The 144179-nt window shown below is 40.2% G+C and overlaps 1 protein-coding gene across 1 annotated transcript; it reads left to right on the top strand.

Annotated features, from left to right (window-relative positions):
- Nucleotides 1-88136: 88136 nt before the first annotated feature.
- UBL3 (ubiquitin like 3) lies at nucleotides 88137-125887 on the top strand. The gene is made up of 5 exons (XM_081951436.1): nucleotides 88137-89372; nucleotides 114650-114758; nucleotides 120346-120432; nucleotides 123202-123279; nucleotides 124203-125887. The coding sequence occupies exons 1-5, from the start codon at nucleotides 89346-89348 to the stop codon at nucleotides 124253-124255; spliced, it is 354 nt and encodes a 117-aa protein (XP_081807562.1). The 5' UTR covers nucleotides 88137-89345; the 3' UTR covers nucleotides 124256-125887.
- Nucleotides 125888-144179: the final 18292 nt, after the last annotated feature.

The raw sequence follows: 144179 nt of genomic DNA, 5'->3' as shown, positions 1-144179 counted from the left end.
ACACTATTAACTAGCATTATTTTAAGCAATACTTAACAATAAACATTTGGGCCTGTCTGCCCAGAGGTGGTATTCCATCAGTTCTCTCCGGTTTGGGATGAGCCGGTAGCAATGGCTCCAGAAGGCTCCATCCACCCACCCCGACATAATGCGCGAGCACTGCACATGTGCAGAAGGCAGTGAGCATGCGCAGACAAGGCACATGCACTCACATTTGCAAACTGGTAGGGAAGATAAGTGAATCCCATCTCTGCATCTGCCTCTCGTACAGTCTTACACTGTATCAATGTACCTTTTTTTCTTTCATATATTTTTTTGTCCACTAACATCAATGACTCCACTTAAAGACTTTTAGAGAGTAAATATTGAAATAATGACATTGCAATTGATGTGTCTGAATGCCTTGAATAAATTAAAAGTATTGATCCACCTATGCATTTCACATATTGATCCATAAGGTTATGGGGGTTTTCTTCCTGTGTGAAGACAGCTATTGCAAAAGTTTAGGTTAAAAAGAAAGCCGAAACGAGAATTTAAAAAATGTATTAAAAAGACAAATATGGGAGAAGTGTTAACAGCTGGGGAAGAACAACATTTAAAACGCCCACATAAAATATATTAGTGTGGGATCTCAGGCAAAAGCATTGCAAGGACAATTTCCGTTACAGATGAAGCTTGCTCTGTGTCATTGCCATAGGGTAATCAACAAGCAGTTGTGTAAACATTTAACAGAGAAACAGAATAACAAGAGTTGGAAGAGACCTTGGAAGTCTTCTAATCCAATCCCCTGCTCAAGCAGGAGACCCTATACCATTTCAGCCAAAGATTGTCCAATCTCTTCTTAAAATCTTCCAATGTCGGGACATTCATAACTTCTGGATGCAATTTGTTACACTGATTAATTCCATTGATTAATTGTTCTAACTGTCAGGAGATTTCTCTTTAGTTTTTCTCTCCTTGATTAGTTTCCATCCATTGCTTCTTGTCTTGTCTTCAGGTGCTTTGGAGAATAGCTTGACTTCCTCTTCTTTGTGGCAACCCCTGAGATATCAGAACACTGTTATCATGTCATCCCAGTCCTTCTTTTCATTAAACTAGGCATACCCAATTCCAGCAACCATTCTTCATATTTTAGCCTCCAGTCCCCTAATCATTTTTGTTACGCTTCTCTGCACTTTTTCTAGAGTCTCAACATTTTTGTTACATCATGGCAACCAAAACTGGATGCAGTATTCAAAGTGTGGCCTTACCAAGGCATTATAAAGTGGTATTAACACTTCACGTGATCTTGATTCTATCCCTCTGTTAATGCAGCCTAGGACTGTGTTGGCTTTTCTGGCAGCTGCAGCACATTGCTGGCTTATATTTAAGTGATTACCGATTAGGACTCCATTTCTCCACTAGAACTCCATTTTTCTAAAAAAAAATGTGGTCTTCTTTTGAAGTGTCTTCATTTTCTCGAAGTCCTCCTTTCTCATCAATGATCCTCTGAAAGGTGAAAGCAATTCCGTCTATACTATGTGGGGAGTTTTTTTTTTAACCAAGCTTAGATTTGTCATCCCCTCTTAACAAAGGGCGCTTATATTTAACATATTTATAAGCCACCTAGCTCATCATGAATCTAGATGGCATAAAAATTAATATCTGTAATGGGCTGTGAGAATCACTTTGAGAAACACCCAGAAATGTTGCAACTAAGGCAACGGTCAGAGAATAGAACACTGAGTCCAAAGCAGGAATGTAATAAGAGAAAGCACCTCAGACTTAACTTTCCCTAGTTGTCTTGAATGTAAAGGCAGGGACGGAAGAAGTGCCTTCAGATTTGCAGGATTGTGTTACTCTGATCTTATAATGAAAGTAGCATTAGCATTCATAACTTAGAGCTGATGTAGGAAGTCAGCATCCACCCCTCTCCTAGAAGAATGAGATATGTTAAGAAATATTAAAAGGGCAGAATATTTCCCCTAAAGGGGAGGCAGAAACTCAGCCCCACCACCTTTTGTCAATGGGCCATTAAGGCCTGAGTCAGTCTATTCGACAAAACAAAGATCTACCTCCTTCAGGCAGAGCTATAATAGGAATCCCACAGCCCTTTCATTACGTCATCACCCAGCAACAGCTCAACCAAGCTCGGGACTCAAAAGACAACCTATAGAGTTGTCCCTGCATGGCCCCATGGGAGTCTGACAACAATCAGAATACAAGCTCAAACCTGAACCCAGAGGGACATTTCTTCCAACACTGCCTTGCACCTGTTCCAAGAATTTTAGCCTGATCCTAAAGACAACTGTTCCCCAAAAGACAATTTTGTAAAGAAAAACCTTAATGATCCCAGAATATCTTACTGTGGAAGTGCATAGCAATATGACTGGTATCCTGTATGGTGGTAAGAGAATGCTCAGGTCTTTTTTGAGGTATTGTTTTTAGGAGCAGAACTGAAGAGATTACTTACTCCTGGAGCACTGTGCAGATTTCCTTGCTAGACCTTCTGCAATTCTGCTTGCTAGGACACCCATTATTTGGCCCATTATTTCATAAGTAGGCCATTCCTTCTAGTGGGTTGACAGCTTACTGTAGGTGACGCTTTAATTGGCCCTTCAGAGGATAAAAATGTGAGGGAAGTTGCTTTAAGGAGACAGAGCGAGAACAAGAGAGCTTCTGAAGCCCTTCTTTGCCCTCATCCCCCACACTCTCCATTTTTTTCCTCTCTAGAGATTTTATTTAGTTCCAATTACAGGCACAGCCGATAAGTATGTTCTGTCACTCCCTGAAGGACTGGTACAGAGAGCAGCTTTTTCAGAAACTTTATCCCACGTTAGAGTCCTCTCTGCTCTCAGAAGCAATATTCATTTCCCCATTCTCAAGCTAACCCTGATCACGTTGGAGCAGGGCTTCCACAACAGTGTGAAAACTATTTGGGGAAATCAAGTTCATAGCCAAATGGATGAAGACCAGTGGTGGAATTCAGCCAGTTCACACCTATTCGGGAGAACCGGTTGTTAACTTTCTAAACAGTTCTGAGAACCGGCTGTTGGAAGAAATCTCATTTTGTTTTCCCCCCCACTTTACAGGGCTAATCCTGTAAGGAATGGAGGAAGGAAACATTCTGGTGTTGCTTCTAGCCTAACCTTTATTGCCCTGTTTACAGAAACTGCCTCTCCTGTTAACCCTTATTACAATGTAACACTAAGGCGAAGTGCCCATCGACGTGAGTGACGTTGAGTTGGCCATGCCCACCCAGTCACATGACCATCAAGCCCCTCCTACCCAGCTGGTCATTAGGGCAGAGAACCGGTTGTTAAATTATTTGAATCCCACCATTGAGGAAGACTGAAATGCAGATGGGTCGTAGAGAGTGAGCAGCTTCATACACTGCAGTAAGCTATAATTTGCTGAGTTGGCACAGTTTTGTAAAACCGGATTGGAATTTAGCTTTGCCTTCACCAGGTCCAAACTGCAGCACTAACTAAAATACTATTTCACCTCCTCAAAAACCAATATGTACTTTTTAAAGCATCAGTTTATGTAGTGTTTGGTTGCAGACCTGTCTATTATGCAGCTTTGCAAAAAAGCAGCAGCAGGCATTTTTTCCTCAAGAAGAGAACTATAACAATAATAAATTAAAGAGGAATCTGCTGATCTTTCACAACACCACAATAATTGCCTGATGCAGCCATTTCCCTTCACCTAAAGATAAGAGCATGCTGAGGACTGCCCACAAGCATTATTATTGTATTGCAAAAATAAGAAATAAAAAACATAGAGTATATTATGATTTATATCTTTTACTGACAGCACATCTCATCTTTTCCTTTGATAGTTTAACATTGCATCTATGGGAGTGTATCGTATCCTAATACGTTTCCTATAACATTGTTGTGATTATCGTATATCAGGGGTGTCAAACTAGCGGTCTGCGGGACGCATGCATCATGCGTAGGCCACGCCTACCCCAGCTCCACAAAGGGAAAAAACATCGCGAAACATCATACGATGGTAACATGATGCCATGAGTTTGACACCTTTGTCGTATATCCCCCAGAGTCACTTTTTGTGAGGTAGGTGGCCATATGAATTTGATTAATAAATGAATAAACAATCCTGTGAGGCAGGTTGGGTTAAGAATGAGAGTGAGAGTGACTAGCTATAAATGACCCACTGTGGTCCAGGGTGAAGGAAGACCACAGATCTGCCTCTTCTTCATCTAAATCTGGCACTTTAGCTACTTTTACCTTACCCTGGACCTTGTTCTATATTTCTGCCTTATTTAGTGGGCACTGCGGTCATATTCAGGAGAGAACAATACTGGTCTTACTGTTATTTTTTGTTTTTAAAAAATCGTGTTTTTTTCAATGTGCGGGGGAATCCTATGAAAGCGTGGAGCCCATTAAATAGCTGATAAAAGTTTGATTGCATTCTTCCTTGTTTTGTTATTAGACTTTTTAAATTAGTTTAGCTGTTTAATGGATAGATTATATTGATTGTTTAGGTTTTTTTTATTGTGTACACCACCCAGAGTCACTGGAAAGTGTGATGGGTGGGTGGCTATATAAATTCAGTCAATGTCAGTCAGTCAGTCAGCCAGCCAGCCAGCCAGCCTGCCTGCCTGCCTGCCTGCCTGCCTACCTACCTACATACCTGCCCGCCTGCCCACCCATCCATCCATCCATCCATCCATCCATCCATCCATCCATCCATCCATCCATCCATCCATCCATCCATCTATCTATCTATCTATCTATCTATCTATCTATCTACCTACCTACAGCCCATCGTTCCTCCTGACTTGTAAGTAGAAACAGTTAGTGATGGAAAAGATTTTCTGTCTGCATCTTCCCTCTTAAATAAGGAAATGTATTAGAAATATCAAACAAATCTAGAGCTCTGAACTAGGTTTTCTTTTCTATGGTGTACTTTGAAATCTAATAAATTTGCCAGAACTCACACAAAGCAAGTGCTGCTATTTATGTATCGGAGAATACATCACATCCTTCAGAGCAAGGAGAACCAGATAACATGATGAACTGAAGCAAAACTGATATGATGTAACAGCAGCCAAGACAATAGTGACTCAGATTGTGTTCTCTCTCTTCGTGGCTTGAAAGAAGACAGAATGGTTTATCGTGATCTTTCCCCCATAATTCATGCCTTAATTTAAAAAAAAAATGTCTATACAGTTCCTTTCCAGTCATTAAATCTCTGGTCCATTGTGATTTTGTTTTTCAAATAAAGATGGTGATGACTGCATCACGCTATATATCAGATAGGATCATGTTGATGGCAAGTAAAGCATTCAAGCCACGGAAATAAGAAGGCAGCGTCTCTTTAAATGTATGTACTCAGGCAGTATAATTACGTTGGTAATGTTATAAGCATAGCAGGGTGATTTGTTAGCCTGTGGTTTGAACTAAGCAAATAAAAAAACTATTTTATGGGAATTGGGTACTTCTGGGCTCCTTCCTTGGTTTCATTTTTAAAGCCTTCCTGGGTATTCATTATAATAATGAGCCACTGAAGCACTGCTGCTAATCGGCAGGTAGCTCTCAGTTCAGGAACTTGTTATACCTGTCATAATAAACTTCCTGAATTGATCCTTGAGCAATAACAAGCAAGTCAACAGGAAGCAGAGAAGTTGATTAAAAAATTATGATTCCAGACTCAGGAGGATGTGAAACAACAGCTCAAGAATGAAAGACAGATTATCATATGGATATTGGGCCCCCTTAAAGGGTTTATTTGCCCATCATTGCTGAATCATAAAAAGATGATTAATTTTCAGGGAAGCTTTTGAAAGCATTGGGTTTTAGATTGTTGAACAAGAAGAACCTTTAGTGGCATTTATTCAATGGATTGGAAAATTGACCTTGGCTTTTATCTCTTTCTCTGTAATGCAGTAGGGAGCACTTGAAGTATAAGGCAGCTAAAGATTTTCATATAGTCTGCTTATTTGCAAGTCCTATTCATTTATTCAGTGAAGCTTTCCATATGCTATATCTACTAAGCGCTTTTTAGGTCTTAAGATGATCTCAAATACAACATTATAATAAACAGAAGAACACATGACTTTAGTTACTGTTCCCATGGCTATGAACTCAAGATTCCTAATGTCTAAATGTTAATATTTAACTGGTCGAAGTGTATTAAAACTGCACAAATGCAAAAGCATGTACACAGTTCAAAGGGTTTAAATATCTAATTAATTATATTTAGTTTAGGTTCTCAAAGTTGGAAAAAGCCATTTAGCTCACTGTGCTGTATATAGGTATGTATGTCTCCTCAAAGGGCAAGCTCATGGTTTCCACTGCTGAACTGCTTTTATTCTAATTCTTTTTTCCCTACCACTGAATCATAATCTACCTTTTTGTAATTTTCATGTCCATATTTTAGTAAACAAAATAGAGCCTCGGTGGCACAGTGGTTAGAGTGCAGTACTGCAGGTTACTTCTGCTGACTACCGGCTGCCTGCAATTTGGCAGTTCAAATCTCACCAGGCTCAAGGTTGACTCAGCCTTCCATCCTTCTGAGGTGAACCCAGATTGTCGGGGGCCATAAGATGACTCTGTAAAATCACTTAGAGAGGGCTGTAAAGCGGTATATAAGCCTAAGTGCTATTGCTAAACAAATTAAAATGACAGGAAACCAGAAGTGGTATTACAATACAACACAATAGCAGAGTCGGAAGGGACCTTGGAGGTCTTCTAGTCCAACCCCCTGCCTAGGCAGGAAACCCTATACCGTTCCAGACAAATGGCTATCCAACATCTTCTTAAAGACTTCCAGTGTTGGGGCATTCACAACTTCTGGAGGCAAGTTGTTCCGCTGATTAATTGTTCTAACTGTCAGGAAATTTCTCTTCAGTTCTAAGTTGCTTCTTTCCTTGATTAGTTTCCACCCATTGCTTCTTGTTCTACCCTCAGGTGCCTTTGGAGAATAGTTTGACTCCCTCTTCTTTGTGGCAACCCCTGAGATATTGGAACACTGTTCTTCATCTGCTTTAGCCTCCAGTCCCCTAATCATCTTTGTTGCTCTTCTCTGTACTCTTTCTAGAGTATCCACATCTTTTCTACATCGTGGTGACCAAAACTGAATGGCGTATTCCAAGTGTGGCCTTACCAAGGCATTATAAAGTGGTATTAACACTTCATGTGATCTTGATTCTATCCCTCTATTTATGTAGCCTAGAACTGTGCTGGCTTTTTTGGCAGCTGCTGCACACTGCTGGCTCATATTTAAATGGTTGTCCACTAGGACGCCAAGATCCCTCTCACAGTTACTACTATTGAGCAAGGTACCACTTAAACTGTACCTGTGCATTCCGTTTTTCTTGCCTAAATGTAGAACCTTACTCTTTTCACCATTGAATTTCATTTTATTAGATAGTGCCCAATGTTCAAGTTTGTCGAGATTCTTCTGTATCTTAAGCCTGTCTTCTGGAGAGTTGGCTATTCCTGCCAGCTTGGTGTCATCTGCAAATTTGATGAGTTCCCCATTTATTCCCTCATCCAAATCATTGATGAAGATGTTGAAGAGTACTGGGCCTAAAACAGAGCCTTGGGGTACTCCACTGCATACTTCCCTCCATGTAGATGCAGTTCCATTGAGGACTACACGTTGAGTGCAGTTGGTCAGCCAGTTATGAATCCATCTGGTGGTGATGCTGTCTAACCCACATTCTTCTATTTTATCTAGTAGTAGGTTATGGTCTACCTTATCAAACGCCTTACTGAAGTCCAAGTAAACTATATCGATGGCATTCCTCTGGTCCACTAAAGAATTTTGTCAAAGAACGCAATAAGATTAGTAAATCTAATGCCGAACTAGTATTCAGCTAGTTCTGACAGGTTCTGGAAAACCAGTAGCAGAAATTTTGAGTAGTGTGGAGAACCGGCAAATAGGCTGGCCCCACCCCGATGCCTCCCAGCTGATCTTATTTTGTTGCCCTGAACAGAGCTGGAACGGAGCGGAGCTGGAAAACAGGTTAGTGGGGTGGGGAGGGAATGGGGATTTTGCAGTAACCTTCCCCTGCCATGCCCACAAAGCCATGCCCACAAAGCCACACCACGCCCACAAAGCCATGCCCACAGAACAGGTAGTAAAAATGTTTGAATCACTGCAGGAAACATAACTATATCCACAATGCTATGCCGTGTGTTCATATTTGTGGGTATGCAAAACATACTTATATTACAGCTAAAAATCCCCCCGGTATTCAGATAGCGTCTTTACAGCCCCAAGAAATCACCTCAAATACTCCTCCAAATGTTCATGTGTTATTATTTGCTAACTCTGGTATTCCTTGCATTAATCTTTAATCCTTCTTCTTTTGTTTCATCAGGGAGTTCCACTTCCGTTGGCTAAAACCTTCTGGCTCTGTGTGTGGTCCACTCAACTCTGATCCAGCCAAATCTGGCTAGGGTTTCCCTATATAAGAATTGAGAATCATATCTGGAAAACTATTCACACACACCACCTCAAATCTAAACATGAATCAATTAACATGTGTACTTAGATATGTGGGAAGCGCAGCACCCAGCCTGTGCTTCCTCCCCTCTCTTCCCAATTCTTTTCCTTTAACTTATATTTTTGTTGCCCCATCTCTACAGTCCTCCACTGCTATAGCTCCTGACATAGGTAGAATAACAGCCAGGGATTCTCTCTCAGGAAAGGATCCTGGGGATGCTGCTCTGGTCGTAAGTGTGAAAAATGGTCATGTCACTTATTTCTGTGTAGCTATAGCTCCGAGTGTCACTAAATGAACTGTTGTAAGTCAAGGAACTACCTGCACTAGCTTTCAGCTAGGTGAAAGAAGAGCAATCAAGATGATTAGAGGACTGGAGGCTAAACCATATGAAGAACGGTTGCAGGAATTGAGTAGGTATGTCTAGTGAAGAGAAGGATCAGGGGAGACAAGATAGCAGTGTTCTAATATTTGAGGGACTGCCACAGAGAGGAAGTACCCGAAGGCCAGACAAGGAATAATGGATGGAAACTGATTAAGGAGCGATTCAACCTGGAATAAGGAGAAATTTCCTGACAGTCAGAACAATCAATCAATGGAACAAAAATTGCCTTCAGAAGTTACGTGAGCTTCATCGCTGGAAGCTTTCAAGAAGAGATTGGACTGCCATTTGTCAGAAATGGTGTAGGGTCTCCTGCTTGGGTAGGGAGTTGGATTAGATGACCGACAAGATCTCTCCCAACTCTGTTAATCTGTTAAAAAAATTCTTCATCTCCCAGACATGGTGCAGTGAGAGCACAACTACTGGATCCAAAATGGAATTTCCCCACTAAGTTAAGGCTGCACTTTTAAAACAACGGTGCATTTAAAAAAAAAGCATCAGGGGTTGCATTTTGCAATGACCCTTAAATTTGGCTTCTGTAGAATCAGAAGTAATTTGGGACCACCCTGCTTGCTGTATATCTCTACCCCCAACATCCTCTCCACTTTCCTAGACCCTCATTCATGGGTGCTCTGTTTGCTTCCTTTCCTTTTGCTTATTTCTTTTTGACTCTCCCGGCGCTTTCATCTTTTTGTGTGTCATCATTTCTCTTTTCCTCTTGCTGCTCCCTTTTTCCTCTGAGCTCCTGAAAACTGTACCCATTGTTGTCCCTGTCTAAGGCAGTTTCCCAGGCATATTTGGTTTAAAGGTTTTCCCCCTGTCCAGATGTGACTTACTCAAGGGATGCTCAACTCTGATTCTCAGCTGAGGGAGCCTGCGTGGTCTGAGAGACTTTTCTGTCATCGTGTGACCAGCATGAAAATATGGAATGTACTAACCTTCCCACCAAAGTGGTACCTGTTTATCTACTTGCAATTGTGTGCTTTCAAACTGCCAGGTTGGCAGGAGCTGTGGCAAGTAATGGGAGCTCACCTTGTTGTGTGACACTCTGGTCTTGAACTCAGGTTGTCAGTTTTCCAGCTGACAAACTCAATGTCTTAACTGCTGAGCCATTGCCCTGCATATTTAATATTTTTGTCAAATCTGGAGCTTGGAAGTGCCTTCAGCCAATCACAGTTGTTGAGTGCAGAGAACACCAGTCCAATCTTCATGATTATTTATTTCGTGATTGCCATCTAATAGACATCCAAACTTTTCCAATCTGATGTGGCATCGCTGGAGCCATATCAGATTGGAATATATATATATTCGCATTTTAAGCCAAAGACAGCAGCCTGAAGATGGCGAGTGAGATCTCGCTTAAACGTTGCCAAGACAATCTCAATCTTACATGGGAAAAGACCCTAATACAACAAAACCAGCATGTATGTATGTATGTATGTATGTATGTATGTATGTATGTATGTATATATTTGAGTTACAACCCCTGGTATGCCCAGCCCTGGTTCAAATCCCAGTAAGGGTATGGCTAGCTGATGAGAGCTAAATAGTTTGAAATAGATCTATACTAGTCTCCCTTTATTTATTTATCAGCACAAATTCAACACACACACACACACACACACACACATATGGCTCTGTGTGTGTGTGTGTGTGTGTGTATGTTCCAGAATAACTCTGGAATGCCTCGAGTAATTTCAACTCTCTGGAAACAAATACTGTGATGGCAAGGCACCCCTAACACCCCTCGGGATGTGTGTTCTGTTAAGATATAGCCTGTTGTGCCTTAAAATGGCTTCTACTGTACAGCGGGATGGAGTTGCCATGGTGATGGATTCACAGTACTCCACAAGGGGGCTCCGTCTAGTAAGGGGAGAAATTCCAACATTAGAAATTGCAGCAACATTCATGGAAGGAGGGTTGGGTTAAATAAATACCTGCGCAGTGCCGGGTTATCAGCTAGTATATTTATAAAAAGCAAAAAGAGAAGCAAAAGATTTTAGAGGTAAAAAGATTTCAAGCATCCCTCCCCGCTCCATAATTCATGCACTTGTATCCCTGTATTTGTTGCATTTCTTGTGGGTTTGCAAAGCATAGGGAGAAACTGTTGACACAGTATCTGGAAAGATACTGCGGTGGACTGTTTGGAGATTTATAAGGAATACTAAAAAACCAAACATAATTTCCTTGCTTCATGAAAGTCAATCTGTTTGCTTAGTGACGTATTATGCATTTTGTGAATATTGGATGGTTGCTAGCACAGCTTTGTTCAACAATTTACATTCAAGCTTGATTGGGAAAAGCTTAAACTGGGAGGGCAGAAGAAAAGCCATGAAGAGCAGCCTGTCCAATTAGGGAAAAAATGCTAAGGACCCTGGAAGAACATGTTTATCTATTACAGAAATGAAGAGATAAAACTTCAAATTTTAAAGGGTGTCAAAATATAGTATTTGTGATTAAAATTTCATGGTACAATGCAGAACATTATGGTTCTGTTCTGCAACCAGAGTGATGAGATCAAAGGCAGGGAGCCAAGCTACAGAAGGTTGTAAGTATAGTAAGCTATAAGAATTCATTAATGCTGACGCAATACTGTATTGCACATCTTGCAGAACAAGTTTGCAAAACCTCCATATGTTATAGAATTTTACTGATGTAGACACCATTGGAATACTCTGTCCTTAGGTGTTTCTTAATTAAGATAAAATTAGAAGAACCTATCCAAGAATCAATCAACCACACCTTTACTCAATATCTGCATGGGACATATTAATCTGAAAGGAGTCATATCACGCCTACTGGGACAAGTGGTGAATTAAGGTCAAGCATCCACCCATTGTCTTCCCAATTTGAAATACCTTGCAACCCTACCAACTGCAATAGAGTAGTCTTCCCCAATCTGGACACCCTCCAAATGTATGAACTTTTAGTCCCTAGTATCCCACAGATCAGTGGTGAAATTCAATTTTTTTACTACCAGTTCTGTGGGCGTGGTTTGGGGGGCATGGCAGGCGAAGGATTCTGCAAAATCCCTATTCCCACCGCACTCCAAGGGAAGGATACTGCAAAATCCCCATTCCCTCCCCACTCCAAGGGAAGGATATTGTAAAATCCCCATTCCCACCCGACTCCAGGGGAAGGATACTGCAAAATCCCCATTCCCACCCGACTCCAGGGGAAGGATACTGCAAAATCCCCATTCCCTCCCCACTCCAAGGGAAGGATACTGCAAAATCCCCATTCCCACCCGATTCCAGGGGAAGGATACTGCAAAATCCCCATTCCCTCCCCACTCCAAGGGAAGGATACTGCAAAATCCCCATTCCCACCCGACTCCAGGGGAAGGATACTGCAAAATCCCCATTCCCACCCGACTCCAGGGGAAGGATACTGCAAAATCCCCATTCCCACCCGACTCCAGGGGAAAGATACTGCAAAATCCCCATTCCCTCCCCACTCCAAGGGAAGGATACTGCAAAATCCCCATTCCCACCCGACTCCAGGGGAAGGATACTACAAATTCCCATTCCCACCTGACTCCAGGGGAAGGATACTGCAAAATCCCCATTCCTTCCCCACTCCAAGGGATAGATACTGCAAAATCCCCATTCCCACCTGACTCCAGGGGAAGGATACTGCAAAATCGCCATTCCCTCCCCACTCCAAGGGAAGGATACTGCAAAATCCCCATTCCACCCCACTCTGGGGCCAGCGAGAGCTGGTATTTGCCGATTCTCCGAACTACTCAAAATGTCCGCTACCAGTTCTCCAGAACCTGTCAGAACCTGCTGAATTTCACCCCTGCCGCAGATCTGCCTAGTAGGGACATAGTTATGCATTGTGAGATGACTATCATCAAAGGCCGATCCCCATCCTAACTCATGTCACAGGTTCCTTCTTCTTCCTCAAGTGGCTGGATCGCTTGACCTGCTGTAGAGTCACTGGTCACACTCCTCCCTCATTGCCTGAAGCTTCTCACATTACGTGGCTACTACAGGAAGTAGCTGGGGCAGAGTGACTCCTATAATAGCTGGCATGTGCAGCCTTAGTACTGATATTAGGCATTAGTATCAGCTCTGGGTTGAATTCCTGGCTCACTGTCAGAAGAAGCTGCGGAAGCCAATAATAGGGATCCTCGGGAGAGAAAGCATATGCTATTATAGAGATGCAACTGTCAGAATGCTATGAAGAGAGAAGAAAATAATTCCATTTCTTCTTAAGGGGCAGGGAGGACTGCATGGAGAATGACTTCTCTTTCTTTTGCCTTCAGGTTTCTTTACTTTTCATCCCAACTGTAAACTAGCAGCATTAAGGTCTTATTTCCATGGTGCTGTTTGCTAATCACCTTTGCATGCTTAATTAGGGTCTGTGTGACTCCGTGGACTCTGTGATTCACAATCGCAAAGCCTGTAGTAATAACACAATGCTACTGTGTATTTACAGTTTATCAACAGATAAGAAAAGAGGCAAATTATTCTTTGTGTTCCAGAATATGGATTTTTTTTGGTTTTTGTTTCCTGTGCAGAATAAGCTTGAAATATGAGAACCACCAGTATTGGTTAGCCTGCTGACAACAAGGCTTCAGGGAAGTGTCTTTGCAGATGTCCTTCTTTAACGATGTAGAGTTACCATGGAAATCTGTGACAGGCAAATCTGGTAGCTGTCAGTCTTTTAATGTACGCGTTAACGGGGAACCTTTGTGGCAAAGCCATTTCGTTTGCTCTGGAAGAAGATGAGCAAGACTTCTCATGTGTATTATTAGGAACCTACAATGACTTTCCATTTTATGAAAACAAGATAGATAAGGGAAAGCAAATAACCTATTCCGCTCTTTCCCTTCCCTTGGGTCAAGAACTGGGCATGGGTCATAAGTGACCCAGGAGTGGGCTGCTGGGGGTTCGGAGGGGTTCGGGACAACCTCTAGCTAAGATTCTGTGCAGTTCGGAGAACCCCCAAATCCCACGCATGGCTGTCCCGGCCCACCCCGGCCTGCCCCTCCCAGGAGTTCCCACGCAGCCTGTTTTGAATGCAGGTAAGTGCAGGGCACACAGGGAGGCTCAGGGAGGGCAAAAAAATGGGCCTATTGGAAGTTCAGGAAGATCGGAAACAGCCCTGCTTCTGGCCTCCAGAGGGCCTCCGGAGCCTGGGGTGGCCGTTTTTGCCCTTCTGGAGGATCAAGGAACCCCCCCCCCCTCATGCTGCAGGAGGCTGACTAGGCCACACCCACCATGGCCACGCCCACCAGGCAACCAGGCAGAGAACCTCTGGCTAAACTTTTTGAAGCCCATCCCTGGATGACGATTTTGAGACAGTGGAGGTTGTTGATTCTCAGGATATAAAACCACCAGTGCTTAAATATAAAACATAGAGTTGGTTAGTAAGTACTGAGATTTTACCTTAAAAGGACGTGTCAAGCAAAACAAAAGTTAGGATTTTTAAGAGCAAAAACCCAGTTTTCTAATTTTTCAGGAGCTTAAAGTACATATTTAAAAGAGATCGGCTACTCATTTAAAACTGAAAGTATGCACACAGAGGGAATGATATGTTCATTTAGATCTTACTTGCAATTATATATTTTTTTCCTCTCCTAAGAATGTAAAAAAAAGCCTGCCTGATATCACTTCTTCGTGGTTTTAGGTAAACGTTCAGCAATATTTTCTGGCTGCCAGAGAATAGCATGGAACCTAACACACTAATGTGGTTATTCTTTTCATCAAATTAGCTCAAACCATGACATTGTCACCAAAGCTCACAAAGATTTAATGATCTCTCAATCCGCTGCAAGACTTCCAGAACCTCGTGAGATCTTATAGAAGTTCAGTGTACATTTCCGGGTTCTTATATAAGATTTCTATAATCTTGACAAAGTTCATCTGATGACTATCATCATTAACTCCATTTTGAAACTCTACCTAATGTTCTACTACATTGGCATTCTTTGGCCTATGGACCTTTATATCTATTTCTGACACAACTTATTTTTAACTGTAGATTTTAAGACTTTTTCTACAGTTTCCCATAGGAAAAGTTGGGAGTAGAGTACCACCCAATGATTTCACCTGGGATTTGATACAAAAGAAAGTAGTTTTTTTTAGCAGGTAACTCAGCTAGTTCAAATGCTGTTTACATTAATTTTAGGCTCTTTTCTGATAAATATCCATGCCATAATACCTTTATCTACATTCTGTTGCTGCTTTCTATTGGAATGGAGGTTAGGAGATATAAGAAGACTATCAATATATCTATATGATATTTAGGTGGAAACTGGTAGAAGAGGCAGGGAAAGGAATAGATTGCATTGAAATCATTTTATACCATAACTTCCCTGAATTAAATTTATAAGGCTCAGAATAAGTGAACCTTGTCAGGTTTAAAAGAAGCCTCCACAATTTGTTTTTATAGAAGAGAAACAAATGTTCTGTTCAGCATAATCCATTTTGAACAGAACTAATTTATGTTCACAGCAGTGACATGCAAATGAGAATATAATGATCCATGAGTTCTTGTACATTCCTTAATTGTTTGGCATGGTTTTCTGTAAGAAGCCGAGTTATTCCTTCTATATCTATTTGGAAGCATAAGAATTACACAAAGTGCTTTTGGATTTTGGTTATAATTCAGAAGCTGTGATCCCTTCAACTGTAACTGAACAATTTCCAACCTGTGTAGACAATCATCAAAGATGCAGAGGTAGTCTAGTTCTTTAGACCAGTGTTTTTCAACCTTGGCAACTTGAAGATGTCCGGACTTCAACTCCCAGAATTCCCCAGCCAGCATTCGCTGGCTGGGGAATTCTGGGAGTTGAAGTCCGGACATCTTCAAGTTGCCAAGGTTGAAAAACACTGCTTTAGACTACCAGTCTTTATAACATGAAGGGCTTTATAGATGCCAACTAAGACCTTGAATTATATCCAGGAACTGACTGGTAATCAGCAGAGCTCATAGGGCACATGACACATTCTACTCAGCTGGTGCTTCCAAGTACTGGTAGTTTTCAAGGACAGGGCACTGCAATAGTCCAGGAAATCAGAGCATGAGTAAGCATCTGAGAGGACTTCCGGTCCAGTAAGGGCACAATTGTTGCTCAATATGACCTTCTTATCCACATGTCACTTGTTCCTCAAACCTTTATGCATGCATTTTTAAATACCAGACAGATTTTTTTTTGGGGGGGAGGGGAAGAAATCAATTTTTTCCTCATTTACAATGTCTTTTATACTTGATATCAGGGCAGCTGAATGCAGGCATTTTTCTGAATAATTTCCACTAATTTATGTACTCCCCCTCTTCATTTTTTAATCCTGCCGAGTGCAAAGTTGAACAGCTAAATGCACTCCAGTTCAGACTCAGGATTTGGTAAATGTGAATAAAGTGAGTATGAATCAGGTACACTTTTTCATCCACTCCTCTGCAGTTTAAATCAATCTGATTACATAAACTGACTGGATTTCATAGCTGAGCTTTCTATCCAAAACATTAATCTGCAAGACTGTTAAATCAGATCAGCTAAGGTTATATGTATTTCTGTCTCTCTCCCTCTCTCTCTCTCCCTCTCTCTCTCTCTCTCTCTCTCTCTCTCTCTCTCTCTCTCTCTCTCTCTCTCTCTCCCTCCCTCCCTCCCTCCCTCCCCCTCTCTCTGTGTATGATGTGTGTGTAAGCGTGGGAAGCTAGCCAGACCTGTTTTAGCCAGAATAAATGATTGCTACTTGCTGTGTATTTCCTATTCCACAATGAATGATCTCTTAATGAAAGAAGCATTTATGCCGCTTTCCAGCAATGATTTTTCCCATCTGCAGAGCTGTACCATATGCTCATCCAGCCTTTGAACTGCTCTCTCATGTGCTTTTACTAGATACAATTTCATTACAGAACATATAAACTTTGTTCACTTTCCAGATTCCAAACGGAGGAAGCACGGAGCTTCATTTACTGTCTGGTGTGATTAATAAAGCTAATTTTGCTAATTATGGCTGTTCTTGCCCTTCTCAGGTTCTTAAATACAACAACTCTATGTCAGGGTTCCAAATAGCATCCAAACGTAAATCAGAGTCCAAGGCAAAGGATTGCTCTAAGTTCCAATTTATTAAGACAGCCATGTTGGCACATCTGGGAAAACCCAAATCTGAAAGCTTCCTGGTTTTCCCCACCCAGCTGAAAGTTCAAGATCTTGTCCCACACCCACAAGCCCATCACATGGTCCAATCTTCCACTGCCATGCTGGCAGTTCCACCCATCCAGTTCTGGTCAGGTGCAGAGATGCAAAGACAAAGCATGGCCTTGGCTTTCAAGAAAGAATGTTGTTATGGCTACAAAGCATCTAACTCCATACAGTCCCCCCCTTCCATTTCCCCACAATAGAAAATGCATAGTAGAATAATAGAAAGTGTGGCAGGATCCAAAAGATCCAAAAGAAAATATGGCTGCAGGCCTGACACTCTACTTGGCAAATACCCTTCAACTGTCCACATTACAGGCAAGAAAGAATTATTGTCCAAATATATACAGAGCTATTGATAACCTACAAACTGATCCTGTCCCTATTTTATATTGCTGGAAGAGATGGGGTCATTCCTAATTTTAGGACATTCTACTTCCCAAGCTATAATGGCAATTGGGCACTACTTCTTCATTTTACCTATATTAAACGACTTATTCTGACCCACATACTTATCCTCCTCCATGCAGGAATCAGCACCCATTGCTTCTTTTCTAATTTTATTGAGTTTATATGTTAATAAAGAAAAATATCTTGCTCGCTGTTGGATACTATGTGTTGCTTCTCTCTTCTCAAATGATACACCGAAGAGCAAATAATCTAAAAAATAATTCTAGCTTCCTTGTATCTGGCAGTGAAGGAATTATGAACAGTCATGGGAGGATATATTTCATGAAAAGTTTTATTGTTTGACAGTTTTGCAAGGACAAAATTTTAAAACATGAGTGCCTTGTAGCCTTGAAAAATGTCATTTCTGGATTGATGTATTCTTTGGCATAGATAATTTTTTGCAGATTTAAGTTGCTTACACGGTTTGAAAAACTGAAATGTGTTAAAGCTTTAAAGCTGAATGCAATGAGACTGAGATACCTAAGTGTGTATCATAAAAGAAGAAGAGATAGGTTTATAATGAATGGGCGCTGAATGAATATGAGTGACTGAATGAGTGAACAGTACAATACTGAGTAGAAGAACCCTGTTAATTGCAAATATTTATTGGGTGCCTGCTTTACAAGAAAGACATACCATAAACAATGGGAAAGGAAAGATTTTATAGAAACTGAAGGCTACAAGATAAAAAGCCTAGATTGCCGAGCAGTTTCAGGAGGTAAGGCAGATTCTGGGTACCTGGGATTATTCTGTTAGGCAAAAAAGCCCTTCAGGAGGGCAGCAGAACTGGGGAAAGTCCTTTTTTTGATAGCTTGGGGGGGGGGGGAATTTGGACATGGGATTGAACTAAAGAAGTGGCAGAAATTGTGGTGTCAAAATTATAAAATGACAATGTCTACAGCATATAAAGAAAATTTGTATAAGATGTTTTACAGGTGGCATCTACCCCCGATAAGAATAGCAAGAATGTTCAAGAATAAATTGGAAAAGTGCTGGAAATGTCATCAGACACCGAGTTCATATTATCATATGTGGTGGACTTGCACAGAATCTAAAAGATATTGAACTAAAATCCACACATGGTTGGAGAAAATGTTACAAAAACACATAGACTTTAAGCCAGAGATTTTTTTAATTGGGAATTATACCAGAAATATACAACAGAGATCTGAAATACTTGATTGTAAATGTGTTAACGGCAGCTATAATTGTATTTGCGAAAAACTGGAAAAATGAGAAAACACCATCGCAGAAGGAAGTTATTCGAAAAATAATGGAATGTGCAGAAATGAGTAAATTGACATTTGAAATTAGAGAACAAGAAGATGAACAATTTTATAAGGTATGGGATTTATTCTATCAGTGGTTAGATTAAAAAATGAAATGGAAATGAAAAATGTTGGAGAATTTTTCATACTATAAGAATAATAGAAGATATAGGTGATATTATAAAGGTATATTACTATTAAATAGATTAAGAATGATGCAATGGAATGTTATTATATATATGAACCCAATACCTAAAATACTTTGTTCAAAATGAAGGAATAACAATTGCAGCTGAACAAATGTTGTACAATGATAATAATGTATTTATATATATATATTTGATGGATAATTTGTGATTTTATATACAACTGAAAATGACGACTATGGAAAGGATGCACTAAAGCCTGTAACCAAACAACACGCTATATATAATTGAAGAACATTTTATGTTTTATGTCTTGTTTGTTTTTGTTTGTCTAAAAATAAAAAAACTTTTACAAAAAAAAGAGGGAATGTTGAGGTGATCAGCTGATGGAGGAGGATGAAAGTTTGAAAGTTCTCTAGGCTGCAATTCCCCTGTAAGAGCTGCCCTTGTACTATTTACTGGGGAGGATTCTATAGTATTCTTTGCTTTAGGTACGATGGGAGAAGGCTTTGATTGGAGCAGGAAGGGGTCAGTTTGGATCTGGAGACCTTAGGCAAAGAGGTGAACTGGGCTTGACCCTGGTGATAGTCAAAGGACAGGGAGGAAAAAGGGTGAAATCTCCATTTTCTTTTTTTGATTTGCGTTCTCTGCTACGCTATCAAAGTTTCAAATTTAAAACTGTAATATGTAAAATGAGTACAATCTATCCAGAAGTGGTATTCAGCCGGTTCGGACTGGTTCAAGCGAATTGGTAGTGGCGACCTGTGGGTGGATCCATCCTTGTGGGAAGACCCGCCCATCCGCCCCGGCTTTATGCCGTCCTATTTAGCCACATTTTCGAAACTGCATGCATGCGTGCAAAGTGCATGCACAGAAGGTGTGTGCGCTCCCAAAGTGAGCCCGGGCGTGCGGGCGTGGTGAACCGGTGGTAAACTTTTGTGAAACCGACTTCTGAATCAATCTCTAAAAGCAGTATTAAAGGAAACCATTGGTCTTCAAGAAGGAAGTTGGGCTGGGACCAAAAGCTAAGAGGGAGATAGGGAGTACACGGAAGGGTTCTCCTGTCTGTTTTCAATCACTACATACTGTGACTAACAGATCTGGCCTACTGAAATCCAGATGGCCGCTAGTTGGTTGCAAGGAGACAGTTTCTCTATGTTGCTTTGCTTCCAAATTTGGGGTTTTGCAGCCCAGAGGGGATATATCTAATAACTACAAATGTGTGGGTGTCTCATTCAACAAAGAATTGACTAGATATGGGCAGATCTATCTCTATGCAGTCCATGTCAGTTTTCATAAGCTCAGTCAAGCATTTATATTGCATGCATTTTCCCTTAGACCTGCACTTTTGTATACATTTTCTTCCACTATTAAATTTTTATGTGCCTTTGCCCTTGAGACAAACATTTTTTATAGCTGACAGCAGCAGTGCAAAATTTTGGAAAAGTATGTATTCTGAAGGATGATTGTATCATATTCTGCACATTAGTTTGGGGTGTGAATGAAATCCACTTAGAAAATTATAACAATTTTCCTTATCCCTAGTATCTTAGGGGTGTCTGGAGACCCTTTATGGAAGACATTCTAAAAGATAACAGGGCAAATGACAATAATACTTTATTAGGTGGCAATAGTTGAGCCAGAAAGGAAAATTCTTGGTATTAATCATTTCAAGATATTGATGACACATTTTATTTGTGAATCTAAACCACATACGTGGATTATTTAGATCCTGACTCAATATTTATAAGACATTCTCAATCATATCAATCAAGATTTTGTTAATTATTTATTCATCAGATCAGACAAATTCTTAATTATTTCACTTGACTGTTAACCAAAAATCCACCATAAAAAATAGCATAATTACAAAATAGGCCAAATGTTATATTTGAGCCTTTAAAGCTCTCATAATTACATGGAATGTCTTTAATAATTCAGGCTATTAAAGTCTTAGCCAATAAAATCACTAGATAATTAAGAAGCTGGAAAGTAATTCAGAGCACTTTTGTTTGGAAGGATTTTCTGCTATGATTATTTCCTAATTTGCCGCAACCCTAACTAAGATTCTAGCAGGTTTGTTACACAATGAATGATTGTCCTGGTTTTGCAGCGTATTGTGATAGATGTTTTTCATACTTCTCTCGCCTAGCCCTTCAAGTTCCTTTGATGAAATTTAACCAATTCTATTTACATTTATACTTTCTCTTCTTGATTAAAACTCTGTGACTTTCGCATGACAGGCAATTCAAAGAACGATGATTTTCCCCCAAATATAGATATGTTGATGGGAATAGATGAACCTGCTTAGAAAAGAGGGCTTTAAAAATATAGCCCCATGATGGCGAATCTATGGCACGAATGCCACAGATAGCATGCGGAGCGATAACTGCCAGTATGCAAGCCGTCAGCTCCAGTGCGCATGCGCCAGTGGTGGGTTGCAGGCGGTATGCCCCGGTACAGGCATACCAGAGCCTGCCCGGAGCACCGGATACCGTTCTGGTATGGTGCTCCGGAGGGCCCACCTGCCCCCCGAGCTCCTTACCAGTCTTTTAAGTCTTCTGCGCTTCTGTGCATGTGCACAGTGCATACAGCAGCTGTGCGACGCTCCTCTGAGCAGCTGGAGCATCGCGGAGGCTCATGGAAGCGCTAAGAAGCATGCCCGTGCTGTACGTATGTGCACACGCATTGCGAGCGTCCATGTGGAACACCATTGAGTCCATTCCAACTGTACTGTGTACCGCGCGTGCCAGTCAGTTGATTTTCGGCTTTCCAGAGAACCGGGGAGGATGAAAAATAGGCCCAAAGGACCAACCAGAAGTTCAGAAATGATTTGTTTCTAGCTTATGGAGGGCTAGGGAAGACTGTTTTCGCCCTTCCCAGATTCCAGGAAAGCCTCCTGAGCCTGGGGAGGGTGAAAAATGAGCCCAATGGGTGAACCGGAGGCCCATTTCCCACTCTTTCCAGGCTCTGAAGGCTTTCCTGGAGCCTGGGGTGGGCGAAAACAGCCTCCCCCGGCCCCTGGAGGGAATACCAAGCTCAGCTTGGAGGCGAGCAGTGCGGCACGCTTGGGGGGGGGAGTGTGGGGGAGGTTGTTTGTGCATGTGCATGTGGGGTCGTGCTTTGCATTATAGGTGCCGGCACATGCACACACTATCATGCGTGTGCCCTCACATTTTTGGCACCCAACAACAAAAAGGTTCGCCATCACTGCTATAGTCCATGAACTAGATAACCTTCACAAAACTTTGAGTGTAGCCCATAAGTTTCCCCAAGGACTTTGCGCGGCCTTTGGTGGCATATCAGGTACAGTAGAACTTCTGGTCATGAACGCTTCTGACCATGACCAGATTGGGTTCTGGCCAAAAAATTCACATTTTTTTTTCATGGCCGATTTCCCCTTTCATGCCATTTTTTGTAAGCACCAAATTTCCAAAATTATGTTTTGGTCACAACCAAATTATTTGCGACCAAAGATATGGAATGAATGATGGTGGTGACAAGAGATTCCACTGTATCCCTTGTTTATTTATTAAATTTCTGTACCATGTATTTCAATTGCAGGGAGTGTATAAAAACTGCAATGCATGAGTTACAACATGCATAATACCTCAATACAAATTAAATCAGAATCAATTAAAGCATGGATCCCCAACTCCTGGGCCGCCGACCAGCACTGATCCATGGCCTGCTAGGAACCAAACCATGCATGCAAGTGAAGGCCCATGCATGGAATGCAGGAACCATGCAAAACCACACACCCCTGATCCATGGAAGAGCTGCCATATTTTTTCCAGCTTCTTCTTCCTTAATCCTTCACACTTTGCTCTCACCATCTCTACATCTTTCATATCTATTTCCACACCCACTAAAGTCTATGAACCACTGTATTGTGCTTACTTTCTTTTCACCCCCCCAAGATCTGCTGTCATTTAAAGACAAATACAAAAAAACTCTGGTTTTCATTTTTTGCTACTTCCTTACACTTGTCCACTCCATTCTTCTTCTTTCCTGGGTCCTTTTCCAGGCTATATGCATCTTTTTCCTACCTCCTCTTTCTTTCTGGATTGCCTCATGGTTGTTTGCACATCATTCCTATGCCCATCCTTCTGTTTTTCTTTCCTGCCTGTCAATAGTGCCTGCAGAGCCTGCCTGGGAGAGCAATTAAATGGAACAACTTGCCTCCTGGAGTTGTAGGTGCTCCATTGCTGGATGTTTTCTAGAAAAAAAATTGGACAACCATTTTTCTGGTGTGGAATAAGGACTCCTGTTTTGGGCAGTGGAGTAGAAGAACTCTAAGATCCCTTCCAGCCCTATGATACTAATCTCTGAAAACTTGATTTTACTTGGCCATTACTACATATCAGTGACGTGCGGTGAGGTTTATGGCTGGTGAGGCTGGTGATGTCATCAGGAAGGCCGGGAATGGGACCACGTGTGCTGGAGGCTGAGGCTGCCTCAGCCTCCAGCACACGTGATCCCATTCCCCGCCTTCCTGAGCGTGCTCCGCTGGCTCACGCTCCGCAGTCCTCAAAAGTGACTGGGGAACGACGAGAACCTTCCTGCCTCTGCTGGACTTTGCGCGCTCCTCATGACTGCCTATTGCAGTCGCGAGGAGCGCGCGAAATCCAGCAGAGGCAGGAAGGTTCTCGTCGTTCCCCAGTTGCTTTCGTGGCTTCGTCATCCGGGAGCGCCGACAACATTTCTGCCTCCGCAGCTCCTGGGTGCGGCCGGCCGGATGTATACAATATTATGATAGTATAGTATATAGTATAGTATATAGTATATAGTATATAATATTATATACTATTATTTCATGAAGAGAGGTGAGGCTCTGCCTCCCCTGCCTCCCCTGACCGCACGTCCCTGCTACATATACTGATTGTTTTATTCATTGTTGTGTCCTTGGCAGAATTGTCTTTCACTTTCTGATTCTAAATCTAAAGCATTTAGATTTTAGGGAAATTCACAGTTATCAAAATTGTAATAATACTTCCATGCAAAAGCTGGATGACAAATATTAGATTACTAGGAAGTGCATATTAGAAGTAATAGCCTAACTAGTCTAACTAGACTGTTGTTACCAAGTAACCCAGCAATTGCAATTCACTAGTATTGTACAGCTAGCTTTGGGAGGAGACCAGGAACTTTTGCAATAGAAGTATTTGCTTAGAATCATTCAAATATTGTAACACTGTACGTGACAATTTGCCAAGACCGTTCTGTTCCTTAAATCTAATCCTTGCTTTGACTACTTGGATGACTCAGTTTCTATAGATCTCTGAACTTGCTTTGCCTACAGCAGGGGTGTCCAAACTTTTTGCAAGGAGGGCCAGATTTGGTGATGTGAAAATGTGTGGGGCCGATCATTCAGCCTGACATTCTTTGAACCCTTAACATTAAATGCGAATTGACTACCGTATTTTTCAGAGTATAAGACGCACCAAGATTTTGAAGAGGCAAATTAAAAAAAAAGTTTTTGCACTCTCCCCAAAACGGCCCACTTTTCGTGAAAACGGGCCTTTTTTTTTAAAGGGCATGAATAGCCCTTAAAGAGGCTTCTAGAGTGCTCCTGGGGGCTGGGGGGGGGCAAAGTTGAGCAAAAAACGGGCCGTTTTTTGCTCATTTATGCCCTCCACAGCCCCCAGGAGCACTCTGAAAACCTCCTAAAGGCTATGCACAGCCATTTTGGTGAAGGGGGCAGAGTTTTGGTAGGCAAAAAATGCTGTATTCAGTGTATAAGGTGCACCCAGATTTTTAGCCTCTTTTTTGAGGGGGAAAAGATGCATCTTTATACTTCGAAAAATACGGTATTTTATGAAAGACTAAACAAATAACTCCAGTGGGGAGAAGAGGCTGCGGGCCTCTTGAAATTTGAAAAAGGGCCTCATTTGGCCCCCGGGCCGCACTTTGGACATGCCTGGCCTACAGGAAAACTTTTTCTTGAATCATGGACTGAATCTTGATCCCATCTCTGTCTACTCTGCTGCTTTTGATCTAGAGAAGTGTGACTATGACTCTTAGATCACAGCGTGAAACCTGGAAAAGGACAGTTACAGCCCATCTTTACTTTGTCTTTCCTCCTTTTGCTGCATGGTCAGTGCACACAACCCTCTTTTTCTTCCTCCTATCTTTGTCACTTTCCCTACCAATCTGTATGTACCTCACATAGCGTCTTCTCTAAATGGGCAGAATGGCAAAGAATCTGAATTTCTGAACTATGGGAGTATTTTCTATTGATTTGATTTGATTTGTCAATCATTTACAAGATAATAGGTATAAGAATAAACATGAGTATGAATGAAATGGGGACAAATAAATGGGGATAGTAGGACAGGGATGGTAGGCACGATGGTGCGCTTATGAGGGCCCCTTACAGACCTCTTAGGAATGGGGGTGAGGTCAATAGTAGACAGTTTACGGTTAAAGTTGTGGGGATTTGAAGATGTAACGACAGAGTCAGGTAGTGCATTCCAGGCCTTGACCACTCTGTTGCTGTATTTTCTGCAATCAAGTTTGGTTTACATTGAGTTTGTAATAGTATTTATAATTATAGAAGATATAAATAAAATATATGTATATTTATATAAAATATAAATATTTATAATTATCAAAAATAATAATAATTGAGTAGACATTTCACACATCTGGAAGGGTGGGGAAAGGCTGCAGTGGTTGGGTCTTTAGGTTACTCTAACTGTACTCTTCATATGACCCTTGTTCTAACTTACCCAAGATGTGTTCAGTAAAGGAAACTGCTAGCCTTTTGCTTAATCTAGGAACTCAGTCTTTTTGAGCCTCTTACATTACATCAGCAGTTAATACCACCCAGCTTTTTCACTCAAGAAAGTTGGACCATTTCCATTATTTTAGAATTCTTTTGGCTCTGCTTCTATACACAACAACAAAGAAAGATCAGGATAACCTTCAAAAATAGCTTCTTCTGAGGAAGTTGCTTTCAGATGGATGGAACTTAGCCAACTTATATGATGTATGCAACCCGGCAGGTGCTAAAGGAACAAAAACATGTGAGCCATCAGCCTAATCACACAGCCACTAGCTAATTACATTTCGGCAAACATCCTCTTTGGAAAACACTTGAACTACAATTAGGTGTCACAGGTTTATCTTGCTTACGCTGTTGGTATGCTCGAAGGAGGTGTGTCTTAACATGATACTCAAACCACCCAGGGCACGTGTCATTCCACACACTTGAGCATCCAAACTTGCATGTCTTAATCCACTGTGGTTAAGAATAGCATGATATTTGAACAGCAGTTTAGCCACACTCCTGACCAAATTAATCATACACACACACAAAATTCTTCCTTTCATGCTGGGGAAGGAAGTGTGTTGTGTTCATCCTTTTCTGCATTGTATTTATCCCTTTAGATCATGCTGATTTTCTTAATCTTTCTTAAGCAGGATTCCAGCCTAGATTTGGCACCGAATGACACTGTTTACCATGATGGATAAATTTAGGAAGAAGATAGGGTGGATAAAAACCTGATAATTCTTCTATATCTCTCAGCAGCTTCGGAGATTACAGAGTAGTGGCATCTGGCTAGACTGGCTATCTAAAAGCTAAACTCTAAGTCCTTGTGTCTCAAATTTGGCAGCTTTCAGATGAGTAGATTCCAACTTCCACAATTCCCCAGCCAGGCTCCTGGGGTTGTAATGTACATGCTCAGGTTGAGAAACACTGCTCTAGGTTAATGTTATTTGTGCATCTTGAAACAGAACATACAATGGCAATATTTTAAAAGCAAAAGCAGTTGTACAGATCTGGGACATGCTCTGAATTCAGGGCCAGTTCACGAATTGGTGAAAATGATTTCACTTGGTAGTTATTTATTCCTGCAAGTTGCAACACTGAGTACAGTGATCAAATGGCACAGCATCCTGATGCTACTGCTGTTCTGAATATTATCTGCATTTTTTGTTTCTTTCTCACTGATTTAACCTGATAAGGAAGGGTTTTTTCCCCCCACCCAAAGGAAGATTTAAATAATGTTCTGATAGGAAGGGTCTAGGTTAAGATTTCCATAGGCTGCACATATCATTCCCTATGCAAACATTTCTGCACTGCTCTGCAGTTTCTCTGATTTGTTATGATTGAGTTCTATCTGAGAGAGAAATTCTGTGTGGGAGCTCCATGGAGTCAGACTGGAAAGCAGGGGCAGCCTAGAAGCCGAAGAATGATGGAGATTATATTAATACACAATGTCACACTCTGTCAGCTTGCAACAATAAAGTAAGCTCAAAAACACAGTGAAATACATTCTAAGCATCCCAAAAAATTGAAATAGAACCCCAGTCTGGAGGAGACTCGGGGAAAACTGTAAGAGCACATTCCAGAACGCATCTAGCTATCTTTAAGAAAACTTTCCAAGATATGTCAATGTAGGTACCGTATTTTTCAGAGTATAAGACACACTTTTTCCCTCAAAAAAAGAGGTTGAAAATTTGAGTGCATCTTATATACTGAATACAGCATTTTTGCCTCCCCAAACCCCACCCCCTTCACCAAAATGGCTGTGCATTGCCTTTAGGAGGCTTCCAGAGTGCTCCTGGGGGCTGGGGAGGGCAGAAATGAATGAAAACGGGCCTTTTGTTTGCTCCCATGTGGTGCCCCCACCAGGAGAACTTTACAAGCCTCCTAAAAGCTATTTATGCCCTCTTTTTTTGAAAAAAAATGGGCCATTTTGGGGGGCTCTGCAGAGTGCAAAAACCTTTTTTTTTAATTTGCCTCTTCAAAATCTTGGTGCGTCTTATACTCCAGTGCGTCTTATACTCCGAAAAATACGGTAGTCCTTATTTTAGTGACTGCAATTAGGACTGGCAGCGTGGTTGTTAAGTAAAATTTCAACTCTGTTTACTTCAACTTTTTACAGACATGTGAAGGTTATAAAAGCAAGGATTTGGTCATAAAGTCATTTTTCATCACTGTCTATGAACGAATCAACTGTGAATGATGATCTGTAATAGGATGTTTTGTTAACCATTTGGCTAGAGATTTGGAAGCACCTTGTGAGCATAATTTCCTAAAACAGTGGTCACCAACTGGTGGTCCACAAATTTTTTTGCGTGGCCCATAGAAAAATTATTTGTATTTTTTATATAGCACTAAATCAGGGGTAATCAAACTACGGCCCCTGGGCCAGAAACGTGCAATGAACGCTTGTGTTGCTGCAGAGAGTCTCTCCCTTCAGGGTCTTTTTGTGCAGGTTGGAGGGGGGCAGACATTCCGACTTGGGGTCTGCTTCAGCCTCTTGGTGTGGGGCTTTGGGCAAAGGCTGGAGGGAAGTGCTGCTGGTTGCGAAGAACCAGAGGGCCTTGTTCCAGTGGGACTGCATGATGACCTGGAACTGTCTGACTATCTAAACCCAGTGAGCCTCCAGTGCCAGTACCTGGCCTTGCACTCCCGCAGGTCTTCCCTCTGTTTGGAAAGCCTATGCTCGTAGTCCTCAGTGAGGTGCTTCTGCTGAACTTCCTTCTCGGTCAGATTCAATTTAAAGTGAGCCAGCTGTTTCGCCAACTCTTTCTTGTGGTGGTCCAACAACTGCTTCCTGTTGGGGCCCTATGGAGCCCAGGTGGTCAGGCAAGGAGTGGCGGGGAGGGGAGGGGTGAGTAGAGGCTTGCAAGGCATCCCTTGATGTGAGTGACATCAAGTTGGCCATGCCCACGCAGTCACATGACCACCTAGCCACGCCCACCCAGCCGGTCATTAGACAGTTCATACTAGTGGTTCGTGGGATTTAAAATTATTAATTTAGTGGTCCCTGAGGTCCGAAAGGTTGGTAACATCTGTCCTCAAAAGAGAGTTAGGAATCTGGTGGTTAGTTCTTTCTTTATAATTTTCTAACTTTTATAATAATGTCTCCCTTCATATAGGAGCTCATCACAATTAATTCACTGGAAGGTTTTGGGATCATGTGAAGTTCAAGCTTTGCTTCCTGTGATTTCCAGCTTCATCTTGGCACATCAAATGCCAATTATTTATTAGGGTACTCCAGTCTTCTTGTATACAGGAAGTCAGTATGATTTAAGAGATAATACTGGATGTTACATGTTCTGTATTCTAGGATGAAGTGAATAACTTTCTGCTTTGTGCCTCAACTCTCACCTATAAAACAGAAATGGTAGGAACCAGGTGGGGTTATTATTTTCAAGATAAAATCTTGCAGGCATTTTTACTGATTGGCATAAAGCCATGAATAACTTTACGCACTGTAAAATGTGGAATCAATATGTGACGCCTTTAAAAATGCTGCATCTCTGAATTCCACAGGGCAAAAATGCGAAGGTGGGCAAAAGCAAGATAAATGCCTATCCAGGGAAGGAAGCAGGAACTTAACCTAGGTTAAGAATGTTAGGAAAGGCTCTGGCGTTAACCAGAACAATTAGTTAATGGGCTATTGTTGAAATGGAGCCTATCAGAGGGTTTTCAGACTATTTACAACAGTGTTTTTTTTAACTTGGCAACCTTAAGGTGTATGGATTCCAATTCCCAGGATTCCCAGCTATTTTCCTATTGCCAATGCCAAGGTCAGTTTTTGTAGCCAAGGGCCCAGGCTTTCCTAAAAATAAAAGACTCCTAAGTACTTAGCACTTAGACTTACATACCGCTTCATAGTGCTTTTACAGCCCTCTCTAAGCTGTTTTCAGAGTCAGCATATTGCCCCCAACAATCTGGGTCCTCATTTTACCCACCTCGGAAGGATGGAAGGCTGAGTCAACCTTACTCTGGTGAGAATTGAACTGCTGAACTGCAGCTAGCAGTCATCTGAAGTAGCCTGCAGTACTGCACTCTAACCACTGCGCCACCTCGGCTCATATAAGGCTATAAAGAGCATGTCAAAGGGGTTACATTTCCATTTTATTTCTCTGTGTCGGAAAGCTGGCTATTTGAACGTGTGATCTAGACCCGCGCCAGTCCGGTTTCCGACCCGGCCACAGCACAGAGACGGCTTTGGTCGCGTTGGTGGATGATCTCTGGAGGGCGAAGGATGGGGGTTGTTCCTCCATCCTAGTCCTGTTAGATCTCTCAGCGGCTTTCAATACCATCGACCATGGTATCCTATTGCGTCGACTGGAGGGGATGGGGGTGAGGGGCACCGTTTTGCGATGGTTCTCCTCCTTCCTCTCCGGTCGGACGCAATGTGTGTTGGCGGGGGAGCAGAGGTCGACCCTGAGGCCGCTCACGTGTGGAGTGCCACAGGGGTCGGTCCTCTCACCTCTCCTGTTCAACACATACATGAAACCGCTGGGCGAGATCATTCGAAGATTCGGGGTTGAGTGCCATCTGTATGCAGATGACACTCAGTTGTACATCTCTACCCCGAACCACCCCAACGAAGCCGTCGAGGTGATGTCCCGGTGTCTGGAAGCTGTGCGGGTCTGGATGGGTGACAACAGACTCAAGCTCAACCCTTCCAAGACGGAGTGGCTGTGGCTACCGGCGCCCCGCTTTGGCCAATGTGTTCCATCTCTGGCCATCAGGGGGGAACAACTCCCCCCGGTGGATAGGGCATGCAATTTGGGCGTCCTCCTAGACTCCCGGCTGTCGCTAGATGATCATGTGACGGCCGTGGCTAGGGGGGCGTTCCACCAGGTTCGCCTGGTGCACCAATTGCGCCCCTTACTAGAGCGGGATGCCCTTCGCACAGTCACTCATGCCCTAGTGACTTCCCATCTTGATTACTGCAACGCTCTCTACATGGGGCTCCCCTTGAGATGCACCCGAGGGCTCCAGCTGGTTCAGAATGCAGCCGCGTGGGTTATTATGGGGTGTACTAGGTACTCCCATGTAACACCTTTCCTGCATGAGCTGCACTGGCTGCCTGTGGCTTTTCAGGTGCGTTTCAAGGTGTTGATTGTCATCTTCAAAGCGCTCCATGGCTCGGGACCTAGTTACCTGCGGGATCGCATTCTACCCCATACATCCCTGCGACCAATCCGCTCTCACAGAGAGGGTCTTCTCCGGGTACCTTCCGCTAAACAGTGCGGGCGGGCGGTGCCTAGGAGTAGGGCCTTCTCTGTGATGGGCCCAACCCTCTGGAACGACCTCCCCCCCGATAGAACCATCTCGGATCTCCGCTCCTTCCGCAAGAAACTCAAGACCCACCTGTTTCGATTAGCCGGCCTGGCCTAATTGTAATTGTAATTGTATTTACAGGAAATATCTATTACTAACCTTCCTGGATGGCTTTTTAAATTTTAAATTGGGGTTTTAAACTGGTTTTAGAATTGTTTTTAATTATTTAAATTGGTTGTGGGTTTTATATACAGACAGTATGTGTGCGTTGTTTTTGTCTGATGTCTTATGTTATGTTTTGTTGTTTTGAACATGAACGGTCTGTACACCGCCCCGAGTCCCTATGGGGAGAGGGGGCGGTCTATAAATTTAATAAACCTTAAACCTTAAACCTGATGAAAATGCATATACACACAAAGGACACTGGATTACAGCAAGGTGAAGCTTGGTGGGGGGCAAACAAAAATTGGGGGAAGACTGTATTTTGCCTCTGGATTAATATTGTCCACCTCTTCAATGTAGGATCTATGCTTTGATTTATGATGCTTGTTTTTCCACAAACAGAAGTTCCAAAACTCTGTTCCATCTGAACTGTCTTCCCTCAACAGAGATCCTAGGACAGGGGTGTCAAACTGGTGGGCTGGATGTGTCACATGCAGGCCACACCCAACCCAGCTCCACAAAGGGAAAAAAATGTTGCCATACATCATGTGATGGCAACGTGATGTGGCGAGTTTGATACCCATGTCCTAGGATGTTTTTATATAATATTTATATTTATATATATTATTTTCATTTTCAATTACTTGAAATCCACTTGGGGAAAATGGTTATTCTGAAAAGTAGGATATAAATAATTGCAAATAAGGAAGCACAAAGCTGTTTCTTTTTGTCTTCTTTTTATATCTTTAACTCTGTACTTCTTTACAGATTTTATCCGGCCTTTATTACTTTATAAATTATTCAAGGTAGTGACCTAGCACTCCTTCTCCTCCTATTTTCCCCACAACAACAACCCTGTGAGGGTTTTTACTCCTAAATATGACAATAAAATGGAGTTGCTAATTGGTTGAATATAATAATGGAAAGATAATTAAACAAAGGTTAAAATATATGGAATATGGATAAATATGATGCTGATATGGGGAAGTTGTAAAGCAGAGGTTTGTGATTCACTTTCATACATGATAATTAAACTGAACTGTGAATTGATTAAATATGACAATAGAAGAACAACTAAGCATGGGTTAAAATATATGAAACATGGACATACTGTATATAGAATTTTTAAGATGATGAATAAAGTGAGATGTTACCTCTGTTGCCTATATAATAGATTAAGGGAATTGCAATGAACATTGAACAGCGAGGATTGCCATTTATAAACAATTAAGGATAATCTAAACTAAGATATGGAAAATGGAGAGGGAACATGAAATACACTTACAATGGGAAACTATTGAGATTTAAAGACAAAATCACTAACTGGGGGCATGTAAGGATTCTATAATTATATAAAGATAATGATGAGAATAGCTGGGAATTGTAACCAGGTCTACATCTCAGCCAAAATTAGGCTGGGGGGGAAGGTTTTAAAAGTACAATGACTATATATGTATACTTTTTTGTTCTATTTTTTTTAAAGGAGGAGAATACATGTTAAAATTAAATATGTAAATTGAAAAGGAATTACAAATACCATCAATATAAAATGGAGATTGCTCAGAAGCTGAAATACACCAAGTAAATGAGATGAAGAGTGGGAAATAGAGGAGAGAGGTAAGGGAAGAAGAGAGGGATAGGAGAGAGGATGGGGGGAAGGGGAGGAGAGAAATGAGGAGTGGAAAGGGGAGAGAGGAGAAGGAGAGAGTAAGGGGAAGTTGAGAAGGGAAGGATGACAGAGGGAAGAAAGGAGGTAGGGAGGGGGAGGAGAAAGGGAGAAGAAAGTGATGGATAAGGTACAAAATATGGTGTATGGAGAGCAGAAGAGCCAATAATTGTTTTTTGGGAGTTGTTGGTAAGATGAATGGATGTAAACATTTAATAATACAATAAGATGTTGGCTATGTAATAGTATACATGTGATTATATGTTATGAAAATGAAAAAATAAAAAAAACTTTATAACAAAAAAAACCAACAACTCTTTGAGGTGGATTGGGCTGACAGAGAGTGACTGGCCCAAAGTCTCCCAGCTGGCTTTCATGCTTAAGGGGGAACTAGAAACTTCTTATTTCTAGGCCAGGATTTTAACTACTACTGCAGGGGTGTCCAAACTTGAGAACTTTAAGACTTGTGGACTTCAACTCCCAGAATTCCCCAGCCAGCCATGCTGGCTGGGGAATTCTGGGAGTTGAAGTCCACAAGTCTTAAAGTTCCCAAGTTTGGACACCCCTGCACTACTGCATATGAAGCAGTATACTTTACAGAGACAATTTGACCTATTAAAATGATAGATGTATAAATAATAAAGTTTAATAATAAATAAAAATTTCGATATAAGATTTTACATATAAAACTATACCTTACTTTTATTGCAGTGGTGAAATTCAATTTTTTTTACTACCGGTTCTGTGGGTGTGGCTCGGTGGGCGTGGCAGGGGAAGGATACTGCAAAATCTCCATTCCCAACAGTGGTGGGTTCCTACCGGTTCGCACATCTCCATTCCCACCCCACTCTGGGGCCAGTCAGAGGTGGTATTTGCCGGATCTCTGAACTACTCAAAATTTCTGTTCCTGGTTTTCCAGAACCTGCTGAATTTCACCCCTGCTTTTATGCCTGTTTATATTATTTTAACTGCAAGCAGACTTTAGGTTTTGTTTTACACAAGAGATAACAAGAGGAACAGGGAGATAACAGGAGCCTTGAAGGATCCCGTATCTTTGCAAACATTTTATAATTTCAGGCAGGGGGTGATGTTACAGGAAATTGTTGAACCAGCTTGCTTGCCCTCTCTTCTAAACAAGACTGGATATGAAAAGTTGCTTTTGAGCCTCTTAGTGCATCTGGAACAAGAGGATAAAACAATGATGTGTCATCCAATCCTAGAAAAATGCATTCATATACATAGCAGGAATCTTTAATGGAAGTGAAGGCCACTTTAAGCAATTGCTTAAAAACAATGAACCACCATATGATCTCGGCTTTTTGCTTCTGACGGCTGACAATTTCTTGCTTTGACTCATTTCCTTCTGTTATTCTCAAGTCTAATGAAGCCAGTTCAGCAAGCTGCAATTTAATTGTATTTACTTTCTGCTCGTGGCCTTTAATTTGACCTGTGTCTGGTTGATGGTCAATGCATGTGCCAGGAAGAAAAATATGTAGCACCAAAGGCTTCCCTAGAAGATTAGAGTTATATTTAGTCTAGGGAGAGATGCTGAGGCATTCACTGTGCTGCTTTGTGTTCAGTGCAAAAGCTGTGGCAAAAATGAAGATTTTCTCACATTTTTCTTAATAGAAGTTAAGAGAAATGTACCATCTATTGTGCATTGGCCAGGCTCAGTGTATGTACATGACTAAATACTGTACATTTTGTAATATGTCTAATATCCTAGATAGCTCTATTTGCAATTTAGGAAGGACATCACATGAAATGTCTTTCTTTGTAACCATTCATGCTGTTTTTTTGAACAAGGTGCTATTTTTCAGAATTGATAGAAGACTATTTTCAATCCATTCTGTTTTAAGACGCTGAGCTTGTCAATCAGAAAGGTCGGCAGTTTGACGGTTCGAATCCCTAGTGCCACGAGCTCCCGTTACTTGTCCCAACTTCTGCCAACCTAGCAGTTTGAAAGCATGTAAAAATGCAAGTAGAAAAATAGGGACCACCTTTGGTGGGAAGGTAACAGCGTTCCGTGTACCTTCGGCATTTAGTCATGCCGGCCACATGACCACGGGGACGTCTTCAAACAGCGCTGGCTCTTTGGCTTAGAAATGGAGATGAGCATCGTCCCCTAGAGTCGGGAACAACTAGCACGTATGTGCGAAGGGAATCCTTATATTTTAAAGCATATGTAATATCTAATGCAGGGAAGAAAAAAGAGCCTTCACTTCTAAAATTGTGTTAAGTCATCGGTGATTTGTGTCTTGGGGGGGGGGATGATGTATTATGCTTATCAGAAGTTTCTTGGTTTGCCTCTAAAGGCAAAAGTGAATGTTAGGAGGGAGAAGGAGAATTTAATGTAGAACTGCAAGATTTATTTATGTTCTTAATTCCAACCCCCCCCCAAGTTTCATTATTTTCATAACGTGAGGGGAAAAAGGTATAAAATCTCTCCAGAGAGAGAAGGTGCTAGAAACAGATTTACAGTAAATGAAATGAGAAAACAAGAGATTTCTGTTAAGACAATTTATGAAGACGCCTGCAGCTATTATCCTTGGAAAAATGGCGCCGAAATATAAAAGTAAAAATAAAAGCACATAGAAATTGATCAATACATTATTTTCCAAGGTAAATCTTTAAAATATACCTGCTGCTGTAGCCTAGAGGTGGAGCGCTTACCTCACAATCAGGAGGTTGTGAGTTCGATCCTAGGTAGAGGCAGATGTAGGGTCTCCTGCTTGGGAGGGGGTTGGACTAGATGACCTGAAAGGTCCCTTCCAACTCGGTTAATCTGTTAAATGGAAGTGCTCCTATGAAAGATAGTTTGGTGCCAATATCATAACTTTTAGCTATGCATATGTATCTTTGTTCAAAAATCTCATTTAAGTTAGTCTAATAAGGATAAGTGAAAAACTGCTACCAAAGATGCTTACATTTTACATTTGCACCGCCCCCTAGAATAAGGAACGACTGGCACATATGTATGAGGCAGGGGTGGGTTCCTGCAAGTTCTAACCTCTTCTATAGAAGAGGTTCCACAAATCTACAGTGCCATTTAGAACCGGTCCAGCTCCCTCCCCCTGCCTGTCCGCACACCATCAAGATGAAGAGCGAGAGGAGGAATTCTGGGAGTTGAAGTCCACAAGTCTTAAAGCTGTCAAGTTTGAACACCCATGGGGTTTTTTTCTAAAGGGTGAGGGGTGCAAGGGTCTTGTAACTTGACAGCTTTAAGACTTATGTACTTCAAATGCCAGGGTTTCTGAGCCAACATTTTGGTTGCTAAGCAAGAGCGTTGTTAAGTGAGTTTCACCACATTTTACAAGTTGGCCATGCCCAACCAGTCACATGGCCAGCAAGCCACTCCTACCCAGTCACATGGCCAGCAAGCCACTCCCACAAAAAAGGCCATACCTACAGAAGAGGTTCTAAAAATTTTTGAAACCCATCACTGGCGTGAGGGAACCTTTACCTTTACCTTATGACCCCCAAACTCTTGTTTGTAGCCTGCTGCGACTGAAGTGCAGAAATTTGTTGTCCTGTTATCAAACACCAGCTGGGATATCATCAGACATATATTAAAAAAAAACCTTGATAAGTCACAGAAAATTAGAAAAAAAGTATTTTTAAAAAATACTGAAAAATTGGGTTCTAGACATTTCTATCTTAACATTACCATTATCCCCTCTGTGGTTCCTAAATACTTTCCGCCTGCCAAAAGCTTGCCAAATTCTCTAGCTGTTTAGAAGATTATACACCTGAGAAAAAGGAAGTAACTAGGATTCCTGAACCCTCACCTTCCTTCATATCAGGTTCTATCTCATTGTACAATGCTTGAAGCAATGGTGATAACAAGCAATGGATCCTTTTTTTGGTGGTTGTATCAAAGTTCTGCCCCATGATTCTTCATTTCATTTCATTTCATTTATTGGATTTGTCAACCGCTCCCTCTCCCCAAGGGGACTCGGGGCGGTGTACAGACAGAATAAAAAACATTATATACAACAATTACAAAACCCTATAAAAACAAATTAAACACAAGTCTGTACAATAGTGCAAAAATTAATTAGTGATTAAAACCAGATTAAAATACCCCAAAATTTAAAATAACCGGCCAGGAGAGTCGAGGGATTAGATCATGATTGTGATTGGGCCAGGCCAGCCAATTGGAACAGGTGGGTCTTGAGTTTCTTACGGAAGGAGCGGAGATCAGTAGTGATTCTAATGTCAGGGGGGAGGTCGTTCCAGAGGGTCGGGCCCATCACAGAGAAGGCCCTACTCCTGGGCGTTGCCCGCTGGCATTGTTTAGCGGACGGCACCCGGAGGAGTCCCTCTCTGTGAGAGCGAATTGGTCGCAGGGATGTATGGGGTAGGATGCGATCCCGCAAATAACTAGGTCATTCTGATAGCAAAGACCTCACATGCCCCTTCTCTAGCTCTTTTCCTCTCATGACCCTAACCCTAACCCTATCCTGGCAGCCTTTTTCTTTGCCAAATCAGAAGATGGTTTTGAATATTACATTACATCTCAAGAACAGGGAGCCTTTAAGTGAGTATCGCTCAGAACACTTTATAGAGCAGGGGTGTCAAACTCAAGGCCTATGGGCGGGATCCGACCCGAGGGGTACTTAGATGTGGCCCACAGGGCCACTCCAGAAACAGCAAAGAACTGGCCCGCAGTGCTTCTGACAGAGAAAACGAAGCTCGGGGCGGCTGCAGAAGGCTCTTGTGAGCTCTGCTTTTTCTGGCAGAGGATTGCAGGAGGCTGTTGCAGCGAAAACAGAGCTCACGAAGGCTGCATACAGCCCTCCTAAGGTCCATTTTTGCTGGCAGAGGCCGTCATAGCAGCAGGAGGCCGTCACAGCTGAAAACGGAGCTCGGGAGCCGTTTTCACTGGCAGAGCACTCAGGTCACCACAGGCACCCCCGATACGAGAGACGTCAAACTGGCTATGCCAACCCCCGCCCCACAAGGTCAAATACAACCCTGATGTGGCCCTCAATGCAATAGAGTTTGACACCCCTGCTATAAAGCATTTCCCAGGGCTATAATAACAGTTCTCTGAGCCTTTGCCTGGCCACTAAGAGAAATAGGATGTTGAACTAGATGGCCTGATTCAGTAAAGTGTTATCTTTTTATCATAGATAGTCCCCAACTTTTAACCATTTGTTTAGCAACCATTCTAATTTAGAGCGGTACTGAAAAAAGTGACTTAAGACCTCACACTTGTGACTATTGCAGCATCCCCAGGGTTAGGTGATCAAAATTTAGGAACTTGGAAATTGGCCTGTGTTTACAGGGTTGCAGCGTCCCGGGGCGCCATGTGAGTGGCATTTGCAACCTTCCAACTGTCAACTATGAAGCAAACCTGGATGAAGCCATCTTTTGCTGCCTCATAGTTGCCACGAATCCTGAGAGGGTAAAGGGAAGGGGGAAGTAAATAGACTGGCTAACAGTCAAAACAAAAAGTTTCCTTGTGGGAACCAAGGTCATCCCAACAGGTGGCCGTTCAAATTCAAATTTTATTTGATTAGCCGCAACCTTCTCCCGAAGGACTCGGGGCGGCGTACAATCAAAAGGATAAAATACACATAGGACACACATACATACGAAAAAACAAGGACAATTACATTTGTGCATGGAGGAGAGTAGACTTGTAAGTGAAAGACAATAAACACAGCTAAAAACACAGTTAAAACACAGTTTAAAATCCCCTAAATAAAATTGCTAAATTAAAAACCCCTCAGGAGCGTAACGAAGTTATGGTTGGGCCAGGCCAGATATTTGAAAAAGGTGGGTCTTGAGCTTAACACGGAAGGAGCGGAGGTCTGTAGTGGTCCTAATATCCGGGGGGAGGTCATTCCACAGGGCTGGGCCCGCCACAGAGAAGGCTCTGCTCCTAGGCGCCGCCCCATGGCATTGTCTAGTGGACGGCACCTGGAGAAGTCCCTCTCTGTGCGAGCGAATAGGTCGTAGGGATGTATGGGGCAGAATACGGTCCCGCAGGTAACTAGGTCCTGAGCCATGGAGCGCTTTAAAGATCGTAATCAAAACCTTGAAACGCACTCGATAGACCACAGGAAGCCAGTGCAGCTCGCGCAGGTGTGGTGTCACATGGGAGTACCTGGTGCTCCCCATAATCACCCGCGCGGCCGCATTCTGGACCAACTGTAGTCTCCGAGTGCATTTCAAGGGAAGCCCCATGTAGAGAGCGTTACAGTAGTCCAGGCGAGACGTCACCAGCGCATGGGTGACTGTGCGTAGAGCGTCCCGGTCCAATAGGGGGTGCAATTGGCGCACCAGGCGAACCTGATGGAACGCCCCCCTGGTCACGGCTGTCACATGTTCATCCATGGACAGCTTGGCATCCAGGAGGACGCCCAAATTGCGCGCCCGCTCCACGGGGGCGAGTTGAATGCCCCCAATGGCCAGAGATGGAATTATCTGGTTGAACCGGGGAGCCGGAACCCACAGCCACTCCGTCTTGGAAGGGTTGAGCCTGAGTCGGTTGTCATCCATCCAGACCCGTACGGCTTCCACACACCGGGACATCATTTCGACGGCCTCGTTGGGGTGGTTCGGGGTGGAAATGTACAGCTGAGTATCATCAGCGTACAGGTGGTATCCCACCCCAAAACCACGGATGATCTCACCCAGCGGCTTGAAGGAGGAGAAGAGTGACCAAGCAGCCTGCCAGCTACTTTCATTGGACAATGTGACCAAAGACATCTGGGAGGGGGAACCTTTGCTCTTTTAATTAGGTGAAAACAGCAGGAACTTTTAGAGATGGTTTTTACTGGCTTTGCCGATATGATGTATCCAATAAACATGTTCTTTGAGGAATCTACCTGCCTAGGAGTTCTGCTCTTGGTGTGTGCGTTACTCGGAACGCTGACACTTGCTTGCTCCTGACAAGGTAATTCAATGGGGGAAGCCAGATTCTTTTAATAGCAATAGCACTTAGACTTATATACTGCTTCACAGCCCTCTCTAAGCTGTTTACAGAGTCAGCATATTGCCCCCAACAATCTGGGTCCTCATTTTACCGAACTCAGAAGGATGGAAGTCTGAGTCAACCTTGAGCTGGTGAGGATCGAACTGCCAAATGACTCCATGTTTCACTTAACAACAGCAGAGATTTGGTTAAGAGCTGTGGCAAAAATGTCATAAAATCGGGCATGACCCATTTAACAACAGAAATTCTGGACCCGGTTGTGGTTGTAAATTGAGAACTATCTATATGTGATATGTATAATTATTGCTGTGTTTTTTGCTCCCTTGGAATAGGACATGATTGCATCACTATGGCTTTTTGGCCAAGAGCATTCATATTCATGGGGCATCCTTCCCTTTTCTTCCTAAGAACTTAATTTGGCAGACACTTCCCTCTTTGCGTATTTTGAGAAGAAACAGTTTTAGGCAAGTCACATTATCTCAGCCTTCTGACAGCTTCTTTTAAGTATCAAACAGCGGCTTCGGAATGAACATTTTAAAAGAATTATATTTTCTCTAAGAGAATAATGTTGATCTCCTCCATGGAATTGCTGCCATATTTTTATTTTATGCCTTACAAAAATAGCACAATAACTCAGTGATCAAGTATGCATTTTGATATGGTGTGTAAGTCTGACTTTAACCAGCAGGTATATTGGGATAATAAATATTCAAAACTTTCAACCCTTTTGTATAATTAAAAATGTCCTAGAAATAGTTAACAAAGAAGACAGATTTCTTTTGAGTTTTTGATGCTTTCTTTGTCCCCTAGCCAGTTCTAACCAGACTGATGAATGTAGCTTTCCAGCTAAATTGAATTTTTGAAGAAATATTGGAGTGGCACAGGAAAACCTGATTTGATATACTGTATGTGAGTTTAAAATACAGCATTCCCATCTATAATTGCTAAATATATTGAATGCAAACTTTTGATTACATGAATATGCTGGCTGGCATTTAAACATTAAACATTTCTTTCTTTTTTTCACCATTTGTCAAAAATAATGTGCTGTTAATTTAAGAGTACAGTAAGTTTGGATTGAGGAGTTATGAGGAGAGAGAGATTGTACTCATTTATCTCACAAGCAAAATCATACAAAGTCTTGAATGCCTTTTGTAACTGATCACCTTGCATTCCTGTTTAGCGCTTCAATTATGCTTTTGTGCTGCACCTAAAAAGACCAATGGGTATAGTAGCAGAGAATGCTCCTATAGATAGATGATTAGAGGGTAAGCTAGCTCACCAAGCTCACCAAGATGAAAGGTTTCTTCTTGTTTATAATCCAGGTTAAATTTCAATAAGTAAACAAATGCTTTAAGAATATTTACCCATGTTTCACCAAAAATAAGACCCAGTCTTATTTTAATTTTTGCTCCAAAAGATGCATTGGGACTTATTTTCCATTTAGGTCTTATTTTCAGGGAAATACAGTACTAAATGCATCCATTTGGCTGACTATATTAACTGCAATGTTCCCTCTAATTTTTTTTCGATGTGAGCAGAAAAGTATAGTGTTTGAGCGGCACATTTTCATGCCTGAGCACCCGAATTTTTTTCACAGATGTCACCTAAGACAACAACGAAATCAGTATTATTTGAAACTCAAAGTTATGTTTCTTCAAGGTACCCGCTTAATTCAAAGTGTTATATAATATCAGTATCACTTAACAACGCTCCTGCTTAGCAACCAAAATGTTGGCTCAGAAACTCTGGCATTTGAAGCACGCAACTCTTAAAGCTGTCAAGTTACAAGACCCTTGCACCCCTAACCCTTTAGGGGAAAAAACCCCCAGGGGTCTTCAAACCTTACAGCTTTAAGATTTGTGGACTTCAACTCCCAGAATTTCTCCTCCAGTCCTGTTGGCTCAGGAACTCTGGCATTTGAAGCATGGAAGTCTTAAAGCTGTCAAGTTACAAGACCCTTCCACCCCTAGAAAAAAAATGCAGAGCTCTTCAAACCTGACAGCTTTAACACTTGTGGACTTCAACTCCCAGAATTCCTCCTCCAGTCATGTTGCAGCGACGTCATCTGCGTGGATCTGCTCCATCTCTGCTTTCTTCATTGTGGGCGGGGCTGCTGCTGAAGTTGCCGACAAGTTGCCACCAGAATAGCTGCTGCTACCTCCTCCTCCTCCAACAGCACCACCAGATTTGCTCCTGAGCTCAGCGCTGGGTAACCCGTGCCCGCTCCTCCTCCTCCGTGCTTTTGAAGAACCATGAGGCTTTTTTTCCCCCTGCTCCCTCCCCGCCTTCCTACTGTCTCCCGCAGCCTCATGGCTCTTCAAAAGCACGGCGGAGGAGGAGGAGGGGGCAGGCAGGGGTAACCCAGCGCTGAGCTCAGGTGCTCCGAGCAGACGGGAGGCGCCGCTGCCACGCGCGGAGATGCCGGCTGGAGCTTTGCCGGCTTCATCTCAGCCGCAGCGCCGGGCGGCAAATCCGGCAGTGCTGCCTGTTAGAGGAGGAGGAGGAGGAGGTGGCAGCAGTTCTTCCGGTGGCGGTGGGGGCTTTGGGGCTTCACAACTAGCCTCAGTCGCCCCGTGCTCCTCAAAGCAAGTCTGGGGAAGTCCTTTGCAGGCGGCCCGTTCTAGCTGCCTGCAAAGGACCTCCCCAGCTTCCAAAGCCTGTGGCAATAGAAATCACTGCGCGGCAGTTGAAAACTGCTGCGCGGTGTTTTCTTGCCACCTGCGCGCTAGCGCAGCCGCGCACCTTAGAGGGAACGTAGATTAACTGGGGCCTATTTTGGGGATAGGGCTTATATTATGAGCATCCTGAAAAACCATGCTAGGGCTTATTTTCCAGTTGGATCTTATTTTCAAGGAAACACGGTATTCATTCATTCATACCCTTATTCCTTCATTCAGCCACCCCTCTCGTATCCAATGACTTTGGATTAAAAACATTGAAAAATAAATTAAAATCCTCCTTTGTGGGGGGGGGGAAAACACAGCAGATGAATAGAATATAACTTTATTATAGTCATAGACCAGCAGAAGACATCACTTTTTACAATGTATTAAAAAATAGTAATAGTAAAAAAATAATGGACGTGAGGGCATTCTGGCTGTGACATCTGTCACCCCATTCATCATTACCAGGGTTGATTTGGCTGATCTGGCTGGCTAGGCAGGTGTCCCCTTCCTCCCTCATCGCTCCACATGCGTCCCTCCCAAAGCTGCACACTCGGTGGAAGAGGACAACCATCCGAGATAGAAGGAGTGTACTGATCTTCGGTCAAGGGTATACGATAGCTGGGCTCCCCTGCTAGAACCTCCAAAGATGAAAAACATTAATAGATAAAATCATGGAGACAAGATGGCAAAGAAAGAAGCCGGACACACTGGGGGTGGGGGTGGTGGAAGATGGGATTAAGTGTTAGTCTATCACCTCCAGAATGATGCTCCCCTCCAGCATGGTCTCCAAGCCATTTGGCACAGCTAGATCTTACGGCTCTTTCAAAATGTCCAAAGGATGGAGAGCCAATCTCACCTGAGGAGATAAGATCTTCCATAGAGCAGGTGCCACTGCAGAGAAGGCCCTTCTCCTGGATCCCACCAGCTGAAATTCCTTGGCTGATGGGATCTGCAGTATGCTCCCTCTGTCAGGGTAGATGGGGGAGGCCAGTCCCATCTGTGTGAGATGGTTCTCAAGTAGACTGGGCTCATACTATGCAGGGATTTAAAGGTGCCACCTTGAACTGAGTATCTGTTATGCTTGCATTTTTTTAAAAAATAAGGGGTAATACCTATAGCAATATTGATACTTGCAAGGGGAAAAACACATTTGGATGGCCACTGAGAGGAAGCCAAATAATTTCCCCTGCTTTCACTTAATACAGTTCTTGGAAAACATTTTTTTCCTCAAAATAGTACAATGTTCCCTGTGACTGCCTGTGGATATTGTCCCACCTTTCTCTATACCAGTGGGTTTCAACCTTCCTAATGCCGCGACCCTTTAATACAGTTCCTCATGTTGTGTTGACCCCCAACCATAAAATTATTTTATGTGTTCCGTATTTTACTGAAAATATGTGTTTTCCGATGGTCTTAAGTCACCCCTATGAATGGGTCGTTCGACTCCCCCCAAAGGGTTCCCGACCCACAGGTTGAGAACCACTGCTCTATACCTTGCATCATTAATGGTCTGTCCATTTCTGCTGCATTTAATCTAAACCAGCTTTTTCACAGCTTTGTGTACCATTTAGCTTTCCGCATTTGTCTTTCGGTAAATACAAGTGTTTAACTGAATGAGTTTAGATACGCTATATGCAAGTTTTATGCTAAGGGAAATAACCCCCAAGCCTACCATTGTAAATTGAGGCAAGTGTGAAATTATGCACTGAGGCAGCATACAGACTAATTGATATTTAAATCTAACCTTCAAAAATCTTGGTTGATTCATTTTTTTAAAAATGTAATTATTATTTTAACCAAAGTCAGCCAACATTTGGGCAGACTTTTTGCTGCATAATGATTTCCTGATAAAAGCTCACTTTAGAGGGACGCCATGTATTATTAGTTGTATTTTCTTACCATTGTTGTGCTGTCTCTTCCACACAGATACTCAAACATTGTACTAGCCATGGCTATCTATAATCTTGGTTCTTGAACTGAACCATTAAGGCTTATCCTCACATAATCTTCACAGAAAGAGTGCAGAGAAGAGCAACAAAGATGATTAGGGGACTGGAGACTAAAACATATGAAGAACGGTTGCAGGAACTGGGTATGTCTAGTTTAATGAAAAGAAGGACCAGGGGAGACATGATAGCAGAGTTCCAATATCTCAGGGGTTGCCACAAAGAAGAAGGAGTCAAACTATTCTCCAAAGCACCTGAGGGCAGGACAAGAGGCAATGGGTGGAAACTAATCAAGGAGAGAAGCAACTTAGAACTGAGGAGAAACTTCCTGACAGTTAGAACAATTAATCAGTGGAACAGCTTGCCTCCAGAAGTTGTGAAAGCCCCAACACTGGAAGTCTTTAAGAAGATGTTGGATAGCCACCTTCCCAATTGTTTTCTCTCTGCATTGATACAGTTATCTCTGAGCTTTGCTCATTACAATGCCACCTAAAAGACCACCACCGGGGAAACCGGGTTTTGCTGGCTCCGCCCCAGCATCATTAATGTCCAGCCCCAGTGGACAACAGACACTAACAGCTTTGTTCCAGCCTAAGCCCCCTGAGGTGGACTTTCAACAGATGTTTCAACAACTCTTAAAGGGGCAGGAGGACTTAAAAAATCAACTGAAGGAAATGAACGAGCAGCTCAGAGAGAATCAAGATCGAACGAATCAAAATTCACAGAGACTGGAACTTTTGGAGGAGGGGACGGCTGAGATGAGGGGGGAGATGAAGGGGGTCCAGAGAGGAAACCAAGAACTTGAGAACCAGCAGATAAAAATGGAATTTGAAAGAATGTCATTTTTTCTTAGATTTCAAAATGTAATTGAGGCTGATGATGAAGACCTGTGGGATATTATGACAAATTTATTGGCTGAATATATTAAAAAAGACAGACAACAGATGGGGTGGGACATGGACCTGGTCTATAGAGTAAACTCAGCATACGCCAGAACACACAATGTTCCAAGGGAGGTTCATATTAAATTTCTTAGAAAGACTACAAGAGATGAGATTCTGAGTGCACAAAGGGGGCAAGCATTAGAATACAAGGATAGAGAAATAGCCATTCTGAAACAAATCCCTAAGAAAGTTAGAGATAAAAGAAAAAAATATTCGCTTCTAGCGAAGAAATTATACCAGAAAGGGGTGTGGTTCAGATGGCTCATGCCAGAAGGTATGCTAATTTTCTGGGAGGACACGAGAGTTAGACTTAATACAACTATGGAGGCGGAGGCCTTCATGGAAAAAAATAAAATACTCCTAGATAAACCTGATGACATTACACTGGATATACAGGACACGGGAGGTGCCGGAGCTCTGCTGGAGGGGGGAGAAGAGGCAACATCGAGAAAACTCAGATCACAAAAATGAACTAGAAAATCTGTTGGATATAAAATGATTGAAATTGTTTGAAGATAAAAGTTTATATGCTGACAAAATATCACTAAGTAGTAACAACTTAATGTATTAATAAATGAAAGGTATGAGAATGGGGGGAGGGCCATTTCCTACATAATGTAACTGTCAAAAGTTGTAACCTCACCCATTTCCCCTTTCCCTGATTATTTTCTTTAAAAAACAAATAAAATTCTGTTTTTATAAAAGAAGATGTTGGATAGCCACTTGTCTGAAACAGTATTGGGTTTCTTGCCTAGGCAGGGGGTTGGACTAGAAGACCTCCAAGGACCCTTCTAACTCTGCTATTGTATTGTAACACTGAGGCCATCTCCAACGAAACACAATTCATTGCTCCAGGCTTGCATGTAGTCATCAAACACTTTGAATAAGACTCCCAGAACGCTCCTGAAATTATAAATTGAAAGTTACATTGCAGCGAAAGCTGAATTTAATGGATTTTAGATATTTAGGACATTTTGTTCCAACTCCACCTCCTTTTAAAAGACCACTGACCATTAAACCAAGATTTGTTTGTTCCAGTGGTGGGTTGCAGGCAGTACGCCCCGGTACCGGTGTACCGGTGCCTGCCGGGAGCACTGGGTACCATTCCAGTACGGTGCTCCGGAGGGCCCACCCGCCTACCCAAGCTCCTTACCTGTATTTGAGCTCTTCAGGGCTTCCGCTCACGTGCACGGAGCATATGGTGCCTGCGCGATGCTCCAGCGAGCAGCTGGAGCGTCACAGAGGCATCACGGAGGTAAGGACACATGCACATGTGTGCCTGCGTGTGCGCCTGCTGCGCATGTGCATGTGGGGGACACTGAGCTCCATTGCACCGTACCGGTTGCAACGGGCTCTGGAACCCACCACTGGTTTATTCCATTGAGAGTATATTGCAAATGATATCAGGTATGTTATTATGGTGGGAGTCTGGGCATATAATTTGATTTATTTATTTATTTATTTATTTATTTATTTATTTATTTATTTATTTATTTATTTATTTATTATTTATTTATTTATTTATTTATTTATTTATTTATTTATTTATTTATTTATTTATTTATTTATTATTTATTATTATTTATTTATTTATTTATTTATTTATTTATTATTTATTTATTTATTTAAATATTTACGGTATATTTTAAATGGCCACTCCCTCACCACACAACTGAGTAGCTTAAATGGAATTTAAACGGAAGCTTAAATGGAAACTATAATAGATCAGAACATACAACGCTAAACATAAAATTCAAAACTAAAATGTGTCAGGCTTGCAGCCATTTTTTTCTTTTGGATCTTTGGCCTGCCACACTTTCTATTATTCTACCATGCATTTTCTATTGTGGGAAAATGGGAGGGGGGATTGTATGGAGTTAGATGATATGTAGCCATAACAAAATTCTTTCTAGAAAGCCAAGGTCATCCTTTGTCTTTGCACCTCTGCACATGACTGGAACTGGATGGGTGGAACTACCAGCGTGGCATGGAAGATTGGATCACGTGATGGACTTGTGAATGTGGGGGCAAGATCTTGAGCTTTCAACTGGGTGGGGAAAACCAGGAAGCTTTCAGATACTGGTTTTCCCAGATGTGCCAACATGGCTCTCTTAATAAATTGAAACTTTGAGGAATGCTTTGCCTCATACTCTGATTTAATTTTGGATGCTGTTTGGAGCACTGACAAAATGTCTGCTAAGCGTAAAAAGCAATACATTATAATAAAATACTAACCTTCACTAAACGTGATGACTACCTTGCCTGGGTAAACAAGAAGAACTTTCTGGAAGGCAAACAGGATAGGATCAATCTGATCTCAGGTAATCAGGTGTACTAAAGAGGGCTGGCACTGCAAAAGAAAAGGTCTGTTTCTTGGGCCCTACAGGATTACTTTTATTTACTTGATGAGATCTGAAACCTGAAAGCTGAGGGAATGCACTTCCCTCAGAAAATCTATTAAATCGAGATTCTATTTAAAAGTGTCTCCCTCTGAAGACTTCAACAGAATCTTGATTTAATAGACCTTCTGAGGGAAGTGCATTCCCTCAGCTCCCCCCCTTTCTTTCTAAAAAATATCATCCCCTTGGGGAAAACACCTACCACATTATCTTTTTGCTATGATTTTATTAGAGTCTACAAAAATAAAGATTTAAAAACCTAATACAAACTAAGAAAGATATAAAAGTGAAATATTGAACACAAGTCTAGGGTGGGGGCTACTAAGACAATGGCTATGATGAAGGATATGTGAGGCATAGGGTGTCAGACAGAAGAGTTTGTCCTGATTTATTGGCAGCCTTCAATAAAGCAGATTAGGTGCTAAATTTGCTAATGGTTCATGAGTGGCAGAGGCTTTCTGCTAAGGCAGGACAGGCTCTCCTGCTTCCCTGGACAGATCCAATAGCTGTGGAGAAATGGAGGGTGCCCTATTTCTGTCACCACTCATCACATCAGTAATCTGGCTATTACAGAAACATTTCCTGTACCTTAGATGATGGTAGCAAAAAATAAAATAAAATCCTAAGCCACAGTAAATTAGTATTTGTTTTAGCTTGCCAAGGAAAAGCCGCCCTGATCATCTTGCTATTTTTCATTTTGATGAGGAAGTTATCAAAAGAAATTGGCACATAATTTGGGACTTTAGAACGGACTCGTAAAAATAGGCTAATATATGTTTTCTTGAAAAACAGCAATACCATTTTAAAACAACAGAGTTGGAGGAGACTTTGGAGGTCTTCTAGTGCAACCCCCTGCTCAAGCAGGAGACCCTATACCCGTGATGGCGAACCTATGGCATGCGTGCCACAGGTGGCATGCAGAGCCACTTGTTAGGGCACGCGAGGTCCTTGACGCCTCCGGAGAGCGAAAAACTGGCCCTATGGGCAAACCGGAAGTTCAGAAATGGACGAGAAACGAGCAAACCGGGACTTCTGGTTTGTCCCTAGGGCCATTTTTTGCCCTCCGAAGCCTTCAGGGAAGCCTCCTGAAGGCTCAGGAGGTCGAAAATCGGCCATACGAACATATCAGAAGTCACCATTCCCGAACTTCCGGGTTTCCTGTAGATCCATTTTTCGCCCATCAGAGGCTTCAAGGAAGCTCCTGAAGCCTCCAGAGGGCCACTGGGGGGGTTGTTTTCATGCTCCCCAGGCTCCTAGAAAGTCTCTGGAGCCTGGGGAGGGTGAACAAACCATGCCAAAAAGGGGGGGGGCGCTGGTCACATGTGCATGTGTATGTTGTGTGCATAGCATTATGGGTGTGGCACACTCACGCATGACCCCCCCCCGCTTTTGGCACGGGAGCCAAAAAAAGTTAGCCCCCACTGCCCTATACCATTCCAGACACGTGGCTGTCCAATCTCCTCTTTAAAGTCTCCAGTGACGGAGAACCCACAGCTTCGGAAGACAAGCCATTCCACGAGTTGATGGTTCTCACTGTTAGGAAATTTCTCCTTAGTTCTCGGTTGCTTCTGTCCTTGATTAGTTTCTATCCATTTCTTTTCCTATATTCCCATCCTTTGGAAAATAAGTTGACCCTTCTATTCCCTCTATTGAGGCAGTTCCTCAAATATTGGAACACTGCTATCATGTCACCCCTAGTCCAAAGGTGGGTTCCTACCAGTTCAGCTTGGTTTGGCCAAACCGGTAGTGGTATGTCAGCCTGGGTCGCAGAACCGGCAGCAACCCAGGCTGGTCACGCTCCTGAACCAGTTCCCCAGTTGCCGCTGCCACCATCTTTTTTTTTTAGTTCTGCGCATGCGCAGAATAATTTCCATTGAACTCCGCAAGCACAGACCACATGCATCCAGCGCGTGCAAGAGCAAACGGGCAAAAACGCGGCTGAAGCCCACCCTTACCATAGTCCTTCTTTTCATTAGATTAGACAAACCAAATTCCTACAACCATTCTTCATATGTAGAACTTAATTATGGATTGGCTGGAGGAGACAAAGGAGAAGGAGAAGGACGTAACTCAGTCTGAATTACAGCTCCCTAGAAATGTGGCCATTAAATTAGTACGATCAGTATTTTAAGGCACGAGTCTTACTGTACTAACTAGTAGGGAATCTCATTTTATCAACAAAGAAATGCATGACCAACTTACTGCATTTACATAATAATTTGTCCCTTTCTATTTGAATCATAAACGGAAAGGAGCATTTAGATCCTACTTTAATCCCTTCCTCAATGAAGGAATCAGAATTAAATGTCATTTTCATTTTAACTCAGCCAGTAAATGAAAGCCCACTACGTTCCCGGGTTACTGGTTCAAGTATCAAACTATTAGGATATTCTTTCTAATATTTAAACAGCATTTAATCAGATATTCTACTTAAAATTTAGATACTCTAATGTAATTTTACCTTATTTTATGTTCTATCCTTTGAGATTACAGAAGAGAGCTTGACTCTTTTCAGGTACCAGCAAATGGCTGGAACATGCAAATCTTCTTTTCTCCAGATTAAACTTTCCCAGTTGCAACATAGGACTTCGTTTCCAGTCCCTTATCATCCTAGTCCCTGAGTTTAGAAACAGTCTCGAACCCTCACTGAAATCCTCGTCCCATGAGCTATTGAATGCTAGTCATTCAATATGACTTTGAGCTACTTATGTATCCACTTAATTATCATTCCTTCCAGCCTTCAGTTCACTTGTTTGGTAATCAGAGTATCTTTAGTACTTTGTCAAAAGCTTGGCTGAAATCAAGATATTCTGCATCTGTAGTATTTCCACAATTCACTAAGGAAGCAAACCAATTAAAAATTGAGGCAAGATTATTATGGCAAGAATTGTTTTTACTTCCCTGGTTCCTCTTTTCCTCTTTCCCTTCTTGAAGGGACAATATTTACCTTCCTCCAATAATCTGAAATTTCATTCTTTCTATAGGATTTCTTAAACATTATACATAAACATTTATTCTGGCCATCAGCAACTTCTTTTAGTACTAAGTATCAAGAACTGCAGCATCACTTCTCCCCAACATTCCTCCTATTGAGTTGACTACGTCTTGTGTAATGATTAGCAGCAAATTGAGAAGCTTCTAGTATCCTTTAAAGGAGAACATTGTCAGCAAAGAAAAGTTTGGAATTTCCTGAAAGGATCATACATGGCAGAGTTTTGTCTCTCAAAGAATATAAAAGTAATTAAACTCTCCATCACTGCTATTATATGTTTCTTTGAAACGTTCTATTACAACAGGCCAAATACACTTAGTCTAGCAATCTGTTTCACTCAGTGGCTAACCACAGTGTTCAGCAATCTGAATTTATGCCTCTTCATTGTATCTACCAGGATACATTCTAAAAGAACTCTGTGGGCTCTTAATACACTGTTGAATACAAAAGTTCAGTTCCAGTTCTTTTGCTTGAAACGCTAAATAAATTGGAGAGGATTCTACAGGAACTAACCTCTGTTGCAAGGCTCTTCTCTGCACACAATACTGCCCTAAATATTATTCCCTGCAGAATATTGATTATAGGGAACAGGTCTTTCGCTATGGTGACACCTATCTTCTTGAATTACACCCTAGGGCTATTATTTGGTATCTATCTTAGTTGGCTTCTGACATATTGGAAAATTAATATATATATTTAAAGGTTTTGTATGGCTCAGCTACTATAGCAGTGATGTTTATCCTGTAATATACAACGATGTAATTGTTTAATATAATTATTGTATCTTTTTCAAGTTGTTCTAGTTCGGTTTTTATTATTATTTCTTATATTCATTAAACATGAAACTCAGTCAAGTGAACATTTAAAGATAAATGTTCTTTGTGATAAATGTCACAAATATGGAGGGCCAGAGATAGGGGTTGTTCCTCTATCCTGGTCCTATTAGACCTCTCGGCGGCTTTTGATACCATCGACCATGGTATCCTATTGCGCCGGTTGGAGGGGATGGGAGTTGGAGGCACCGTTTTGCGGTGGTTCGGCTCCTACCTCTCCGACTGGAAGCAATGTGTGTTGACAGGGGGGCAGAGGTCGTCCCTGAGGCCACTCACTTGTGGGGTGCCACAGGGGTCGGTCCTCTCGCCTCTCCTGTTCAACGCATATGTGAAGCCGCTGGGTGAGATCATCCGTGGTTTTGGGGTTGAGTACCATCTTTACGCTGATGATACTCAGCTGTACATTTCAACCCCAAACCACCCCAACGAGGCTGTCGAAGTGATGTCCCGGTGTTTGGAAGCCGTCGGGGTCTGGATGGGGGACAACAGACTCAAACTGAACCCCTCCAAGACCGAGTGGCTGTGGGTACCGGCACCTCGGTTCAGCCAGCTGACTCCATCGCTGGCCATAGGGGGCAAACAACTGTCCCTTGTGGAGCGGGCGCGCAATTTGGGCGTCCTCCTCGATGCCCGGCTGTCAATGGAGGACCATGTGGCAGCCGTGGCAAGGGGGGCGTTCCACCAGGTCCGCCTGGTGCGCCAATTGCGCCCCCTACTGGACCGGAGTGCCCTGCGCACGGTCACTCATGCGCTGGTGACGTCTCGCCTGGACTACTGCAATGCCCTCTACATGGGGCTTCCCTTGGGACGCATCCGGAGACTGCAGCTAGTTCAGAATGCAGCCGCGTGGGTTATTATGGGAAGTACACGTTACTCCCACGTAACACCTCTCCTGCGCGAGCTGCACTGGCTACCTGTGGCCTTTCGGGTGCGTTTCAAGGTATTGATCACCATTTTTAAAGCGCTCCATGGCATAGGACCTAGCTATCTGCAGGATCGCATCCTACCACACACGTCCCTGCGACCTATCCGCTCACACAGGGAGGGGCTCCTCCTGGTGCCGTCTGCTAGGCAATGCCAGCGGGCGACGCCTAGGAGTAGATCCTTCTCTGTGATGGGCCCAACCCTCTGGAATGACCTCCCCCCAGACATTCGAACTACCACCGACCTCCGTTCCTTCCGGCAAAAGTTAAAGACTCACCTATTTCAATCAGCTGGCCTGGCACTTTCTTAGTTTTACCTCCCGGGGATTTATTCTATTTTAATTGGGTTTGGGGTTTTAATTGTGATGTTTTTAGGATTAGAATATATTTATTTCTTAGTACAGCCTATCTCCCCCTCCAAATGTATCTTAAATGTATTTTTATTATTATGACCGATTTTATTGTATTGACTGTACACCGCCCCGAGTCCCTTTCTGGGAGAGGGGCGGTCTAAAAATCTAAGAAATAAATAATAATAAATAATAATAATAATTGACTGGTGCTAATGGTTGATATGGGTTGCTGCCAGCATTCTAGATATCAACCAAGTATCTTCTTAAAATATATGATGTTCCTAGTAGTGCAGTTTTTTGGAGTTCCGCTGGTGTTATTGCTGGAAGCTGCAATTTCTTTATGTGTTTTGTAAAATTCTTGGACATGGTACCAAGTGCCCCGATGACAATGGGTATCACCGTTACATGTTTCATCCATAATCGGGTAGTTTCAATGGCCAGGTTGCGGTATTTCGTGATTTTTTCCCAGTTCTTTTTCTTTGACTCTGGCATCTCCTGGTACCGCAATGTCAATAAATTGTACATTTCCAACCTCTACAACCATGATATCTGGTGTGTTGTGTTCCAAATGATGATCCATCTGTATTCGAAAGTCCCACAAGATCTTCACCTTCTCATTTTTGGAAACCTTTTTCCACTTTGTGCTCCCATGACTTTTTGGATACAGGTAAGTTTTATTTTTACATAATGACCAGCGGATTAATTTAGCAACTCTGTCGTGCTTAGCTTTGTAATCAGTTTGTGCAATTTTGCTGCATTATTATTCGTTAATCTTTGGTGAGATTCACAGCCTTTGGAGCTGGTTGGTAGCTCAACAGCTCGAGTCCTAATCAAGGACCTAGAAACTATTAAGGTAACGTTGGAGGATATAAGCTGTTCCAAGTGGGATGGGTTTTTTGTAGAATCAGAATGTTCAAGTCCGATAAATTTAGAATTTCCAAATAGCGAGGTAGTCTTTAGGTATTGCTCCAAGGGCTCCAATTACAATCAGGACAACATACAATTTCTTTTTCCATAGTCGCTCAACTTCAATTTGCAAGTTCCGATACTTTGTGATTTTTTTTCTTGCTGCTTATCTTCAATTCGCATATCCAGAATAGGCAATTGGGTGGCATTACATCAAATAGTAAAACTTTAAAATAATGCCTTTTTCTGTTTTTAAAAAAAACTTATTTTCTGTTCTTGGGAAAATGATTCCAACTGCTAAAAAGTATATAGATTACAAATAGTCACTACTTACAACCATTTGTTGAATGGCCACTCAAAGTTACAATAGCACTGAAAAAAGTGACTTATGACCAGTCCTTAACACTTATGACATTTGCAGAATCCCCACAATCATATGATCAAAATCTGGGTACTTGGCCATCAGCATGCATTACAATAGTAGAAGAAAATATTGGGCAATACCTTAATTTAACAAGGATATGGGCAGGCAGTATGACTTTTTGTCATTTGACAAATAGTCTTATGCTTAGGAAGCCATAATGCTTGCATTTCTAGGAATGACAGAATATTATTCAGAATTATGACTTCTGGAGCATTTTGAATATAAAGCTCAGCTAACTAAGGAATCGCCTTTTTTCTTGTCTACAAATGAGCTGGGAATTCACCAATATCTAAACAAGCTAAATATTATTCTTTCATCAAACTGAGCAGCCTCTATAAATAGGGATTTGCAGTTCAGGATTTCAGTGCGAAGACCCAAGCAAAGTTAGATGATTTTCATTGGTCCTTACATATCAATGGCCTTTTCTAACTTCCCATCCATAAACCAATATAATCTGTGAAGACATATGGTATTTTATACACATGTACATCTTCCCCTATGCAAACACACACATACATTTCAAATTAACATTTATCCTTTAACCTCAAGGTTAAATTAAATGGAATAAACTTTTAAAACAAGTAGCTTGTGTGATATTTTTAACAAGAAATACGTATTTATCTGATGGTCTGGAATATATCTCTAAGGATTTTAGACATAAGCAGCTTTTCTGGAAGTCAGAACTGGGACCCAGATTGCTGTGCTGTTAAAAAGGTGTTATGAGCCCAGCCATGCATCTTATATTATCCCCTGAAGCTATTCTCAGAGTTGTACTTTGTTCATTATCCATTCTGTAAGCACCATAATTCTCTCCCTTTCTCCTTCAGAAGATCACACCATCAACACATCATTACCAATTATTATTATTCAGCTATGCATTTTAATACATTTGAGCAGTGGCGAAATCTGATATTTTTTTTTGCCACCAGTTCTGTGGGCATGGCTTGGTGGGGGTCATATGACTGGGTAGGCATGGCCAACTTTTTTTCACCTTTTAAAATATTTTTTTCCTGCCCGTTCGGGCGAATAGGTAGGAAAAAAGTGCTTAAAAAGTGGGGGCAGCGGAAAGATAATCTGTGAGCTGCGCGATCTTTGGAACCTCTTGACTTCACTTTTAAAAGCATTTTTTCCCTACCTATTCACCCGAACCGGCAGGAAAAACATGCTTTAACAAGTGAAAAAAAGTTGCCCATGCCCACCCAGTCACATGACCCCCCCCACTGAACCACGGGTGAACCTTAGCATTTTTTTTATACTGGTTCTAGCGAACCGGTCAGAATCGATAGCATTTCACTCCTGCATTTGAGTTTACATATAATAAAACACATCTGAGGTAAGTTTTAGCTAGCAAGAGAGCACCATTCTTTGACATCTTCATAAAGGTCTTAGAATCTGTTTGCACTATTCATGTACAGATGAAAGTTTTGTTGACATGAGGTAGGATGCTCTGTTAAAATTAAATAGACATAGGCAGAGATATTCTGCTCTTTTCCTTACCTGTTCCCATTTACTTTAATGACATAGAATTTAGTTCCCTTACATTTCTAATGAAGGAAAAGGTGTCAACGTCCCACCTTTTTTTTCTACAATCATCCTTTCAAAGATCTACAGCCTTTCAGGCTTCAGGCATATAACTACCCTGTTTCCCTGAAAATAAGACCTCCCTGGATAATAAGCCCAATCAGGCTTTTGAGCGCATGCGCTAAAATAAGCCCTCCCCTCAAAATAAGCCCTCCCTGAAAATATTGCAACACAGCAGCAGCCATGAAGTGACCACACTCACCGACTTCTGCACCTCAAAAATAATAAGACCTCCCCAAAAATAAGGCCAAGTGCTTATTTCGGAGGTCAAAAGAAAATAAGACCCTGTCTTATTTTCAGGGAAACATGATATTAAACTGCAAAGGAAGACGTCCTGATAAAACATTTTTTTCCCATTTTTACAGCTACAGGGGGATTTTCCTTCAGAAATTGCAGGAGTATTCCTCCTGTTGGGATGAAGTTTCTCTGTTTATAAATCAGATGGAGAAATTTGAAAGACCACCAACTTTAAAATGCAGCTTACCTATCGGGCAAAATAAATATTTTTTTTAGATAGTACAAATGCATGGTTAGCATCAACTAACCGGCTTCCCCATTGACTTTGCTTGTGATAAGGTGTTGGAAATTAGGATTATGCAGGGATACCTGGGGGTGCACTTCTCTAGTCAGAGTTGCTGCATGATTTGGGAGACCTTTGGACTGACCGCTCCTCAAAAAGGAAGTGGCAGCTGTGGTTAATTGGATCTTTGCAGAAATTCATCCTGTGCAACAATTATGTCTGGGCCAGGAGGTTTCACACATGATGATTCATGCCTTAGTTACCTTCTAATTAGAGTATAGGTAATCCTTGATTAACAACCACAAAATGGGACCAGCAATTTCATGTCCTGTTGCAGCTGTGCCTCAACTGATCCATGCTCAGCTGGGTTGCTCATCTGATCACTCTTCCCCTGATGTGCCCGGGACTGGCTCATCCTCCACCAAACTGGCATCTGGGGAAGCATCCGAGGAGGCCATCTGAAACAAATAAAATGTTAAAAAGTAATGATATTTATGTACCAAGCACATCTAAATTATATTAAAGTCACCAAAATATCTTTACAGTCCGTAACGGATGTCAAAACGTTTGAGCACCCCTAATATTTGGAAATTGAAAGTTGAAAAAATTGACATGGCCTACCCTAACAGTAGGTAAGGGACTGAGCAGTGGATCAGTGGCTAAGACACTGAGCTTGTCGATCAGAAAGGTTGGCAGTTTGGTGGTTTGAATCCCTAGCGCCGGGTAACGGAGTGAGCTCTGTTACTTGTCCCAGCTTCTGCCAACCTAGCAGTTCGAAAGCACGTAAAAATGCAAGTAGAAAAATAGGAACCACCTTTGGTGGGAAGGTAACAGCGCTCCGTGCCCCTTTGGCGTTTAGTCATGCCAGCCACATGACTACAGAGATATATTTGGACAGCGCTGGCTCTTCGGCTTTGAAATGGAGATGAGCCCCGCCCTAGAGTTGGGAATGACTAGCACATATGTGCGAGGGGAACCTTTACCTTTATTTTACTATCACAGTAACTTCCAACAATTACTGAACAGGAAAATCATGAATGATTTCCCACTCTACATATCCTTGAAGATCATTTGAAAGCTGCAGCTGACTCAAAATGCAGGATTTTGAGCAATTTTCTACATTTCTCATTATATCACCACCCCACTACAACTTGTACTGGTTTCAGTAGATGCAATTCAAAGTGCTGGTTGTCATTTATACTGTAAATGACATAACTAGGCTACAGGATTGCTCCTCTCCCACTGTTTCTATTTGCCTTATTTGATGCACGCCCCGAGTCCCCTGTATTGTTGGACCCCGGATTCAAAGCGCTACCTTGTGGAACAGGAGATGGTTCCAACCTTGTTAACCTTTTGCAAGGCTCTGAAGATCTAGCTATTTCTTACAGCATTTGGAGCAGGAATCTAGGCAAGTTCTATTGCTGATATAGTTTTATGATTGCTTACCTTGGGCATCTGGAGTTCTTGTTTGTAACTGTTGGTTTTTATTATTTACACTCCTCCTTAGTGTTATTGCAGTGGTGGGTTCCTACCGGTTCGCACCGGATCGCGCGAACCGGTTGAAGACCGAACCCGGAAGTAACCGGACCCGGAAGTAACCGGGAACCGGCACCGGTCCTGTCACTTTATCCCCCTTGCCATCCCAACGGAGCTCGCTCGCTCCCCCGCCCGTCCGCACTAAGCTAGCTAGCCCAGCTAGCCGCTCATTGATTGGCTGGAGTTCAGCCAATCAGTGAGCGGGCTGGAGGCGACCCGTTTAAAAGCGGGCTGGAGGCGACCCGTTTAAAAGCGGGTCGTCCTCCATTTCAAAACTCCCTTCTCTTCGCTGGGAGCTTGCTGCTTCCCTCAGGTAAGCAACTAAGCACGAGGGGGGGCGGCGGGAGGCTTGCTTCGCCGAGGAAACGCCTCTGGGCCTTTCCGAGACGAAGTGCCATGCTCGCGTGGGCGACGCGGCCGGCGGGAGGCTTGCTTCGCCGAGGAAAGGCTTCTGGGCCTTTCCGAGACAAAGCGCCGTGCTCGCATGGGCGATGCGGCCGGCGGGAGGCTTGCTTCGCCGAGGAAAGGCTTCTGGGCCTTTCCGAGACAAAGCACCGTGCTCGCGTGGGCGGCACAGCCGCCCGGAGCTTTGCATCGTCTCGGAAATGCCTTCGGGCCTTTCCGAGACGAAGCGCCGTGCTCGCGTGGGCGGCGCAGCCGCCCGGAGCTTTGCATCGTCTCGGAAATGCCTTCGGGCCTTTCCGAGACGAAGCGCCGTGCTCGCGTGGGCGGCGCAGCCGCCCGGAGCTTTGCATCGTCTCGGAAATGCCTTCGGGCCTTTCCGAGACGAAGCGCCGGGCTGGCGTGGGTGGCAAGCCTCCGCGAGGCTAGGCCAAAAGCCCCCCCCACCCCTCTCCAGCCCTAAGCAGTCTTAAACATTCTTACCTGTCCTGCTGCCTCTCTGCCTGTCTGCTGCCTGTTGCATCCATCCATCGCATCGGAGAGCTGCTGATTCTGCCTGCTGGTAAGTAACCTGGCTTTTTTTCTTTTATTTTTTAAATGTATTTTAAAATAATATTTTATTTATTGTGCATAGAATTTTTTAAAATAATTTTACTTAAAAGTATTGAGTGTAGAATATTTTAAAATGGTTTACTTCAATTTATTGTGTGTGGATTCTTTTTTAAAAATTGTCTTAGACTATTTAAAAAAAGATTCTATCCAAAATAAATTAAAATAAACCATTTTAAAATATTCTATACTCAATACTTTAAAATGTATTGTGCATATAATTGTTTTAAATTGTTTAATTGTAGTATGGAATATTTTTAATGGTTTCATTTTAAATTATTGTGTGTGGAATAGTTTGAAATGGTTACAGTATAAATTATTGCTGGTGGAATAATGGTTACAGTTGGTACAATACCTTAAAATAGTTATAGTATAAATTATTGCTGGTGGAATACTTAACAATGGTTTTTAAGGATTTTTTTTTATTTATAGAATATCTTTTTTAAATTATTGTTTGGGAATTTTTATGTTTTAATTGTTTATAAAATATATTTACTACAAGAAATGTTATTCCTTTTTGCAAATGTTTTATTTATGATGCAATATGTTGCTTTTAAGTGTACAGGTTGGTGTATGGTATGTGTCTCAAGGTGGCTTCTTTTCTATGGGCAGGCCAGGTTGGTGCAAGGCAGCTTTGCCAGATTTTGTGTGTTTCTGTGTGATACCTGGTTGTTTATGTAATTGTGATGTGGTTGCTGGTTCTGTGAGCTTCCTGGCACTGTCCTTTATAATTTCCCACAATGCCTTGATGGTTTTGATTCCAGTGGCTTTGTCTTTCCTGTTCTTAGGGTTAGGGAAAAAACTGGTTTCATCTGCAGTCTTTTGGGGGGAAATTGTTTGTGTGTGTGTGTGTGTGTATGTGTGTGTTTTCCTGACACTGTCATAGTTTGTGTTTGTGGGTATGTAATGTCCCGCAGTTATCTACACATTAATAATGATCAAGTGCTAATAATATTTCCTTATACATTTTAGTGACCTTTCCTTTCATAATTGGTGTTTTCTTTCATACTTTTAGATTTCTAATTGCTGTTTTTGTTAGTTAGCAATTGATAAAACAAATTCCACGTGAAAAAGTATTCAAAGCCTTCTTGGTTTTAATTGTCAATTTATTCATTCTTGCACATTCTAATATTTATTCATTTTCATATCTTTGTTTTTTCCACTGTTGTGCAAACACAATTCCAACAGCTGTTAACATGTGTAAAATTAAATATGTATTTATTCCCTTTGAAATACAAGTAGTAAGTAGTAAGCTATTTACCTTCTGTAAGTAGCTCTTTTATTGTTTTGTGTACTTATTTTAATCTTATTTAAGTAGTAAGTGCACAAAATAATAAATTTCCTTTTTTATATTTTCTTTTTGTAGATCATTCATTGGGGCAAAAAATTCAGTGACATTGTCTTGGCCACTCCCATCCGGTCACATGACTGCCAAGCCACTCCCACCCGGTCACATGGCCGGCAAGCCACTCCCACCAGGTCACATGGCTGTCAAGCCACTCCCACAAAGGGGGCCACACCCACAGAGTAGGTTCCAAAAAATTTTGAAATCCACCACTGTGTTATTGTGAGATGGTCAGCTATATAAATTATTAAACTCCTAACTAATTAATTCCAAAGTACAGAAATAACATTTCCAGTTGAATCTTTTAAAAAAAATCTAGACATAAAGATATTTTAACAGTGGAACCAATTACCTAAGGATGTTTCCTTTCTGGATGTTGATGTATAGGCTGGACAGCTACCTGACAAAGTTGTGTTAATTTGGATTTTCATAGTGAAAAGGGGGAAGCATTCAGTGGCCTTTTCACTGCATGATTCTACGGAACCATGTAAAAACATTTTCTTCCTATTATTTTCTAAATAATCCTGGGAAGAACTGTATTGCGAAATACAATTCTCAGGCTGCAATAGATTTAAGAAACAACTCACAGTGAGGAATTCAAGATAAAGAAAATTTTTGTTTGACAAACATATGAAGGGAAAAAAACAGCCAATTAAATGGAAGAGCAACTATATGATTTCTGCATCTGGTCCTGGACATAGGGCTATTTTCTCAGCTTCTCCTTTCTGTTTTCTTTGACAATAGCAACAATACTAAGGTAAAAAGGTAAAGGTTCCCCTCGCACATATGTGCTAGTCGTTCCCGACTCTAGGGTGCGATGCTCATCTCCATTTCAAAGCCAAAGAGTCAGCGTTGCCGAAGGCATTTCTGTGGTCATGTGGCCAGCATGACTAAATGCTGAAGGTGCACGGAACGCTGTTACCTTCCCACCAAAGGCAGTTCCTATTTTTCTACTTGCATTTTTACATGCTTTCGAACTGCTAGGTTAGCAGAAGCTGGGACAAGTAACGGGAGCTCACTCCATTATGCAGCGCTAGGGATTCAAGCCGCTGAACTGCCAACCTTCTGATCGACAAGCTCAGTGTCTTAGCCACTGAGCCACCGTGTCTCTTTACTTTAAAGCCATATTTAAAATTCAGAAAACCAGTTCATTGTTACCCTAAGTAACACAAAGTTGTTTACATATAAAACAACAACAGCTCACAAGTATGGTACGTGGCAATAAAAGACTAATTGCAGAATTGGTTGTAGAGGAAAGTTAAAATTATTTGGGATTAGGCCACTTGTAGCAATTTAATTGCTAATTTAATTGCTAATTGACTTATCAAATATTAGTCCTGAAATCTCACCCAAGTTGTTCCTTAAAAAAATTACTATCCATCAGGTGCTCCTAGCTCATTTCCTATGCATTGGAAGTTTTCAGGTTGGTTGGAATAAAATTTAGGCCATTTATTAGTAAATTCTCTGGGATCTTCAAAGAGAAGTTGATTTAATCCTATCTAAGGTGTAAATGCAGGTGTTTTTTGGCTGCTCTAAAACAAACATGTAGTATGAACATGTAGTATGAACAGCTGAAATCACAGCTGAAATCAGATATAGAGGATATGTAAAATTAATGTTCCATTTCATAGTAGTCTTCTCTACCCAATTTTGGGCCATATTAATTATTCCCTAGATATGCTAAAGTTAAAATGTAGTACATTGCTGGGGTTAATTAATATATTGGACTAAGATGGAACATGGGGTATTTTGTTTTGATTTAGTGCATCCTATGAATCCAGCTAATTTGGATTTGTAAATCATAACTTTTCATGCACATCTTGTCCCAAAAGCCTTGGATGAAGTTTTCCAGGATTTTGCAAAAGCTTCCACTAAATTGATATTTTTAACAGGACAGAACTTAAAAACATTAATTACACAGGTAGTAACATCAACAGTATTTAATCAATATAATTAAATTTTTATTTATTTTAATTTTTGGAATGAACCAACTCATTTCTTTTTCCTGGCCCTACCATTCCCTATTTAGAGTGATGATCCTGTCTGCCATTCAAAAATCAAGTATTTATCTATCCCCAAAGTTCTGCTGCTGGCTAGGATAATATGCGAACCTAGCCAATGATGGTTGGCATAGGACAAGACATGAGTTCAGTTACTTCTCTAAGGTTTTTAGAAATTTACTTATCCATATCATTTTTATTCATTTTCTCTCTTCCGACTAATGCAGCACAACCTGCTTTCACCAAATTTACTTGGATAAAACTGTTTTATTCAGAATGTATGAATATGTCTGTCAACGTTTTACAGATTCAATTGGTATGTGCAAACTTTGAAATAAAGACTTGCCTCAATCTATAGCAGGGGTGTCAAACTCAAAGCCCCTGGGCCAGATGCAGCCTGTGGGGTGCTTATATCTGGCCTGCGGAGCTGTCCTGGAAACAATGAAGGACTGGCCCGCGGGGCTTTTGCCAGTGAAAACAGCCCAGGATGGCCATATGCGGCCACCTTGAGTTCTGTTTTCGGCTGCGACAGCCACCTACAACCCTCTGCCAGTGAAAATAGAGCTCAGGAGGGCTGCATGTGGCCCTCCCTACAGAGGTGGATTCCTACCAGTTTGGACCAATTCGGCTGAGTAGGGAGTAACTCGGCCTGCCACGCCCCCAAACTGGTTCTATCGGCGGCGCTGTAGGCACCGCTATCTTGTTTTTTGCTTCTGCGCATGCACAGAAGCATTTTTTACTACTGTGCATGCGTGCATAGCATGCATCAAGCGCACCCGTGCCCCAAGCGCATCCCGGCAGTAGCAGAAGCTGGAACCCACCGCTGCCTCCCTAGCTCCATTCTCACTGGCAGAGCACTCAAGCCAGCACAGGGGCCCCCAACACAAGTGACATCGAGCTGGCCATGCCCATTCTATCCATGCCCCCCTCCCTCCCTCCCACCTGAGGTCAAATGCAAGCCTGATGTGGCCCTTAATGAAATCAAGTTTGACACCCCTGATCTATACTGTCTAATTTTCAGCACATGGCTGAGTTTCAGCAACACATCACAAGTTTTTAAAATGAAACTTCGCAATCAAAATTTAAAATTTAGTGGATGCTGATTTTAGCCCATGATCATAAGACTGGCCTACGATCACCGAGAACCTTGGAAACTAATTTTTTGAGTATAGACTTTCTGTGTACTGTGACTGTGGCAGTTTTATGTAACTTTGACCACAAAGATGGTCAAAGACCAGAAATTAAATGCAATTAACAGAAATGTGTGGTGGGGGGGGGGAGGCATAGATTTAATATGGAGAAGACTGATGAGCAAATACAAAAGCAGTCTTAAAAGAGCTAGGTAGAAAAAAAATAAATATATTTTTAGTTGTCTTAACAAACTCTACAGAAAAATAAAAAACAAAAGGAAATATATGAAAAGCAGCAACAATACAGCAAACCATCTAACAAATGAACAAACATCATCCACTACAACAAAAACATTTAAAGGTTGAAAACTATCAAATATGAACCTGATATTGGACTGAGGAACAATATGTATTCAGCCTGCTTGAGAATTCCTCAGTTTATCTTGGTAGTGTCTGTGTGGCAAGGTTGCTGTGCTGCTATTGTTATTTTCTATTCAACTTTACTTGGCGAACTTCCTCATTTCACATATTTCCCAAGTGAAAAAAGATTGATGTTTCCCCTGGGATTTCACCGAAATGTAGCAATCCAAGGAGGTTGCAAATTGCTCCAATGATGATTGGATAATAAAATACATTCCCTATCTATCTATCTATCTATCTATCTATCTATCTATCTATCTATCTATCTATCTATCCTATCTATCTATCTATCTATCTATCTATCTATCTATCTATCTATCTATCATCTATCTATACCGTGTGTGTGTGTGTGTGTGTGTGTGTGTGTGTGTAGTATTTCCTTATTATATTGAAACTTTGCTCCTTTCTTTTTCTTTCCCTGTGAAAGATCAGAACATTGTTCTGATTTAAAACAATCTTCTGCCATAAAGCACAGGGAGTCAGCCTGTTCTCTAAAGCCCTTGAAGGCAGGACAAGAGACAATGGGTGGAAACTAATCAAGAAGGGAACCAGTCTAGAACTAAGGAGAAATTTCCTGGCAGTGAGAACAAAACTTGCCTCCAGAAGTTGTGTATGGTCCAACACTGGAAGTTTTTAAGAAGAGATTGGACAGCTATTTGTTTGAAATGTATAGGTTTCCTGCCTGAGTAAGGGGTTGGACTACAAGACCTCCAAGGTCCCTTCCAATTTTGTTATTCTGTATCCTGTATACCAGGTGTGAAATTCAGCAAGTTCTGACATGTTCTGGAGAATCTGTAGCAGACATTTTGAGTAGTTTGGAGAACCAGCAAATACCAGCTCTAGCTGGTCCCAGAGTGGGGTGGGAATGGAGATTTTGCAATATCCTTCCCCAGGAGTGGGGAGGGAATGGAGATTTTGCAGTATCCTTCCCCTGCCACACCCACCAATCCATGCCCACAGAACCGGTAGTTTAAAAAAAATTGAATTTCACCACTGCTGTATACAAAGGCAAAAGTGTCCACAGGAAGAACCAAGAAAGGAGCAGTGTTATATCATTAAACCCTGCTCTTTAAGAGCCATGGTGGTGCAGTGGTTAGCATGCAATATTGCAGGTTAATTCTGTTAATTGCAGATTGCCAGCAGTTGGGCAGTTGGGCAGTTCGAGTCTCACCGGCTCAAGGTTGACTCAGTCTTCCATCCTTCCAAGGTCAGTAAAACGAGGACCCAGATTGTTGGGGCAATATGCTAACTCTGTAAACAGCTTAAAGAGGGCTGTAAAGCACTGTGAAGTGGTACATAAGTGCCACTGATATTTATACAGTATATATATCTTATGATGTCACATCCATATATGAAAGTGATACACTTGGGGCATGGTAGGACAATGTAGCAAAATTCTACAGATGTCAATGAAGAGAGGAGCGTTTTGGTGGTTTAGACTTTAACTATTATGTTTATGACATGATTCAGTAGAAAATTATATGATTTAAAATCATTATATTTTAAATTTTTATTTTTGCTTCTAGCTATGTATTGTTATTTTCAGTAAATAAAGATCACCTTGCCTTTGAACCAATACAGGTCTTATAGATTTTAGTAGCACAATGTTGAATAGGTATTTAACTCTGCCATTAAGGGCAATAATATTTACTCACTGATCCTATCAATGAATAAACACACATCAGAACAAGTGTTAGGTAGACTTTTAAGTACGAGTATACTAACTATCAATCATACCTTGTAACATATGTCACTGAGCAAAACTATTATTTTATTACTTATTACAATACAAGGGAATCCAGATGCTAATGTACTAATAATGTTCTATAAGCAATCTCTTATGAGGCTATTTTTCTTAAAAGTATAATTTGTAGTTCAATCCTAATTCTAAATGACTGAAATGAGAGGGACTTCTAATGATACTCAGAAATTAAAATTATAGTGTAATGACAATTTGTAGAACTGTAGAGAATAATAACCAGCCTAGACATATTGCTTCTGAATACAAGAATTTGCTTTCATTTTGTTTTGACCTTGGAGATTTTATGTTAATTAAAGGGAATAAAAAGGCACATATAAAACAAATTATATTTAATTAACTTTTGATGCAGACAGTTGAAATGTTCCAGAATTGTAATACCATTTCCACCCCAATAATTAAGCTTTTTTAAAAAAATTATTCACTTACCAAGCAGAACTGATAACCCAGAATGCTCACATCTCATATTTGGTCTCACCCCAATTCTTCTTAATTTAAGTGGTCAGATAGGAATAGATAGATTTTGATTGATGCATTTTCTGAGCAGAGGAAGAGTAACCAGAGGTTTAGCAATAGAGTTTTCTTAATTCTATAATTTAGAACTTTTTGAATGCTAAAATTGCATTCTTCTCAAAGAGGAGTTTAATTTACACACATTAAGAAATGAAGATTGTAAAGAGGTCTTTTAAAAAGGAAGAACTTGCTAGCAAATTTTACAGTATGGATTAGTAGATATTGTCCTATAAGCTTCTGAGTCATCAGATAACTGAAATTTAACACACATTTATCCAAACATACAAACAGTACACCATCGTATAGAGGAAAAGACAAAATCATAACCATTTATACTAAAATAATTACATAGTTTATTAGATTTGCATTGCTGATTTGATACCAATGCAAAATATCAGCTCTTAAAATTTAGTTATTTGGATAACTAATGTTATCAAACTGAATGAAAATTTTGCAATGTATTACATTACATTACAACATTAGTTGTAAACATTAGTTGTAATCATTAATATAAAAATGCCAATAAAATAATAATTTAAATAAGGCTTACTTTTCTATCAGCCATTCTGTGTTGCATTTCACTCAATATAGCTTAGTAGACATAAAGTGGTCAGATTTATTGCTATGTTTTGAATAAATTGCATTACATGATTTTCATTTGTCTTAAAATTACAGCAATGAAAATGTTTCCTTCTGAATTTAATTTTATATTTTAAAATGTTTTGGGGAAAACTAGATTTTTTTTTGGTGGAAGATATTTTGAGCTTGATTATGTTTAACTGGCTCAAACTAGTTTACTTCCATGCTCTGGGCTGGATGTACTTGCTGGATTGCTACGCTTTTTTGGTTCACCTACTTGCCTTCCAATCCCATCCTCGTCGCCAGTGTTAGATTGTGTAATGGATAGGCACACACAGGCTTAATGGTAACAACAGCTCTTTAGTAAGTACAACAAGTGAGAACAATCCAGTAAAGGTTGGGTCTGACAGCAGCCCTTTTATAGGGAGCTGTCAGACCCTTCGACCACCGGAACAGAGGACCCTGGTGGAAACCACTGTAGTTAGAACAAGTATCTAACACAAACCATATGTTATAGACAAGATAGAACCTGGAAGAGTTTCAGATCAATTGATAATCTTTTAGGAAAAATATGTAAATCAGCATTAACCACAATCTAATCCTCTGACTCCCTTGTAGCTATTTGGGCAAAATTTAATGAAAAAAGGTGGAACAATCCTGGAGGCTGTATTTCTGCTCTATATCTGACCAACTATATTCCTGATATAATCACTGTTGGCAAAATTGTAAAATTGTTCTCTGTGTGCTACATTTGTGGTTCAACTAGAATGCACCAAAGCTGAGCAAATATAAATCTGATTTGCTACTAGCCTGGAAAATAATAGTGTGCATCCAAAACTGTTGTCGATTTTGAGAACAAAACCAAAGAGTTCCCTTATACCTGGAACAGGTATGCAAATGTATTGCTGCGAGGCATAAAATAAGGAGATGACTGGGGAGGGGAGGGAATTTTCCAGGGTAAAATGCTATCTTTGGGCTGTTCGTCTCAGTGAATGGGTTCTAATGTTGCTGAAGGACCTTAATGGCAACTTAATGAAGTTATGAGCTAATATATCTACCTCAGAAATGCTTCTGAGCTGCTGAATATAACCTCCCTCTCTCCAGTGAAACATGTAGGATAATTGAAACATTTATATAACTGGGAGTGATATTGATGCATGGAAAAGAAATAAAATGCAGGTATATTAGTTAATCAGTGTTGGAATAAATCTGTGGGAGGTAGACGATATTGATGTATCACATTTATTTTTTCCTTTTAGACTGATACCACCATGCAGTCAACTAAACAATGTCTAGCATTCATTAACCAGGCACTCTTTTGTCCATTTAAGAGGCTTACAAAGATGAGCTATATATGTAATTTCCAAGTACAGACGGCACACGTTTTATTCACCAAAAGTTTATTTTCGGTCCACAGCAGCTGAAAAACAGTTATTTCTCAAGAACGCATAATTATTAGAATATTTTCTCAGTCGTTCCTTGGTGAGAATGGACTGTGCAGCTCATAGCGTCATTCAGTTTTTCAGATAGCGAGAAGGCTTTGTAGGCCAGCTTTTCCCAGCTTTTGGGTTGGACTACAATCCCAATTGCCCCTGGCTATACTTGTGGATCACACTAATCTATTTTGATGGCCTATTGCAGTTCTGTCACAGTGACACATTCCAGATGTGTTGGAATGAGGATTCCCAGAATGAAAAAAAGATTGAAATTGGTCAAACATGCTTCCTGCAGATTTTCAAAATATTAAGGGTAAGTGAATGTTCACTTCAGCTGCATCATAAACTAATCAGTGGTGGGATTCAATTTTTTTTACTACCGGTTCTGTGGGTGTGGCTTTGTGGGTGTGGCATGGCTTTGTGGGTGTGGCAGGGGAAGGTTACTGCAAAATCCCCATTCCCTTCCCACCTTCCTAACCTGCTTTCCAGCTCCTTCCTCCCGTTCAGGGTAACAAAAGAAGATCAGCTGGGAGGCTGGGAGGCAGAGGGGGCAGGGCCAGCCTATTTGCCAGTTCTCCAAACTACTCAAAATATCTGCTACCGGTTCTCCAGAACCTGTCAGAACTGGCTGAATACCACCTCTGGAACTAATATTATATACGGTTCTGCTAGAAACTTGGGTGCAATTCATTTTACTGATTTAGCAACTCAGTGTAATAACTGAAAAGTTTCAATCAACCTTTTGGAGTTTGGCATCCATGAGATGACTGGAGAATTCATGGGAATTATCATCTCAACAAACTCAATGAGTGTCAGCTTGGGGAAGGCTGCTGTATTATTAACTCTTTTTCTCAAGCTCCTGATCTTTCTCTGACTGCATTCATTGAGCTAACTCAACCTGCAGCGAAATGTTCTATTCATATTGTTTCCCTTTATAAAACTTCAGCCATCAGAATGAATAGCTGCTCTTACATGGGAATTGAAATGAAGCCCATCAACCATTTTTGAAGCTGCAGCAGGACACTTCAAAGGTCAAGGCTCAGTGTATATGGCTGTGCATCTCTCTGTATGTATCTGGAAGCCAGACAGGATAAGCATGCATAGAATTATGGGGGGGGGGGGGCAGTCAGGGGAGGAGAGGGAAATGTGGCACTTTCTTCAGTAAACAACCTACCATTGGTATTTTTCCTTCTGTGGATCCACAATTATTTTCGGGATGAATTTTGAGGCAAATAAGTACACATTATATAATGGTGGTCTCTGTGAAATATGACAGCTTACTCCCTAATTAATCCTAGAAATGTCAGTGCCAGCTGGAAATAATCAGACCTGACAGTTGAAGGGCTAATTAACTTCAACCCTCCATCTCCTACATGGCTTCATCCATACCTCCATACTTCTAAGTTGCTTGTTATGCTAAGTATCATGATTAAGCTACATGTTATTCTACAGAGGAATTATTGAGCCTGTCATCTGCACCTCTATAACTGTCTGGTTTGGTTCTGCAACCCAACAAGACAGACACAGACTTCGAGGGATAATTAGAACTGCAGAAAAAACAATTTCTACCAACCTGCCTTCCATTGAGGACCTGTATACTGCATGAGTCGAAAAGAGGGCTGTGAAAATATTTACAGACCCCTCACATCCTGGACATAAACTGTTTCAACTCCTACCCTCAAAACAACACTATTGGGCACTGCACACCAGAACAACTAGACACAAGAACAGCTTTTTCCCAAACGCCATCACTCTGCTAAACAACTAATTCCCACAACACTGTCAAATTATTTACGAAGTCTGCACTATTACTAATCTTCTCATTGCTCCTATCACCCATCTCCTCCCACTTATGACTGTATGACTGTAACTTTGTGCTTGTATCCTTACGATTTATATTGTTTCCTAATATGATTTGATTGCATATTTGTATCCTATGACTATCATTAAGTGTTGCACCTTATGATTCTTGACGAATGTATCTTTTCTTTTATGTAGACTGAGAGCATATGCACCAAGACAAATGCCTTGTGTGTCCAATCACACTTGGCCAATAAAGAATTCTATGTTCTAAGATGCACACACAGTTTGCACCGAAAGACTGGCCCTGAGATTTGTTTATCAGAAGCACTGTCAGGCTGGATCATGGCATGTTGCTGGTGGAAGTCACAAGAATTCCCTGGGTAGAACCTGACTTGAAGGCAAAACAAAATCTATGGTAAGCTTAGAACTACTCCTGAGGGAACAACTCAGCCCAGGCAGCTGTTGCTGAGTAGCTTACAAAGGCAGTTTGTTCTATGCATCAGTAGGTAGGGAAAAAAAGCATAAAACAGATTAACTCCTCATTATCTGCCTCAACAGGATCATTTTGTCTGAGGCAACTTTCCTCAATATGGTGCTTCCACATTTACTGGGACTGCAACTTCTAAAATATTTTTTGTTGGAAAAGGCTGTTTTGTGGTTTAAATGTAGATCAGCATTGCCCACTTTGGGGGCTTTTTTCCAAAAATGTTGGAATCACAACTTCCAGAATTCCTGAACCAGCATGAATTTAGGGAACTGAGTCCCAACTACTTTGGGGAGATCTCAGGTTAAAGGTCACTGATGTACTATTTTTGAACTATAAGGTTCAGCAACATGATTTAATGAGAAGCTTCTAACCTTAAATGAGCCCTGTGGTTTATTTCAGGGCTTAAACATGACCCCCCCTTATTACTACATTTAATCTGTAGGCTACCATATCTGTTGCAAAATTCTGCACCACAGCAGCAAAAATTAGAAGTTTTTCTTATCTCTCTGCTGCCCTCCAGTAAGGATATGGATTTTTACAGCCCAGATCTTTTAGCCTAGCAAACATTTAAATCGAACAACTTCAAGTCTAAGATTATATTCCCCAACCAGGTGTTCTCCAAATTTATGCTGCCTAGGAATTTTGGGAGTTGTGAACATGTGATGTGACAACTACGGGCTTGCAATTGTAAGGGACTTTGATTTTATCCCTGGACTGAGAAACACTGTTTTATGACTGACATGCTGTTTCAGAAATGGCAACATATTGTTATCTTGTGCTTGAAGGCACACTCTGTGCTTTCACAGGAAGGAATTTTTAGCTTGCTAACATCCTACCTCCTGGGATTCCATTGTAGTAGCAGACTGCATGATTAGCAAAGGAGGCCTAAATGCAGAATTTGAAAGGCAGCAAAGCTTCGCCACTGCACTGAATGGAGAAACATTTTATTTATCAAATTTAGAAACATGGAGAAACTCTAGCAATTTATTATTTTTACTGTTGCCAAGAAGGGGAGGAGTTAGGTGGTTATGTACTGACCTAAGGGAGTAGGTTAGGGCACTGTGACTAGTCAAAAAGCAAAACCTGATTAGCTGACAGTTTAATGCTAGCTGGTTAGAAAGTGCAAACACTGATTGGCTTGGTTTTCTTTCATCCTACACGCCCAAACATGAATGTTCCCATGTTCACAGAAGAGATTGGACAGCTACTTGTCTGAAATGGTGTAGGGTTTCCTGTTTTAGTGGGGGTTGGACTAAAGGACCTCCAAGGTCCCTTCCAACTCTATTCTATTCTACATTCTACAAATCATTCTTTATGGAGGTTTATTTTGATTATTTTCAATAAGTTCTCTCCCACTCTCTCGGTTTCTAAACTGGATTCTGAAATGTCCAAAGAAACTGGAAGATTGATTGCTTGAAAAGATTGTCTGAAAAAGCCCTAAAGCTACAGTGACAATCACCTCTGCTCCTTTGATGTTAAACTCAGTTATCTGAAAGAAGCACAATTGTGCAGCAAGAAAGCAAAAGCCAGAGATCTGAATCTGAAGGGAAACGTGATTCGGAGGATTGATGGATATGCGCACGGCATCTCTCGACACCTCTTTCAAAAAAGAAGTTGTATCTCTTCTGGCCTTGTGAAGCCATTGATTGAAACTCTCAGGGGAAAAATGCAGTTGATTTAAGGATGTGCCATCTGGTGTTATGTATTTGCCTACCTGCATATCACCTCTTCCCCTAGGAGGTTGAATCTCTGCACACCCCATATTTCATGTGGGAATCTCTATTCTAACCTCTCTGATTAGAGCACGTTTTAAAAATTAAGAAAGAATGCTGTAGCAACAGAAATACTCCTTGCAGTCTTTGGCATGTTCATGCAGCCTAAGCCCGTGATGGCGAACCTTTGGCATGTGTGCCACATACAGAGCCCTCTCTGTGGGCACGTCAGCCATCGCCCCAGCCCAGCTCCACTGGGCATGTGCGCGTGCCTCCTGCCGGCCAGCTGGTTTTTGGGTCTCTGCCGGGCATGCATGGGGGTGGGGCGCATGCAAAAGACACATGCACGCATGCGGGGGGGTCACATGCATGGGGGGCACTCACATTGCATTTTTGGGGCTTGTGCAGCATCCCGTACCCCATTTTGGCTTCCAGGTTGGTGCCTCGAACCAGGGCCTGGAGAGTCTCCTGCACCAACCCGGAAGCCAAAAATGGGCGAGTGGGGAGGCATGCACTGGAAGGTGGAGGAGTGGGGAGTTGTACATGTATGCGTGGGGGGCAGGGCGCACACAGGGTGTCTGTGCATGCGTGGGGGCAGGGCACAAGTAGTCCATTCATACTGCAATGGACTACTTGTGGCTTTTTCAGTCCCTTAAACACAATGACCAAAAGCACATCTGTGGATATCAACTCTATTGTAAGGTTACTTTAAAAGACTCTTGAAATTATCTCTTTCCTTCTCTCTTTTTACTCTCTAGAAATTAAGAAGGACCCCTTCTAAAATGCTTCCCATGCCTCAACCTCTACTTCTGTGGACTGAGGGCTAAGAAACCTTTTACATGACAGTTGTCCAGTCTGTTGTTCTTCCTCCTGTCTCCCAAGGCCATTCCCGCATCCCATTACCGGATTGCAGATCACAAATGATTCTGAGCAGCTTTGCCTTGCTCTTACTGAGGTCTCCATGATAGTTCTGTCAAACTTTTGCAGACAGGCCTGCATTTATAGTTCCATTCTCAGTATTTTGTCTGTCTTGTCAGACAAAATTTGCCCCACATTTGTCATTCCTTCATTAACATGTTTTAGATATAATCAATCCATAGAGTCAGACATCATTTTTGATATTTTAGTCAGACATATTGATATTGTAGCCACACACCTCTGGCTCCATTCTTCAAAGATCTCCTTTAATAATTTTCTAAATCCCAGTTCTAACTGACACCAAAAGCAATCTTGCATTTTTTCCCCTTTTACTTACAATCTTTAGTACCTTCTAATCGTTTTTAGATCACAAAGTTGTTTATCTTTGTTATGACTTGCAATAACCTAGGATAGCCAAAATAAAAAAGCTATTTTTTATAGTAACTCTAATATCTTATAGTAAAAATCAATATCCAAAATTTAATGGACCCTTAATCTGTTTATAATTTTTTAAGGACAAATTTTTAGCTTTTTACTGTCTTTTTCAAATTCTTTAAGTTCTTACCCTTATCATTAAATTTTCTTTTGTTCAGAGCTGAAGGTAAACTCACTTAGTGACTTTTCAAACATTTTTCCAAGTCCCTAGTAGATTTATTATGATTAATGGGCAATTTCTGAATGGGATTAGAAAATGACGCTTGCAAACGTGGTGTCCTTTAAAAGAATCTGCTGCAGTTATGAACAAGATGGGCAATCCCTTTGCGCTCAAACCTGTGGAAGACTGCTATCTTGCAGCCTCCTTGAGAGGTACAGCTGACCAAAGCACATGTGAGTGATCTCCTTGTCTGGAGAGGTTCCAAAGATTGACTAACAGGCTCTTCAGTCTTTGTTGTGTTCATTACTGTTGGTTCAGCTGACCCTGTCTCCCCCAGAAGTCCAGATTTTTCATATTCTTGGTGTTGTTCTTTTTCATAGCAAACATCGCCTTGAATCTCTTTAAGTGGATGCCATTCCTGAAATGAGTTATTTGTTGCAACATTCAGTTAAAGGAATCTAAGATGATGTTTATCTTGAGTGATAAGTCGGAAACATGGAAAGTTAAAAATGATGCTGCACATATTTCTGCTACCAGAACTTTGATCAATTGCTGGTACAACTTAACAAGGGGAAAAAAACATTTTAGACAAGCAACTCAAAAAAGAAAAATATTCAAAGGATTGTCTTTAAAACAATTTTAGCCTACTGCTGAAAAACCAGAAACGGAGATCAAGTTATTCTTCTAAGAAGAGTGAATTTCAAAAATAGTAATCCCCTAACTCCCCTGCCCATCCCCAAAAGAGCTCTAGGATATATATGTTGCTTAGGTGCATTCTCAAAAATAAAAGATTGTGCTTGAAGAATGTACTTTGTTTTGAATTGTGCTTTCCTATCTATCTATCTATCTATCTATCTATCTATCTATCTATCTATCTATCTATCTATCTATCTATCTATCTATCATCTATTTATCTATCACATACATATATGTGATAGATAGATCCTCCCTTTTCCAGCACCTTAAAGCTACAGGACATGAAATCAACTTTGAAGGAGCAGGTTAATCTCCAAAACAGAACACCTCAACAAGAGAATAATTATGGAAGCCATCGAAATAGAGAAACACCCCCACAACATGAATAAATGTGATGATACCTCCCACCTACCAAACATCTGGAAACCAGCCCTAGTCAGCAAACGAACAACACCCACCACCCAGGCCGTTACAATACAAAACAACAATGCACACACAGCCAGCATCAATCAGCACCAATCTACCAATCATGATACAACCACACAACCAATCATTCCACTTACTGAAACAAAGCCAGCACCCCATCCCCTCCCACCAAGATTTACAGAAAGACGGCAGCTCCAATCGCATTTTAAGCCAAAGACAGCAGCCTGAAGATGGCAAGTGAGATCTTGCCGAAACATTGCCAAGACAATCTCAATCCTACACGGGAAAAGACCCAAATACAACAAAACCGGCATATATATATATTGACATATATGTTCCTCCTGGCTTCTAGGTGCTTGCTAAGAAATGATTTTTTGAAATGATCATTCAATCATTAGTATTTCTGATATTATTATTAACATGCTCTGATGCTAAGGAGTTAGACATTCTACTCCTCCTCCCCACCTGAAAAGAATTCTGTTCCAACTGCCACTTGGATGTGAGTGTGGCCAGCATGTGACTTATCCGGCCTGTGGGCTGGGAGTTTAGACATTCTACTCCCCCTCCCCATCTAATGCTGAGGAGTTAGACTGAGGTTGAGAAAGGGATAGGGGAGGATTCCTTGTGGCAAGCCTGAGGAAGAGAAGGGGAGGGGAGAGGCCAATCGTAACTACTCATTAATTTTTAAGCTGTACGTGTCAATTTATCAAGCCGGAACACATAGTTTCATAGTGGAGCACGGGTATCCAGCTAGTTTAAAATAAAATAGAAATCAGGTGAGACATGAAGCTTGCTATAATTCTTGCATATCCTTTAGAAAGATAAAAATGGCACATGTAGATGGGTTAAAAAAGCTACTGATTGGTCAACTTAAAGAGCTTGTTGTAAAGCAATTCTAATTTAAGAAACCAATTTGATTTGTACGTCATACTCAAGGTGTGGCTTTTTTAATGAGATGGGTTTGAGACGAAGAGGAACCACCTTGTCCTGGATGGTGGTACAGCTATCCATGTAATGGATTTATGGGGCCACCCAACGCAAGCAAGAAACCAATAAATGAACAAAATAAGTCATAAATTGCCGAAGGCTATGCAACATTGAAAAAGCTATCCAATATATAAAATATAAAGTGGTAATTGAACACAATAGTTAAATAACCAAAAGGAGACTTAATTTCCAAATACCTGGAAGGAAAACTAGGTCTTAATTGTTTTTCTAATGGCAAACAGAGTTAGACCTTTCATATATTGGGGGGAGGTCATTCGGAGGATAAGGCAGGTGAGAAGGTTAATATCAGGTGTGAAAGACCAGGTCCACATATGAACATTCCATTAAACTGATTTATTGCTACTCATTCCTATGCACAGAAACATTCTGAAACTACTAGTTAACACCACCTAGAGTTAGATAAGGGACAATGGAACAGAAGGGGACATGTAGACTTAGTCTGCTTGTGGCCATGTACAAATGGGTGGAAACTAATCAAGGAGAGAAGCAACTTAGAACTGAGGAGAAATTTCCTGACAGTGAGAACAATTAATCAGTGGAACAGCTTGCCTCCAGAAGTTGTGAATGCCCCAACACTGGAAATCTTTAAGAAGATGTTGGATAGCCATTTGCCTGAAATGGTATAGGGTTTCCTGCCTAGGCAGGGGGTTGGACTAGAAGACCTCCAAGGTCCCTTCCAACTCTACTATTGTATTGTATTAAATTCTAGGTTGATCCCTCTTTTAACCCTGCTCCGGGTTCTATCACTCCTTCCCCCTACAGTTACATATAAATGCATTTAAAACCACTGCCAAAAAGATTGGAAGCCCCTTCTTTATAATCTTTTCCTTCTTCTTCTATTTTCTTTCATAAATATTCACATTTCTTCTTTCCTCTCCTTTTTTTTCTTTGCTAATATTTGTATTGCTTTCATCTTGCTAAAATGTCTTCAACAAGAATTATATTTATAAAACCAAGGGCAGGGCCAGTCTTTCATACAATACTAATTTTGTCTGACTTTTGTTAGCACTTGTAAGGGGGTGAGACGAGCTGCTCAGAGCCTGGAGGAATTAAATATCACAGAAACCATAGTAAATAAAGAAATTAGTAATGGAAGACAGAGAATTAATGTTTTTCTGTGTATTTCAAATCAGGTGACAAGGTTGCAGAGAGCATGAGTGAATCTCCAGTGAATCCCACATTCCATTATTCTTTGTGCTGACTAGGCACATTACTCTCTGAGTAAGTGAAGACTTTGGTAAATCATATATGCAGTCAATCTCCTTCCTTGTAGCTACATGCTGATTGGTTTCAGGGCTGAACAATTTTAGCATACGTGTATAGTGGAAAAGAGACAGATAATGAGAAAAACAGTTTGCTTTTAAGATTTATTGCCTAATTATTTAGGTAGAGTAACTCGCAGGTTATCTGACAGTATAATGGAAATTTTTATCAAAGTTAATCCAGGAACAGCACATTGATCTATAATTGTGATGGAACAGACCTAATTTTAGGAATGGGAAGGAATAAGCAAACTACTAAAGGGGGACTTTCAGAGAAAGTAGAAAATGTAAGAAAGTCAAAATATCCCCCTCTTTATTTTTTATTTTTTGATATAAGAGGGTGTTGTGGCTTGCTGGCAGCCAGCAGAGCTGGCAGCAGAGTCGGACAGTAAAGAGGTTGGGGAGGAACATGGGCCAGTCCTGGGGGCTAAGGAAAGCTCAGACGAGGGCTCTGCATCGGAGGCAGCGAAGAGTTAGACAGCAGTGAGGCAGAGAAACAGCTGGAGTCTGTTCCTAGTATGTGTATGTGCAGAACTGCAGAAGACAATACAATACAATACAATACAATACAATACAATACAATACAATAGTAGAGTTGGAAGGAACCTTGGAGGTCTTCTAGTCCAACCCCCTGCCTAAGCAGGAAACCCTACACCGTTTCAGACAAATGGCTATCCAACATCTTCTTAAAGACTTCCAGTGTTGGGGCATTCAGAACTTCTGGAGTCAAGCTGTTCCACTGATTAATTGTTCTAACTAAGAAAGCAGGGTCAACTTGGGAGTAAAGCCACACCTTGGAGGTTAATGTCCCCGCCCATAGGAAACAAAATAGGAGCAAACGGGAAGTGGGCTTTTGCAGGAAACAATTCGTTCTTTCAGTCGTTTCAAGAGTGGAAAGTTCTGTTTGTGACTATAAGAGACTCTGTGCCAAGCGTTGCCTTGCCCTGTGTTTGGAAACTAGTTATCTGGCAGCTCTCCAAGTGAGATAAGGTTCATGTTGATAAATATTCCTCTGAAAGACTATTTGCCAAGCCTTGCTGACTGTGAATGAAAGGAATTCACAAGTCATGTATATAAAAGAGGTTTTGCCGGGACCAAGACTCGGCGTCATGCCTAGGTCAGAGCAATGGGATAGAGAGATAGGCTTTCAAGATTCCACCATTCACCCTACAAGGAATTCCTGTCATGCTTGTTTCATGTTTATTTCTTTCACTAGTCTAATTTGAAGGGCTGGCAACAATTCATTTGAATGCTTTCAAAATAGTTGATTGCTGTTCATTGCGCTACTTGAATTTGAGAGGCCAGAGGAACGGCTGACAGACCAATTAACATCTCAAATTATGAGTGATATAAACAGTGTTGGTTTAATGGTGAGTAGCAAGTAAAATAACAGTACGGGCAATTAGCAATTAATTGCATACATGATTGGTTCCCGAAAAACCTTCTATTGTAGAAAACATGTAGAAAACAATGGCATAGATTATTACATGGGAGTGGGTGGGGCGAAATGATCAAAAACCAAAATGAAATAATCAAACTATATCCAAACTCCTTTTCTACTAAGAAACTGAAATCCACTATGGATGTTCTGATATTTCAATGGATCTTCAGCAAGATGTTCTTCTCACTGAATTCTATGGCAATGTCAGTTTTTATTAACTGTTTTTGTCCATTAAATTTAAAACCTCCCAAACAGAAGTGGATGAAATAACAGTAAATCATGTGACAAAACTGGTGATTCATTTTACTGAACTAATTTATAAATGTTGATATTGCCAGTCATAACAAAACAGTTTTGGCCCGGGGCTTGCTGCATATCTTGAGCCTACGCTAGGGCATTTTGTCCAAGTGACCTTCTTAAAAAGGGTCATGAGGATTGTTCTCTTGCATAAGTCCATCTCAGCCAGCACTGTCTCTCATCTACTGTTGGTTGGCTGCATTTGGGAAACTCACAAGAATGGATCCGAGGACAGTAGTCCCATCTCTGTATCATCTTGCAGCAACCAGTAGTCAAAGCAAGTAGCCTACAATTCAATTGGCAAAACACGTCCATAAATAACACTGACACTTGATCTTCCATAATTACATTAGAAAAAATGTAGCTAAATTGTTGTTGTTTTTAGTTGCATGTCCGACCCATCGCGACCCCACGGACAACGTTCCTCCAGGCCTTCCTGTCCTCTATCAACATCTGGAGTCCATTTAAGCTCACGCCTACTGCTTCAGTGACTCCACCCAGCCACCTCATTCTCTTTTGTCCCTTTCTTCTTTTGCCATCAATCTTTCCCAGCATTAGGCTCTTCTCCAGTGAGACCTTCCTTCTCATTAGGTGGGCAAAGTATTTAAGTTTCATCTTCAGGATTTGGCCTTCTAAGGAGCAGACAAGGTTGATCTCCTCTAGGACTCACTGGTTTGATCACCTTGCAATCTAAGTGACTCACAGGAGTCTTCTCCAGCATCATAATTCAAAGGCCTCAATTCTTTGGCGCTCATTCTTCCTGATGGCCCAACTTTCACAGCCATACATTGCAACTGGGAAGACCATAGCTAAATTGGTTGCCAGTAACTTCCATACAGTACATTTAATCATGGGGAAAACAACTCTTTGGTTAAATCTTGACCTTCGGTGTAGTTCAATGGTTGACCTAACACTGTCAGAGAGGAAGAAGATTCTTCTCCTTGCATGTTGTCTATGTCATGCATGATTATAAGCATAAAGACTCTCCTTTGGTCCCTTTTGTTCCAAACTGCAGAGTTCAGCTGCTATAGCTTTCAACACAAGGAACTACTTGACTGCAATTTTGATTCCCACACCCATTTTTCTTCTTTTCTACCCTTGTAATATCCCTCTTAAGGATATTGTGCTTGTGTACCTTCTTTAAGGCTATCCAATATTCCAACCATTGTCCCATTATATATTTATTTAAGGACATTTTCACATCAGCAGTTCTGTTCTCTGTTCCTGTTCCTGAAGGATTCCAAAGAGGGAATGAACTTTTTTTCCCCTGACAGCAGCTGCATATTGAGCTGACACTTTGATTTTGCTGTTCATTCAGACTCCAAGATCTTTTTCCTTATCAGTTGCTGCTGGTTCAGATCTTATCAAGTATAAGTGACGCTTATATTTTTGGGAAGTAAAATTTGTTTCCAGTGAAGTCTATTTGTCACTTTAAAGCCATTTTATCTGATTTGGAGAGATCCATTTGGAGTTTTTCACAATGTCTTTTTTTACCAATGTCAACAGTTTGGTATCATCTGCAAACATGACAATTTACTGCTCTGTTTTAACTCTAAATCATTTATATAAAGATGACAATAAAATACAATATATGGAGCTGAGCTTGACACACACATACATAGACAATAGACACAGAGAAATAAACCATATTCGCACACCATCCAAAAGAGACAAGAAAAAGCTAAGAAGGAAACAAAAGACCAAAATGCATGCCCTCCAAAAGCCAATACTCAGATAAGCAGGAATTAACACCAGGCAAACAATGAAGCGGAAAACAATATCCTAATTAAGGAGTTACCAAGAAGAAAGCCAACACTATACCAACATTGGCTGGGCAGAACAGGAAGCAAACTGCGCACTCACTAACATGATGATGCTAGTTGGGTAATGAAGCATCTATCCCCAAACTGATTCTTGTTCAAGAGGAGCTGACTTTGTCCTACTTGTCAATATGAGTTTCCTGTTTTTAATCAGTTGTCTGACAGTACTTGCCCTTTTATCCATGCTGATTTAGCTTACTTTATCATTTTGTCACCATAATTAATAAGCACCATACATGCTTATTAATAACCCCAAAACATCTACACACGGAGGCAAGGTTTTGTTTCCTTTCAGTGAGGCCAATTCTTGTAGATACTTCCTTATTTTCACATCATAATATTTGTAACCATTTCCCACAGAACAGATGCCAAGCAAATTTGCCTATAGTTTCCTTCCTTGCTCCACAGAACCCTTCTTAAAAATTGGCTCTTATTAGCCTCCTTGTCTATATATTAGCCTGGATACATAAAATATTATCTGAGACAAAGCACTGCTTATTGGGAACCTTGGATGTAACTTCCAAAATATGTGCATGAATTATGAAGCTAGCTGCTTAATCTGAACTGTAAGAGCATTAATCATCTTGATAAAAGGAGGAAGTTCAAGCTATAATGTGGATTCTGTTTAAATGGTTGTCTAAAACCCCAGGCAATGAAATGAACATCTGCTAATGGGTTTTTAGAAAAGGGAAAGTATCATCAATAATGCTTGAATACAGCGACCAATAAAATCTAAGCAAAACAGAAGGAGGGAGAAAATGTGTGTGTCTGTGTCTGTCCGTCTGTCTGCCTCTCTATGTGTCAGAGTATTTCTTATAATCCCCTCTCATAAATGTTACAGTAAAACTAAAGATAACCATGGGGGAAAGAGGAAAATTTTTAAATCCAAACACCCTTTAAATCTTTTATATTTATAGGGATTAAGTCAATTTTGTGTCATCAAGTTTTTCATGATCATTTTAATTCTACCTATTTATTGTCAAGGTTTTCTTGGATTAGCTTGTGTATGTGCCTATTTTATCTGGGCCCCTTCTTTTAGACATTTGTTGGTTGGCAATACCATGATGAGACTTTAATAAATTGTACAGTAGTTGAGAAAAGGAGAGAGAGCTTGTTTGCCAGAGGAAGAAGGTAGATTATGGATCATGGGAAGGAATCTGTGGCAGTTGAACTGTAGAATTTTGTGTATTACGGGAGGATCTCAAAAAGGCAAAAGGAAGAACAAAGAAAAGAATGAAAAAGATGGCTGTTGCAGATGAAGGGGTCAGATGCTGGAGGAGGAAGAGATGTGGGCAGGAAGAAAGATGAGCGTTGATGAGAGGATAAATGTGAAGGGAATGCAGAACAAAGCATATTTATGTTGCGTTGAAGTTACAAAGTGAAAAGATGAAGCCTGTCATTGCCATTTCTTAAAATGAAGCAACTCAGAATTAACCCCACTGTCATGACAGAAAAATAAAGTCTTGATCCATTGAGATGATAAACTCAGAAGACAAACCTGCTACAATAAACAGCTTATCTAAAATTCCAGATTGTTGTTCTCAAATCCAAACACAACATTTGAAAAGAGAGAATAAGAACAGTGAGGTGTTGAAAACAAATAGATTAGTCTGTAATGTATTTAAACATTCACAGTTTAGTCTAGAAAAAGAGAAACATACCCATATGTCTAGTTAATTTTATAGATTGCTTGGTAATTGCAAACTGAAAATCTAAAGTAAGCAGGTATCTTTTATGGAAAAAAGAAATCGCTACTACATACTGTACTTGTTTAAAAGCAATTTCTAGAAGAATCAAACATTAATTCATGATCTTTATCAACAGAAAAGTCATGCCTATTGTAATTCACCTTCTGAGTGTATTCAGTCTGGCAAAGCAAAATTGACCCATATCCATATCTGATAAGAATACTGCTTTCTCTTTCAGAAGAAGGAAGAAGGCCCAACAGGAAGTTCAAAAAGCACAGGTGAAGTAGCAAGATTGCTGGGGAGAGTAACTATATAATGCTGGGATTCTGATTTTTAAGGGAAACTAAATGCAAGGACACATATTTCTAGAGTTAAAACATATGGATTTTAATTAATGCAGAGGAAGGTTAAATAAGATCCCATGTCAAGAAAACTATTGAGATGATGTGTTCAAAATGAATTGGAATTCCTAAAGAAGAGGCGATTAAAATCATAATTGCAAACAATTTCTATGAAAAAATGGGAGCAACAGAAGAAGCTGTTATGGCTACCCAAAAACTTACCGTAGTTCTGAAAGCAAAAGATGTACAGGACATTGAATGAGGTCACAAAGACAGCTAGGCAGCCCAGAAATATAAGCATGACATTAAATGAAATCTCAGAATAAGCTAATTAATGAAGGATGCAAAGAAAATAAAAGGGGTTTCTTTTAATGTGTTCAAATTAAAAGGGAAGAACTAGTATATTAGTTGTTCAGTGAAGGTGGCAACATGCTAACAAGGAACAAAGAGAATACAGAGCCATTCAATTCCTCGATTTTCTCTAACAATAAAAAAATATGTGACTCGCCAGGTAATTATGAAAAGGGGCAAGGCTGAACACTGTAATAGAAACGTGGTCAGAGTATACTTCTTTACTTTTAATTAAGTGAAATATCAGGCCAGCCAAAGGAGGTGGATCCTAGGGTGCTGAACTAACCAGTTGATGGTCTGTCCAAGCCATTATTTCTGAAGTGTTTTGGAGTACTGGTGAAATGCCAGATGACTGAGGAGAATAACTGTTGAGAAAGATTAGTAAAAGGAGAAGTATTCTTTTCAATACAGCTAGTCCTCAACTTACAACAGTTCATTTAGTGACCATTCAGAGTTACAATGGCACTGAAAAAAGTGACTTATGACCATTTTTCACACTTAGGACCTTCATAGCAGCCCCAGGATCATGTGGTCAAAATTCACATGCTTAGCAACTGGTTCATACTTATATGACTGCTGCTGCGTCCCCTTTTTTAACCTTTTGATAAGCAAAATCAACGGGGAAGCCAGATTCACTTAACAACCATGGTACTAACTTATCAACTGCAGTGATTCACTTAACAACAGTGGAAATAAATGTCATAAAATGGAGCAAAACTCACTTAACAAATGTCTCCACTTAACAACATACATTTTGGGCTCAATTGTGGTTGTAAGTCAAGGACTACCTGTACTCAAAAAGATGCCCACATACAGAAAGGGTCTATGCTGATATTGATGTATCCTGCATGGTTTATCATGTTCAACCACTCTAAATGTACTACATATATGAATATCCAGAGCACTGCAATTTCCCACAACTCTTCCATTCTGGAGTTCTAGGATTCCTGTCCCCGTAACTGACATTCTTCAGCTATGTGGTGACTGTATCTCTCTACTACCTGGTAATTCTGGGTGTTGGGTCCTATATATATAAGAAAAAAGCACTAAATAGAAAAATATTAAATTAGGTCTATGCATTCATTAATTCATTCAATTTATGTCCCAAATTCTACTCATACTCAAGGTGTTTAAAGAAATGTATAAATTATATCGTGGCCTAGTGCTGAAGTTGCTTGCCTCCCATTCAAAGTTGAGAGTTCAGTCCTAGGTAGTGGAAGATGTTTCTCTCCTAGGGTGCAAAGAAAAAAAATCGGCTGCAAAGAAGGGCATCCAGCCAATAAACACTCATCTCTATCAAGTCACCCCAATTCTATCCCAAATTAAGGAATTGTTGTTGTTATAGTTGCAAAGTCATGTCCGACCCATCACGACCCCATGGACAACGTTCCTCCAGGCCTTCCTGTCTTCCACCATCCTCTGGAGCCCATTTAAGCTCACACAGACTACTTCAGTGACTCCATCCAGCCACCTCATTCTCTGTAGTCCCCTTCTTCTTTTGCCCTCAATCTTTCCCAGCATTAGATTATAGGATCATAAAAAGGGAGTATATATAAATATGTATAAAATGTTAATCTAGAACTCTCATGTCTACTTGATTGTTTGTAACCTTCAATTGAGCGAAATTGGGAATGCAACAATTATTGAGCCAAGGTAACTCAAAGAGGGCTAATCTAGAGGATGCCAGGATCCATGACTCATTTGGGAATGAAATTTGGCAAAGTTGTGGTTGCTTCACTGCCACCATTCCTTTCAATTACACTTTTCAGAAGCCCATAGGTTGTGTGGTCCAAGGAAAGAAGGGAAGATTGTTTTTCTACCCTCTTTCCCACCTGTGCAATGTCAAAATGTATGTACAAAAGGAGCAGAGCTTTCATTTTTATGGTATGGCACTCATTTCATTATATGCCCCTTTGAACCCTATATGGCACTGGTGTCAAACATGCAGCATCACATTGCTGTCACGTGACACTTCACAATATTTTCTCCATTCACAGATTTGGGGTGGGCGTGGCCTGCATGTGACGCATCTGGCCCGCGATCCATCTGTTTGACACCCCTGCTAGATGGAGATCTCACAGAAAGTATGAAAGTATGTCTTGGCTCACACTTAGTTGTATCAGTTTAGTGAATGTTTGTGAGCATTATAAACAACTTTTACTTAGTTTGTCACTTGTAGCAGTTCTCATTTGGAAGGTTTATCTCACATTGTGTGCTTTTTGTGACAGGGCTATACTATTGGCACATAGAGGTAAACAATATTGATCAATCGTATTTGCTGTATATAGCTCTGCCCATCTCATAAAATATGATTCTAGGTGGCAATCAGTGGTGGGATTCAGCCAGTTCGCATCTATTCGGAAGAACCGGTTGTCAATTTTCTAAGAAGTTTGGACAACCGGTTGTTGGAAGAAATCTGATTTTGTTTTTTCCACTTTACAGGGCTAATCCTGTAAGGAAGGCAGGAAGGAGACGTTCTGGTGTTGTTTCTAGCCTAATCTTTATTGCCCTGCTTACAGAAACTGCCTCTCTGGTTAACCCTTATTACATTGTAACAGCCAGTGGTGGGTTCCTCCCGGATCGCACCGGATCGCGCGCGCTCCCTTTCAGCGCTCCACCTGGCTTGCGCGCTCCCTTTCAGCGCTCCACCTGGCTTGCACGCTCCCTTTCAGCGCTCCACCTGGCTTGCGCGCTCCCTTTCAGCGCTCCACCTGGCTCTCGCGCTCCCTTCTGGCGCTGAAACCGGAAGTACAGTTTTGCCCGGCCCTGGCGAAGCAACGACGCCTGTCTGCGCTCCACCAGCTCGGCTGGGAACGGAGATGTTTCCTCAGCGGAGCGGAGCGCCTGAAAAGTCTTTTCAGGCGCTCCGCTCCGCTGAGGAAACATCTCCGTTCCCAGCCGAGCTGGTGGAGCGCAGGCAGGCGTCGTTGCTTCGCCAGGGGCGGGGCAAGACTGTACTTCCGGTTTCAGCGCCGGAAGGGAGCGCGAGAGCCAGGTGGAGCGCTGAAAGGGAGCGCGCAAGCCAGGTGGAGCGCTGAAAGGGAGCGCGCAAGCCAGGTGGAGCGCTGAAAGGGAGCGCGCGCGATCCGGTGCGATCCAGCAGGAACCCACCACTGGTAACAGCTAAGCAGAAGCGCCCATCAACCTGAGTGACATTGAGTTGGCCACACCCACATGGTCACATGCTCACCGAGCTCCATCTACCCAGCTGGTCATTAGGGCAGGGAACCGGTTGTTAAATTACTTGAATCCTAACACTGGTGGCAATATATTGTAAATTGAAGGAACATACATATAAGGCTGCAAATGTAAAACACAGGCCATCTTGCTTTCATTGAAGAAAACATGTGCAGGCTAATAATAAAAGAGAATCCAACTCAGGTGTTTGCTGTTGGCAGTGTTTTTCAAGCTTGGCAACATTATGTGGACTTCAACTCCCAGAATTCATCAGCCAGCATGCTGTGTTTCTGCAGACAATATTTTTCTTTTAAGTTTGAATCAACATAGCCCTAATTAAACTTTAAAAATAAATTAGATTGGCTGCTATTATTAAAAGCTCTACTAGATTTCATAGGAAGTTAAAGAGTGTAATTAAAAAACTAAAACAAACCCAGAAAGATAATTCTCTAGGAACTGCCTGCTGATTTTAAAGCAACCAGATAATGTTTCCCTTTTGTTTATTTTTATATGCATGTGTTAGCTTATACAATTAAAGCTATATATGCACAGTTACAAAACACCTACTTTATTATTTATATCTTAAACAGTTATGATTTATATCTTAAACAGTAATCTACCACTATACAATATAACATTAATATTTTTTTTTACAAACTAATGTATATTGATGTGGCTTTTCTTTCTATATCATAGAATTTCTCTGTTCTTCATTTTTGTCCTTTCTTTTAAAAAAAGAGCATTCAAAAAAGCGAAAAAGGGCATATTCATTATTTCATATAGTAACATCATTCATCTTTGGGAAGTCTTTGTTATTTGTGCCTGGTATCTATCGTAATAAATGTAAAAAGAATGAAAACTCTACTGTTCCTATTTCCCGGAGAACACTAAACAATTGTTCTGCTACATGGAGGCTAAACAGTTGGAAAGAATCTTTCCCTGACAACAGAAAATGGAAACCATGTATCATATGATCCCTTGGGCCAATTAAACAATAGGATTGTCTTCATTTAGGAAGTGCTTATGGGAAATATGGGAAATCAGCGCTAGTTATAGATAGGCAATTACCGGTAGACATCTACAGGCATATCTTGTTTTATTAGGCTTCCCTTAATTGTGCTTCACAGATATTACACTATTTCACCAGACCCTCCATCAGCAAAAAGAATATGACTCGCTGAAGGTTCAGATGATTAGCATTTTTAATAATAAAATATTTTTAATTAAGGTTTGTACTTTTTTTTTAAGATTTCAACATCTATTTCTTCAGCCATGTCATGTTGGGTACATATACAGTATTTCACAACCAAGGCAGGAGCATGCAACTCACAGAGGCTGTCAACGATTGAAGGGCATTCTTGTCAAAAACTAGAATGAGACTGAATGCTTGGATCTGGTCGATCGGCAGACTTAACAGCTCCAAAGTTTTAAATGCCCTCAAAGGTCCTTTCCCAAAAGCAAACAAAAGAAGATACGCTATCTATATTTGCATGACTATTTACTCTCACCACACACTTCAGCCAACTATTTGGGATTCGACGACTCAGTCAACTTTCTCCTAGGGCGGATCCGGTTGGGTAATCACGAATCTCTCGCTTTTATGACCTTCTGCCCACAAAGTTTGGGAATCCTCTCCTTTGAACTGACACTGAATTCGGGTATCAATGCCGACTGTTTTGATTTTTTTCCGGTTGCCTGAAACGGTTATCGCCTCTGTTTGTAGCTCCTTGATCCTGGGGCGTCAATGAAATGTTTCTTTTTCTCCTGCTTGGGGGCGGGGGGGTTGGACTAGATGACCTCCTACAAGGTCCCTTTCAACTCTGTTAATCTGTCTAAATCTCGTCTTTGGTCCGTTTGTTTGTTTTGCACGTATGTGTCAGATTCCTGGAATGGAGAAAAAACCAAATGTGTTGGGTCCTATGACTGAAACCAGTCAAACCGAATCTCCACCCCCCCCCCCCAAAAAAAAACCCACATAATGCACTTTTGACTCTAGCAGGGAATTTCCAAGCCTTTAAGCGTTCAAAGGCGGAGCTGCCACAACAGCAAACAGCGGCCAGAGCCAAAGTTGCACCGCGATGAAAAGGCGGCCGCGGTTACTTCCGAAGCTTCAGAACTACACTTCCTAGGATGCCCCGCGCGCGCGACGTTGTCGCTCACGTCCATAATGATGGGCGGGGCCTCACTTGACGCGGTCACCGAATAGCGATCCGGAGGCGGAGCCTAAGCCGAGTGGAGGGGGGGGGATGGGGGCGTCGGGTCCGTCTTTCCCCTGCTGTGTCCCCTTTTCTCCGCTCGGCGTAGACGCCATGTTGGCTGGAAGGGAAGATGACAAGAGGCGGCTGCGGGAGTAGCGGCGGCAGGCGGTGAAGCATACCGAGGAGCGGAAAGCGCGCCGGGGAAAGCCGTACTCCGGGCCCTTCTTTCGTTCAACGGGGCTCCCTGGCTGGCGAGAAGAGAAAGAGCCGCTCCTCCGTCTCGGCTGCGGGGGGCTTCCGTTAACCGTCTTGCTGCTGAGGGAGACCCCGCAGGGGGGGGAAGAAGAGGCGGAGAAGGAACTGTGGAGAAACGAACCGGCGGGGGCGATGAAAGCCGAGACTTGAGCGGAGCGGGCGGCGAGGGCTGCTGCTGCTGTTGCGAGAGGCAACTGCAGTTTAAATCCCCCCTTGAGCTGCTGCTGCTGCTGCTGCAGTTTGAGGGGGGAGGGTAACATTTCTTTGTCCCTTCCCTCCCTCCCTCCCCTCTTCCCCGGCTTATTTTTTAATACGTATATCTTTAACTCAGCCTTGTAAATGCTGTAAGGAAGCACGCCTTTCCAAGGAAGAGAAGTGCCCCCCCCACCCCACTTTCACTTGCTGAGGATCGGACGAGAGCAGCCTCCCCCTCCGCCCGTCCCCCAAGAACTTTGGCCTCGGGGAAAGAAGGACGGTCGCTGCTTTATTTACTTCGTTGAGTGCCTGTCGCTTATTATTTTTTTCCCCCCTCTCTTCTTTTTAATGAGAAGGTGACTCGGATACAGAACTATCCTCTGAATCATCCTCGTCATTCATTATTGGTCTAGGCTGGAGAGGAAGAGCAAGAGAGGAAGAAAAAGCGCTCCTACACAATTCATGTTGTTGTTGTGTGTTTTTGCCTGGTCTATCTGGCACAACTGGCGTTCGGGCTGCTGTTGACAAGAATCCGTTGCTGTCTTTGGTTTCCCGGTGGTTTCCTCTCCGATCCAGCCTATTTTTTAATACCAATTGGATTATTTTGTCAGTTTCCTTGCTGCGGGGGTCAGGTGCTTTTATTGAAGGAAGCAAACGCACACAACTTACCAGGAACAAACCAAAGATTGGTTAGCTGGAAGATCTTTTACTGTACCTGTGTTGTTTTGGCTGGTTTTTTACGTTTTCCCTTCTTTGTTTCTTGAAACCGACAGCGTAGTTATCAAGATGTCTAGCAGTGTTCCATCTGATATGGTAAGTTTGGATTTGACTTTTAATTCCAGAAATGGAAAGAACTGATTTCCAGGAAAATTGATTTGTGTTGCAGCAAGAAGTGTTTTTGTATATCAAAGGCCAGATTATTTTAGTATAAGCTTTTGTGGGTAGAATCTACTTAGTATTTATTAAGTTTATTCACAGCCTTTTCTCCAGGAGTTCAAGATTGCTTACAAAGGGGTTTCCCTTCATTTCCTTTTCATTTATTTTTACAACAAATAAATGATCCTGTGATGTAGGATGAGTTGTGACTGAGTAATTGGCCCAAAGTTACCCAATTTCCTTTGATGGGGGTGAACTTGAATCTGGATCTGCCCAGTTCTGTATTGTACTACACTGGTTCTTCCTAACAGATCTGAAAGGAAGAAGCATCCTACTTTCAGTATAGTAGAATTAATCATCTACTTTCTTTTACTATTTAACTTTTTATAAACATTTGAGATTTAACTTGAGCACAAGTATAAATGAAACAAAATTATATTTTCATTAGGCTTATTTTATTTGAATTAATCAACATTTTGGTACCTTTTTTCCTGTTATAATTTTATTATTTCAATCCAATTACAGTGTTTAATAACTTCAAAAGACTATAATTTAATACAGTGTATTGGTTGCAACAAAACATTCTAGAAACTCTTCTCTTTCGAGCCATGTCTTTCTGAGGTAATATTAGATATTATGCTAATAAAGTGCTTAATTAGTGATCAGAGTACATTTAAAGTCTGGATAAAAGGAAGCAAAATTATATACTTTAGAGAGTACCACCTACAGGTATTCTTATGAATAAACATGTTTGAATCTGAATTATTCTTAAACTTTGATACATTATTAACTCGATTCCTTTTTGGCAATATTTTGGTTTCATATTCAAAGCATACAGTAATGATTTTTTTTTTACTACTTATGTGATTCTGTTTAAAAAAATAAATGGTAATTGCTTTGGGGCATTAGTATTCTGTATGTGCTATGTATATGCATACAAACCTCAGCTTTTAAAACTTCAGTTCATGCTTGGTAGGAGATTGTTTTTGGCTTTCCATAGCAGGAAAACAGTAATTTGTGACCAAGTCACTACTATAATAAAGGTTGTACCACAGCTTCAAACTTTTGCTTAAAGTAGCTGAGCAAAGTATTAGAGAAAAAGGATAGCAAATCATGTTGATTTCAACTTTGAACTGTTTTTTATTTGATTTTCTTTGCAACACTGTGGCACCTTGTCTTTCATTATAATATACATTTTTTCTAACAATGCTTCTTGAAAGTGTGTGATGGATTTGAAAAATACCCCCTATATTAAGATGATAATAAAATATGCAGCAGTAAACTCTTAATGTTATCCATCTGGTATTTTTGACTTTGTATTTTGCTGGATATTTAATTCTGAATGGATGTCAATTATTGCATTGACATAAGCACTATTTAGTGGGATGGATAATTAAATCATATCCTTCTATATAATGTCTTAGGAGTGTGCATAGATTGTAAAACATGTTTTGTTTCACACCTAAAGCACAGCCCTCATATTCTGGATATTCTGATGAACCATTATGGATGGATTGGTTGCTGTTGGCAGAAACAATTTTGAATGTTTTTGTTTGGTGCTGCAGCTGAAACCAGTCCTACAGCAATCCCAGAGTCATTTTTGTAGGGTAGATAGGGCAAAGCTGGTGTCCACTTGTTCCTTTCTCCCCTCCTTCGGAAACAAGGATACCTTGTGCCTCATTTATTTTCTCCAGATGGCCTATGCTACACCCACTTCCAAATGGCCTCAGTTCCCATAGGCCTGCCTGCTCACTCTTATCCTTTCTGGTATCTTTTCCTCTCCTGCCCTCTCTCAGTTGCCACCACTAAATAAAATCTTCAGCTTTGGCATTTTCCTCTACATTTCTTCCACTGAAACTCTTCAGTCTGGAACAAACAGCACTTTACTCTGTATCTGGAACAAAACGACCCTGCTTCATTCCATATCCAGACCAAAAACACATGTTTTATATTGGGTATAAGCCAGCCAAAATCATCTATTCTGTACATGAAATTGTACATGTTTTTCCATGTTCCTAAGGGTGATAATTGAAATGTAGAACTTAAAACTGTTTCACTTTTAATGAACCTTCATTAAAATATATTAACAATTTATTCTGCTTCATTGTCTTTTGCTCTGTTATATCTGAGCATCCAGGATGGGCTTTATATAAAATGACCATATATATTTGCAACTATGTAGCAGTTCACATAACTGGTTCTTAAAATTACCAGTATAAAGCTATGGAATGATTAGGAATTGTCCAGACATGATTTGAAATTAATATTTATTGTCCATTGTACTTTATTTTTAAAAAACCTTAATAGAAGTTTTTACTGAAACAATTGGTTCTTAAGCAAATTGCTTCCAAGAATTGCATTTATTTGGGTCTAGTTTATGTATTTCAATCTGTGGGACTTCTACTCAAAAACATATATATATTCAAAAACTTATATTCTTATATTAAAGAACTAGTTATATAAAATGTTACTGTTTTTCTTACATTAACAAAGTTTGCTTACAGAATACATTTGCAAAACAGCAGTTGAACTTCTTTTGTTTGGTTTTCCAGTTCATATATGAGACTTGAATATTAATCTTGTTAGGAGCATTGGAGCAAAGTGTGGTATGTTAATGCACACGTATAAGAATCATGATATCATGGAAGTAGAAGCTACTGAAGAACTTAGAACCAGGGCAGTTAAGACCAGTAGCCCAACCCACTTTATAAGGTTGTTGTTATGTGTGTGGTTTTTTTAAAAAAAACAGCAGCTGATTCTACCTACTACTAATGTTATTTTGTAATTAGAATAACATTTTGTCTTAACAAATGTCAATTTAATTCATAAGTAAAGCATTTCCAGTCATTTAGTATTTAACAATACCATTATGTAAATTATAACATAAATTGACACATAACACATAAAGCATTTAAAATTACATGATTTTGTTATATTTATCTAAATTTCTTCAGATGTAGTGGATTTTTTTTTTACAAAAAATTGAATGTTGTAATGATGTCTGGATGAAAACTGTGTCCATCGCATTCAAAGTACAATAAATAGGGATGGGGTGATTATAGGTTTATGACAGCAATTGGGACCAGAGCTGTGTGGTAGTAAAATGTGACAGCATGTGCATTGCTTTCTGATGACAGTTCTGGCATTCCTGATTGCTATCATTATGCAAGGTCCTCACAACAACTTTGCTACTTCTGATTTCCTGCTAACTTTGCTGTTGGCTATGGGAAGCCAGCAGGGAAAGACTGAAATTATGATCATGTGACATGCTTCACTGTAATGTTGTAATCATGAACCAAATATCCAGATTGTGACCATGCAGACACTATAATAGCCAGAATTCCAAGGAACCAGTTGTAACTATCACTTGTTCAATGCCATTGTAAGTTGCAGTGATTGCTGAACAATCATTAAATGTGAACCACCTATAAATATTTTTTTCTCTACTATGAAACTACAATAATTGATTTGTAACTAATATGTTTAAAATGCCTTATTTTGAAAGTTTGATGTTTTCATGTGTCTGAAAACGCATGAATACTTCAACTGCATAATCTATTTGCTAAATATTCTAGTTAAAAGTATTAACAAAATTGTTCTCCATTATTTCCTGATTAATATAATCATGTTTTCTACGCATTCCAGACATGCCAAACTTGTGTATAGCTGATGAAGGAAAATTGTTAAAGACGAAGGCCTAATAAGACTGTTGGATTGTTTCTGTTTTGTGTTAAAAGACCTTCAATATGGTGCATATGTGCCATTTTCTTTGCCTAGGTATATTTCCAGACACTCAAATGATATTGTCAACATTCTATGAAAAATAATAGATTTCTTAAAATTTAAAAATATGTGGGATTGAAGAACATGTTTTAATTTAATTTAGTTATGTATAAAATTGAAAAGATTAGTAATACAGTTCTCTCTGTTGATCCCATATTTTCTATTGCAACAATATGCTACTTTTTCATATTGCAACAATATGCTACTTTTTCACATGAATTAATCTTCTGAGATTATTTAAGGAATATAAATATATTAAGTAATAAAAACTTAAGTAAAATCAAGTCTTTCTTAATTTGAGTTTCATTTTGGGTGACTAAATAGATATGTTCCATGCTATTTTCTTGGCAACTGCTATTGTGGCAGAGCAAGCTGATACATGGGATTGGTCTATTTGAAGCACCTCATCTCTAATTATACCTGCCCCTTTAAGTCTGACAAAAGAGGTATACTTGTCAGGAAGTATCATCTGGTGGAGCCAAGAGGAGAATCTTTTCTATCATGGCACTCTCCTTTGAAACATCATCTCCCCAGAGATTAGATTGAATCCGATGCTGCAGGCTTTTCATAAGATATGATTCTGTAGCTGTGTAGTGGAGTTTGTAGAGTGTTAATTGATTGCTATTGATTTCTTATATCTTGGCTGTTAATTCTGCTATATGTTTTCAATGTGTTTTCTACAATATTGCTTTCGGGACTTTTATATGATTTTTTAATTGTTATAAAGCATGTATTTGAGATTGGTGGCCCTATAAATTGAAATAATTAATTGGATTAGTTGAAGTAATGCTAAAGTAATTCAGTGCAATTAAATAATAGTTAAAATGTTAATATACTTAACTGTTTACTAATTCCAGGTGAAATTAATTTTAAAAATATGATTTCATCATAAGCTTTGAAATATTTTTGTAACTCATTATATTCTGAATATATAGCTAAAGTGTAAGGAAATTTATTTGAAAGTTAAGAAACTATAAATTCAAACAAAAATTCAGTTTAATTTCACAACATGTTTTGTGATGACCAAAGATATGCTTGTTGCAGATTAGAAGCATCTCTTACACAGTGATATAACCCAGAACGTGTTATTAATATTTTGACTCCTTTTAAGCCTATAGTTGAAGCATCTACGTTACTGTGGATAATCTTGAGAAAAACAGCATGGCTGAATTTGATTAATTCCTGGATAAGAGATTCCCTGGACTTCATCCTACAGCTATAGGCTAGGTGAGAAGTTGAAAAAATAACTTTGAAGAAACAATAGCAAACAATTTTTGTAATAATCATAACAATATAATAGTAGTATAAATAGTAATTTATTAAATGTATATGCAACCCAACTTCCAGAAATTCTGGTCTGTTTACAGTTGTTAAAACATTTAATAAACAGAGCAATACCGAAAGCATAAGACAAAGGAACAAAATGGCAGAGAGGTCAAAAAAGGAAGAAAGGGACATCAATCATCCTCTCAGAGGACTGAAAAAGTCTTTAGTGCCCTTTGAAATCCTTGTAGGGTGGAAACTGTTCAAATTTCAAGAGTAGCTTCAATCCATAGGGCAGGTACTACTACAGATAAGGCCCAGGGGCCCAGTAGGTGGAGTTGCTTAATCAATGGAACCTGGAGTATGCCAATCCTGCCTGATTGAACCAGTTAGGCAGATACTATGAAAGAGAAGTGGTCTCTCAAATAACTAGGACTTATGCCATGTAGAGGTTTAGAAATAGTGGCCAACACCTTGATTTGCACCCAGACACAAACCGGCAATTAGTGCAGTTTGTGAAACAGAGGTGTTACATGGGCATATTGAGGCATGCCCATCTTTGCCTACACACCTTCATTTTGGACCAACTGAAGGTCAGGAAAGTCACAGGAGATGAATTTGACCTATGAGAGTCTTTATTTTAGTACTTTATCTAGTGTCACCTTTATGACACTACATTCTGTCAACTGATATGTGAATTTCTTGTTTATCAATTTGAATAGTTGCCCCAATTAAAATATTCTTCTGACCATTTGTGCCACACTCATGCAAGACCGGAGTCTTAATTTTCCATTTCTGTCATAATTGCTAAAGTGTCAGATACATGTTTCTGTTCCTGTTTTTGTTGGTCAGCCCCTAAATGTACAAATACGCTACAGTCAAAATGTGATTAAGCCACTGTAGTTGCAGAACTGCTGCTGTTTCCTAAGCAGAAATACCATGATTAAGAAAATAATGGGCAATATAAGTAAATTAGAAGATTGACTTTTTAAAAAGACAATAATGCTTATGATACTGTATTTATTGTACGCAAACCTTAGTTTGAACAGTGCCAGTTGGTATTGGAAGAAGAAGAAAATATCAACAGTGACATAATCAGATATTGCCTTGGGCTCTTTGAGAATTTGCGTCAGCCAAAGGGAGTTTCTGTTAACAGTGTGCTATTGAGAGATGTTCTGCTAATGATTTAGCAAATGATGTCAAATATACTGATGCATGAACATAATCTTTAAATAGACATGTTTATGTTTTTTGGGGGGTTCACCAATGGGAAAAGTGTAACTATGTGTTCCATCTGTGCTATTTCCTTCCTGATGTGTTAATAATGAAGCTATTAAATACCATTGTGACTTCTAAACTCTATTGAATTCACATTGGAAAAGTTATTTCTGCAAGTAATTTCACTGAGACATACCCATATAAAACAATTATCAACAAGGAGTTCAGGATATCTTGTCTTCAAAACAAATTTGAGCCTTCTGTGGTCTTGCTGCTTTGTATTTAAATTCTTCTAGGGTTTTGGTAGTAGCTCTACTGAAGCTTTTAGCTTTGCAAAGGCATAGATAGCTACGCCTAATCTTTAAATGTTGGGGTTAGTGGAAAACAAGCTGAGCTCTGATTAAATCCAAGGAAGACAAAGTTGCTGTTCATACTGGTTTCCCAGAAACATCAGTTTTAGTATTAGGTCTAGGTCAGGAGTCCCCAACTCCCGAGCCATGGCCCACTACTGGGCTGTGACCTATTTGGAATTGGGCCATGCAACGGCGTGCATGCACGTGTGCACAGCTTGACTTGTGCAAGTGGAGCTGCACACACATGCTTGTTGGCCTGCCGCTAGTGCAAATTGGGCTATGCATGTATTCACATCAGCCCACTGCTCGCACAGCCCAGCTCTTCTCTCCCTCCCCAGCCAGGCCGCCAAGCCACAAAGGTTGGGGACTACTGCTCTAGGGGATGCCATGCTCCCCAAAACAGCATGCCTGTGTTATTGGGGCTTCCTGGCATTGTGATTTCTGTGTGAACAGCAAGTGGAAGCCATAATAGGATGATGCGAGGATTGCTTAGGTTTGGTTGATATGTAGATATAGTTCTGTCTGAATCTGGAGCTCTTGGCAACAGTGATTATGCCTATATTACCACTTGGTTGATGTGCAGTGTGTTCTAGAATTGAATAGAATAACAGTTGGAAGGGACCTTGGAGGTCTTCTAGTCCAACACCCTGCTCAGGCTGGAAACCCTATACCATTTCAGACAAATGGTTGTCCAATCTCTTCTTAAAAACTTCCAGTGTTGGAGAATTCACAACTTCTGGAGGCAAGTAGTTCCACTGGTTAATTCTTCTAACTTTCAGAAAATGTCTTCTTAGTTCTAGGTTGCTTCTCTCCTTGATTATTTTCCATCCATTGCTTCTTGTCCTGCCCTCAGGTGCTTTAGAGAGTAGCTTAACTCCCTCTTCTTTGTGGCAAAGAACTTTTCTACATAGGGTTGTCTTTGAAGATGACCCAGAAACTAGAATTGGTACAGAGTAACTAGCAGACCACACCCTCTACAGTAGAAGAATCCCAGTTTTAGGGTTGTTGTTATCAGTCGGTTTCTGGGTACAAGTTACTGCTGGTTTTCTTTTATGAAGCTTTACTTGAAAATGAAATGAAAAAGCACCTTTGAGACTTTACTTGGCGTGGTGTGAGACTACATTAGATCTGACTTGTTCTGAATGAATTTGTTCAACCTGTCTAGTCAAATGCAGATGACTTGCTCTAAGTTCCAACCCAGCAAGAAGTAAGGCACACTTAAGCCAGAGTACAGTACTGTCTCGACATTCTGTTGCCTCCAAAAGTATGCTCGGCCTCTTTACTCTTGGCATTCAAAGAAACACTTAAACATTCCTTTGTAAGGAGACCTTTGAGGCATGATACCTAGCTGATGGTGTTGAATGACAATCTTTTTCATGTATTATGTTAGTTGTTCGTTTATTGGTGGGGTAGGACATTTGCCATGGTAGAATTTTTTAAAGTTAATGTTTACACCATCCATTTTAGATGTTGGCACTCTAAAAATTGTTATATAATATGGCACTTGTCGATGAATACAACATAATGCCTGCTGTGTTAGAACAAAATGAAGTGCCACAGTTTAGTACATTGTCGAACCCTAACAAGAAAACGATGTGAATATTGCCATTACAGAAGGAAAGCGTTGCTGCTGTTCCCAGTTATATTTTTTTAAAGAAGTCTGGTGACTGCACATGCACCTTTGCAGCTCACTAGGAATGCAAGTAAAAAAATAAGGTCAAGGAGAGGGTAGGAAAAAATGTTGTAAAACAAGTTCTACTCTGTCTAAGAAGAGTTACATTGTTGTGAGACTGGAATATATAGCTTAGTAGTTGACAGAAATCGCAATCTTACTTCTTGTGTCACCACTCTCCCTCCCTGCTTCCCAATATTAAGAGTAATTTCGGAGGAAAATAGAAAATGTAAGACATAATTTAGCAGAAATCAAATCAATACATAATGGTCTTAACTATGCTAGTATTTTAACACAGTACTATAGTATTTACTCAAAAATATGGATATATTCACCTGAGTGACTCTGGCTGGTTCACAGTTAAAAACAACTAAATTAAATATACAGACATAAATCCATTAATAAACCATATTGTAACAAAAATTAACCATAATCGGCAGCAAAGCCCAAAACTACATCACATTCAATATTGTCATAATAAAATGTTCATAATAAAAACTCCCCTCTACCTCTAGAGGAGAGCTCAATGGCAAAGCCAGGTCTTCAGGGCTTTCCTAAAGGCCCCCAGGGTCAGTCTAAGTTGATACTTTAATGGGCACACAGCAGAAAAAGTTATTTTCCTGGATCCTTTTAGATAACATTCTTTGGAGGGTGGGATCTTTAACATGATGTAAAGCTGGGTATCATCCAGAGGTGGTAATCAGCAGGTTTTGACCAGTTCTGGAGAAACGGTAGTCAAAATTTTGAGTAGTTCAGAGAACCGGGAAATACAACCTCTGACTAGCCCCACCCCCATCTATTCTCTGCTTCCCGAGTCCCAGCTGATCGGGAGCAAATGGGGATTTTGCAATAACCTTCCCCTGGAGTGTGGTGGGAATGGAGAATTTACAGTATCCTTCCCCTGCCACACCAACCAAGCCATGCCCACCAAGGCATGCCACTCCCACTAAGCCACGCCCACAGAACTGGTACTAATTTTTTTTTTTGAATCCCGCCTCTGGTATCATCAGAGAATCATCCCACGGTGACTTCTTCTTAATGTTTTTGAAATAGTGTAAGCTACTTTAGTCAGTATAGAAGGAGTAGATAGTAAAGAACTAATTAGATTGTTAAATTGCAATATTGAATTAAAATATTAAGTATGAAAATAATCAATGGCATTATCTTTCTTGCACTTTGAGTTCTTGGCAGTATCCAGAGAGTAGTTACCTTTAAAAAAAATTATTTTACACAGGCTTGTCCTATTCCTTTTTTAATTTACCGGAAGTAGCCTGTTTTTTTCATAAAAGTACAATTTGGTAGCTATTTACTATAGATAGCGAAGCATTTTTTTTCTTACTTAAATATTCAAATTAATTCTTAAAATTTTTTATTGGTTTTAAAAATTTTTACAAAGGAAAAAGGGTAAAAGGTTATGGAACATTTTGACAGCTACATCGTGCGGGGGGGGGGAGAAGCCCCCCCAGGTCTCGCAACTTTTACAAAAACAAAAAATAGAAAACTATGAAGATTTACATAGATATTAGCAGTTTTAAGTCAAATCATCAGTATATTTCAATCATTTTACTTTTGTCACTTCCTTAAGAATACATTGTAACAACATTTGGTATAGTGTTTCAATTCACTTTTGTGATCTGAGTCTTCTAGTTGTCTCCTCTTCCCCCCACCCCCGTCCACTGGCAGAGCCTCAGCCCCTCCCTGCTTTATATCTTGTGTAGATATATCACCTAATACATATATATCACCACATCACCTAATAGAGCAGTATGTTTTTTCATGAAAGCCTCTGCTTCCGCAACTGTATTAATTCTAATTCTACTGCCCTCCCAAAAAATCAACATGCCTTCTGGTAACAGCCACCTGAACCAGATCCCATTATTATATAATTTTTTTGCTAAGAAGGTGTATTTCCTTCTCTTATCTCTTACTTTCTTTGGGATCTGCTTAAGAATGGCTGTTTCTTTATCCTTATATTTTAATGGACTTCCCCTTTGAGCTCCTAGAACCTCATCTCTTGTGGTTTTTCTAAGAAATTTAACATGAACTTCCTTGGGATATTATGTGTTCTTGCATAGGCTGAGTTAATCCTATAAATCAAGTCAATATCCCACCCAAGCTGTTGTTTATCTCTGTTAATATATTCTGCTAACATTGTGGTCATAATCTCTTAATATTCAAATTAATGTGGTGCCAGAAATAAATATGGTTTTGGTAATTCAATAAGGTATAAATTACTTTGGTCATGATGTGTAGTGAATTCAAGTTAGGTATCAGTTGAAAAGAACATTGTTCATTGAAAAGATTGATGTTTAATCCACAGTTGCTAAATATGGCATTCAATGTACCATTAAAATCTCCTGTTTGTGTGTAACCTTTAAACTGGGTGAAAAGGTGTGTTGTAGTGTTAAATGTTTTGAACCAAGGGCTAAAATGTACAGAATGCATCGAAAATCAGGCACTAGGAGTCCTGTAGAATTGAAAATTGACAAATTTTATAAAACATTTTATCACATAAAAATTATTATAAAAACATTTATGGCGTATTATAAGGTGTTATAAAACACTTGTTCTGGTCAGCTGGTGATGTTTATCTGTGCTATATAATTCAGCATGGTCTACTTTTAAGGCAGACACACCTCTAAATATCTCCACAAATTTTAAGAACAGTTCCATTGAAGGCAGTTCACTAGAAACTCTGCCATTGTTGAAAGCATTGAGAGATCTAATAAGGAAATAAATTTCTCTGAAAAGCTGACCCAATGCATCATCTTGTCTAGCATTATATTAAATATGACTTTCTAGATAGCATTGGTTTTATGAGTAAAAGACAACACAAGAAAAATCTAGGAAGAATGTGAGGGATTTTGGGGGGTTGTTTTTTTTCTTGTTTTCTTCTTAGTCTTATATTATGTTTTTTTCACCAAAGAATTTAGAAAAATACTAAAGGTTTATGGAGTACATGAATTAAAAATGCTCATGGCACGGTAATAATATACTCCATATTGTTAATTTAAATTATATATGATGTAAATGTTAATAATTTACTCCAAAATGATCTATAAAACTATGTAAGAGGAAGATGTTTCTTAATGAGATTGCTATGATTTCTAAACTAAAGAGAGAGCATTTTATAAGAGCAGCATTTATTACTGCCTTAAAGGGGATTGGAGAGAAAGTCTTCCAATTTTCACAATACAAGGAAAAGTCATTGATGCTTTCTTAGCTTGTGTGCTCTCTTGTTTATTGTGATAAATAAGTAGTCTGGGCAGCATTTCATATATTGCTATAGAGACTAAATTGGAAACATGGAATGGATTGATCTGCTGGCTACAAGTTTTGGAGTTGGAAGGAACCCCTCTTGGTCTTGTGATTCTGCTTGTCAAATCCATAAAAAGGCCAGAGCAGCTGAAAGTAAGCATGGCAGGCTACTTCATGGAAACTTGCATTTCTGAATTAATGGTATTAATTCTCCATTTAACTAAGGAAACTGATTAATCTATGTAAGTAAGCTATGATGGATAAGAATTCAATCTTATATTTTGTGACAAAATTACTAATTAATTCACAGTTTTAAATGTTTAAATCAACCAAACTTTCAAATTTAATCTTCAAGCATGATATAATTATATACACAAGTGCAATAAGCTATATAAACATTTTTTGAATCTGTGTTCAAGTTACACTAAGCCATAAAACTTAATTAGCAAAAATGCAGCAGGTTGTGATTGTTTTGAATGTCACCTGGGTGATACAATTAGCCAAACATCCATTCAATTTATTTAGAGATAAGTATTTTTGTTCCAGAGGTGGCCAAAACAAAATCTAAAATAAGCCATTGTTGCATACTCTGGTTATATGTGAATGCTTGTAGCTTGCTTACTATGTTTGAACAACGTATTTACTTTAAATAAATAATCAAAAACTGTTTGCTTATGGATTAGCATGATGGTAAGATATTTTTATATATCCTGTATCAGTAAAAGATACTAAAAATATTACATTTTTCTAATTTTCCATTTGCTTAAAACACTTTTTCCAAAACTAATACAAATTTAACATAAAGATAAATTCTGTTAACAGAATAGTTGTTGGAATCTATGCCTTGGATATCTTTAATAGAATTCTATTTAAATTTTCCTGAGGCATTATTTTTGATGGAGCGACTGGAGCTCCTCCTGGATATTTTATCTGTCTGTTAATTTGCTTGCTTTCTGGAAAAAGCTGAGAAAAGAGATTTTCTACAGGGCTTTTGGGATTCTGTGCACTATATTTGGGGTTTTATTAATTTGGAGTTTATGTTTTATATATTATTGTATATTTTATATAATATAATATCTCCTCTTTCTTTTACTTTAGTCCAGGGGTGTCAAACTCAATTTCATTGCGGACCGCATCAGGTTGTGTGACCTTGGGGGGTTGGGGTGGACGTGGCCAAGGTGGGCATGGCCAACTTAACATCACTCATGTCGGGGATACCTGTGGTGGTCTGAGCACTCTGCCAACGAAAACAGGCTCCCAAACTCTGTTTTCGGCTGCAACGGCCTCCTGCAACCCTCTGCCAGCGAAAACGAAGCTGGGGAGTGCCGCCTTGCAGCCCTTGTGAGCTGCATTTTTAGATGCAATGGCCTCCTACAACCCTCTGCCAGCGAAGGTGGAGCTCAGGAGGGCGGTAGGCAGCTGTCCTGAGCTCCATTTTTGCTGGCACAGGCACCGCGGGCCAGTCCTTCGCTATTTCCAGGGTGACGCCGCAGGCAAGATCTAAACACCCTGCGGACCAGATCTGAGCCTTGAGTTTGATACCTCTGCTCTAGTCCTATAGCGTCATCTGCAGATCCAGACAATTTTGATATTGCTCTTGTTTCTTTTCCATCTTGTCTTCATATCTGGTTTTCATGCATTTGTCTGGGATGGTATACGGACTCTTGCCTTGGACAGGGTGTTTACAGTGCTCTTTGGAACTCTCTTTCTCTCCAATCTCCCTTATTCTTCCCTGACTTTGTCCTGCTGCTGGTGAAGTCACATTGCTCTTGATGTGTAAAAAAGCTTACTCTCTTGAAATCACTTTCTCTGCAATTTCTCTCTGCTCTGTGAGACTAGGGGAAGAAGAAAAAAGTAAGCGATTTCTGTAGGCAATCTCTCCTTTGCCTGACTCTTCCTTGCTAGCAGTGGGAAAGAATCAAGCAGAGGAAAAATTGCACCCTCATATAGAGTGGAGAGATTGGAGCCAAAGGGATTTCAAGTGAATAAGCTGTTTGGCATATCTCTGGCTCGCAGTCCAGGGCTGCAGCATGATTATATTGCTTTCAAAGTATACAAAACAGTAAGCAGGCACTTAAGCATTCCAAAGGAAGAGGAGTGGTTAATAGGCACTAAAAAGCCAAAAATGTGAAATTAGATTGTCTCTTTCTGATTATTTCTGATTATTTCAGTCAAATTATTTCCCATTTAATTATCACTTTGCTTAGTGGCAGAGTTTCTGGTCCCAATTAGGGTTGTTAAGTGAGGACTCTGTATTTATTACATCTGAGCTTTGGTCTGGATTATGTATCCAATTACTGGATCTTATCCAATAAGATTATTATTGGAGAGCATATAAATTCGATCGCATAGCACTTTTTAGTGTAAATGATAGAGCATGTAGTTAAATTTGTTAATCTAATGACTACTGAGTTGTTATATACCGTCTTGCTATTTATGCACTTATGTAGCATTGCATTGGGTTTTACCTCTTATTCCCAGAATATTAAATTCACATGATAGTGACTGCTTTCATTTCAACATATTTTGATGCAAGGGTAATGAGAATATGTGCACAATTCCTCAGCTGTTGAAATTATGTCCCCAAATACTTATGTTATTTTACATACTCAGGATTAGAGTGAATAATATGTTTATTCTGAATTAATCATCCTGGTAATGTGTCCAATTGGAAAAACTATGCATAGATAATAAAGGCTGCATCTATCCCCATAAAGCCTTGGTTCTGATACCAACAGAACTTCCAAATTGCCACTGAGTTGTATTTAGATAGAGAAATGCATGAGGAACAATCATATTAAGCTCTTGCCCTCCCTACTTTTTCACTCTAATCCCAATTAATTTTTGGAGTAAGGCTCCTATTATACATCATAAAGAAAATGACCCTCATTCTGAAAAACATTTGCTGGTTGCGAAGTCGTGTCTGACCCATTCGTGACCCCATGACAGTGTTCCTCCAGGCCTTCCTATCCTCTACTATCTTCTGAAGACCATTTAAGATCATGCCTACTGCTTCGGTGACTCCATCCAGCCACCTCATTTCTCTGTTCTTGTCTAATACATATTTCAAAGAAAACAGTTCCACAGTTTTCCTATATCTATTTAATAATGCTATTCAATATAAGAATTTATTTATTGAAATTATATGATACCCACCTAGCCTAGAAATACTCTAGGAATGCTGAACTTTGACCCTGAAAACGATATATGAATTTGTAATAATCTACCCTGAAGAAAAGTAATTCTTTCAGAGGGGATTAGGGTTCAGCAAGAAGTAAATAAACCACTTGCTTCTCAAGCTTTGCTGTGACCTTATGCAGGAAAGCATGGAGTGAGTTTTGATAGTACTCCTTTCTTGTCTTCAGAAATTTGATAATGTTTAAGGACAATTTATAATTCCTTCTGAATTGCAATTTTGTGGGAAATCTTGACCCACAGTGTAAAATTTTTACTGGTACTCTAATAAAATTAATTTATCCAAATGAAATACTAAGTCAGTTCCTGAATGTTTTCTACTCTAGCACTAATCCTTAAGATTCCAAATGGAAATATTTCCTGGCTATGATAGTTAAATTTCCTTAATTGCAATAATGGATGTTGAATATAGAACTTGAGCTCTTATCACTGAACTATGAACTTACTCTGAACTTTTTAAAAGGCTGTAATTCATTTTAGATTGAGGTTTGCTGACAACCTTGTGGATATTATTTTTAAGGCCAGAACAGAATAATTCCAGAAGCATAAGATTATGTTACTCTAAAAATAAAACGAATATGTTTATTAAAACAATTATTTGAGAATTTATTATTAATTATAAAATTATTGATTTGATGATTACTCTTTTAAAAACATTCAACTTTAATATATAATGAGTAATTTTGGAAACAATTCTGTATTTGTAAAATAGTTTATATTAAGGGAAACTAATTTTTATATTGGGTTAGTGTTATGCATTTCAGATAGTTGCTGGTTTTTTTATGAAGAGCAGTATAAATTTGTAAATACAACATATCAATGTGATCAATTTTACATTTGAAAAATAATGTACGTATTGTATGCTTACAATTTATTGTATAAAGGCAGTTATAAAAAGATGGTTTCTCATTTCCTATAATCCAATACAATCAAAATGACACCATGCAACTTACAAAAAAAATTAATTGTTCCTGATATTACCAGAAACATTTTATCTTAAAGTTTGAAATTTGAATTATGGATTGAATTTAAAGTCATTCTTTCTGCTCACTTCTCCACCAAAGAAGAGAAGAAGAAATCTGAACATAATAAGGACAGATGAAGCTCTGGGCATGGAATAGAGCAGGGATTTTGAAAGCTTTTGCCATCGTCTCCCTTTAGTATAATCTTAATGTGCATATCTCCCTTAAAAATCCAAACACAAAATTGAACACAAATGAACAATGAAAACAACACACTGAAACTTTGGGAAAGATGAATTTATTAAAAAGTACAACTAAAAGGTTCTATGCACCTTCCCTGGGCTCTGTCTGCACCTCCCCAAAGTAGGGACACTTCACAGTTTGGAAATCCTGGTGCAGAGATTGATTCCCATGAGGAGAAGAAAAAATGAGAGTTTTTGTGTAAAGAGAGGAGACTGATGATGGCATGAAGTCTTACCAGTAAGGTTTGAGGAATCATGTATCAATATTTCCAAAATAAAATAGCTTAGTATTTAGTTTCCCCAAAATTCTGATCTTCAATCTACTTATTTTGGATACAGCTAGAATGTCAAGTAATTGGGTTTGATTGGGTTTGTGAATGAGCAAGCTAAGTAAAGGTAAATGTTTCCCTATCAGTTGTTTCCGACCCTAGGGCACAGTGCTCATCTCTGTTCCTTGGCTGAGGGACCCAGTGTTATTCGAAGACAATTTCCATGGCCATGTGGCCAGCATGGCTACACGCCAAAAGTGTATAGAATGCTCTTATCTTCCCACTGAAGTGGTACCTATTAATCTACTTGCATTTGCATGCTTTAGAACTGCTAGGTGAACAGGAACTCTGGGGCAAGTAATGAGAGCTCACCCCATTGCAAGGAGCTCAGGTCTCGAACCCAGGCTGTCAGCTCTCTAGCTGACAAGCTCAGCGTTTTAGCCGTTGAGCCATCACACCCCCTCAGACTTCAGCTAAGTATCCTTGCCAATATTTTGATTGAATGCTTCACTTTGATAACACTTAGTTCTTTCTCCCTCTTCCATAAGGGGACATTAGTAACTAATTCCACGGAGTAAAAAGTGTTGATTTTTCTTAGAAAAAACTTGTTAAGTTTCCTCTTTTTTATTTTTGGATAGTTGTTTCAGATAGCATTTTAGAGAAAATAACTTTAGCAGTGCTTGCAGTTCTATCATAACAACTGCCTTCCTCTGATCTTAGTTTTATGCTTTATAAGGTATAATTGAATTCTTAAAACATGTTTATTATTGCCGTTTAGTTGGCTTTGCTCAGTTATATAGTTATCTTTAAACGCTAATTTCAAAATTAACATCCCTCAAGGATTAATTTTGTTTTTTCTGTCCAGAAGTGCTTGTTCAGTAACTGCTTTATAATGATTGGTTCCAAATACTCCCTATTCTGTTTGAGAAAGATCAGTTTGGTGTAGAAGATGGAACACTCAGTTTCAATATGGAGGCCCAGTATTAAGGTTCCTGAGTGACATTATTGGCCTTGTAACTACCTGACTAAATTATATTGCGTTCATTTAAAGGTTCGATATTTGCTAATTAGCAATAAAACAATTCTGCATGTTTGTTGTAAAACAGAGATTGATTGGCCCAGTCAATTAACTATGTTTGAAGGTGTTGGTTTTTGTGATGCAGTAGTTAATGAATCATGCATGGAAGGCAAGAAGGTTACAGTGTTTTATGCACAATTATGAAAAAGCTGTGTCAAAAATCATTATTACACTATTGTTCCAGGGAATTGGGCAGTTCTGTCTTTTATCTTAAACATATGCATGTTTGATGTTTACAAAACTATTGTGAAAAGAACTTCTTTGTTTTTGTTTCATTCATGTCTGAGCTACGATTTCTGCTAAAGTAGAACCAGTTCTTTCAGACTTGCACAGTAATGAGGAAAGCAGTATTTTCACTCAGATTCTATTTTTGTAATAACAATATTTGAAATTTTATTAACGTTACTGCTTGTTACAAATGCTACTCAGCAATGCCTTGCATTGTGCATACATCTTCATGTGAATTCAGGCGATACTTAAGTGTGGGTCTTTAAAGATTGGAGAAAACTAGATTAATAGGGGCCTGAGAATTAGTAAGAAAAATGGTGACAAGCGGAGACAGAGATTATGACAGTAAAAATCCGATTGCTTTTTGGGAAAGTGGGTTTGGTATCTTACAGCAAGTTCCCTGATGCTTTTTCTGGTTTTAGATCACCAGCCTCAATGGACCTGGTTTCCGGTTGTTGTTTTTGTTGTTTGTTGGTATAATGGAATGTGTGGATGAATTTGGGGAATGAGGGAAAGAGATGTCTAGCAAACAATTTACAAGAGAAGGAGGAGCTCCCAGTGACCTAACAGAGAAAAAACTTAGGAAGGATTTGCCCTAACTGATCTAGCAATGGTGGTAGCACATTTGTACTTTCTGACTTGTAAGATTTTGTTAATGTTTATTGTACTTACAATAAATACAATTAGTTCATCTAGTCATGTTTCCTGTGTAGTTTACCTGGGAGGGCTGACAATTGCCTAGAAGAAGTCCTCCATGCACAACTCGTGGTTGAGAGCCAAACCTGGTGTGTAGCCCTGATATCTGGGGAGTCCTGCTCTCAAAGTAGTGCCCATTTGGGATATGGGTGTGATTGCTTGATACTGCTATTGGATTGCTCTGGAGCAGGGGTGTCAAACTCAATTTCATTGAGGGCTGCATCAGGACAGCTTTACTTAAAAAGTCATTTTAAAAATGAGAAAAGGAACCATTTTTTCAAAGTATCACATCCTCCCACATGTACACTCCCACATGTCCACTTCCTTAAACAGTATGATCCTTTCTTTTTAAAGAAATGGTAGCACTGATTGTTAAAAGTTTCCTGCCGCTGATATCCCAACAGGCTAGAGAGGATCACTGGTTTGAAAGAGGGGTAAAAAAAATCTATGTTAAAACTGAACAGCCTTCTCTCAACAGACGGGGGGTGGGTGGGTGGGTACGACATCACCTATCTCCTGTTTATAGCGCAGTCCTTTCAGCAGTTTCAAGAAGATTCCACACCCATTTGCACTTTGATTCAGGTGATCCTGAGGGCACAGAAAAACTCCGAAGGGCCTTAATGACTCTTAAAGCGCTATTGACCCACCTTCGAAGTACTAACAACCAAATGACTGCAAAGAATGTAAATCCTTCTATTCCCCAGCATTCAATCAGAACTGAGGATGCTTCTTGGATGAGAAGTGAAACAACTTCAAAAAAACCCAAAGAAAGTCCAGTTGCCTTTTGAGAAAGGACCTTTGGGACAACCATGACCTGCATGACTGAGAATCTCCATAGACACTCTGCCCCTGCATCTTGTAACCTTACTAAATAGCTGATTAGGTATAGAATATAAGTAGAATTTTTTTTCCTGCTTGCTTTGGTTAGAATTAAACAAATATACAACAACATGCTTGTGTGATTAATAGAAAATTCATTTTATGTTTAAAAATAAACAACATTCAGATAATACACTATAACCTAAACCAGGTGTTCGCAGTCCACAGCTCCAGAACTGCATGTGGCTCTTTGAGCTCTCTCCTGTGGCTCCCTGCCGACCTGGTTGCTCTACCTGCTCTCTGCCCAAGAAGGCGCGAGCCTATCTGCAGAGCCACGCAACTGAAGCGCCCCTAGTGTTTTCCCCACACTACCCATGCAACTGGCTGTTTTTTGTGATTCTGCATCCTTCATAGGCAACTCAGCGCCAACCATCATCCCTTTCGTTTTGGCTCAGGAAAGAGGGGAATGGGGGGGAGCAGTGCTGGATGCAGGAAGGGAAGAGCTCTGGCTCTCCTGTGCAGCGCGGCTGGCTATACACCTGAGCGTGCAGTGATGGCAGTGGGAGGAGGAGTCGCCACTGCCGCCACCGCCATGATCCCGCCCCAGAAAGGTATCCCGTGTGTGTGTGTGCGAGAGAGGGATATGAGAGAGAGAGAGAGAGAATGAGAGAGGAAAGAGAGAAACAAATGAGAGACAGAAAGGGCGAGAGGGAGAGAGAAAAAGAGAGCTGGAGGGAGAGAATGAGCGAGAGGGAAAGGAAACGGGAGAGAAGGGGAGAGAAAGAAAGAAAGAAAGAAAAAGAAAAGGTGAGAGACATGAGAGAGAAATGAGAGAAAAAAGGGGAGAAAGAAATGGGAACATGGAGGCAGAGAATGAGAGGAAAAATAGAAACAATTGAGAAAGAATGGGAAGAGAAAAAGAAAGAAAGAAAGGAGATTAAAAAGAAAAAGAAATGAGAGGGAGAGAAAGAGAAATGAGAGAGAAGAAACGGAAGAAAAAGAGAAAGAAATGAGAAAGCTGGAGGGAGAGAATGAGAGAGGGAAACAAATGAGAGAGAGAAGGGGAGAGAAAGGAAGAAAGAAAGAAAAAAAGGGGAAAAAACAAATGGGACGGAGAGAGAGAGACTTATTTCCCACAGAAAATACCGGGAGCCACAAAACCTGGGTAGGCGTGGTTGGGGGGGTCATGTGACTGGGTGGGATTGTTGTTGAATTGGCCACGCCCACCTAGGTTTTGTGTCTCTTAAAAGGGTCCAAATGGCTCTTTGAATGTTTAAGGTTACAGACCCCTAATCTAAACATTTAACTAGAGATAAGAATGCTTTAGAATTAGAAGGTTTTTTTAAAAAAACTAGGGCTTTGAATTGGCAATTCGAGTTTGAATTGAATTGTCATGTTTCTCCCTTAGTAGTTTACATACTTGCATGAGAACAACTATTGATTAAATACAATAAAGTACATATAGGATTATAAATTTAAGTAAATAAGATGTAAACCCTAACATTAAGATGCAGCCAACTGTCTGGAACATTTTTCTCCTAGCTTGAGAATTGCTCAGATTGCTTCCCATAACAACATAAATAATTAGCTAATATTTTGACTACAGTAAAATCTAATTCTGATTTCACCATGAAAATGTTTGCATTTTTAGTATAATACTGTGGCTACATCTTCTTGGAATATAGCCAGTATCATTCAGATTATTTAGATTCAGATATCTCATGAGTTTTGGGCATTCTAAATCTTTCAAAAGAAAATTAGAAATGTGTCTGCTATGCAAAAGCACATTCTCCATAATGTGTAGTGCACGTTGCCTCTATCTTTCTCTCACTCCTTCTCAACATCAGGCATATGAACATAGTTTACATTTCACATTATATCTGGAGCTGGAAATGTCTTCTTTGTTGTGGTCAACTTCATCTTTTTAACCTTATGATTATTCTTGGCTACTTTTCTTACAAAAACTATTACTATGTTTATGTTGGGGGGTATTATATCTGTGATGTCAGTAAAAATACTACAGGAATGCAATTATTTTTAACCAGAAAACAGCCAGAATGGTTTCCTGAACAGAGGGGAAAAATGCATTTCAATAGTGGCAACCAATCACTTTTATTTGTGGTTGGCAACATAGGCTCATGTCACTTAAAATATGTGTTACGTCATAACATGGTGCTGTCATTTTTATTTATATCATACATTTGTATCTGTTCTTTATTCTGAACACTTCAAAATGGCCATAATAGTCATTTTATAGTCATAAGAACAGTTACATTTGGTTGGTTGGGCTGAGATATAGTAACTGGCTCAAAGTAAGTGAGCTCTGTAAATGAAGAAGGACTTAAACCTGATCTCATTCAAACACAGCACTTTACTATATCCCAATTTTCAATTCTTACCTTCTGTTTACTGTAGTATTCTGCCCGATTAATTATTTGGCCTTTCTTCAAAATTATTTTCATAGATAGTGAGCAAACCAGAAAGGTGCAGGAGGATGCCATTTAAAATGAGGTTATAAGGTAAAAGTCTAGATAATGAAACCACAAAACTCCAAATGGATCTTTCTATTATATGGTTTTTGATATAAATTTACATTATTTAAAAAATTATTATAAGCATTAATTGGTATAAATGGCAAAAGTGAAGTGTGTGAAAAAAAATATTTGGTGGTTTTAGTTTAATGCATTTTTTGACTCTGTCATTGTAGTTATGTTACATAGTTTAATATGTTGTGCAGACCCAGCCAATTTTGATTTAGACAGTATTTCATTAAATCTAATCTGTGATCATGTCTTTCCTATGTTTTTCTTAATTTTATTGTCCCTCCATGAATATATATCTAGAAGAATTATTTAGTTTATCTGTTCAGCACCGTTTTATATAGCTTGCAGTCTATTGATACTCCTAATTACATGGAATATTATATTAGGTGCTTTCATCATTTTTTAGATTTACAAGCGTATCTATTTAAACAAACATATTGTCCTTCTACTGACAATTTATAACCTTTAAGCAGAGGTGGGTTGTGCCCAGTTCGGCCAAACCGGTAATGGAATTCAGGCCTGGGTCTCAAAAACCCTAACCCCCAAACCGGTTCCCTTGCCACTGCTGGCCCCCCGCGTGCGCAATTCAATGTAAATTCATGCGCAAAGAACAATCTACATTGAACAGCACGCATCTGGTGCGCGCAGGGGTTGCGAACCAGTAGTAAAACTGGTAGCAACCCACCCCTGCCTTTAAGTTTTCTTCTTAGACAAAACCTCTGAAATGCCATTTAACTATAAAGACAAGGGAAGTCACTGAATAATTTGGATATAAAAGTCTGTAAACATGTTAGCTAAACATTTACAGCTTTAGTTTTAATCCTCAATGCCTTCAGGACTAAGTAGCAGGTTGATGGAAGATCCTTGCTCAGGATCTTAGAGGAAATAGTTGTAGTTAACAAGACCAGATCAGATGTCCTGGAACCAAGTGATTTAAAATATCATTTTTATTCACCTCAACTTGCCTGCATTTATGAATGAAGTATTTTTTCATTTGTTCTTTTTTATGGCTGTTAAATTGATTAACAAAAAAACATCAGTTATATTCTACAGTAGCCCTATGTCAGCTCTTTTGTTATATCAAAAAATGTCTGATTTTTGCCTCAGCCCTTTGCCTACAATGCCAACTGTTTATATATTTTATTAAAGTTTTATATTATTATTATTATTATTATTATTATTATTATTATTATTATTATTATTATTATTATTATTATTATTATTATTATTATTATTATTATGTTCTATCATTCTATTTGTTAATGCCATCAAAGACATTAATATATTTTACAATTAAGGACAAACGTCTTTTGAACACATTTGTGGACAACAGTATTATTGCTCTTCCTATTACCTTTGGTGAGAAGAATTCCTTCCATATCCTATTTTATTCCCCTCAAGGTTATTTCTAGGAAGGCTCCTTTTGTTTTGGCTTTGCCTTTTACTTCCACTGTGTTTCAGTGAGAAACTAGTTATTCTGTTCTACCCATAAGAAAGAAGTGTGGGTGCTCTGAATTCCAGAAGAATTGTTTCTCTGGGGAGGCATAGTTTAATGGCATAGTCTCAATGTTCTGTTATTATCAATACTTGGATGAAGCCCTATCTTACTTCTTTCCCTTTTATTTTGAATCTTAAAGGTGATTTTATTCTTAAGATTCTTCACTAACCTCAGCACATTTTGAGATTTTGCTTTCCTAATATTACCTCCACATTTGTAAACTACCCGTCTGTACTTTTTTGGCGACCTGGCCCTGCATATTTTTTGTTTTCAGATTCTCCCTAAGATTTTGGTAGAAGTATTAGCCGCTTCTGCTGTCTTTCATTTTTTTTTCCTCTCCTTACTGAAACTTTTGAAGTCTTTGATAGTTCATTTTGAGATCATCTTCAACACATTTTCCCATGTTTCCCCCCGCCCCCTGTCATGGGACTTAGCATAGCTCTGAGTTTATTAAAATCTAAAGTTTAGTCTAAAATATAAAATGATTATCCTCAGTTTTAGTTTACCTTTATATCAAGAACTCCATCATTACAGAGTTGCCCTATTGTTCCTCCTGCTTCCTCAACTAAGTGTTCTTTATTGATTAGTATTAAGTCAAGCATAAAATAACTGATCGTCTGGTGCCTGTGAAGGAGAATACTGTCAGCAAGATAAGCCTGGAATTTCCTGGAAAGTCTATGCTTCACAGTGGTTGTTCTCCACTAGATGTCAGGGTAATTAAAGTTTTCTATCACTGCAACTTCATGCATCTTTGAAAGATGTGCAATTTGCTTTGCAAGGACTCATCCACTTCCTCTACTTGGTTATGCAAATAATAGTAGACATCAACAACAATATTGAACTTCTTTTTTCTCTTTCTCTTCTTTTAATCTGAATGCTCTGTACAGTGTTGTCAGATTTATTCATTTGGATTTCTGAGCATGAGTGGATATTTTTAATCCTCAGTATAACTTTTCCCTTTCTTTTATATTCGTTTCCTTTGAACAAATGCATTCTTTAATTACTATATTGTTATAACTGTCACCACATTTCTGCTATTAAATCATATTTGGCCTCATTTTATTTATTTCTTCTATTTCAACTATTAGAATAAAGACAAAAGGCATGCATTTTATGACCCAATTTTCATTTTTTCCTCTTATTTCTGTGTTGTGCCCAACCATATTGAGTGGTTTCATTATTTTTCACCCACATTTTAGTTTCCACATTTCTTTGTTGTCTTACTTCAAGTTTTTCTTTTCCACTTTTAATTTAAACTGTGCTAATTAAGATCATGATGTGTTGGTCAAACACATTGACCAAATGGGAGCTATAACCTCATGCCAGCAGTCCTTTTATATATATCATTTTCTACATGACTAACCATGGGATTAAATTGGATTTTCTTTGCCTATAAACATCAATTCAATCAATTTGATATTTGTATTTGAACATAAAGGGTGCATTTGATATGTTAAATAACTAGTCATTTAAACCAAAATGTTTAAATATAATTGGTGTTAATGAATAATCTAATGCAATATAATAGGTTTTCTATTCTACAAAATTATATTTGATTTTTTGATGTTATCTTTCTGTGTCCTAAAATCAGTAAGTCTCAGTATTTTAGACTATTGTTACAGTTCTTCTGACTTTGTTTTCTAAAAATAGTTAATACTTTCTAATCATCCAGATAGTTTTTGTTAGAATTGTCTATTTCTTTTAGCCAATATGTAAATATACTATTGCATGTTAGCATCAGAAACTGAAGAAAAAGAAAAAAATAGGGATATCACTTTTTATGTAGTAGCTGCAATCCTGTTACATTATCATAAAACACAAGGCAGTTTTTTCTTTTTTTCTGAACATAGTACATGTTCCTCTTCTGTGAATGCTTTAGACCAGTGGTTCTCAACCTTCCCAATGCCGCGACCCTTTAATACAGTTCCTCATGTTGTGGTGACCCCCAACCATAAAATTGGTGTCTCGGTTCCTAAAGACCATCGAAAATATCTTAGGCGACCCCTATTAAAGGGTTGTTCGACCCCCAAAGGGATCCCGACCCACACGTTGAGGACCACTGCTTTAGACACTTGTAGCAAAAAAATACTTCTATAATTTAGAACAGATCTTCCTGATCTTTTACTTTTTTCTACAGATAAATCTGCGCCTCATTTTGGTAAGTGGAAAAACGAAAGAGTTCTTGTTCTCACCAAATGATTCAGCAGCGGACATTGCAAAACATGTATATGACAATTGGCCAATGGGTAAGTACTAGAATGTTAATGTTTATTATTTGGTCAGTATTCCAATCTATTCCATGGAATGAGGAGAAAGATATCCTCATCAAAAATAAAACATTTAAATGCTAATATATGCATTTCAAAATATATGCATCAGCTCTTTATGTGCTTTATCCAATGTGGTTTTATTTCACCACCACAACCCCCCGTTTAAAATCAGTGAGCGTTGAATAACATTGAATGCAAGTAACAATAGGGACAAAATTATACAGTAGAACTATGCTTTTAATAAACTGATATTTTGAATTCTTATCTAGCAGGAAAAATGTCAAGAAGGGAAAAGGCTAATGGAATGCAAAATATTTCAAATTCAAACCACCTCATTTTAAATTGTTTCACAATCCAAATAGACATCCTTAGTTGTTTTGAAAGAGTGTTTTTTTAAAGGTTTTAAATGTGATATGGCTCACATTCATAACATCTTGCATATTATTAATAATTATACATCTATAAAACCATTATCTTATGAAATTATATTCTCCATGTGCTATTTGGAAGTAGAAAAGTAGGAACCAAGCCTCCAAAGACAAGTTGTCTGCTAGGCATTATAATTCTGACTGTAGGATTGATCCTGTGTCCCCCTATAAATATATATTCATGTGCATATTTATCAACAGATAACATTTATAATGTTAAAATTTTTAAACCTGAGCCCTCTTTTGCATGGATAAGCCTTTAAAATTGATGAAACCTAAATGCATGTAAGTAACTGACCATTTGTTTGGAATTAGATTAGCATTGCTCTCTACTGCACTTAAGTATAATTAGGAATGTAGTGACACTACCATTAAATCATATTTAGCAATATATATCCTACTAATGTTATAATTAAACATTTACACAGAGGCTTGGGGGGGAAAAACCCTCCAAACAATAATGGCAACATTTTAAAAAATCAGTAAAGTTCAAATGTCTGAGGTTGTAGAAATGGTAAAAAGAAAAATATAATAGCTGCAGCAGCAAGAACAAAGAAAAGTAATGAAAATTTTAGCGTGGCACCAAGTTCATCAAATTTTGGAGGAGAGTTCTTTGGCAAAGTACATCTCAGTAAAGATACTTTGCTTAATTGCTCTTATCTTTGTAATTTAATGATTGAGTAATTCTAATATTATGCAGTCCTTAATATATCTAGGTACCAAGTCATGTACGACTTAAAGCTATCATTACAACCTCTGCCTAGTCATTTTGAAAACTAACAATTGCATTTAAGAAGATAAAATTTCAAGCAACTAATTACGGCCAGTTATTTAATTGCTATATGTTTATTAATGTTTTTCAAAAACTGCCCATTGTATAATAGGTTGTAGTGGATTTATATTAATGTTGCCAATGGGTGCTTAATATTATTGCAAAGACGCACACTTGGTATTTTACATTCTGTTATTAAAAAAACGTTCCTATTACACATGTCTTTTGGGTAGTGTAATCTAATGCTAATGCTTCGAACTTGATCTCAGAGGTGGGCATGCAAGACTCCCCAAATGTTGGTCTGTAGTTCTTGCCATTCTTCACAATCATCTATGCTGACTAACAGCTGGTGAGAATTGATTAGCATTTAACCTGGACAATCTGAAGTTTGTTTATTGAATTTATACTGCTTTTTTCAACATTCAAGGAAACATGACCTACAAGCATAGTCTTATAATTAAAAAGAGACTGGTTGTCTCATCAAGACAAAAGTCCAAAATATACTTCCAAATCAGCTTCAGGATACTCCCCCCCCCCCAAAAAAAAGGTGGAGGGGGAGAAGGCTCACTAGATTATTTGATAATGGAATAGAGTAGAACCAGAAAGTGGAAAGGTGATGTAACTATAATCTGTAGAAATTCTATTTCACTGACTAGAAGCTCCATCAGAGAGCATGCCAGTTCTGAGATTTTTCTGTTGCATATGGATGGTCAGAACTTCTCTTTGAACTAATTTTCAATTAAATATCCTACCACTGGTACACAGTGTGTCTACCAGCCAGTCTAATAAATATCACAAGTGGTTGAGGGGTTTAGGAATATAACAAAGTGGCAGTTTGTCTATTGTCAAATTAACTTAAATGCTGCAACTGAATGATTAGCATAGTTATAGTGCTAAACTTGAATCTTAGAGCTTTTACGTCTTGCATCTTTAAGCTGCTACATTCTTACACATAAACTGGCTGGAAGCGAAGCTGGCTAAAGAAATACTTTTCCAGATATCAGTGTTTTGGCCATGGTGATGGCTGAACTGTGTTTATCATGGCCTCTGATTAATGAATTCCCTCCTGAACTAGTTAAAAAGCCCACAATTATGTAGATCAGTTCTGAAGCAAACTATGGTAACCCAATTCAGTTTAAAACTGAAACCCAGTTAATGGTAATCTTTGTATAATGGCTGCTATATCAATGTCCAGAGTATGAGTTCATATACAATCTCAAGCATGGATCTTATTATCCCCCCTACTAACCCGTATTTCTAATATGTTTATTAAAGTAGAATGCAGGGATATACCCTTGTGTGTGATACAAAAGTGAGAACATAACATTTCTCCCATGTTGAAAGCAAATTTTCATGCATTTGTTTTTCCACCTAATAGTTGGGAAAGTAAGCAGAGTGTATAGGCAGCCCTATCTGTTATATAGAAAAATGCAATGATTACAAGCCACAGCTCTACTTCATGACCAAGTTTGATAAGGACTTTCTCTTCATTCACTTTTTGCTGTTATTTGTCTGTGTGTGTACGTGTGTCCTGAATACACACACATACAAATATGGCCAACTCAATGTCAGTCACATTGAGGGGAGCCTGTCCTCTCCTCACCATGCCCCTCCCCTGCCAGCCACTCCTTATCACGCCCAGCCTCGCCTTGCCTCCTAGCCACTAGCCTCCAAGGCCTCAACATACCTATAGTTCTGTAAAAATGTTCACCTTTTTTCGACTTTATTATTTGGATCTACATACTATAGATGTATTTTCATGGATCACTGAAACGAGGAAATGGCTCACGTGATTTGCCCAAGAGTGTGTTAGGCAGGTCACAAAACAGGCTTTTGAGGAGCTGCCACAAAGAAAGAGGGGAGGGGGGAGTGGCACTGTATTTTCCAAAGCAGCAGAAGGCAAAACAAGAAGTAATGGATGAAAACTGAACAAAAAGAGAAGCCATCTAAAACTAAGGAGAAACTTTCTGACAGTGAAAACAATTAACCAGAGGAACTGCTTGTCTCCAGAAGTTCTGGGTGTTTGATCACTGGAGGGGTTTAAGAAAAGACTGGCCAGCCATTTCTCTGAAATGCTATAGGTTTCCCCCCAAGGTCCCTTCTAAATATTATTCTATTATTCCAACACCTTTCCCAGGCCCTCCACTCAGATTTTGGCATCCTCAGTTTTCCTGCCTGAGCAGGAGGTTGGACTAGAAGATCTCCAAAGTCCCTTTCAACTCTGTTATTCCTGAGCTAAATATGCTAAGGCCTTCATTGGGACCCTATCTCTTTTGCTCACTCTGGACTAATGAGTCGAAGAATTGCGTCTAGACATTCATGTTAATAGATTTTTAGAAACCTGCAGTTGAAAGTACTTCATGTCTCCTTACCCCGAAGACCCAATTTCATTTGGAATTTAATCCAAATGAATTGCCCTTTTAGCCAGGCTCGAAAGGCAAGCGAGATTTGCCGTGCCCCCCCACCCAAGGCGGCCCTTCGGCCAAGCACGGTGGGCCTCAAACGGATCTCCCTCCCTCACCATTGGCCTTATCTTGCAGCTCGCGGGGCTCGCTCCACTCTGCTCATTGCGGCTGCCCATAAAGGTAAGGCTTACGGCGGGTGAGGAAGATCCGCTCTGGGCCCACTGCACTCAGGCGAAGGGCCACCTGGGGGGTGGGGGAGAAACATGGTGAGGCTCACTCACCTTTCAGACCTGGTATGCTTGGCTTCTGCGGGGCCTCTGGGTGACTGCCACCCACTCGCCCTCCCCTCCACCTTGGGTCCCACATCCAGCCCGTAATGGTGGGGCACACCACTTCTTGGCCAGCCAGCTGGCAGGTGGGCTGACAGCCCTCAGGAAAGAGTGCTGTGCTGGGGTGGAAGCTACTGCTCTGCGGCGAGGAGCACGCATGCAGCATGGGACATCTGCCCACCCGCCTGTCACGAGCACTGCCGCCAGCGCTGTGTGCTCAGACCAGGCGCTTTCTCTTGGGCTTCCCGCCTGGAGGTCCCACAGAAGCCAAGAGCCAGACCTGATAGGCAGCCAGGCCTCAGCGTGTCCTCCCCCAAGGGGGTCTCCATCCCCCAACATTGGTCTTCTCAGGCCAAGTGAGCGGCCAGGAGGCCAGGCGAGGAGTGCCTGGGAGGGGAGGGGGGAGGAGCTAGGCGATTCAGCCAGTTTGACAAACTGTCTCAAAAGTTAGCTACCGGCTCGACTGAACTGGTATGAACCAGCTGAATCCCACCACTGTGTGTGTGTGCGTGCGTGCGCGCGCCCACGCATGCTTTCTAACTTTTAAGTTGGCAGGAGCTGTGGTGAGGACAGGAACTCATCCATTGCATGGTGCTCAGGTTTCAAACCTGGGCTGCTGGCTTTCCAGCCGACAAGCCCAGCAATGCAGTACTGCAGGCTACTTCTGTTGCCTGCCGGTTGCCTGCAATTTGGCAGTTTGAATCTCATCAGGCTGAAAGTTGACTCAGCCTTCCATCCTTCTGAGGTCGGTAAAATGAGGACCCAGATTGTTGGGGGCAATATGCTGACTCTGTAAACCACTTAGGGTTGTAAAGCACTTTGAAGCGGTATATGTATCTAAGTGCTATTGCTATCTTAACCGCTGAGCCACCAGGTTGTGCCACCAGGCTCTTTTTATGGGAGATGAATCTGTTTTCTAATTGTTTTTGTATGTACAGGACTTGTACTTTATCTACAGTCATTATACTTTTATTCTAGTTTTATTAGTTTCTTTTATTTTCTTTCCAGTCCGTTCCCATTTCTACTCTTGACTCAGCCAAATAATGATAAATTATTAAGTTAATTATTTAATTAACAAATTAATTATAAAATTAATTTGGACCTTAACTGAAATCTTTTCTCACCCTTATGTCCTTAGTGAATTATCTCAATGTTTCATCACAAACAATCAAATGAAGTGTGTTCTTTTAGAATCATCCCATTGTGATGTATATATGTAAATAAACTGATACTTAACCCACAAAGTTGAAACAGATCTTTTTCTAAGTAGGTATTTCTAAACAGTTACTATTCTGATTCTTACTCCCTAAATGACCTACTTTTTCCATATTCTCATTTGCACTGAGCTGTTAATATCAATTACAAAATAATTTCAATATAAACGGTTACTATATTTATCTTGAGTGTTTTTAGAAGGAATTTCTGGAGTTATTTTCTAGTTCAGTTCCCTTTGACTTGTCTCTTTAAGGCTGACATTATAAACCTATCCTTATGGCAAGAAAAGAAACATATTCAAAAGAATATTTATAAACTGGTGTGTGATTAGCCTTGCTGGAAGTTTGTAAGAAGTAATATATAGTTTCAAAATTAGATAATTGAATTGTATTATTTTTCTTGTTGCTTTTCCAGATTGGGAAGAAGAACAAGTGAGCAGTCCAAATATTCTGAGACTTATTTATCAAGGAAGATTTCTTCATGGCAATGTGACACTAGGAGGTAATAAAAGAAATTGGCTCATGAACATCTTCTGGGTGAACTAAAAATATATAAAAATATATATTTAATTGATTTGGGAACAATCAAAAGTTAATACACACTTTTTGGAAAGTTCAGCAAATGGTATAGTTGAAATTGAAACAGAGAACACTTCTCATATGAATTGTTTTTTTAATTGAGGTTATAAACAGTATTATAATTTTTGTTTTTATATTGCACGGGAATGTTAGAAAATATAATCAAAATGAAACTAAGACCTAGATCTTATAATTATGAGTAAAAAATGTTGATGGCTGATTCAAAATAAATTTTCCCACATCAAGCATTGCTTTTCAGGTACACACTACTTGTTAGTTACACAAGAATGGTATTATCTCACTTGGAGTAGAAAAGCTGTTCAGTTGTGCCCCCTTGTGGTGTGCCTCACCGATTCTTTTTAACTTAATAACATCTACGGTGTCTAGTACCTGCCAGGTTATTCTTAGATTGCGAATGACATCTCAGATGGCATATAAGTATATTTGGATATAGACAATTTACCTCTAATTTCTACCACAGCACTTAAACATGGATTTTTAGGTTCCAGAAAATGAACAAAATTGAACTAACAGAAGAATCCTGCATTTAGGCTTATCTTGTTAGCAAGACGCAGCAAGGAAAGAAACTGGGACAGAAGATGTAATGCAGGGGTGTCCAAACTTGGGAACTTTAAGACTTGTGGACTTCAACTCCCAGCATGGCTGGCTGGGGAATTCTGGGAGTTGAAGTCCACAAGTCTTAAAGTTCCCAAGTTTGGACACCCCTGATGTAATGAATGAGTTCAGGCAAAAATTCTTATGAATACTGAAATAGAACTAATTCAAGTAAGAAGCCGAAGATTCCCATTCTGTCTTTAGAGCTGATAAACTTGTCTCTTTTTTTCTCTGCTACTATCTCTGTCACAATGCAATGTGCAGGATTAAGACGCTTTGAAACATGAAGAAAAAATAGTTCTTGGAATGCTGGAAGCATTGGGATTCTTGATGTAGGCTTTTTCCAGATGATAGATTTTATCACTTACTAGTTTTCTATGAATTATTTGCATTCTTTCAGGATATTTTCTGTGTTACATTGAATGCTTTTTCTTGTACCATTGTTAATGTACTCTTGCCTCTATATTTAAATTTGGCATTTTTTCCTACTTTTAATGGCTTTTTTATAATGATGCTTCACGCAAGGCATTGCGATTGAGGTTTGAGAAGGACTAACAGAATAAGTATCTATCAAGAAAGCCATCAGATATGTCCATTGAAAAGCTAAAATTAAAATAGCACATGAGGAAATTGTCTCTGACTATTTCCGGTCCATTTATCTCACAGCAGGAAATAGAAAACCTGCTAGGTAGCAATATAAATCAGTCTAGCTATAGGAAGTACAACAGATCCTTGTGTTTTTCATTTCTTTTCAGCTTTTCTAGTTGCTTTGACCTTCCTTTTGCCCCCAACCAGTGTAACCATGCACTGGGGAATAACGAAATCCCAATTTCTCAGTTTATAACATTAATCATAAAAATAAACATCATGCAGTTTTGAAATTACTAAACTTGTTTCCAGTGACATTTCTGACAGGCAAATACTGAAGAAGTTAAGACAGAGCAAAATAAACCTGCTATATTTACAGTACTTTGGGGTTCTGCAGATATTTGGATTCAAGGTTAGAAAAGAGCTTCAGATCCTGTGTGCAATGAATATGTCCACACCAGATGAAAAGCACATTTTCTTATCTGGATCTATACACCTCAGTGGTGAAATTCAAATTTTTTTACTACGAGTTCTTTGGGAATGGCTTGGTGGGCGTGGCAGGGGAAGGATACTGCAAAATCCCCATTCCCTCCCCACTCCTGGGGAAAGGATATTGCAAAACCTCCATTCCCACCCACTCTGGGGCCAGCCAGAGGTGGTATTTGCCAGTTCCCTCGAACTACTCAAAATTTCCGCTACCAGTTCTCCAGAACCTGCTGAATTTTACCCCTGTTACCCCTGCATGGTAGCAGTCAGTGGTCAAACTTACTTCAATTTTAAAAGTTAATAGAGTTAATCATGATTAGGATTTTGATGACAAAACCTCCAGGAAAGTGCAAAGCTATAGGTTATGCTTGGAAATTGAAAAATCTCAGAAGGCCATAGCAAGTCACTTTTATATTACTGACAAGAATACTAAATGGACAGGTCCATAAAATAAACAGGAATCAAGCTCAATTACAAAAGAGTTTATGCACGTGTGCGCGCACACACACACACACACAATTATCTATGTATTATTGAATTTATGCATATAAATTGTAGTATATATTGTATTACAGTTTCTTCCATTCATAATTGACACAATCATTGGCATAATGATGGGTAATACAGAACAATTAATATGAAGGTTCAGTGAGTATGAAGTGATATAAAACAGCTGTTCAATCCACAGCAACCTCATGGGCATAGAAGTGTTCCATTATATGTTATTTTAATTGAATCAATTATGGCTACATTGACTTTTAATTTATCCTTCCACATCAATAGGTTTGCAGAAGTTAATAAAATACTTTACTTTCTGCTTTTACAGCTTATATTCTGTAAGTGGCTTGAGAGATTCAGTTAAAGAAATGCTAATATTTTTTTTAAAAAAATATGTACTATGAATACTAGCAGAGTCAGGAAACAATTGTAATGTAGTTGAAATTATGGCACAATATTGTGCATTATAGAGGAGCATTACAAAACCTTTTTTTCTTTTTTGCAGCATTAAAATTGCCCTTTGGCAAAACAACAGTGATGCATTTGGTGGCTAGAGAGACATTGCCAGAGCCAAATTCTCAAGGTAGGCTTAGCAAATTGCAACATATTTTAAAATTGGATTTGGAGATGAAAATTGGGAAGAAACCAACTTTTGTTTGTTGTAAATATGTTACATTTATGATCAATCTAGTGTTTTCTTAGGTTCCTTTGAACTATTGAATTTAAATTCAGAATTGAACATTTAATTTGCCAGATTAATCTGAGACCAAAACTCAAGGGTTGGGTTAGGCCATGGAGACTTGAACAATATTAGCTGTACACATTTGTTCTGTCTGTGCAGAATTTGGTTGGAAATAATGTGATGAGAAAGGTGAGAGGTAAGGGTTGTCTGTTAAGCATTTATTGCTGCCAATCTGATGCACTATTTTTAATCTTTTTATTATTAGAAAACTAGTGCTCATAAACCTGCATTTTCTCTCTGAGTTTTGAAATGGGGATTTCAATTGTAAAAAATCTATATCTTGTATGTGCATTAGGGAGAATGCTCAACCCAACTGTTAGATTAAAGTGAAGAGAGAGACAGCTTTTTTCTTCATACAGGCTACAAAAGCGCTTAACTATTGTTTATGTTTATAGAAACAAACAAACACACACACACATCCATGTGATCTGTTGGCCAATTTTCAGTACATTGCATGGTAGATAATAATCAGTGTGGTCTACCGTCTAATCTACTTTTGTATTCCAAGAATAAAAAAAACAAGATAACAGGAAACTTGTGACATTTCCCATTGATTATTTTAGGGCCCTTATTCCATCAGAACATAGCCAATTCAAAATATTCCAGTGAATCTTTTGAGAAAATAGGATAGCAATTGTTTTCAGCCCATGTAAAACCCTATTACTAGCCTGTTCAAGATTATAGTAATACTGTAAAGCTTTTATAATGCATATATGGTGTTTTGCATTAATTATCTTGAAAACATTTTGTTTATTTTTCTGTAGGGCAGAGAAATCGTGAAAAAACTGGAGAGAGCAATTGTTGTGTGATCCTGTAGAAGCGCCACTGTATCTGCTACTTGTGATGTAGAATAGTTTTTGTCTCTCATGCTGCAGGATTAGAGGAGACCAACATTGTTTCAAAACCCCTTTCTGCCTATCTGTGAATCCACTGAACTGAAATATTACATGAACCTGGTCACACTTTTTTTCTAGAACAATTAATACTTTTTTATTTCTACTCTTTATGTTGTTGAACAAGCTTATTAATGCATCATTTCGCCAATGAATTTTCTCTCCAAGAAAAAAAATTAACTACTTTTCAGCAGAAATCATTTTGCTACCTTAAAATCATTCTTAACCGGAACTTTAACCAATCACGAATACTAGAGGCAATTTGCACTAAAACAGTTGACAATATATAGACCTCATCAACAAATGTTCTTAAGTATTTCCAACACCAAGAAACGAATCAGCACTGAAAAAAATCCATAGGTTTTTTTTTCTTAAACCCAGTCATGGCCAATAAGAAGCAGGGAGATAGATGGGCGGGAAAGAGTAACTACTAAGTAAATTCTACCTAAGTCACCCTTGATTACCAAGTGGCACAAAACACTAACTACTAAAATTGTCTATATATATAAAAAAATCTCACTGCAACAAACTATGTGCCTGTAATTTTAAAGCACTCTGTAGAGGGCTCTTGCAACTTTTTTTTTTAATTGATGTGCACTCTTCTTTCATACATTTGTTGAGTGCTTGTTTAGACAGCACAAATAAGTGCAGAGAGTGCATTTCCTAGCCTTAATATGGGAGGGGTAATTTCCTGTAGTTCATAGGCTTTTATTATTGTGCATAAATATTAAAGACCTCATTTACTAATCAATTTATGTCTTTGAATATCTACAATTGATGTTTTTCAGTCATCCTTATTCATCTGATCTTAGTGTCCAGTGTCATGCTTACTCAACAGTGACTTCAAATAGATAATTAAAAGAAAAAGAGGATAAAATAGAAAAAAATGCTAAATGATGAGTTCATTTGTTTGTTATTTGCATTTGATATTAGTGCTTGCAATTGTATTGGAAATCAAAAGCTGTTTTATAAAAGCATACGTAGTTACAAAGGATGCCATTATTTTATTTCATGTAATTTTAAAAAAGATATGCTAAAAAATTTGCACAGCACTAAAGCATGAGGTAGTTTCATCTAAACTTGTAAAAATTATATAAAGATTTTATATTTTTTCTACTAGGGAGAAATCTTCCTAGTTGAAAGTAAAAAAAAATATGTAGAATATATTTAATTAAAAAAAACTTATAAAAACATGGCTATAGAACTTAAGTATAGATTGGCGGGTAAAATAATGCAACAATAAACTATATAAATAGATCTAGGCTTTTAAAGATGCAGACTGACATTGTGTTCTGTATTTGAGTCCATAGCCATTACAAATGTTCCGTGTTTTGAATGATCTTCATTTAAATGTAATCAGGTTACTTTATTCAATGTTACTGCTTTGAGAAAATGCTTTATATGCAGTAGGCCTACAAAGATATTGTTCATAATGATCAAAATTAAATTTGTATAGAGCAGAGTTTTAAACAAATTGTAAATAGCACTAAACATTTTCCTTCTGCAACCTGTACTGATAGATTCTTCTGTAAACTAAATAAAAGAAGAATATTGTAGTGTACCTGGTTGTGATTTGGGGCGCTTGATCTAGCCTGCATCATTTTTAAATCAGTTTTATTGTAAGAACTCTCCTAGTTCCCTTTTTAATCATTAAATTATTAGGTTTGGAATCCCAGGAGTGATGTGAGTTTTACAATTTAGTTTGATTGTATTTGTTTCAGTTTTACCAGCCTTTTCTATGGAAGCTGAAATGATGCACATTTAAGTTTTCTCCTCCTTTTGGTTTCTATAACAAGCCACTATGATTATCATCACATCATTGTGCAAATAATGTAATGATGTACTTTCCCTGTGATATCTGACACAAGTTGCATCTTTTGCATAATGTCGTGTCATGCCCCTTGCCTCAAGGAATTCTGTGATGTCCTTTATCTTCTTACAGACACAAGAGATATGGTGGTGCAGTCTGAATAGTGGCACTTGGCAATGCCGAGACTGGATTTAAAGTGATGGGCTGGGCGAGCCTTTGGGGAATGGCACAATTGCTCCCACAGCCCAGCACTCCCTAGAATCTGCTGCACGCCACTTCGGACACTGTTGTCTTTCTGCTTATAGGCCCTCGCAACCTACTCAAGGCTGCTCTGGGTCACAAGAGGCCTTCATTGTTAAGCAGCTTCAGAGACTTCTCTTCTACAGCCTCAGAAAATTGTGCGAAGTATGAGAGCATGGCCTTCTTGCACGATTTCCAGAAGATCTGGAGGCTACACAACAGCATACCCTATTCTCACTGGCATCCACAGCCTCTGAAAACCACATGAGCGTGGGGCAGGATTTCAAGAATAGTTGTTGTAGGGTGTTGGTGAATATTAGTGTATCATCTAAAACAAGGCATGTCACCTTTTGACGTGTGTCAGGGGTTGGCCATCACCGAATTAAGTTTAACAAAAGAAAGAAAAAATAGGGACAAAAACAACACTTAAGAAAAAAGAAAGAGAGCTAAAAATACAAAGAGGGATAGTGAAACATCAGTTCAGCCTCCATCATACGTGTATCATAGAAACAGCACCATCTTTCATGGACCTGGAGACTTGAACCCGTACGCATGTCAAGCATATGCTTTTTAAACTATGGCCATCTTCTTCTAATGATCTATGAGAATTACTAAAGAACACAATGATACTTCAATGTAATGGTTCAAATGGCCGTTGGCTTAAATACCCAAAATCACAGAAAAAGAAAAACTGATACCAAGTTCCCAGCCAAACTGGAACCAGAGTGAGGGATGGGCATTTACTTGCCTGGTAAAGTGAATTAGTAATAGCTAAACTAGGATAATCTGAATTGCATCTCAAACTATAAATGGGGTCTCTAGCACTTCTCCCATTTGTAATATTTGGCTGATTATTAGAAAAGGATTAGGCAAAGCAAGAGAGGATGCCGAAACAAAGCAACCAAAGATAGATTTGTGCTTTGTGCTTGCCTAATTTTCCTAACACAGAGATGTTAGTGATGGGGTCCATTATCACAAGTGTGTGAGAGCCCATTGAGATCCTTTTAAAATAATTCCAGCATTAGATCTTTAAAAACGCCTGGACAGTCTTCATTTCTGTGAGATGGGGGCCGCCTCTCCCTCTTTTTACAGATAAGGAGCTTCGGATAACAGATTTTGAAATATCAGCTATTCCCAAAACTTAAGAAAAGTCTTGGGTCACATTAGCAATTTATCTAGTCCATTGTCCTATTCAGTTGCCAGCTACACAGTTAACGTAAATCCTTTTAGCATGACGAGAATGGCTGTTTCACTGCAAGTAGTTTTCAGAGATGTGGTTATGCTGACATTATATAGCCATTATGAGGAGAAATAATTAATAATGTTGCATCATAAACCTATCAAGTCTTAAGTCATCCAAATTAGAACTCAACACATAGCAGTGAATTACACAGATCAATTATGCAAGTGGGACAAAATCCAGAAAGTCATGGTTTATGTACTGCTGCTCCTTTCCAAGATTCCTCCTGATGTAGAAGACTGAACTTTTATATGGTAGTTGCCAGGGTATTTTTAATGCAAGAACAGACAATCCACAAGTGTCATGACAGCACACCTGGGCTTTGTGACTAATTCTGTAATTCTTTGAATCAAAAATTGTATATTGTAACCTCAGATATTGTCCTATAGAAAGTATTATATGGTAATTTCCAAGATACACATTCAGGTGTGTCTGATGGGACCACTCTATTAAAATGCTGCTTTAATTGAGGTTCCAAAATTACTATAAAAACAATCATGATTTTTGCTGTTATTAACAACAGGTTGTCCTGTCCTAGCCAAATATTTCAAGGACAGAGACTAAAAATACATATTCAGCAGGAGGGAAAAAGTTTGACTCCCATGGAAGGAAAAAGCTCCTATCAGAACCTTTGAGAGCAGTGCAGAAAGCTGCAGGCTAGGTTAAGCTCTCAATACAGGTAGACTTCAACTTACAGTCACAATTGAGTCCAAAATTTAAGTTGCTAAGTGAGATATTTGTTAAGTGAATTTTGTCCCATTTTACAACCTTACCTGCCACAGTTTTTGAGTGAATCGTCGCAGTTGTTAAACTGCGACGATTGACACGGTTGTTAAGTGAACCTGGCTTCACCATTGACTTTGCCTGTCAGAAGGTCGCAAAAGGGCCCAAGACATAGCCACCATCATAAATATGAACGCGTTGTCAAACGTCTGAGTTTTGATCATATGACCATGAGGATGTTGCAGTGGTTGTAAACCATTGCTTACATTGGGTTGCTGCTGGTTCGGTACGCACAACATTAAAAAAAGAAAAAAAATTACATTTCTGCATATGAAGATTGTTTTGTGCACGCACAGAGCCTAAAATCAAGATGGCGGCACCAGCGATAGAACCGGTTCAGGTGCATGGCAGGCCGAGTTACTACCTACGGCAGTTATTGCTTCCTCGTTGTTGTACCCAGACCTAAATCTGTCTGAAAGAGGTTCAGATAATCTGCTTCCTCCAGTATCCAGCCAACTTTGATCAAATCCGAGTGACTTTTATTTGTCAGAAAAACCAGCCAATTCCTCAAAACACCCCTGCAGATAAATCTCTGAGTCTACCTTTCCCAGAAACACCTGGGTCACCCTGGGCAATTATCAGAAGATACAATTTATGCAGAGAATTATTTCCGCTTTGCCGCATGAATCGCCACAAGGTAGTAGGATGAATCACTGTTTGAACCAACCATTATATCTCGGCAAGCCTTGATGAGCAGGAGAGATAAGGATCTGCATCCAGGTGGCAGCACTTAACTTCTTGCAAAATCCTCTCCACTTTCTTGAGACTCACAGGCTCAAACCTTTCTCAGACAATGGAGCAAGTACCCTCCCCAGTCTGACTCCAAAAACATTCAAAGAACTTTATCGGCCAGATATGTGAAATATTCCAGATTGCAGCCTTCAAAATATTAACCTCCGTAGGAGTCTTGGTTACTTTAAAAAGGGCTGCAGCGTCACATTCTACACATGCAGTAAAGGCAGAAAATCATGCTTTGCTCACCTTATTATCATTAAAATATAGGTTTTAATTGCTAATATGGGTTCATACCAGTATTTGATCGGATTCATTATTCACCTTTCCCTGGTAGCATTCTAGGCATTTCTTCTGATGCTACATTTCTTGGAGTTTTGTCACAAAACCGAATAGCCCACTAAGATCAATGTGTAGAGATAAGGTACTGTTGGAAGAAATGTCCATCTGGGTTCAATTCAGTGACGTGCGGTGAGGTTTATGGCTGGTGAGGCTGGTGACGTCATCAAACCGTGTGGTTGCTCCGATCGTACGGGCACAGCCCAACCGGAGAAGTTTCTGTTCTCAGAAATGTCTTCTCAGTGGAGCTCCTGAAAGGGACAGGCAGGCTGCCACAGCTCCACTGAGAAGACATTTCTGAGAACAGAAACTTCTCCTTTCTCCTCCTTCCCCCCCCCCACTCCCTTCTAGCACTGACGATGTTACCTAGGCATTTTTTGCATCGGGCGAGCCCGGGATCCTTGCAAGGGGAATGGGACCACATGTGCAGGAGGCTCCTCAGCGGCAGCCTCAGATCAGTGTGAGCCGCGGTCCCTTCCCCTGCACACGTGGTCCCATTCCCCTCCTTCCTGAGCCAAAGGGGACCACGGCTGCGCTGATCTGAGGCTGGCGCTGAGGAGCCCCCTGTACACGTGGTCTCATTCCCCTTGCAAGGATCCCGGGCTCGCCCAATCCAAAAAAATGGCGAGATCGGCACACTTGGGGCTGTTGCTGCGATGTCCAGGGAGGCTAAACCAAGCCGCGCGCTTCTCCCAGCCACAATCGTGGCTTCCCGGAGTAAAATTTTTTTTATTTTCATGATGAGAGCGGTGAGGCTCTACCTCCCTTGCCTCCCCTGACTGCACATCACTGGTTCAATTCCAAGTGGGGGAAAAAGACACCGGAAACATGGAGGCTGCTTGGAAAGATGGTTTAATGGTGGACAGAATCACATGGCTTGAGTTCCTGAGCAGAAAAGGGAAGAGATGCTGTGAGTGCCCTGGTTTTATGCCCTCTCTGGGCCCCACCTCTCTGTTTCCTGTTTCTGTGTAAGAAATGTATTCTGATTGGTTGTCAGACTCCCAGGGGCAAAGGGTCTTAGCTAACTTTGTAGATGGTGTGCTAAGTTTGGTTGAAACTTGGTGGGTGGTGCAATGAAAGGCAATGAGATGGGGTAGATCTTGGTTATGCAGAATAGGCTGATTCAGGGCTTAATGGCCCATTGACAAAGGTAGGGGGCAGCTATTAAGAGTGAGTCTGTTTCCTGCCTAAAAACCTGTTTCTCCTGCTCAGGTCTTAATGGCCATTGAGAATGGTGGGGGGGGGGGGCAGAGTTTCTGCCTCTCTGAGTTTCTACTTCTCTCTTTAGGGGAAATATTCTTCCTTTTTAATATTTCCTAAAATATTTCATTTTCTAAGAGAGGGGTGGGTTTTCACTTCCTACAGTACCCATGTGTAACTTTATCCAAGACCAGCAACACTGCCTTGTTTCAGGAAGCAACCAAGACCCTTCAAAAGTGGGCAAAAGGAACAGAAGGAACAGCAAGTTTTGAAGCAGACTCCAAACACCAAGACATGCTGAGGCACAGCCCAAAGATGGTCAGGGTATAGAAAAATCTCATCTAGCATCTGTAAAGAAGCAAGCAGAGCAAGCTCAAAGCATGCCTCAACGGCTTCACAGTACTCCACAAGGAGGCTCCCTCTGGTAAGGGGGAAAATCCAACATTAGAAATTACGTTTAGTCTGGATATTTCCCCCCTATAAATAAATAAATACCCGTGCAACATCAGGTTATAAGGTAGTCTCCAATAAAAGCAAAGCTCTTCATGATCTTCTCAGTCACTCAGCACACAAAATACCAGGCCAGATGATCCAAAATCAGTAGACCTTGGTTCTTTGAAAATTGGCATGTCATTCATTAATGCTGAAACATTATTTTTCTACAATGGAAAACTGTAATTCATATCTTTTCCTGTGAACAAGAACACAGTTGCCATTAATACAGCTTAGTAACCTCAAAGCCAGACTGGTGTATCACTTTTGCTGGCTTGGGCTTTAAAATTCCTTCTTCAACGAGGAAGCCAAATGCCTGAGATAAATTTGAGGCAACAGCTTTCTTTGTACTTGAAAATTACCTGCAGGCTTGAAAATTCCACTTTCTTATTTTGTGGCTAGCAACTACACTTAATCCTCCAAACCCATCTAAATGGAATTCCATGTTCCAAGCAAAGTTAAATCTCCTTAACCTCTTACTCTCATAGCTCCGAATATACTTGTCAAAACACATTTCATTCCTTTTACAGCTTGGAAAAAAATAGTGGTGGTATTTGCACAGCTCAAACAAAAAGAAGTTCCTATGTTGATTGCTTATAGCTACTGGTGGGTTCTGGATCCTGGTGCAAGCGGTACGGTGCAACGGGGCCCGGCGTCCACCACATGAACGCGCACAGCGGCGCATGCGTCCTACCCTCCAGAGATGCCTCTGCGAGCCTCCGCGATGCTCCAGCTGCTCGGGGGAGCATCACACATGCGCTGTACCTGCCGTGCGCATGCACAGAAGCGCCGAAGAGTTCAAATACAAGGAAGGATGACGGGCGGGCAGATGGGCCCTCCGGAACACCATACCGGAACTGTACCTGGTGCTCCGGGCAGGCACCGGTAAGCCCGTACTGGGGCGTACTGCCTGCAACCCACCACTGCTTATTAGCACTATGTTTGGTCTATTTCCTCAGAAATAACTTCCATTGCGATCGTTTGGGATTTCCATCTAAGCACTGCAACCTAAATTTAGTTGGCAATTTGTGTTTCATTAAATTAATTTTCCAGAGAATGAAGAAATGGGACTCTGGACCTAACTGTTTCAAAGCTTCTAACTTTTGTCCCAGATGTGACCCCAAGTTTTTCACTTGGCTTTGCACTCAGATAGAAAAGGGAGCATTAAAAAAAAAGGCAAATGGCACAGATGATAGAGCAATCAAAGTCCTACCTCTTTATGGGTCTATCATTGAGGTAGGACTTCAGTCTCCTTGTTGTGACCGCTACCTTGTTTTTAGGTGCTGGGGGACCTCTGTAAGTATAATTTCTCAGAGCTGATACAAAGGCAAATATGAGTAAGGCACAGCTAGTTAACAGCAGGCAACCATTTTGGCAAGCTACAGAGTGACACTCCAAATAACAAGTGATTTTTGAAATCTCAAGTCTGAGCTGGATTTGCAGAGCAGTTTTCCCCTGGGACCATGATGGTGAACCTATGGCGCGTTTGCCACAGGTGGCATGCAGAGCCCTCTCTGCAGGCATGCAAGCCGTCGCCCCATATCAGCTCCACCGTGCATGCACGTGTGCCTCCTGCTGGCCAGCTGGTTTTTGGATCTCTGCCATGCATGTGCGGGGTGGGGCACATGTGGGAAATGCACACACATGTGCAGGTGTGAGTGTCACACATGTGCAGGTGTGTGTGTGTGTGTGTGTGTGTGTGTGATGCGCTGGGGGTGGAGGGAAGTGGTCCCCCCCTCGCAGCCCGTTTTTGGTCCCAGGAAGCTGCAGGAAGGCCTACTAGGCTCAAAATGGGGCACAGGGCATGGGGGGATTGCGTGTGCATGCGTGGGGGAGTGTGGGTGTGTCTCACGCATATGTGCGGGGGGAGGGGGTGTCACATGTGCGTTGCATTATGCACGCACGCTTTCGGCATGCTATGACAAAAAGGTTAGCCGTCATTGATCTAGGAGCATCCACCTAGGAGCATAAATTACAGAAAAGGAATTGTGCTTTTCTACGTGATAAAAATAATTGCCGTCAATTTTCTCTGCAGTCAATAAAACGATTGCAACTAACTTCTGTAGCCAGCGCTGTTAACAATATGAGGGGATAATCCTACTTTATCCTAATGGTAAATCTGTAATGTAGGTCAGCAACGGGCAGATCTGAACATAGCTGAACATAGCTGAGGAGTAGTTGATCAGCATGGTTTTGAAAAGGTTTGCTTGGGTGTAAGACCCTATGGTTTCAATAGGGGACGGTAAATGCATATGGGATTGATATATATGTTTTGATCTTTCCTCAGAAAAACAGGTTCAAGGCAAAGCATTATCATTTCTAAGTCCAAAGTAGTGTGGGATGCTGTATAAAATTGGCCAAATTGGGGATCTATTCCAATCCATGATTTTACATGGGTGGGACCCCTTGAGCACACCGCCCTGTACATCCATCAGTCTTGATGCAAGAAATAGACCACTGGGGTTCCAGTCTACCTCCAAAGCAGCCTCTGTCGTACCTCCAACTGCACCCTCCTCCATTTTCTTTGCCTCCATAGAGATAGTGAAGCTCCTGTCGGTGGAGTAAACTTTGGGTCATAGCTGGGGTTGTCAGGGAAAGATCCTTAGAAGGCATTGGAGGACAATTCTGACTCATCACTGGAGGTTGGACTTTCTTGGCTTTGCCAGAGAATTCCCCAACCTTTCTTGCTTTGTAGACCAGGCTGGGGGGAGGGTTTGGTTCCGTGTGAGAGGCAGACAAGAGGACATGCAGTGCACACACATGGCTGCTGCTTGTACAAATGGAGCATGTAGACACACTTGTCCACTGCTCGGGCAAGTGGGGATGCACACGCATATGCGCCAGTTGTGGGTTTGAATTTTTTTAGAACCTCTTCTGTAGGTGTGGCCTGCTTCGTGGGAGTGGCTTGCTGGCCATGTGACCTGGTGGGAGTGGCTTGCCAGCCACGTGACTGAGTGGGATTGGCTTGGCAGTCATGTGACTGGGTGGACATGGCCAACTTGTAAAATGTGGTGAAACTCACTTAACAATACTCTTGCTTAGCAACCTAAATGTTGGCTCAGAAACTCTGGCATTTGAAGCACGCAAGTCTTAAAGCTCTCAAGTTACAAGACCCTTGCAGCCCTAACTCTTTAGAAAAAAAATTCCAGGGGTGTTCAAACTTGACAGCTTTAAGACTTTAAGTTTAGATAGGACTCTTAGAGGCGATTGGTGAGCTGGCCAATCAGTGAGAGGCGGGCAGGGCAAGCGTGGTGCAGACAGGCGGGGGGAGGGAGCTGGAACCGGTTCTAAACGGCACGGTAGATTTGTGGAACCTCTTCTATAGAAGAGGTTAGAACTGGCAGGAACCCACCCCTGATATGCGCTCACCCACCATTTATGAGACTGGTTCCGAACAGCTCAAGGCCGGGTAGTGGGCCGTGGGCCTGGGATAGGGACACTTGCTCTACCAAATGTTCTCTCTTTTCATCCTCATGGGGGATGATTTATGAGCCTCCATCTTATATAACTACCCAAGAATGAAGACTAGAATGTATTCTGGTTTGCATTTGAGCTCCCAGCTGGATCAATGGCAGAATTCTTTTAATCAACATTCTGGTAGTTATACCACAGTAAATAGCAGAATGGGAAAAAAATGTCACCTGATTTAGGCAAGGGATGTATAAAATGGGTAATGTTCTATTTTGTTATCCCCCAAATACCTGTGTCCCATATGCATAATTGCTTTAAGTCAGGGGTCAGCAACCCGCAGCTCTGGAGCTGCATGTGGCTCTTTCATCCCTCTGCTGCGGCTCCCTGTTGCCGGTTGGTAAAAGGAAAAAGAACGCCACGCTAGGAGGAAACTCTATGATGGGGGAATTGGGCTTCCGGTTGGTAAAAGGAAAAAGGATGCCGCACTAGGAGGAGACTCTATGGTGGGGGAACCAGACTTCAAGGTGGCTCCAGAATTGAAGGGGAGGGGCATTTCCAGTTAGGACCTTTGTGGCTCTTTGGATGTTTAAGGTTGCCGACCCCTGCTTTAAGTTTGTCACAGGAAATGCTACATTCATTTATTTCTGGTCTGGTCAAAATGACAAAGACATACAATACTTGGTGTCACACATATACAGTAGGCGGAAGAGGCTTGGGGAAAAGAGTTGGAGGGGAGGGCATCTTTATTTTATTTTTTAAATGTGATATACCTATTTTCATCCTCAAATTGATGGGAAACTTTTCAGCTGCCAACATTCATCGTCAAATGCAGAAGAGGAATGCTCAACATTGTGAGCCATACTTTATAGAATTTCTCTCTGCTAGAAATCGATCTGTTTACAGTTACAACAATCCGGAATGCACTGTGAAATTAAGTTAGACTGATGCCAGTGAAGAAATCCAGTCAGATTTCTTCCAAAACACACATTGCATCTTTTTTTTAAAAAACCATATGCTATTTGCAGATGATACCACACCTTAGTAATGATTTTAGATTAAGGAGTGGAAGGTTGCGATGTCTTCTCAGGGCATCACACCCTGGAAAGCTTTCACTAGCAACATGGAGGCAATTAGAGAAATACTGTAAATAACTTCTATTATCTCTTGCGTCATCCTTGCCTTTGGTTACAATTACCTGTGATGCATTTAAGTGATCAAAGAGAAAAATCGCATTTAACTATGCTTATGGCATCAAAAACATTCCTTTGCCAGTTCATTTCCCAACTTGCCAAATCTGAGAAGAGGCAACGTTTTGGAAACATGTTCCTATGCTTCATCATAGGGCACATTTTTTTTTTCCAGATACAAGAATTCTTTTGAGCTACACTTATAGATTCCGGAGATGTTACCTATGCTATTTGGGCCACAAAAATATGGACAACTGCAAGATGGCAGCAAAATGTTAGGTTTTTCTGTAACTCTTTGCTAATAGATGTTCAATTAAAAAAAACTGGGAATTATGGAACACAACCGTTGACCATCAGACTTCTCATTAGACTTCCCATCTGAATGTCTTGGATTGTCCATGTCTTGGATTCTCCATATTCCTGACTTGTGACCTTTCAAGTATGTAATTTGAAAGGTCCCACAGGTGTGGGATTTGGAGGTTCTCCAAACCGGCCATAATGTTAACTACGGGTTCTCCCAAAGCCGGGCAAACTCGTAGCAGCCCACCCGTTTTACCCACCTCAGAAGGTTGGAAGTCTAAATCAACCTTCAGCCACTCAGAATCGAACTCCTGGAGTGACCAGTGAATTAGCCTGCAGTTCTGCATTCTAATCCTGCACCACCAAGCAAGGCTCTATTATATAGATTATGTAGAGATGTATGCACAGGTAGCATACAAACAAAGAAACAAATAAAAAAACTAGAATTTTCTGCTTCTGCCCAGGATTCACCGTTTTCCTTCATTTTTAAAATGATAAAATGAACCTTGATTTTTATTCCATGAAACCTGTACATTCATTTCCAACTTTGCATCTGAAACAGCCAAGACTCAAACGGTTGCTGAAAAGCTATGGGACACAAAGAACCTGTCACAGAAATTACACAGATTTCTAGTGGAGAAAGAATGCATCTACCGTATTTTTCAGAGTATAAGACGCACCTTTTTCCCTCAAAAAAGAGGCTGAAAATCTGAGTGCGTCTTATACCTGAATACAGCATTTTTTTGCCTCCTGAAACCCCGCCCCTTCACCAAATGGCTGTGCATAGCTTGTAGGAGGCTTTCAGAGAGCTCCTGGGGGCAGGAGAGGGCAGAAATGAGCAAAAAATGGGCAGTTTTTTGCTCAAATGTGCCCCCCCAACCCTCAGGAGCACTCTATAAGCTTCCTAATGCCCCCCTTTTAAAAAGTGGGCCCATTTTCATGAAAAACGGGCCGTTTTGGGGAGGTTTGCAGAGTGCAAAAACTTTTTTTTTTGCTAATTTGCTTCTTAAAACCTTGGTGCGTCTTATACTCCGAAAAATACAGTAATTGACACCTTGTCATTGTATGACATCCCCTGCAGATGAGCTCGTTTGTTTTGTTCCATTACTATTTCTGGTTAAATTTTTGAAATTTTCCCAAAAGTTCAGAATCTGGGATAAAAAATATTTATATTGCAGTTAGTGGACTCACTACTGCACGCTGTGGAAGGAAAACAATGGCAGCAATCTTTTGTTCCTGGGTGCCAGGCAGCATATGCATTTCTTTAGATGTTTGCCACCCAGAGTGGCCTTGCAGTGAGATGGGCGGCAAACAAATTTAATAAAATAAATAATATATAGATTTATTTAAGTATTATTATTTGTACTGCACAAAAATTCTCCTTGTCTTTTGGTTTAAACCAGGGGTGTCCAAACTTGGGAACTTTAAGACTTGTGGACTTCAACTCCTGGCTGTGGAATTCTGGGAGTTGAAGTCCACAAGTCTTCCCAAGTTTGGACACCCCTGGTTTAAAACAAGAGATTCATTATCTTGGACTGAAGTTGGGTAAAGTATATGTGTGGCTCTCATGTGGTGCCCATTCCCCCCCCTTCTTTCCCCCCCAGAGATGTGACTGGTTTAAAAAGAGAATTTTACTTTTCTTATTTTTACCTCTGGAAATTAGACATTACACAAATATGCGCCATTTCCAAAAATCTTCAAACTCTGTTTGGCTGAAGACAAGAGTAATATGAGAGAAATGTGTGGACATCAAAAGATGCAGTATATAGACAGTCTTTGACTTACGACCACAATTGAACCCAAAATTCATGTTGCTAATTGAGACATTTGTGAGTTTTGCCCCATTTTACGACTTTTCTTGCCACAGTTGTTAAGTGAATCACTGCAGTTGATAGGCTAGTAACCAGGTTGTTAAGTGAATCTGGCTTCCCTATTGACTTTGCTTGTCAGAAGGTCGGAAAAGGCAATCACATGACTTTGGGACACAGCGATGGTCATAAATATGAACTACCAGTAGTTGCCAAGCACCTGAATTTGGATCACATGATCATGGGGATATTGCAAAGGTCGTAACTATGAAAAGCAGTCATACGCCACCTTTTTCAGTACTGTTGTAATGCTGAACAGTCACTAAACAAACTGTTGTAAGTTGAGGACTACCTATATTAGAAATATAAAGAATAGTTGGTGGTGCTAAATTGCATTATGCCATTGTTTCCATTGGCCTTATTACGTAGAAAGTCAGCCACTATATTTTATCTCTTAGTGTGGGGCATTAAAGTGAAAGTTTGGTGTAGTGGTTGAAGCACCAGGTTAGAATCCAGATGAGTTCTAATTCTTCCTACACACAAAGGCAGCTGTGTAACCTTAGATTAGTCACTCTCCCTTAGACCTAGGAAGGTAGGAATGGCAACCACTTCTGAAATCTTGCCAAGAAATAGACGAGGCCAGGGGTCTCCAACCTTGGGAACTTTAAGCCAGATGGACTTCAACTCTCAGAATTTCCCAGCCAGATTTGCTAGTATTAAAAATAACTTACATGAATGAGCCTTGTGATTAGCATTGTTTGACTGCAGGTAGTGCTCAACTTACCTGTAACTGAGCCCAATATTTTTTCAGTGATCGTTAATGAATGGTTGTGAGTCAAGGACTATGAGTACCTATATTAGTTGTCCCAGTATTTAACTGAAGAATCTGCCAAATTGTACACTTGAAGTGCCCTAAACAGTAGGTCTTTTGGCATTCTTCCTGCATTATAGAACCTAGTTCAGGGGTCAGCAACCCATGGCTCTGGAACCGCATGTGGCTCTTTGATCCCTCTGCTGTGGCTCCATGTCACCAGTCAGCTCCACAATTGATAGGACTTTTGGTTAGGAGGTAAAGGGATGCTGCACTAGAAGGAGACTCTATGGTGGGGGAACCAGACTTCCGGTCAGCAGAGGAAAAAGGATGCCGAGCTAGGAGAAGACTCTATGGTGGAGTCTCCTCCTAGCACCAGTCGGCTCCAGAATGTAATGGGGGGCTTCCAGTTAGGACCTTTGTGGCTGTTTGAGTGTTTAAGGTTGCCGACCCCTGGCCTAGTTCATGAACTTTGGGAAATGTTCAAAATATTTGGAGGACACCATTTTTTGTCCTTGTTGCACATATTGTATATGACTGGAATATACGCTATAGGCTGTGCTTACCCTTCCATATTTAACCACCAATTCGTTTTGACTATGGGTCAATAGTTTACATAAATTGCACCATTGTTGGAAGAATCTTTCATTCTTCAAATGAGCTACCAGAACACCAAACATTTAGCTACACAATGAAACTTTTAAGATTATCCAACAACTGTTAACCAAATCCTCTAGTATTGAACTCAAATGGTTGGTCATGATGTGCGTGCAGTATACCTTCTACAACTTTTTTTTTTAAAGAGAAAGATTTATAGTTTTAAGAGATTAGAGGTAGAGATTAGAAGAGATTAATTGCTGGACAAAAAGACGCCAGTGTGGGTTTGCCTCCCCTAATCAGACAACTCTGGCTAAAAGACTCATTCCAGTAACTATTATCTGTATGTCTGTAGACCAGGGATGTCCAATCTTGATAATTTTAAAACTTCTGCTCCCAGAATTCCCCAGAGAGGGAGATAGTTAACAGTGGTGGGATTCAGCCAGTTCGCCCCACTTCAGGAGAACAGGTTGTTAAGTTTCTGAGCAATTTGGTGAACTGATTGTTGGAAGAAAAAAATTAGGGCAGAGAACTGGTTGTTAAATTATTTTAATCCCACCACTGGGATAATAATTCCTATTTTAGGACAATACACGGCCCTGAGTTTAAAACATGAATCCTGTAAGAAAATGATAAACATTTAACCACGGACAATCTTTTTAGAACATTTTAAACATTTGTACTGAGAAACCAGGAACTGTATAGTTACACAGTGTTACATAGGCAGAAGAATAATTTTAAACAATGATAACTCATTGTGAATGAATCCTTCTGGGTTTCCTAAAGGCTTACTTGGAAACAAGAGTCTCCTTAAATATGCAGCACATTTTAACGTTCACTGTACTTATTCCCACAGATCAGTTCTTCCTCCTCTCTTGCCAAATGCCCAGGTCACTGCATTGCCTCAAGCAGCTTCCCCCACCCCACTCTTCCTGCATCTTGATCCTTTTCAGATCTCCTCCTTCATAATCCCTCTGAATCTCATCTGCTCCTCCTCCCTTTGGCTCAGCCAAACCCACATGGTAATCCCCTCAGGGGTAAAATTGTCAGATTCTTTATCCATGTTGCCAAGTATGCCAACTGATTTGAATCACTGTGCTGAAGAAAGCAGACTCCTACCTGTGCTTTTTACCTCTTATTCATGATAAGTCTTTCTCATGAAGTCTTTCTTTATGAGAAAGAAATCAAGAAATCTTTGATTTATTTCTTCTTTCATCTCTCAAGGTTGCTTTTACTAGCATTTCCTATTTTTATCTATCTATCTATCTATCTATCTATCTATCTATCTATCTATCTATCTATCTATCTATCTATCTATCTATCTATCTATCTATCTTCTATCTATCCAAAAATATGAAGGTCATTTCTCCACTCTTATCTTTTCTGGAATTCCCAAATTTGATTCTGGCTGCCATCTTAATTTTCCCCTCAGTTTTCTAATTCTACTTGTCCTTATTTACATTAGCGTTTCTGAGGTTCATGTTTTAACATTTCTGATTCTTTCCAATTACAATACAGGCCTGCATATCTCTAGACTCTTTTCACCCAAATTAACTATTTCTCATGGCAAACCTTCTGCTAGTTTGTAATCAACCAGACACAAGAACAGTTCCCCCACCCCCGAATGCCATCACTCTGCTAAACAAATAATTCCCTCAACACTGTCAAGCTATTTACTAAGTCTGCATTACTATTAATCTTCTCATCGTTCCTATCACGCATCTCCTCCCACTTATGACTGTATGACTGTAACTTTGTTGCTTGTATCCTTAGGATTTATATTGATTGTTTCCTAGTATGATTTGATGGCTTATTTGTATCCTATGACTATCATTAAGTCTTGTACCTTATGATTCATGATGAATGTATCTTTTATGTACACTGAGACAAATTCCTTGACACACTTTTATTGACACACTTGGTCAATAAAGAATTCTATTCTATTCTATTTACAAGACTTTTCTTGCCACATTTCTTAAGTGAATCATTGGAGTTATTTCATTAATAACGCGTTAAGTGACTCTGGTTTCCCCATTGACTTTGCTTGTCAGAAGAGGTCACAAAAGACGATGATATGCCTCCTGCGACTGTCATAATTGTGAGTCAGTTGTCAAGCATCTGAATGCAAATCATGTGATCCTGGGAATGCTACAATGATGGTAAGTGTGAAAAATGGTTATAAGTCACTTTTTCAGTGATGTTGTAACTGAATAGTCACTAAATGAACTGTTGGAAGTTGAGGACTACCTGTATAAGGTGCGTTGCCTGTGGTTTTAATATACCTTTGGAATATTTGGAGTATTTGTGACACACACAAATTGAGTTATAGATAGTGACAGTGGTGACCTGGGGGGGGGATTAGAAAAACCAGAAAGCCCACCCCTTTTGTACGTATGTCATTGCTATCCACAAACCCAAAACGAACAGAACTTGGATTGTGGTCACCATCTTGAGATTCCAGAGAGGCGTCCCTTTGTGCCCATGTGACTTTCATCACTCTTCCTCCTTGCTGCCCTTCAGGCCCTCAGCAAACACGGCCTTTTGCATGGGTGTCTGCAGGAGGGGAGAGGGTGCAAGTTATGAATGTGCATCAGCAATCATGTTCTCACGTGCAACAATTTCTATGGTTCTATTCTTGATGCAGGAGGACCCAAAATGCTTCCCCCTACATTCAATTTCACATACTTGAAAACATTTATGGATTGTTGTTGTTGTTGTTGTTGAATAAAAGTCTCATTTGCTATGAAATGTTTCAATTATTTTCTCTGGGTCTCCACCCTTCTTAGAAAAGTAAAAAGACATAAGAAGAAGAACAATGACATGCTCATGAGAAGACCTGCAATGTGATTTAGTTTTTGTTGAAAGCTAATGATGCCTCTTTGTCTGGAATATTTTACTGACAAAGGTAACATATACTGACACATAAATTCTCACCTGACAACAACCAGCACGTCAAGCTTCCCATACCTGCCTCCTGGGTGTCTTACTCATAAAATTCCATCCTTTCTTTTTGCCTGCATCTCAAATGACACCAATCACTGTTGTATCATCTGCAAACTTCAGTGTTTTAACAGAGGGATTTTTTGAGATGCAGTCATTGATGTATAGAAAGAAGTGGAGAGAGAGCACACATCCTTGGGGGACCCCTGTGCTAATTGTACAGGTATCCGATGTGATTCTGCTTAGCTTCACCTGCTGCTTCCTGTCTGTTAGGAAGCTTATAATCCACTGACAAGTGTATTCCGGTACTGCTAGATGGTTTAGTTTAGTTAGAAGAATGTCTGGAATGATGGTATTGAATGCTGAGCTAAAGTCTACAAAGAGGACCCTTGCATAGGTCTTTGGAGATTCAGGATGTTGTAGGATGTAGTGCACACCCTTATTAACAGGATCATCGGTCCATCTATTTGCTCGGTATAACAAATTGCGGTGGGGGCCTAACAGTGGATGCGTGATGGTTTTCAGGTGGGACAGCACTAGTGTTTCAAAGGTTATCATAACTGGAGATGATAGAACAAAATGGGGCAAAATTCACTTAAGAAATATCTCACTTAACAACATAAATTTTGGGCTCAATTGTAGTCATACATCAAGGATTACAGAAATACACTTGTGGATTTTTAAAGTCCAATCCATCATGGCAGTCTTGACAGCCACAATTTCAGAATACTGTGTTGAAAAATTCTCTGGTGAAACAAAGCATTTGTTTCACTATTTCCATTAATCTCTGATTTCACAGTAATGGGAAAAAACAAGGCGATAGAAATGGAAGGCTTTGGAAAACCACCTCGTCAAATTCCATGTGTGAAACAAGGTAAATACAACAGAATAGCCTGAAATTTTCCAGTACTGATAAACTGACTGTGGTAGCCTGATAGACTGTACCTTTAGGATTCTTGAAACAAAACTACAGGCTTCAGAGGGGAGGGGAGGGGAGGGGAAAAAACCAAAGCCCTATCAGCTTTGCAGATCACAATGTTATGTATGCATCTGTGCTAGAGGTCAAAAAGATTGCTAGGATGCATTAAGGAAGTAAATGCTTACAGTTCTTATTGGAGAAAAATGTCTAAGTGAGGGGATTTTGATTATTATGTTTGAGACCTGTTTTAAAAGGCTATGGAAGACTACCTTTCTCTGAAAGTGATAAAAGATGCAAACATGAAAATAACAAATCACACCGAATTAGGGTTAATAGCTCAGAAGAAGAATTTCCCACATGCCAACTAATTATTCTTTGTTGCTGTACAATATAGATTTATTCATTACTACCTCTCAGCAAGTTGTTTCTCTTAAGTAATGGGATCTTTCAACCGGTACCAGGCAGTCATTCTGTTTTCCAGTCTATCTTAAATAGCTGCAAACAGAGCCGAGATATTAGGGCAGTGATGGCTAACCTTTTTGCCATTGCGTACCAAAAGTGGGGAGAGTGCAGGGGTGTCTTGTGCACGCGTGCCCACCCTCATAATTCTATGCGCCTGCGTATGCATGACACCCCCCGTGCGACCCCTGCTTTTGGCATGCGATGGCACAGTGGACCCAGTTTTCACCCTCCCCAGGCTCGAGACCCTTTCTAGAAGCTTGAGGAGGTCAAAAAATGCCTCCCCCCCTGAGGCTCTCTGGAGGCCATAAACGGCTTGTTTCCCAATTTCCGGTTGGGCTGGAAGGTCCATATTTTGCTCTCCCCGGCCTCCAGACCCTTTCTAGGAGCCTGGTGAAGGTGAAAATGGCCTCCCCCACAGAGAGACCCTCCGGAGGCCAAAAACAGTCTACCGTATTTTTCGGAGTATAAGACACACCAGAGTATAAGACGCAGCAAGGTTTGAAGAGGAAAATTTTTTTAAAAAGTTTTTGCACTCTGGAAACCTCCCCAAAACGGCCGTTTTTTTTGCGAAAACGGG

Source organism: Natrix helvetica, assembly GCF_964273705.1.
Source record: "Natrix helvetica genome assembly, chromosome: 4".
In the NCBI taxonomy this organism is placed as follows: domain Eukaryota; kingdom Metazoa; phylum Chordata; class Lepidosauria; order Squamata; family Natricidae; genus Natrix; species Natrix helvetica.
Note: the sequence above shows the minus strand (reverse complement) of the source record. Positions and strands in the feature narration are given on the sequence as shown.

Coding starts and splice junctions, on each gene's coding strand:
- UBL3 (XM_081951436.1), top strand. CDS start 89,346: ATGTCTAGCAGTGTTCCATCTGATATG. Junction 89,373..114,649: donor GCAGTGTTCCATCTGATATG/GTAAGTTTGGAT, acceptor TTTTTTCTACAG/ATAAATCTGCGCCTCATTTT. Junction 123,280..124,202: donor GCCAGAGCCAAATTCTCAAG/GTAGGCTTAGCA, acceptor ATTTTTCTGTAG/GGCAGAGAAATCGTGAAAAA.